The 120,179-nt window shown below is 49.6% G+C and overlaps 1 protein-coding gene across 4 annotated transcripts; it reads right to left on the reverse strand.

Annotated features, from left to right (window-relative positions):
- Positions 1 to 28,764: 28,764 nt before the first annotated feature.
- On the reverse strand, positions 28,765 to 111,885 carry Cyth1 (cytohesin 1). Of its 4 annotated transcripts, none has more exons than XM_006247784.5 (13): positions 111,676 to 111,885; positions 56,501 to 56,583; positions 55,132 to 55,196; positions 51,140 to 51,206; positions 50,782 to 50,900; positions 50,375 to 50,455; positions 49,311 to 49,423; positions 48,153 to 48,301; positions 47,669 to 47,780; positions 42,456 to 42,532; positions 36,104 to 36,175; positions 34,368 to 34,522; positions 28,765 to 30,682 (listed from the first exon to the last, which is right to left on the reverse strand). In XM_006247784.5, the coding sequence occupies exons 1-13, from the start codon at positions 111,695 to 111,697 to the stop codon at positions 30,604 to 30,606; spliced, it is 1,194 nt and encodes a 397-aa protein (XP_006247846.1). In that variant the 5' UTR covers positions 111,698 to 111,885; the 3' UTR covers positions 28,765 to 30,603. The 4 variants fall into 4 exon arrangements, with proteins under 4 accessions (XP_006247846.1, XP_063124376.1, XP_006247847.1 ...); XM_063268306.1 differs by lacking the exon at positions 111,676 to 111,885 and adding an exon at positions 75,480 to 105,070; XM_006247785.5 differs by lacking the exon at positions 111,676 to 111,885 and adding an exon at positions 65,843 to 65,900 and having other exon boundaries at positions 42,456 to 42,534; positions 47,668 to 47,780.
- Positions 111,886 to 120,179: the final 8,294 nt, after the last annotated feature.

Raw genomic sequence — 120,179 nt, forward strand, 5'->3', positions numbered from 1 at the left:
GACAGGCGAAGCCATGGTATTTTTGTGCCAGGGCCACCGGCTGAGGAATCTGTCCTCCCCCTTTTGTGTGGGGTGGAGGCCTGCAGGGGCTGAAAAGCTCTGCTTGTGGCCTGACACCCTCTCCCCTCCCAAAGGGAATTAGGGAGGCGGCGTCACAAAAGACTTACCCACCATTAACTCAGATTGCAGAGTCTTGCTCTGTGGTGCAGTGGAGGCTCCCCTGCATCTGTGCTGGCCTGGTGACAATGTCCCCACGCTGAGGACAGGAAGTGCAGATTGTCATCCTGCCTGCACTTTCTGCCCCCATATTAAGCAGAAAGGCGGAGCCACGTTCAAAGCAGCCAGGCAGCCAGGGTGTCACTTGTTCATGGGCAGGACAGAGTGACCTGAGGCACACCTCCAGCCTGGCAGGTGCTCGGGGACTGCGGCCTGCTGTATGGTTGAGAGCTGTAGGAACCTAGGCACAGGCCACCCCCTGGAGTGGAAACTTCTGGTTTGCTTGGGAAGTCGTTCATGACAAATGATGTTTTGCTGGGGCACACAGGTGAAAGGACAGCTTGCCAAAACAGAGCCATGATAAAATGTTTTCCTGAAGCAAACACAGGTGAAAGGATGTTTGGATAGAGCAGACACATGAAAGGACCGGTGATGAAGGAATATAAATGTTACCCCACAGACAGTGGGAGACGAGCCCTGAGGGTCGGTTTGGTTTGCTTCCACTCGCTGTTCTTCACAGGATTGAGTTACAGCTGCTGGTTCATGTGTGGCGTCCGCCTGCCCAGAGGACTGGTCTGCAGCTGCTGGGTCATATTTGGTATTTGCTATGGGACTGAACTGCCAAGAAAGATGGAGCTCACCCCCCTAAAGAATTCTCTTCCATTACCTCTGGTGAGTGGTGGGCTAGAGGAGAGAGGTTGAGTGTTTTAGTAAAAGTAAGGTTGCAAAAAAAAAATGTATGCCCACACCCGCCTCCTGCCTGCCTCTGCCTCTGGTCTTGCTAGGTTGGGGAGGGCTCAAGTCAGCTCTGAGCTTCAGGGATCAGAAATCGAGCCCCTGTGGCTTGTGAGCAGGGCCTCAGGCTGTCAGGCCCTCTCTCCACTCCATTTGCTAAATTGACGGTGACTCGAATGAACAAAATGAGTCAGGAAAAACAGATTTGAATGAGGTCTGAAGAAGAGAATTCCCTCCTGTGGTTTGACTCAGGCCTGTCTGTCTCCAGAGGGACTCCCCGGACGTTCAGGCCGTGTGATGGGGTTGATGTTAGCTGGGACCCTGGTTCTCCTGGGGGAGGGGGAAATTCTCCATGTTTAGGCAGAAAACAATTGAGGAACTCAGGCCGTGGTGTGTGCACATGACACGTACACGTGAGGACACAGGCACACACACACACACACACACACACACACACACACACACACACACAGGCAAAACACCCATACATGTAAAATAAAATTAAGAGTGTCTGGGAAGAAATGAGAGGCCATTGAGAGAACCAGGGACAGGACAGACAGAACACAGAAGAAAGAAGACAAAGGGGGTTGGGGATTTAGCTCAGTGGTAGAGCGCTTGCCTAGCAAGCGCAAGGCCCTGGGTTCGGTCCCCAGCTCCAAAAAAAAGAACCAAAAAAAAAAAAAAAAAAAAAGAAGACAAAGAGGGGGTGGGAGACAAGGGACAGATGGGGCAAGATGGACGTTAGTGACAGGAAGGAGGGTGGCATGTAACCAGGCCAGTGGTTTCATCATCCAAGGCATCCATGCTGGGATCTAGACCAGGGGCATACCAAAGTGGACCTAGCCTCCAGGTTCTCCCAGCATCTCTCAGTCCATACCTTAATCCAGACATTTCGGTGTTCTCTCTCTCTCTCTCTCTCTCTCTCTCTCTCTCTCTCTTTCTCTCTCTCTCTCTCCCTCCCTCCCTCCCTCCCTCCCTCCCTCCCTCACTCCCCTCATCCCTCTGCCCCTTTCTATCTCCCCAGCTGCACAGCAACTCTCCTAACCTCCTATGAGATCAGTGAATCGGTCCCAGAACTGCACAGAACAAACCTGCCTCTATATAATTTATATTGGCTCATTTTTGTCCATGGGGAAAACCTATCACATGCCAGAGCCAGGCCTGAGTGAGGGGAGGAGAGTAGGGAGACGCTTATGAAAGATGAGGTTATGATTTAGACCTGGGGACCTTCCACGGCTGACTGAGAGACACTGGTAAGAAAGCCTCAGAGCGAGACCCAGAGGATGCGGCTAATAGGTCAGACAGGCAGAGGAAGGCTGCAGGTACAGGTGGGGAAGCTTCAGATCAGGGCCAGCCTCGGGGGGCCGTGATGGAGCTGTCTCTTTCTCCATCTATTTCCAAGCAAGGCAAAGTGTGGACAGTCATGAACTTAGTCCTGCATGCAGATAGCAGGCGGGCCTCCCTGGCAGGGCAGCAGAAATGACTGTCAGCAAGAATTTGCTGGATTTGCAAGGTAGATGATTAATTCTGCAGCTGTCTTCATTCCTCAGTTTCTTCTGTATACTCCAGAGGGGGGCGGTGTTGGGGGTCGGGGGGGGCGCACATGTGAGGTCCTGGGCTGGGGGCTTTAGAAACTTGTTTCCAAAACTTCTATGATTATGAAAAGCAAGAATGTGCGAACCATGAAGACTACCTACTCTTCACTCCATAAACGACCTTGCAGGCTGGTCCTGCCTATTGTTCCCCTGACACAGGAAGCACCTGAGACAGAGACACCCCTTCCACCTTCAGGAAAGACCTCCTGCCTCACAGGGCCCAGAGGTGCCCGCCCTTCCCCCACCCTGCCTTGTGCCCCCCCCCAACAAAAGTCTGCAAATGCAAAACAGGATGTAGATCCAGTTCCCTCTCCAGACCAAGAAGATGAGGCCAGAACAGAACTGCAGGTCTAAGATTGCAAAGGGAAACCATAATCTTCACAAGGTCAGTATCCATGTGGGTTTGAGTCCCCAGTGGGACTCTCAGAACAAGGAATAATTGTGCAGAACCACAGTGCTATATGTTTGTCATCCCAGCACAGGAGAGCCTGAAGCACGAAGGTCAGGAATTCAAGGGCAACCTGGTATAGTTAATAAGTCAGAGGCCAGAGTGACCTACACAGCGAGACCTTGTCTCAGACATAAAAGAATTAAGTAAGAGTATAAAGATTTGGGAGCACAAATGAGGGAATTGACTTTACGGCCTTGCAAAGCTCTGTGTCAAAATCAGTCACATTTTAATGCATGTGATATTTGAAGAAAAATCAAAGTTGCTGTTGGCATTATACTATCCACGTTTTTTTTTTTTTTTTAATTTCAAGGCAGGGTCTTCTTGTCTAGCCCCAGCAGGCTAGGAACCCTGTAGACTAGGCTAGACTTCAGCCAACCATGATCTTCCTGCTTCAGCCTCACGAGTACTGTGAGAGGTGTGAGCTGTGCCTTCCAGGTACAGTATCCAAGTTTTACATGGAAAGGGGGTTAACTTCTCTGATGGACCATACTAGAACCTGGAAGGGAGAATCCGGAGTCCTTAATTCTGACCCTCCGCCACCCCCAATGTTAACATAAGCCTGTCAAGTCCTGCCCCTGCTGGAGAGAGTAACATCTGAGCAGGGAAGCAAAGCCACTGTCCCTTCACACTGCAGGTACAGGCAAAGGGACCTCGCTCAGAAAACGCAGGGCAAGAAAGGATGCGGTTGCAGCTACACAGAGCATTGAGAGCTTGCAAAATTTTAGGACCTGAAAGGTTCTAATGCCATCGTTGAGATGACCAGCATTGGCTGAGCTCTGTCCTAATCTAGGGACAGTCCTTGGTTCTGCCTGGAGACCCCGCTGAAGGTGGATGGTAGAGTCAGGCTAAGGAGACTGAATGGCCTCCTTCCCTCTACTGTTCCCAGCTGTCTGAGCTTTGTGGTTACAGGTGGCAGTGAAGGGACTCCCGAGGACTGCTCTGTTCCATTGAGAAGTCAGAGTGGGTCTCATCTATGGTCTCTCAGGAAACGACCTCATATGGCCTGTCTCTCTCTCTCTCTCTCTCTCTCTCTCTCTCTCTCTCTCTCTCTCTCATACACACACACACACACACACACACACACACACATTCATACACACCTGGGTGGGTGCGCGTGCATATACGCACATATATGCACACAGATACATATGCATGCACACACATGCACACAGATACATGAACACACACGCATGCACACACACACAATATATGAAGAGGATTTATTAGAATGACTTACAGGCTGCAGTCCACCTAATCCAACAATAACTGTCTACCAAAGGCAGGCCCAAGAATCCAGTAGTTGTTCAGTCCACAAGGCTGGATATCCCTGCTGGTCTTCAGTATACACTGGAATCCCCAAAGAGCAGGCCCTAATGCCAGCAAAGGAATAGACTTGCCAGAGAGAGCAAGAGCAAGCAGGCAGAGAGAGAGAGTAAGCTTCCTTCTTCCACGTCCTTGATATAGGCTGTCAGAAGGTGTGGCCCAGATTAAAAGGGGGATCTTCCTACCTCAAAAAATCTGGATTAAAAGTGGGTCTTCGCACTTCAAATGATTTTAATTAAGAAAAAAATATCCCTCAAGGATGAGCCAAGCCTCTTGGGTTTTAGTAACTTCCAGATGTTGTCCAGTTGACAACCGAGAATAGTAATCATGTGGTTAAGAGCACTGACTCCTCTTCCTGAGGTTCTGAGTTCAAATCCCAGCAACCACACGGTGGCTCACGACCATCTGTAATGGGATCAGATGCCCTCTTCTGGTGTGTCTGAGGACAGCGACGGTGTACTCATGTAAATAAGTGAATTAAAAACAATAGTGATCATGCCAGTGTGCAGTGATATGGATTGGCAGCTGCCGAGAGTGTGGAGAATGTCTGGGGAAGGCTCTCCCCCAGTAGGAGAGTATGTAACGAAACAGAGTATCCAGGTGGAAACAGAGTATCCAGGCCGTCCTCCCTCCATTCCACACACTGCTCAGTAACCTTGAAGGGCCTCGCACAGGGAAGGCAGCCCTGTGATCCTGCTTCTGCTCTGTTCTCCTTACAGGTCAGCCCCGTTACCAGCTGAGGCTGCCGACCTGCTGTTGTTGCTGGAGAACTGCTAATTGCAGTAAGATTAATGACCCCCCAGCTTGGCCGCACCATTAGGTTTACGGGACTCTGGGGCCTCCTCCTCTGCCCTTGCCCGGTTAACACAGAACCTTCCTCCCCACTAGCTGAGCTTCATGGGTGGCAGAGAGCTGTTTTTTTTTCTAATAAATTCTTTTGTCTCTGACTCCTGTTCTTCCTCCCCCTCTGCCTTCTAAGATCCCTTCTGGGCAGGAGTCAAGCGCTCCCCTGTTCCTCCAGGCTCATTGTCCTGGGTAGTTCTTTGTTTATTGATGAGAACATTCTGTTAAAATCAAAGTCATAGGTTGATAAAGCAGTTGTGCCTCTGCCTTTCACAAGGCTTTCCCTCTTTAGTCCTTAAAAGGTAGGCTGAAGGGGTTGGGGATTTAGCTCAGCGCTAGAGCGCTTGCCTAGCAAGCCCAAGGCCCTGGGTTTGGTCCTCAGCTGGGGGAGTTGGAGGGGGAGGTAGGCTGATCAGAGCGGCTTTTGGTCACGGTGTTTTTATCACAGCATTAGAAACCCTAACAAGGCAGAGGTAGTGTTTGTTTTGGTGTACCACTCTCAGGTCACCATAGCAGCACTGGAAATGAGGGAAGGGGTTCAAGGCAGGAGCCTGGAGGGACTGAAGTAGAGGCTGAGGAGGAACCTTGCTTCGTGGCTTGCCCAACCTGCTGCCTTCTTTTAGAACCCAGGACCATCAACCCAGGCGGGTACCATCTATGGCAGGCTGGGCCCTGCCACACCAATCGTTCATCAAGAAAATGCTCAACAGATTTCCCTGCAAGCCATTTTTATGGATACATTTCTCCATTGGGAGAACTTGTCCCAGAGATGTTGTGGGGGTGTCCACCAGTGAAAACCACTCAGACGTGGGTGTAAGCTGATAGAACACTGGTTCTCGACCTGTGGGTCTTGACCCCCTTCCACAGAAGTCACATATCCAATACCCTGCATCCCCGATATTCACATTAAGATTTATAACACCCCCATTTATGGTCGGGGGTCACCACAACATGAGGAACTGTGTTAAAGGGTTCAGCTTTAGGAAGGCTGAGAATCACTGCAATAGGATGTTTTTATTTATTAGCTAGCCAGGGACTGCACTGGGTGTTCTGCGATCCCAGTGTAGCCCTCAGCCCTTTCTCAGGGCAAATTTTAAAGCACAAACCCACATCCTGCGTGACGCACAGTGAACAAGAACAGTTAGCTAGAAGTGGAAGCACAGGAGCTAAAAAGCAAGGTCAGGGGGCTGGGGATTTATCTCAGTGGTAGAGCGCTTACCTAGGAAGCGCAAGGCCCTGGGTTCGGTCCCCAGCTCCGAAAAAAAGAACCAAAAAAAAAAAAAAAAAAAAAAAAAAAAAGCAAGGTCAGTACATTGAGACTTTCCCAGAGCCGCAGACGTTGATGGATCAGGTCTTCGGCAGGCAGTGCCGTCTGCTGCTGTTGTTCGGCCTGAATGGGGTTTCCATCATGGACTCAGTTGTGCTGAGGTCTGGGGGGGCCCTGTTACAAGATGACTCTAGCTTGTGTCAAATTGATTTAAAACTAACAAGAACAATTGGTAATCTTCCAGTGACCTTCCAGGGAGGCATCTAAATACTCCCCCACCCCTTTAAGGGAGCTCTCAGAGAGGGTCAGTCTCCAATGTGGGTCACACAGCAAGCGGCCAAGCCGACTGTAGAAGCCGATTTCTCTGATTCTGACCCAGTTCTCCCAGGACCCTGCTGAGGTATTGTGGTAGCCAATCTTCGAGGTCAACCTCACTGGACTTTGACTCATTCTGGAAACACAGCTCTGGCTGTCTCCTAGCGTGTTTCCGGGGAGGTTCAACTATCGCTGCTCAGCCTTTTGGGTAAGATCAGACACGGAGGGGTTCATTGAGAAGGGAAGAGCCGCTGACTGGGCAGTACCATCCCCTGTGCTGGGGGCTTGCACTGCATAAATCGAGCTGATCACCAGCATTCATCTCTCTCTGTGTCCTGCCCACGGCTGCAGTGTGACCAGTTGCTTCATGCTCCTGCCTTATGTCCTCCCCAACAAGGTGGACCGTGCTCTCCAACTGTGAGGCAGATAAAACACCCTTCCTTCCTTAACCAACCCAGGGTGTTAGCTGTACACATGCCCCCAAGTGAGGCCGGAAGCTGGCAAGGTGGCTATCTCAAGGCAGGCTTGTCAGGGCGACTGCCCAGTGTGACAGTCACCGGTCATGTCTCAGAGTGTATTTCTTAGGGCCGAGGACAGCATGGCGCACAGTGCTTGCTCTCACTCATTCACCATGCTCTCACTTTGTTAGCCCCGGCACCCCACCCACTGGGCTAACTGTACTCGACTACTGTCATCCCAGCACTTGGGAGGTAGAGGGAAGGGGATCAGAAGGGAAGAGTCATCCTCAACCATACGGTGAGTTTGAAGCCAGCCTCAGCTACGTGAGGCATGGTCTCAGAAGTATAACAGACCAGTAAGGTGGTTCAATGGGTATAGTCACTTGCTGCTAAGCCTGATGACCTGAATTTGATCTCTTGGGACCCACGGGATGGAAGGAGAAAATGGGCTATTGTAAGTTGTTCTTGGGGTTGGGGATTTAGCTCAGTGGTAGAGCGCTTGCCTAGGAAGCGCAAGGCCCTGGGTTCGGTCCCCAGCTCCGAAAAAAAGAACAAAAAAAAAAAAAAAAAAAAAAAAGTTGTTCTTATATACATATACCCATGCACATACATGTATACCTGTGCACACACATGTATACCTGTGCACACACATGTATACCTGCGCACAAATGTTTACCAGTACACACACATGTATATCTGTGCACACACATGTATACCGTGCACACAAATGTTTACCAGTACACACACATGTATACCTATGCACACACACGTTTTCCAGTGCACACACACATTTTCCAGTGCACACACATGTGTACCTGTGCACACATAAAAACACAGTATAATGAAGCAACAGAGAGCCAAGTTTTCCTTCTGGTGTCCAGTAAAGACAACAGCACCTCACCCTCTGAGCTTTATGCTGCCATGATTTTCTGGACCGGTGACACATGACTGGGCGTGTGGCTATGCCTGACTCGCTGCAACGCCCTTCCTCTTCCGGCAGCACACGCCACAAGAAAGTGGTCCTGTGACACTGAGTTAGTTCCCTTTCCTGTTTTCACAGGAGCATAGCTTAGTACATCCTGAGGGATGCACACACCGATGTATCACACGCCACAGGCTCTGGTCCCTTTCATCATCACCTCAGCTTTGCTCTGGGCACATCTGCCCTGCCATGGCCATGTGCGTTTGTCATGTCAGCTCACCAAATTTCGGCTCCCCGGCAAGTTCCAAAGGCTCTCACAGGAGGCAAACATCAGATTGAAAGCTAGCACACACAGCAGAGCGCAGAGTGCCAGAGGAGGAGTGGAGGAAGACAGCTGGAGGGCAGCCTTCAGAACATGGGTGGGCTGAGCACAGCAGGAAAGAGAAGAAAGGCAGGAGGACTGGGAGGGCAGCAACGTGAGAAGCCTCTGGACTGACAGCAGGCATGGTGATTTGGGTGTTACTGAGATAGCCCGGCTCCCACAGTGCTTGTGGGTGTCCATGGTGATCAGGGAATAAACGGAACCTGAGGAGAAACACAGCAGGGAGGGGTGGCACCGTGAAGCCTTGGCACCTCAAGGACTTGGAATTGCCTCATGTCTAAGAAGCAGAATAGAGGGGTTGGGGATTTAGCTCAGTGGTAGAGCGCTTGCCTAGGAAGCGCAAGGCCCTGGGTTCGGTCCCCAGCTCCAAAAAAAAGAACCAAAAAAAAAAAAAAAAAAAAAAAAAAAAAAGAAGAAGCAGAATAGACTCAGACTTCCCAGTGGGAAACAAGGAACAGGAAGTCCGCAATAGAAGTTAAGAAGCAGGCACCTTGACCAAAGCCTTGCAGTGCCTTCCAACAGGAGGTGGGCATCTGGGTCCCTGGCCTTATGATTTGCTGTGGACAACAGGTTGCAGAGGAAGTGATGCTGGACTCAGGGTCTAGCCTCAGACTCTCCTCCTCAGTGCTCGGTCCCATCCCGCTCCACCTTTATCCAGACAGTACTCTCCGTCTCATGCTGAGAGGCTGGCGATGGTGAGGTGGCAGGCATGCCTGGTATGTGTGACTGGCATGATCTATGCTACAGGCCTGGGAGCCCTCAGATTCTCCCAAGGACAGCATGTATACAAGGTTAGTGATTCCAGCCAGGCTTGGGGTCACCTGCAATCCCAGTACTCGAAAGGTAGAAACATGAGAATCAGGAGTGTCTAGCCTAAGCTGCATAGTGAGTTCAGGGATATCCTGGGCAACATGACACCCTATCTTAAAAAAAAAAAAAAGCTAGGCAGTGGCGCACACCTTTAATCCCAGTACTAGGGAGGCAGAGGCAGGGGAATCTTTTGAGTCTGAGGCCAACCTGATCTACAGAGTGAGTTCCAGGACAGCCAGGGCTACATGGTGAGACCCTCTATGGGGAGAGGGGAGGGATACCGCTGTATGATTTGGAAACAGTAATGGGCAAGTGAAGTGGTTTCTTTGAAAAACACAGAAATGTTATAGGATTATGTTTTCATTTTAATCCTAGGTGTGGGACATGGGGCTGCTTCAGATTGTCCACAGGAGCTGACTGTGATTCACCTCGTGCTCTAGCAGGGGTGTGCATTTGCCAGCTACAGACAGTTTCAGCGAGTGTGTGACATTTGGAATGCTGGGGACTTTGAGAGAGTTTATAAATGCCAGGGCCCTGACAGGAGAGGTGGGGCTGCTGTTGTTGTTGCTTGGCTGCCATTGGTTGTTTGTCAAACAGTCATGTGCAAAGAAAGAAGAACTTAGATAACTGTTGGAGAAGGTCAAACTTACCACAAGGAACTCAACGCCCCAAATCAACAGGAAGTAGTCTAAGGAAATCCTCTTTTTTTTTTCCTCCTATCTAGTGTTAGGGGGTTGAAAGGGTGGGAAAAGGGGTAAAGAATAAAGAAGCCACAAAGTAGTTAAAAGTCTGACTACAGGCAAGTCCACCTGCAGGCAAGACTCCCCACTGAGACTCCCCCTCACACCACACACACACACACACACTTGCATCACAAAGGCAGAGATGGCTTTGATTTAGCAACAGTATCGAACAAACTTCACAGTTTCACAATGTATCTGGCCAAATGTTCTTAGGCCTATCTGGCTTTTTCCTGCTTGTCAAAGAAAGAGGTAAATTTAGGATTTACGTCATGGGTGACCTGGTAGCCACTGAGAGAGTCTGTTTCTAAATCTAAACCATGCTTGGCAAGTCAAGTACCTTCCTCATAGACTTCCAGCCCAGTGTAAGACAGGAGACGCTCGTCATGGCTATCACGAGGAACTTAAGGATGGACAGATGAAGAGTTCTGGAGTGTGAGAGTCTGATAACACGGGGCCAGTGCAGGGTGGAGGCAGGAGGATAACAAGATCAAGGATATGGATAGCATCGTGAGGGAGCACATTTGAAAATAAACATATATGACAACAGGGAGACTATGAGTGTGGAGGGTCCTTGCTCACTCTGTTACCTCTGTGAGAACTGAGCATCCCCTGAGGGATACCGTTATCCCCTCTGAGGGTAGGACCCTGGTGACCCAAGGACCTCTGATTTATGTGTGGGTGGGGTCTCGGGGTATACCTACTACAGTGTGTACACGTGTGGAGGTCAGAGGATAATCTTTGGGAGCTGTAACTTTCCTTCTACCACGTGGGTCCCAGAGTTCAAACTCAGGTCGTCGTGCATAGTGGCAAGCATCTTCACCTGTTGAGCCATCTCGAAGGTCTGAGGTCTTGTCACTTAAAGGGTCCACCAACACAATACAACAGCAGCACACTGGGGACCTAGCACCTGACACACAAACCCCAGGGCCACATTCTGATCACACCCAAGTGCAGCAAACCCCTACGGTCAGAAATCTTCCCTAACTGGTCCTCACCGATCCCCTCTCTTTGGTGGCATGTTGGAAGGTACAGGGACTAGGCAAGAAATATGAGCTATATAGAAGCGGTCTGGGGGAGTCTCAGCCAAGTGGACGCACATGGAGAGGCTTTTGTGAACCACGTGAGCTGCCCGGATAACAGTTTCGGTATGACAGGGCGGTAGATCCAATGTTCTCTGCCTTGTTTCATGCATGTTCCTGATTTCTCACTGAGGACGAAGCTGGTGTCCCCTTCTCCCCTCCTAGGTGTGGGGAATGTAGAGGGCTGTGTGTGGACTTCTCTCTTTCTTGCCCTGTTGGGCATCTGACTCATTATAACAAGCCTTAGCTCTGAGTTCCCCTGGCAGGTCTCTTAGTGTGAGGCTGACCGCCGGGACTCTAAAACTACATGCTCTGAGAGGAATCCACATAGACATCTGAAAGATGACAAGACCTGGCTAACACAGCAGCAAGGACCAGAAGAACAACAGGGGACAAATATTCTGCTGAGGGGACCCTGAGATGCTCTCAGAGGGGACACCCAATCCTAGGCCTCAGACTATCCACACAGTCCTGAAGGTCGAGAAGTCCAAGACCGAGGTACTGGCAGACAGTGGCTGGTGAGGGTTCCTCCTGGAGCCTTGCATGGCAGAAGGAGAAAGGGGCAGAAAGGGCAGACATCTTGTCCTTAGTGTGGGAGAGATGGGAGCACCGGATATAACAAGATGTCCTGGGCTGGAGAGATGGCTCAGAGGTTAAGAGCACTGTCTGCTCTTCCAGAGGTCCTGAGTTCAAACCCCAGCAACCACATGGTGGCTCACAACCATCTATAATCAGGTCTGGTGCCCTCTTCTGGCCTACAGGTGCATTACATGCGGGCAAAAAGCTGTATGATGTATACATAATAAATAAATAAATGTTAAAAAAAAAAAAGAAAAAAGAACGAGATGTCCTCTTCAACTTCCTTCCTAATGGCTCTCTTGATGTCTCCCACCGTGGGGTCAGAGTCTGAAGCCTAATCACCCCTCCCAGAGAACAGCTCCTTACACCACCATCTTGGGACTGAGTTGCAACACATGGGCCTGGAAGTAACAACAACAAATGAACACCTACTAGGCTTCTGAGGGGACTCGCGGGGTCTGAGTTCTCAGGGGTGCAGAGACCCAAAACGCTGTCAGTTCTTGCTACCTCCTTGTGGACTTTGGTGGACCAGTGTGAGGCAGGAATGGTTGTAAACTGAGTAAGGGATGGGCCATCCCAGCCGGGCGCATCCCTCCTTCATGCCCCGTGAGTCTCCGTGGCAACAGCGATTACAGCAAACATGCCTCACTTCCTCTGCACAGGACTCCTGATGCCACGGAAGGTGCAACTGTGGGAGCCATTTGAGCAGGCATCGCAGGCAGCACGGCGCTCTCCCTACTTGACGGGCAATGAGGATGGGAGCGCTCCCGGGGGATGTGCGCATCCAGCAGGAATTAAGGTACTGTGTAACCTTGGCAGTGCACCAGAGAGGCAGCAAAACCTGGCGTTGCCACGCTGCAGTCAGCCCGTGACTCTGCGTCAGATGCTTATACCTCATTTGTTAGTTTAAAACACACCTGGGGACACCCGGAGGAGAGCCAGCTGTCATCCTTCAACTCCAAAGAGAAGCTTCAGACACCAAAAACAGCTACAGGCTGTGTGGTGGAATGTTCCAGGCACAGCTGAATAAATTACCAAAGTCCTGGCCTAGCCAGGTAGCTCCTGGTAAGATACTATTTCTGCCAGCTGTGGCTAGACCAGGCCTCTGATGGGGACTGGAGCTTGATGAAGACTCTGGCAAAGAGACGGCCACCTTGGACCTAACGCTGCTGAGACACCATCAGCCACCCGGTTCTCCTGGGCAGAAGGTGACATGAGCTGTGGTCTTAATGGAGCCCCTAGGGTCATGTCAAGACCCTTTCCCTGGCTTCACCTCACAGGCTATCGTTGACATACAACCACGTTGGGGCAGGTCCTACTCTTGTCTGCCCTCTGCTACCTGCTACTCTCCACTTGCTGCTTGTGCAGCATTCACCAGTGGGGGCATCTGGCCAGCTAGCCACCACATATGCAACCCTTTCCCAGAGCGGAACACGAGTCACCCGCAGCTCCTTTAAGTAGTGGGGAATTCTGGGGTCCTACTGCAGACAGCTTGACGTAATAGTTTTACAATGAGTGCTAAGAACTGGGGGCTCCTGCTCTGGGACTGGAGATGTGGGTAGAGTACTTGCCTAGCCTCGGATTCAGTCCTCAGCACTATATAATACTGGGAGTGGCGGCTGCCACTTGGGAGGTAGAGGCAGAATGATTTGAAACTTAAGATCACCCTCAGCTACAGAGTGACCTCAAGGCCAGCCTGGGTTACCTGAAAAATCTGTCTCAAAAACAAACCGGGAAAAATAAAACAAAACCAAGAAGCGATTCCAAGGAGTCGAAGGTCTAGCCAGGCATGGACAATGTGTTTTAAAGCACCTTTGTATCTGACTATCTGGAGCCCACCTCTGCCCCAGACACTAAACAGTACCTGCCCAGAGGAAGCAACCCTCCAAACGACCCCAGGACAAACCCATGGAGTGAGAAGAAGAACCCATCCGTCCGGTGCTCCATCTGCCTCCAGAGAGACAGAGGCCAAACAAGAGGGCACAGCAGGATGTGAAGAGGATGCTGTACTCCCCGGAAGGGCAGGGGTTAATAATTAATTAATCAATCAATTTTTAACAAACAAGGTATATCTCTCTTATAGCTTCTATTCCTCTTCCTGATAGCCACCCATGGACAACTAGATTATCACAGATTCTCTCTAGGAACCAAAGAGGGAACAGACAGACAGATGGACGGATGGAGAGGGATACACACACACACACACACACACACACACACACACACACACACACACACTTTGGAAGCCCAGGACCTCCAACGGAAGAAAACAACTGAACAAAAGAAACAAGTTACACAGAGGGTCCGAGCTGGGAGCTCAGCTACAGAGTAAAGATCACCAGTAGAATTCAGGTTTAACCCAAGTTGCCCAAGTATGCTCCTGCATGAGGAACTGCCCTAAGGTGGCAGGCACCCCTGCAGAAAGTCTAGCTAGGACTGTGTGTTCCTAGGCCAAGCAGCAAGTCTCAGGCAATCCACCACTGGCTCTGACCAGTATAGACGGTCAGCTGTTCACAGGCAAGTGTGAGTTGGAGTCAGTACGACCTGTTCGTTCCTGTCCCAAGACATCTTCCTACCCTTGACAGATCGGGGTTCTTGGACCCTGTCTATAATAGATTTGCAAATAAGAGCCAAGTAGATTTTCAGCTTTGATGCCATTTTGTGGTCACCCAGCAGGTCCTTGGGCTCCAAACAGCCACCAGATAGTCTCCCTGTGCCCACAGACCCTGAGATCGGACAGCAGCATCCCCCTTAACACAGCTATGTCAGGGTCTCAGTGAGTAGGGGGTGACACAGAGGATTCCCTCTACCTGCCCAAGGGAGTGAGCAACAATTCATTAAGTTCCGCTCAGAGAGAGGCCCCAGAAGGCAGCCACAAGACTGTCTTCTAGGGCACAGTGGGCTGGGAGGGCTCCTTGATCTAGGAAGAGAGGCAATGAGTCCCCAGATCTCTGTTGGCACCCAACACTGAGAGACCAGTAAAGGAGGATGCGCCATACTTTCCAGTGTGCCACAACCTGATACCACCAGAGTGACCGCGACACCCCCCTCCCCCAAACTACATCCCTTCACCATAGCCCTAACAGCCAGTCCAAGGGTGTGGCCGCTTAGGAGAGGACAGACAACCACCAGAGCAGCTAAGCTGGGCCAGTTGGAGGTTATGGGCCTAGTACTTGAACAGGGGCTGATGTTTATCTGAGGGCAACAAAGTTAAACATTTGGTTATCAGCGGGGGAAGAACTGCCTGACAGACTTGTTTACAGGTGAAGTTAAATTTGGTTTTCTTGTTGCTAAGCGGGAGAGAGGCACTGTCAAAGGAGCGGAGGGAGCCTTAAAATAGAACTTCACTTTTGCACACAGCTGACTGGGGAAGGTGGATTCACACCCACCTCAGTTAAAGAGATGTAGCCAAACCTGTGCTAGAGCAGAGCCTTAACAGACTCTGCCCCAGGGAAGCCAGGGTGGCAGTCAAGGAGGTAGCAACCATGGACCTGCCCTCCTGACCCCAAGGACAGCATGGGGCACATTTGAAACAAACAGAATTCAGTTGTTTGAAAGATCAAGGGGGCTGAAGAGATGGCTCATAAGTTAAGAACACACACTGTCTCTTACAGAGGACCGAAGTTTGGTTTCTAGAACCCCCATTGGGCAGCTCACAAAAATCTGGTGCCCTCTTCAGGCCTCTGTGGGCACTGCACTTACATAGTGCACTCTCTCTCTCTCTCTCTCTCTCTCTCTCTCTCACACACACACACACACACACACACACAATTAAAAATAATAAAGCTTAAAAGATTAGCAAGCTGGACAGAGTGGTGCATGTCTGTAAACTGGAGGCAGGGGGATCCTGATTTTTAGGCCAGCCTGGGGTAAGACCTAGTCTCAAAACAAACAAAAACAAACAAACAAAAATCAACAAATGGTTAAAATATAAGTCAAGATAAAATAAAAAATACTAATTAGGATTGAGAATGTAGATGCAGATTAAAGAGTTCAGATCTGTGTAACCTTTCCTCTGTCATAGCCGTTTATTCCACAGGATCTCCAAATGGGTTTTCCCAGCCCTATGCTCCAGAGCCCTCCAGGTGATCCAGAGATGCAGAACTCCAAGATCTTGGACTCTTGTCCGCCCTGACATTGAGAACTGTCAGACCACAGGACACAGATAGCCATAAGGACACAGACAAAGACAATGGGTCTCAGGAAGGCAGGGAATATGAAGCAAGTCACCATCCTAGAAGAAATCACAAGGGGTACCCCCACCTGCTGCTTAGTTTAACTGTCTCCCCCTCCTCTCCACACCCACAGGCTGAAGTGCTAACAGGCAGCCATATCTACGACCAGCATCAACGCCGTGGTGGTTAAGGTGAGGTCATGTTGGAATTGGTGGGCCCAGATCCAACCTGACTGGCATCTTTTTTTTTTTTTTTTTTGGTTCTTTTTTTTGGAGCTGGGGACCGAACCCAGGGCCTTGCGCTTCCTAGGTAAGCGCTCTACCACTGAGCTAAATCCCCAGCCCCCTGACTGGCATCTTTACACAAAGGGAGAATGTGGTCATACCCAGAACACCACAGGAATATGCAGAGCTTAGGCAACAGAAGCGACACCCACATCAGAAGTCAGGAGAGGCCTGGGGTAGACCCAGAGGATCCACCCAGCAGAGGCCACACTAAGACTTGGGGCCCCCAGAATTCCAGGTCACCGTTCTGACAAACCTCCTGGCACAGGCAATGCCCACGTCTTTAGGATGGCACACAGGACCTGAGCAGGGCACTCTTCTAGGCCAAGCGGTGAGTCTGGTACATGACAAAGCCTGCCCAAGAGCAGGAAAGAAAGTAAGGGCCTGGAGCTCTGAGGAGACTCAAGACCCCAGATTCCTCACAGCTCAGGGCAGAACTCATCTGCTCCAAAACCAATGCTTCTTTTGGAGTGCAGGGTTAGGTCAATAACAGATCTTTCAACAGCCTGGCTCCAGAGGGCAATGAATTCTATTCTTCTATATTTTTTAACTCTTGGTATTTGTGTTTGCTTGACTACATTTTAGGGTGAATTCCATACAGTACTTGACATCACCAGATTTGATTCATAGACCACTAGGAACTGGCTGGCACTACCGTTAGCTCATGCTTTGCCCCCACAAAGCTCCCAGTCGCCGAAAATTAAACAGTGATTATGTACAGGCCTGACGCGCATCTGAGGGTGACGTGGGCAGAGGTATGCCAAACGTGCCTTGGATTGCAGTCTGTTGAGGACACCATGAATGGTCCTCTGGTCCAGGTCACACCAGGTCCATTTAATCTATCTAAAGGGGAGAGACACACGTAGAGCCTCAAGGACAATTACCTCGAGGTTCTACCACAGCTGCTACAGACTGGTGCTGGCTGAGAGCAAGCAGGTTAGGACCCCTCCAACCCCAGACATGCAGGAGAGGGAAGGGCTGCGAGGGGGAACAGAAAGCTGTTCATTTCCTGCCACATGAAGTTCTCCTCAGTTCTCTCGCTTCCATGAACTTTATTTAACAGATGCTCTCTGTGTGGGGTGGGTGGTATGCATGCTGTGTGCAAGTGTGGGTGCACATGTGCCATGGTGCTTGTGTCAAGGTCAGAGGGCAGCAGCAGCCTTCAATCTCCTTTGAGACAGCATGCTTTCTTACTTGTGCTGTGCTCTAGGCTAGCTGACTCGCGAGCTTCCGTGTGTTCTGTCTGCACCTCTTGCAGATGTGCTCTACAGTGTCTGGCCTTATGGGTTCTGGGGAACTGAACTCAGGTCCTCCTGCCTTTGATGCAAGCACTTTACCCACGGAGCCATCTCCTCAGTCCCACCTCTGTGTACTCCAGCCAGCTTGATTTTGGAGCCATGCTGCCCATCACAGCCAAGCGCGCCTGTCCATGCTCGATGCAAGAAGTGCAACCCAGCAAACACAAAGCAAGATTTCAACAAAAAGCCTGGGGAAAGCTGGCTATTTTCAATTCCTTGTATCTGGACAATGTGCCCCCTCAAACATCTCTCTTTTCTCTCCTTCAAGATGCATCTGCATGGGGTTGGAGAGATGGTTCAGCGGTTAAGACTGCTCTTCCAGAGGTCCTGAGTTCAAATCCCAGCAACCACATGGTGGCTCACAACCATCTGTAATGGGATCTGATGCCCTCTTTTGGTGTCTGAAGACAATGACAGTGTACTCATATAAATAAAATTTAAACAAATCTTAAAAAAAAAAAAGATGCAGGGGAATGATACTTCATACTGACCTGGAACTCAGTCTGTCTCTGTGATGTATTTCCAGTGGGAACTGATCTGTGATGTTCCTGTTTCGGGACCCAGCAGACCTGGCTTCCTTTCTTCGGCATCCCAGGGCCTGTGGCTGCTACCTGAGAGCCCGTCCGGCTGTGGTGGTCCCCCTTCCAAGCTGTTCCGAGCTTTCTTGATTTGGATCCTGGTATGTCTCAATCTACTGACTTTCTACGCAGGCTGGGTGTGCACATGGAGTGCGTTTGTCTCAGCCTACCTCTCAGGTTGCTATGGTCTAAGATAGTGTCTCTACAAAATGTGTTAGAACTTAACCCCTAGAGAGACAGTGTGAAGAGAGGTGAGCAGGTCGGGAGGGGGACTCTTTCACACGAGGTGAAGATAGTGCAGAGGAGCTGCTGATCTTCCACCACAGCAGCAAAACGGCATCTGCGACGTGGGGATTCAGCTCTCAGCAACTCCAGTGCTGGCCGGCCTTGATCTTGGAGCCCCAGACTCCAGAATTGTGAGTAATACATTCCTGTCATTTATAGATCATCCAGACTCTGGTTTTTATGTTACAGTAACGGGAATGGACTAAGAGATACATTTTAGCAAGTAGTTCCACCAGTGCAGTGAGAACGAGGCACACTGTAGTCTAGGAGTCCCCAACTACTGCTGATGTAGCTGGTGTTTTGCTACTTTGTTGGTTCTTTTTCCCCACCCTTTATCACCCCCCAGACTCCCCACCTCCATTTTACCGCCTATCATTAGATAAGACAGAAAGAAGGATAGAGGAGAGAGAGGTACAGAAATCCCTGAATCTAATTTCTTTCCTTTTGTTATTTCTTTGAGCACAGCTACTAATAAACCACAGCAAACCTCCCTGAATGACCAACAACCACCGGCCCCACCTATTGGGGCTCTAGCATTTATTTTTTTATTTTTTAAAGACACACACACACACACACACACATACACACACACACACACACACACACACACACTGTAGCTGTCTTCAGACACATCAGAAGGGGGCATCAGATCCCATTGCAGATGGTTGTGAGCCACCATATGGTTGCTGGGAATTGAACTCAGGATCTCTGGAAGAGTGGTCAGAGCTCTTAACCCCTGAGCCATCTCTCCAGCCTGGCTCTAGCATTTATATACCCTCTGAAAACTTCCCAGAATTCCAAACAGCACACAATCTCAGAAACTATCTGCCTGTGGCAAAACCACGCCTCTACTAGAGCACAAGGCAAATCACAGTCAGATGCTGCAGACAGTCTGAAACAGCCCCACATCCCCATACCTGGGATTAAAGTGAAAACACATTCTTATAGTATTGCCAGTATTGTAAGCTCATTGTAGATGGTGGGGGATGAGCCCACAGTGAAAACTACAAGCTGTAGTGTGCTACAGTAAAGATGGGTTTTAGAGTCAAAAGCAAAGTCAGGGTTACAGTGCTGAGGCCAGGAACAGGATATGAGACTGACAGACTGACAGAGAGGAGGACGTACAGGGCTCCAAACCAGTGTCGGCTGGTTGGCAGGGCCCTGAAGCCCTGAAACAACATGTGTAAGGCACTGTTGCTCTGCCATACATCCTTGCTACTAATGTAGCCAATTATAGCAGACAAAGGGAAGAAGGTTTCTGAGAAGCCGAACACCAGAGTTAAACAAGGGCCACAGCATCCCAGAGGCACCCCTGTGCTCTCAGAGGAATGTTTGAGAAACGCTGCTGTAGCAGGAAGCCACATGCGTCATTAGTTTGGAATAATTTGTTGCTAAAGTAAGGCGTGTAACCACAAACTATCCCACTTAGGTCTGCATAATTTAGCCAGCAAAACAAAAACACTGATCTCAGCAGGCGTCTCTCAGCTCAGCACAGAACTCCAGGGGATGCTTTCTCAGTAGTCTCCTCTTCCTAAGGCTGAAACACGATGCCAGGGTGACCTGGTACAGGAACCTTCACCTCGGTCGGATGTCTCAGTCTCCTCATCTCTCGGGTGAGCAGGGAGCACTGAGCTGCCCTGACCATTTTGTCCAGTTCTAAATCCCCTTGGGTTTCTCAGACAATTCTTGTAATACAAGGCATATTTTTTCAACAGGCCTATTTACGTACTGCACTAGTTGGAGAGACTTAGGGTCCCCTTCCTTGTCCTCAGCTTCCGGGCTTGTAAAAAACAGTTCTCAAGTTCCATCGCTCAGTATTTCTCATGGAATGAGTTTCATTTCGAATGGGTCTCAGCACCAATTATGCAGTCTTGTGTAAGGAGTTCTAACTTCCCCCAGGAAGTGGCAGAGAGCAGCTTTTCCTACTCATGGCTGTGTCATCCTGGCTTCCAGGCAGCTGCTGGGGACTCGTCATGTCACTTGAAGTTAATGCCCACAGTAGGTAGCAGAAGCAGGATTAAATATGTGTGTCTCCCTGTGAAGGTGTGGTGGCTGTCCTCTTTGCTGAAAGCACCAGGCACCAGGCTAGCCGAGACCCTGCCCCAGCGCTCACTAATGTCCAAAAGTGGTCCAGATCTTCTGAAACCCACCTTGAAGAAGCCGCTGCTGACTCCGTTGTCATAAGTATATGCTTTTATATTTTCATTCAGAAGCTTCTCAGCTTTATGTTTGGAGACTGTCACACTCTATCTTGAAATATTCTGGATTGACGACACTGTTTCCCATGCTGTTTGTTGAAAAGGCTTTGCTGTCCCCCCGAACTGCCTCAGTGACTTTATTGGGCACCAAGAGATGAGATTTCATCATTAGCTTTCTGCGGGGTCTGCTTTTGTTTGCTAATCTGTCAGTTGTGTGGTTCTTCCCAGCTCTGTACGTGCCTCACTATTTTTTAATGTGGTGGGCAGTGTGGACATCACGAGAGGCTCCAGTCGAGGCTGTCTTCCTGCAGAGAGTCAAGGTATAATCTCATTGGATTCCCTCAATTCTTTATTTGGGAGCTCTCCTTTGCCCTTGAAAATGGTCTTGGGGAAAAGTTCTCCGCAGGCATATTTCTGGGGCCATGCCTGGTGTAAGACCTCTCCACTGGACCTGGCCAGACAGACAGTGGACAGCCGAGCAGCCTGCCTCCTCTGGAATAGCTAGGCCTCTAACAGCACACTTTTCCTCGGCCCAGATACTTCTGCAGGTCCCTGCATAGCGCATAGCTCAGACCTCAAACAAAGACCTACAGCAAGGATGCTTACAGACTTCCAGACCTTTTCTCTACAACCCAGATTGAAATTGTCAGCCAACGTGATAGGACGAGACACTGGGTGTTCCCACCCCAGCCTGTCTTGAACACCCCTGTCTTAGGCCTCACCGTTCAAAACAGTGGCACAAAAATGCCTCCGTGCCGATCACCTCAGGGGCTTCCTCCTCTCAGAACCACAGCTGTTGCCTTGTCTAGCACCTGGGACCATTTATCTCAGCCCTCTACCCCACGTCCCGGAAGTCAAGCCAGTACCCATTATTCTTTTGTGGTTGGAAGAGACAGGATGCCTGTGGCTTGTCTGGGCTCCGCCTGCAAGCTCTCTGACTGGCTCTCAAATAACCTCCTCTCACCCTAAATCAAGAAAGGATCTGTGTGAGGCTGGAGAAAAGCTCAGTGTTAGGAGCACTGGTCCTCTTCCTGAGAATTCCAGGTTCAATTCCCAGCACCCACATGAAGGCTCACAATCATCTGTAACTCCAGTTCTGAGGGATCTGATATGATCTCCTGGTCTCCATACGCGTGGTACATAGACACAGAAGATAATAAAAAATAATTTTTAAATAAAAGATAGAAAGGGCTTGCGGAGGTCTTAAAACACTCCGGGTCTCTGATAGTCGGTCAATTTTATTTGCCTGGTAATATTCAATTTGGACGCGCATCACCACACAGAGCAAAGCCGTGAGGCTGGAGAGATGGCCCAGCAGTTCAGAGCACTGGCTGCTCCTGTGGAGGAGTTCATGCACCCATGTAGCAGCTCACAACTATCTGATCTGCAACTACAGCTCCCGAGGATCTAACACCTTCTCCCGGTCTCCATGGATACCAGGCACATGTGGTACTCATCCACACAAGCAAAGCACTCATACATATACAACAAATAAATATTAGAACAAACTTCCTTCTTCTTTGGAAAGATGCTTCCTCACCTGACCTTGGTCACTTCCCACAATTTGCCTTGTTTAGACCATTATGTACTGTGCCCCATCCAACAGAGGAAAAGGATTCAATGCCCTCTTCCTCGTGGACCCGTACCAACTTGTAAGCATGCAGAATTTATTGAGTCAATGGTTCCACTGAGGAGCCAGTGTCGGGAACCTAAAACACCAACTCCTTTACAGGCAAATGCTCGGTGTCCAAAATGTAATTCCTAACTGCCCTGGCCGGCAGCTTCCTGGGATTGGGGTAACCTTGGGTCCTTTGCCTACCATCTCTCAGCAGAGCTCTTCAGCAGTTACTCCGTTAGGATCTGACATCAGGTTATGTCCTGGCTGCTTGGGAAATGCTTGGCTTCTAATTCCCACAGTTCGTTCATTAAAACCAGGTCCTCACGGGCACAGGCAGGTGCCTCAGTGGGCCTTCCCCTGAGCGTCCATTCAGCATTCCCCCTGCTGCACGTAATACGAACAACTCAAGTCAGCCACTAGGAGCTCAAGCTGTATTTTTGGCACTTTAAAGGGCCGGAGTGGGAAGATGGCTGTGTGTTTGAGGCTAACCTGGGCTACATAGTGAGGAAGATGGCTGTATGTTTGAGGCTAACCTGGGCTACATAGTGAGTCCCAGGCAAAGACTGGGCTAAAGACTGAGAGCCTGCCACAAACCAAACCAAATGAATCACTTGGGCATCTCTGCAGCGACCTGGCTGAAGGTGCTCACCTGAAGGGAGCCCAGGACTGGCCTGAGGTGCTCACCCATTGCAGAATGCTATGTGCTACACTCCTGTCTTCTGACAGAGTCCTTGAAACACGTGTCTGAGACTCAGCTGCAGTCTGCAGGAGGGCGGATGTATAGATTTATACCGCGGCTTGGTATGCCCACAGCCATGCCCAACTGTGTTATTAGAAGTCCCTGGGACTTGGCTACTCATGCTAGACCTGTCCACGCTGGGTTGCTCTGGCCCTTGGTGAAATGAACCTGCTCCTGGAGAGGCTGGCCTTGTCATTGCTCAAGTCCCTCTTGGACATGCATGTGTGGCACATGCCCTGGAGCTGCCACACGAAGGAGTGATAATGACCTCGGAAAGAGCCGTGCTCTGCAGGTCTCTGTGGGTCACCAGCTAAGTAGTTCCTGCCGTCTCTTCCCTCTGATACCCCATGGGGCATCCACCTAGCAGCCCACACCAGCCTTCTCCTTCTGGGCCTCTCCCCCAAGGCTGTCTGCTTACAGCTTTGGGCTAGCATTCTGTCAACACCCTTACCTCCACCTCAACCACCCGTGTCCTTACTCACCTGGATGGGAGCCTGGCGGCACCGTGTCCTTACTTCCCCAGGATATGAATGTGTGGAGTTACCAAGGCTGTTGCCTCCACCCCTTAACCTGCTAACCCGGACCAGGTAGGCCACAGGTATACTCCAGCCTCAGGCACTCTAGCAATGGGCTCTCTTCTGGTTTGATAACTCAGAGATGATTCTCTTCTGACTCCTTAAAGTGAGATTTTTTTTTCTTTTTTCTTTTTTTCGGAGCTGGGGACCGAACCCAGGGCCTTGCATTTGCCAGGCAAGCGCTCTACCACTGAGCTAAATCCCCAACCCCTAAAGTGAGATTCTTAATTAGCAAAAAGCCTATAGACCGGACCAGAGGCTGGGTATAGTGGCACAGGCTTGTTGTCCCAGCATTTGGGAGTTAAGGAGGCAGAGCGACTGGTTCTGCTCAAGTTCAAAGTCAGGCTGGTTTGTACGGGGAAGGCGACATAGTGAGACTGTCTTAAAAGGACAAAACCAAAACTAAAATCAGAACCAAACACACATAAAAACAACAAAACAATCAAAACAAAACAAGCCAAGCTTCGGTATGAGAGGACAGCCAGCCAGCCAGCCAGCCACACACACACACACACACACACACACACACACACACACACACACACACACAGAGACACACACAAACACACACACACAGAGACACACACAGAGACACACACAGAGACAAACACACACACACAGACACACACAAACACACACACACACAGAGAGACACACACAGAGACACACACACACACAGAGACACACACAGACACACACACACACACACACAGAGACACACACAAACACACACACACAGAGACACACACAGAGACACACACAGAGACAAACACACACACACAGACACACACAAACACACACACACACACAGAGACACACACAGAGACACACACACACACAGAGACACACACAGACACACACACACACACAGAGACACACACAAACACACACACACAGAGACACACACAGAGACACACACAGAGACACACACAGAGACACACACACAGAGACACACACAGAGACACACACACACACAGAGACACACACACACACACACAGAGACACACACAAACACACACACACACAGAGACACACACACACAGACACACACACAGAGACACACACAGAGACACACACACACACAGAGACACACACAGAGACACACACACACACAGAGACACACACAGAGACACACACACAGAGACACACACAGAGACACACACAGACACACACACACACAGACACACACAAACACACACACACACAGAGACACACACAGAGACACACACACACACAGAGACACACACAGAGACACACACACACACACAGAGACACACACACACACACACACACACACACACACAGAGACACACACACAGAGACACACACAAACACACACACACACACAGAGACACACACAAACACACACACACACAGACACACACAGAGACACACACACACACAGAGACACACACAGAGACACACACACACACAGAGACACACACAGAGACACACACACACACACAGAGACACACACAAACACACACACACACACAGAGACACACACAGAGACACACACACACAGAGACACACACAGAGACACACACACACACAGAGACACACACAGAGACACACACACACAGAGACACACACAGAGACACACACACACACAGACACACAACACACAGAGACACACACAGAGACACACACACACACAGAGACACACACAAACACACACACACACACAGAGACACACACAGAGACACACACACACAGAGACACACACACACAGAGACACACACACACACAGAGACACACACACACACAGAGACACACACAGAGACACACACAAACACACACACACAGAGACACACACAGAGACACACACACACACAGAGACACACACAGAGACACACACACACAGAGACACACACACACACACACACACACGCACGCACGCACACACACGCACGCACGCACCAAGGATGCATGGAACTATAGAATGATGACATATCTGTGACTGGTTCTGTTAGTCCTGCCAAATTCCCACACACTTACTTGAGAGGTTTGTGTCACATTCTGATATGATAGAACAGCCTGGGATGGAGACAGGGGGTCAGTGCTCCTCTGCTCCTGCACTTCCAGTACCCCCACCCCTGCTCCAGCCTGAGACGGGTCTCAGCCTTAAACTGAGGCTAAGAGGGCCAGCACTTTCCCCAGGGATGCTAAGCATCGGATACTGGGAAGATCAACTTCATTTCTCAAGGACTGGGATTCCTTCTACAGCGAGACAGCCTCTAACAGGAGGACCAGAACCATGGGTGGGAACTGAGCTGGGCCCAAGCCTGGTCCTCCCTGGGCATCCTCTCATGCTGGCTAGTATCAGAAAAAGCTGGTCCCAGTGAGTAGACTTTTTGCATTTACCTTCCACTGGGCCCAGAGAGCTTGTAACACTGAGTGTGTCTCTCATGCTCAGGGTCACATTCACAGTGCTGTGGAAAAAGGCTCAGAGCTGGCAAACAAGCCAGGCGGGGGCACACGGTCCAAGGTCAGCCCGGCTGAAAGAGGGGCTTAGGAGGGGCTCCAGACACAGGGCACAACCCTGGCCAACAGTGATGAGGTCACTTCCTGTGGCCAGCACAGCACAAGGGTTAGCAGGGATAGCCTGTGCCACCTACCTTCCCAAAGCTTCGTCTCAGCCTGTGAATAACACTGAAAAGAAGCTTGGCTGTTTGCTCTGTCCACAGTCTACTCCTCCGGGATGCTCTGTGGCGGGCACCAGTGATCAATTTATTGCTCAGGAGGGGGTGTGTTAGGAGCCCCGAGCACATTTGCCTGACACCGCTGCCCTACATTGTACGATCTTGTGGTCTCTGCCCTGCACCCAGCACAGTTACTGTCCTATCCTGAAGTTTCTCTATTTCTGCCACAGGGGAGCCTCAGGTGGAGCGGCAGTAAGCAACCTTTCGGACATAGTACTCAGCTTCCTAGTCTAGAAGACCTCAGGCGGTGTTTGTTGAATGAATTGGTGAGTGAATGAAAGGGTAGGTAAGAGGTGGCGGGAGCAACTCTAATGCGACCACTTTAAGAAGAGCCCTGGGACAGAGCATGTGCGACCCACCGCAGCAGGAGATGCAGCACTGTGACTCAGCTCAGACCAAGGAGCCCGTCTAAGGGAGCAGAGAGAACTAAATGGGAGCAACAGACGGCAGGAGCCCAGAGCCGAGGTGATCATCGGAGAGATGGGGGTCCTGCACACAATCCCGACTTCATGCTTAGGAACGAGATGCAGCCGTGTAAACGGCAAAAGCCAAGTGGAACACACCAGCCGGCTTGCTTTGATCAAATATGTACAGACATTTAAACCACGAGGAGGTAAGTAAATGTCGCCAAATGTCAAGGAACGAGATGCCGAGACCTGGATTAGAGGGGACACGAACAGTGTCCCTGCTGGGGCTGATCCTGTCAGGACACGTGTTCTGACACTAAGTGACGCCACCTTTGATCTTCCCACTGTCAGCCCTGATGGAAGTCGGAGCTCAGAGGTCTGTCTACTGAGCATGGAGTTGAGCAGGCTGTTAGCTCTCCCCGGGTGAGCTGAATACCTGGAACCTAGAAAATGGCCTCGGAGGTTTCATCCACGGTTCTTGGGTCTAATGATCCTGATACAGTAAGGTGGGGCATCAGGACTGCAGGACCGTGTGGTGGAGACCGCTCGCCTCACAGCACATAGGAGGCAGAGAAGACAAGACACTCTCAAAAGCCATGCCCTCTGTGGCCTACTTCCTCAAGGTCTCGCCTCCCAAAGACTCCGGAACCTTTCAAAATCGCCTTCCAAGCTCCAGGAATGCTTTAAGGCAAACCTTAGAACCAGGTTAAGAAACACCAGAGGACAGGCAGGCAAGAGAAGAGCAAAGCCTACTTCTCACCCAACAGACATTAAACTCCGTCACTGAGCCTACCTTTAAAGACCAAGGGCAGGCCATCCAGTTTCAACCGGAGTTTTAGAGGGGTAATCGCTAAGCCACAGCAGTAGCTCATAATTGTAAACATTGATTACCGCGGGGTAGGGAATGCACTCTCTAAGTTGTGGGCAACCTTCCTTCCTCAACAAGTATCCTAGCCCTGGCTGTCCTGGAACTCGCCATGTAGACCAGGCTAGCCTGGAACTCAAGAGATCAGACTGCTTCTGCCTCCCTAACACTGGGATTAAAGGTGTGCGCCACCACCCCTGGCTGTATCATCTCACTATTAAATCTTGCTCTCCGAACATGAGATTTTTGGCTAGGTCTTCTTTGGTGCCTTTCAATGATATAATTTTATAATTATATGTATGTCTCACGCTTTGAAAACACTTAAGCACTTTATTCTTTCTGGCAATAAATGGAATTGTTTTCTTTTTTAAGAATTTTATTTTGTGTGTATGATACTTTGTCTACATGTGTGTCTGTGCACCACATGTCTGTGCAGTGCCCATGAAGGCCAGAGGAGGCTGCTGAGTCATCTGGGACTGGGGTGACTGGTGGTTGTGAGCCACAGTGTGGGTGTTGGGAATCTAACCCAGGTCCTCTGAAAGAGCACCCAGTGAGGGAAGCACTGGGCTGCCCCTCCTGCCCCTAAGCTGTCTCCTTGGTCTCCTGTCTTGTGTCGCTCATCGCCGATGTACTGAGAACGGCTGGTTCTCAGGCCTGGGTGCGGCTCAGCCGGCAGACGGATGCTGACCTCACAAGCAGGAAGCCTGGGGGGCAATTCCATAAACCGGGCATGGTCCATACATGCAATCCCGGCACTATAGAGAGTTGGAAGCACATCAGAAGTTCAGGGCCATGCCCTGCTGCACCAGGAACTTTAAGACCAGCCTGAGAGACCCGAGACCCTGTCTCCAAGAGTCAACAAGGAAAAGAGAAAGAAAAGAAGAGCACAGAGGTTGAGGGGTTGGGGATTTAGCTCAGTGGTAGAGCGCTTGCCTAGGAAGCGCAAGGCCCTGGGTTCGGTCCCCAGCTCCGAAAAAAAAAACCAAAAAAAAAAAAAAAAAAAAAGAAGAGCACAGAGGCCAACCTCCGACCCATTAACCACGCACTCCACTCGGCAACTCTTGTTTCCTGTCCTGCTCAGCTGCCTCACGAGGAGGAGCAGTGCCGTGCTGCCCTCTCTGCTCCTAGAGCTGAGTTTCTTCCTCAGGAAGGGAGGCAAAGGTTAAGCCCCTTCCTGTCTTGTTATGCCATCCACAGCAGAAAACGGCCCCTCCCCAGCTCCTGGTTTGAATCCCACCCCACTGAGGATGGCCACACCCATGCCGCAGGGATATACCGGCCCCCAACCCCAGGCCTGACCCACAGCAGAGCGGACCGTGAAGTGGTTTGGGCAGATTTGGAGTTTATTTGCTGCAGTTCCTTGGAGCTAGTTTACAAGGCAAAAACGAAACAACAACAACAATAATAATAATAATAATAATATTTTTTAAAAACCCTGTCAACAAGTTTCAGTCATTTCTTTGTATTTTGACAAATCTTTTTTTAAACAAATACAAAATAATCTAAAAGGAGAAAAACTATGTGTGGATTATGTACACCTCTGATAAATAGACTGACGCTGAGCCGTGTGGGCCTGCCTGGGACACACCTGTGAGAACCCGTGTGCAGGAGGGGCTCCGGCACTGGCCTGACTCCCCACACAGCCTGGGCAGGCATTGACTGGCTCTGTGGCAGGAGGCTCAGGTTTCCAGCCTGGACCTCAGCAGTCACTGTCACCTTCACACACTGAGCATCGAGCACCTAAAGCCACTCGAGGCCGGATCCTGCTGGATCCACAGGAGGGACCGAGTGCTACCCCCACCCCCACCCTTCTCTGCAAAGCTATTTCCAGAGATGCTGACCTCCTTCTGAGATCAGAGGCTGAGCTCACACAGCCCAGTGGGGACCCATGGCTCCTCCACCTGCCTGGAGGCAGCATTCTGCCACCAAGGCCTTGGCCATGTGGAGGAGTGTGCCAAGACATCACCTGCCACCTGCTCTGCCTAGACTGGCATGCTAGCCCTGGCCAAGGAACAGGAGCTGCCCTTGAGAGTCCCTGAGAGAACGGCAGGAGATGCTGCGTTTCATGGCTCCCTTCACACTGAGTTAGGAGGCCAGGGTTCACTCATGTGTGTGCTGTGGTATGCCATGCCATAGAGGGCAGGGGACAAAAAGGCCACCTTACCCTTGCCTGACTGCACTGCAACCTACTGAGCAAGGCCCCTGCTCCTGGAGGCTACCACAGAGTGCACCAGAATAGTCCAGTTGGGGCAGCTTTTGAGGCAGAAAAGGCTGAAGCCCCAAGGGGATCAGGTAAGACCTGCTCCTTCCTCTAGAACGAGGAGTGGAGCTCTTGGGGAGGAGAAAGAAAAACCAGCTATGAAACAGTCGCCACCCAGCACCATGGGTGAGCTCCTCACAGTTTTGGTTATTAGGAAAATGAAGACTTTCCATTTTAAAGAGCAGTGGGCCTGGGTACTGAGGGCCGGGCAAGGCGCTAACCACCTTCACCCTGTCCCACAGGCACTGAGTGGGAGCTGCCCATACTGCCTGCCTGCTGCCCTGCTGGGGCCCTGAGGCCTCCCCGTGTCTGCTGGGCCCTGCCAGCAATCCTGCTTCTGCCCCTCTTGCCCACACAGTCATGAGGCAGCAGCCCCTGGGGTGCCCGCAGCCCCAGAGCCCCCTTTTTAGGGGACGCTCCCTAAGCAGGGCACAGGAGGGCAGAGAACAGTGCTACGTTCACTTTTGCTTTAAAAAACAAAAATAAATCTTTATAGTGTGTGGCTTCTCTTCCTTTCCTCCTCTCTCCTCAGTACATAAGAGTACATCCTCACAGGCATTCATGGAGCAGAGGTGAAGGCCCTGGGCCAGGAACACTTAGAGGTAAAGAGCCAGCTCCCTGCGGTGCCCTCAGTCCTGCTGAGCTGAGGCGGTGAAGCAGCGCTGGTTCTGAGCAGCTCCAGAGCCCATGAGTGGGGCAGCGTCTCCAGCTGAGCCCTCTCCGCCCACCCACCCGTCTCCCACTTAGAAAACTGCAAAAGCTGAAGCAAGTCTCTAGGAGCGGAGTGGGCAGGAACTGGCAGAGAAGCCCTCTGCTCTCCTCTGCTGGGCTCCACAGCGCCCTCAGGGGAGGCAGGAGAAGGGGCCACAGCTTCACGGGCTGGCCGTGCCCTGGTGCACCCTCAGTGCCTCTTTGTGGAGGAGACCTTCTTTTTCCGTGCTGCAAGCATCTCGTAGAACGGGTCTCTGCTGATGGCGGCTCTGTAGTACAGAGAAGGAAGAACAGGCATGAGGCAGGTCAGCTGCCGCTCTCACCAGGAACACCTACCTCACTCTGTCCACAGGACAGGTTAAGGTGACACATGGGGACACGTAACAAAGTAACTGTGGAGTTTCTGCCTTCTTCCCACTAACAGGACTTAACATTTGAGAGTTGAACCATCTTATGTTCCTCAGCTGAGTTCCAAGTGTGGGAATTTGATTTCCCCAACCAGTGCTCTGCAGCCCTGGTGCTGTGCTGTAACACATGCTACAGGTCACTCCACACATGGTGTTCAAGAGGCTGCCATGGACTGCAGAGGGACTTCTGGGAGCTGATGTGCACCAGCTCCATGTGCATGATGGCTGTTGCTGGGGCCCAGTGCAAAAGGGCTCTAGCCATGCTGCCTCTCCAGCGCAGTGAGGGAGGTGCACGTGACCTGCACACCTGACCTGCACTAGACAGTGGCAGTGGGTAAGGTCACAGAGCTGCCACTTGGTCTTCTAGGAAGCAGAATCTGTGTGATGGTTATGGGCCACCAGTCACCTGGAGCCTTTCGTTCTGTCTCTCTCCCTCCCTCCCTCACCCTCTGTCTCCACACCTCCCCTCTCTCTGTCTGTGTGTCTGTATGTATTGGGGGTGGGGTGGTATCTGAGCTGTAGTTGCAGTCCCTGCCCCTGCCTCAGCTCTCCTGAGCTAACTGAGTCTCACCACCACAAGGACTCAGTCTCCAGAGGAACAAGGCTAGGCAGTCATTCATTCTCAGGGTAGGTGATTCTACCTTGGCTCTGGGGTGGGCCCTTTCTGGCTGCTTGTCTTTGTGCAGCAGCACCCATGGTGCCCACATGAAAATATGCCACGCCCTGTTAACTGCGGCTAAGCCTTTTGGAGCTGGGAAACCTCTCTACACCCATTGGGCACAGTCTCCCCATGGCTGACAGTGGGCATCCCTGGCCTACCAAGTAACTGCTCGCAGCCTGGACTCTGTTGGATCCAGTGTCGAGATGGACACATGCAATGTCAGCCTAATGTCATTAGGCTGTTGGAAACCTCTAGAAAGAGCAGCTGCTAAGAGAAAGGTATGTCTTGGCCTTCTACAAAACCCTGAAATATATTTCCCCCAATGCTGTCTTGTTCTATCCTTCCTCATCTCAACCAGCGGTACTGTAAAGGTATCATGTCCATGGTGAGCACAGTATTCTCCTGAGTCACCATATAGGTCGAAGCCTCGCCTACTACTCCATGTTCTTAGCCTGGCTGTGTCTCAGTTCCTCATCTTTGGAGTGTGGCTTACCATCTTCTGGGCTGCTCTGCTGGGATGGGCATACAGAGACTATGCTACAGGGTTTCCAGCATTTGCACATCCTCCACAGAAGCTGAGCCAGAGCTCCCAGGGAAGCATAAGAATATGTCGGCAGTGGGATGGTCCTAGGGTGCTGTCAGAAAAGCGTGGCAGCCTCAGAAGGCAGCCCAGCATCCACCATAGAGGCCCAGCATCACCACAGAGGCCCAGCATCACCACAGAGGCCCAGCATCCACCATAGAGGCCCAGCATCCACCATAGAGGCCCAGCATCCACCATAGAGGCCCAGCATCCACCACAGAGGCCCAGCATCACCATAGAGGCCCAGCATCCACCACAGAGGCCCAGCATCACCACAGAGGCCCAGCATCCACCATAGAGGCCCAGCATCCACCATAGAGGCCCAGCATCCACCATAGAGGCCCAGCATCCACCACAGAGGCCCAGCATCACCATAGAGGCCCAGCATCACCATAGAGGCCCAGCATCCACCATAGAGGCCCAGCATCCACCATAGAGGCCCAGCATCCACCACAGAGGCCCAGCATCCACCACAGAGGCCCAGCATCCACCACAGAGGCCCAGCATCCACCACAGAGGCCTAGCATCCACCATAGAGGCCCAGCATCCACCATAGAGGCCCAGCATCCACCATAGAGGCCCAGCATCCACCACAGAGGCCCAGCATCCACCATAGAGGCCCAGCATCCACCATAGAGGCCCAGCATCCACCACAGAGGCCCAGCATCCACCATAGAGGCCCAGCATCACCATAGAGGTCTACCATCATCATAGAGACCTATCATCCAAAGGCTCCACAGGACTTTAAAGAACTCTCCACTTTTCTGACTGTAGCAGCAAACACTTATGAGACTTAAAATGTATAAAACCAGTCAAAATTTTTTTGAAAGAGCATTGAGGGGAAAGAGCCTCTGCCAAAGCCTATTCCACTAACAGAAACCGTGTGTGTTCTCATGGGAAAACAGCAGTCCACACAGGGCAGCCTGGGGCCATGCAGAATGTGGTATAAACCAGGGCAGCCCTGGGAGTCAGTGTCAGACGGCTACTGGACTGAGACAACAGTTCCAACTCTCACACTAGACCACCGGCAAAAATGAACTCCCAACAACTGACATGCAGGGCACAGGAATGCAGGGTGCCCTGTGCTCCCAAGCCTCAGGTCTTTCCCAGACACACAGCCAATGCTCAGAGGACTGGCTGTGCTGAGCCTCCTTGTGTGTGACTTGTAGCAAGGAGGCAGCCTGGTCCCTATCTGTGGACTAGGATTGGAGCAATGGCTGTCACTTGGGGACGATATCTACCTGAAGGCAGTGTGCTTGAGCCGTCACTCAGCTCTCCGCCTCAGTCCTCAGAGCAGCTCTTGCAGTTTGGAATTACAGAGGAGGGCAACACGCCTCAAAGACAGCAAGACTCCACTGGTGACCCCAGTCCTTGCCCCACCCCACCCCACCCGCCTGCTTCCTTCTCTAGGAACTCTGATCACCATCTTTACAGAGCCAGGCACCGACCCACTCACTGCTGCCACACTCAGAAGTTACTTATTCAAAGTACTAACTGGTTAGAGTGAGGTAGGTCCGCGACACTCAGTCAACTGTGTCTGAGAACACAGACAGCCTGTGACCTGATGGCCTGCATGTCTTTCTCACTTCCCAGGTCACTGAAGCCCAGACAACAAGGAAAACTTCCTAAGGAAAGTACCTGCATGTTTCCCGACAGCCACAGTACCCAGGACTGTGGTTAAGTATATATTACTGGGGGAAATAATTGCCAAGAGGGTAGAAAGCCAGAGTGCTCAACGGCTATCCTCCTGGGACAGGAGAAAGACTGCCTGTCAGCCCAGGCTTCATGTGACTCCTAGGGGACAAAGCTGATGAATCTGCCAGTGGGCTTTGCAAAACCTATTTCCAGTCAGGCCACACTGTCCCTGAAGTAAGCCTCACTCCGTGGACTGCGATTAAAGGTGGACTTCAAGCCGCTCCCTTCATTCAGACCATCTGTGTTCTCACATCACAGGGTGAAGGGCTGAGGCTCTGCTTCACGACCTTACATCAATGCAAGGACCTTCTACAACTCTCAGAACCTATGGGCCTCAGTTTCTGTATCTGCAACTGTCTTGAGGACAGGCTCACTGGATGGAAAGGTCTAATAAAGCCAAGGGCTCTTCATACACTTATCCCCACCTGGGTCTCTGAACTGTCTGAGTACCTAGGCTGGAGACAGGGCTTACTAATTCTCCAACAGGCAGGAATCCAAAGGCCTGCTGGGAAGCAAGCTGGGAACCTCCCTGAAGACTTTCAGAGTTGGTGGGACAGGAAGTACAGGGGAGGACTCATGAACAGCTTGCCTGTGAGGGAGCCACCTACTTGATGCACTTGATCCAGTCTTCCTTCTCCTCAGGAGTGGGGGCCGAGATGCGGTACACAGTGTGGTTCCCTTCCACCACTCGTCCGTCAGCCTCTGTCTTGCAGGCCTTAATCACCTGGTCTTTATTGTCAGGGATATAAAGCTCAAAGCAGTTCTGAGAAGAAAACGACAAAGTGGCAGTCAGAGTTTAGAAGGTTGCTGACCCAGGAAAGTGTTATTTATTTCCAAAGACTCTTTACTTTTACTCTCAAGAAACAGGTGTCAGAGAACACCTTCAGAATATGTACTTCTGAGGGCGAGAATATAAGGCAGCTAGTAAAGTGCCTGCTTCAGAAGGGTGAGGAGCTGAGTTTGATCCTGCATTTGCAAAGCCAGGCATGGACCAAGTGTGGTGCTGCACACCTTTCATCCTGGCACTCAAGAGGCAGAGGCAGGTGGATCTCAGTTCAAGGCCAGCGTGGTCTACAAACCTCATTCCAGGATAGCCAGGGACACATAGAGAAACCCTGTTTTGAAAACGAAAAATAAACAAATAAACATATAAATAAAAATAAATAAAAAATAGAGGGCTGGAGAGATGGCTCAGTGGTTAGGAACGCTGATTGCTCTTCCAGAGGTCCTAAGTTCAATTCCCAGCAAACACATGGTGGCTCACAACCATCTGTAATGGGATCTGATGCCCTCTTCTGGTGTGTTTGAAGACAGCTACAGTGTACTCATATAGATAAAATAAATAAATCTTAAAAAACAACAGCAAGTCAGGTGTGGTGGCATACACACAGACTTGCAATGCCAACAATGGGAGGAGAAGCTGGGAGACTGTTGGGACGCTGGGGCTGGCCAGCCAGTCCATCAGAAAAACCCAGTTCCCAATAAGGCACCCTGCCTGGTGTGTGTGTGTGTGTGTGTGTGTGTGTGTGTGTGTGTGTGCATGCGCGCACACATGTGTTTTGTATGTGTGCATGTATGTGTGTGCTTGCCCAAGCACTTGTAAATGTGAATGCGGCATGTCACGTGGGCATGGGACACAGAGGCCCAGCTCCAGTGTCAGCCCTTGTCTTCTACCTTGTCGGAGACAGAGGGGCCTCCGTGTTGTTTTCCTACTGCACACACTAGGTTAGCAAGTCCATGGCTTCCGGAAATTCTCTTTTCTCCATCTCCCACCTCACTGTGGGAGTGCTGGGATCACAGACACACATGATCACACCTAGTTTCTCTGGGGATGTGACCTTCCAGCTCTTGTCTCATGATTTCCCATCAACCCACCTCCCCAGCCTGAGACTTAGTTCCTGAGGAGTGACCGCACGCACACACAAGTGCATAGACACAGTTTCTTCCTACGGAAAAAGAAGCTTGGAATAGGACGTGCCAGGACGCCAACTGTGTTTTCAGGCCTGCTGGCTGAGATGCTGGCCTGGCACCGGCTGGCTCCGCTCCTGACAGACAGGAGCGCGCACTGAGCTGCAGGTGAGTTGCTCCCAAGCTACACAGTACATCAGAATTATAAATTATAAGCCATACAGTGCATCAGATTATAAAACTGGCACCAGGCTACGGGTGCTCACAGCTGTGAGACAGTCCCTAGGTCTTGGTTCAAAGTCAGCATGTGACAGGAAGCAGACCAGACGGACTTGCAAAGGAAGGACAATCAGAACAGGGGGAGGGGGAGGGGGAGGTTCAGCTTTGGTTCTCAGGTTCTAGTGCTCCCCACCCTGGGCACAAGCAGGACACTCACCGGCTTCTTGGAGTCTTCCACCTCTCGGATACTCAGGTTCTCCAGGGGGATGATCCCGCGGGGCTCTTTGTCCTGGACAGGTGCAGGGAGAAAGGCTTCACTCTCCATGGAGCAAACACCTCCTTTCCCTCCCTAGGTCCATCCTGACTCCTCCCTCTCAGGCCTCAAGCTCCCAGGTTGGCTATGCTTGGGTTCTACAATAGGGCAAGGGGTCAGGAGTGTGTGGTGTAGCCTTTTACAGATAAAAATGCAAGAGGGCTCAGCAGGTGCCATCAAAGTGTACTGACCCATGGGGACTCAAGCAGGAAACATGTCAGCCTATTTTCCCTAAGAAAGGGCCTTCCCCCTCCTCCTGTCTGTCTGGTGTTCCTTTTCCTCATCTTGGTTCTGTGCCACTAACTCCTGGGAGCCTTTCCCAGCCTAGGTCTCCATACTCCTGCCCATGCCCAATGGAGGGACTCCAGCTGAATTTCAAATTGCCTCCTGCTCACGGCCATCACCCAAATGTGTGACCTTAGAGAAGCATTGTCTTTTGGGCAGCTGCTCCAAGATCCATATTAGTGCTGGAGCTCAGGTCCAGACAGACAGGCCTCACCCTCCCTCTGCCTCATCAGCCAAGGCCCTCACCATGGGCAGACTCCTACCCCTACCAGTCGGCTAACATTGGCCAAAACCTGTAGCTTCTCAAGCACACTGACTAGAGTTACACACGCACAGTGTGTCATAACAACCCCACCAACCAACCAGCCAACCAGGTTCAGTTCTATAACCATATAAAACAAAAACAAACAAATATGTCTTTCAGACATCCCTCCACACCCTCTGGGAGGTTGGCCTCTTCCTGCCAAGCATTTAAAGACACCTGATCTGAGCTGCTCCTCTGAGTGTCCAGTGTGAGAGGTTACCTACAGGAGACACAGCTTCCCCTGCCTCATCTCAAGGTGACTGAGCTAAGAAATGCTGGGCTCTCATCAGCGCTGCTCTACTCCTCAGGCTCTGTCCACACAGGTAACCTACCCCACCTTTGCTCTCCTGCCCCCATCCCCAAGCGCACCTTCTAACTGGGTGCTTTGTGTCACATCTATTACTTACATTTCTATCACAATAGCACTGATGTGTTTTATAACGCCCATGATATGTTTTATAGAGCGTGGTATGGTGTGGTGGGAGGGGTGACCTCCGTGGGCCATTGCTGAGGCATCCCTCCCCCAAGGTCCCAGCCATATGAGGGTATAATATACAATAGAGTTTATCTGGGGCATGGGAAGGGGAGTTGACAAGGGGAGTAGAGGCAGAGAAAGAGAAAAGACAGTGAAGAATGGGGGTGGGGTGGGGGTGGGGCTGGCCAGGAACACTTGGAGAGAAGAAAAAGGGGAGAGAGGGAGAAGGGGGTCAGAGTCAGAAAAGAGTCAGAATCAGAGTGGAGGGAAGCCAACCAGTCCCTTTTACAGCAAGCCAGGCGAACCTGGCTGTTGCTAGGTAACTGTCGGGTGGAGCTGTTGGGCAGAGCTTAGCAGGAGAGCACCAACATCAGTCGCACTGCTCAAGGGCTCCTTCCTTAGGTTAACTCACATTGAGTCTTCTCCTAATCTTAACTTCCAGGCAAAGTCCTCCCAGAGGCTGGTGGGGTGTGGGAGGGAGTCCAAACCTGGGGACACATTGTCCCTGAGTTTGTAGCTCTCCACTACTGCACTGCCTGAGGCCCAGTCTCCACATCATTCTGAGGGAGGGCACAAAAGGCAGAGGACCCTGTTGAAATCCACCCTGGTCCAGAAGACCTCTCCTGGTTGGGAGCTTGGTTAGGTCTAAGTGTGTGGGAAGAGAACCCCCCTACTGTGGCACGTGGCCACATGGCCCCTCCAGTTTTCAGAGCTTTTTCACACTAAGTTTCCCTGCTGGCTGAAGCTTTCTCTTTGTCCTGCAGGTACTGAGACTCAGGAAGGACATGGACTTGGTGAGGATCTCTTTGCAGCCATTATACGGGGTAAGGCTAGAAGCACGTTTTCCACTTGGGGATGGTCAGCATCTCACGGCTGTCATCCTCTGGGCCACTTGGGGCCTCTTGGACTAGCTCTGTCTGGAGTCATTTCCTGTGTCCTTGTACTCTTTCTGGGAAACCGCTGTTTCTTTCCAGTCTTCCTACTGTGCTTCTTTTCAAGAGCATGTCTGTGTATCTGCTCGTGGGTTCACTGTCCCTGTTCCTGACTCCCAACTGCAGTGGGCCAACTCTCGGAGAGCACTAGCAAGCAGTCCTTCCCCGCCTGCGAGCGACTTTAGCCTCCAGCTGCCCTCAGTCAGAGCCTTCTTAGCCAACTGTGTCACTTGCAGAGTGGGGGGCTAAGCTGTGTACACTGTGGGTTGCAGGCTCGATCCTCACCAGGCTCTTCTTACACTGACCACCCAGTCTGCCTGAGATCCTTGCAGCCCTATCTGGGGCATCAGCCACTCACAATGGCAATTACAGGAGGGAAGATAATGCATTTACCCAGAGTTCCCCAAATCCTTCTATGCACACACAAGGCCCCACCCTGAACAGTGCTAAGAGAATCCTTTGGTCCAGGGACTCACAGTACTCCCCCTATCTGGAGGGGGAGCCCCAGGCTGCTGTAGGGAAGGTGACCACCTGGCTTCCTCAATAATTCCCGGCCCACTTCCCCACTCCTTTCTTTCCTCTCTACTCTCATTTCCAGGCTACATGGTGCCTGAACCTCTTAAGGATGCTGATGTTGAAGTGGGTTGAGTCAAGTTATCTTAATGCAGACCCTTGTGTGAAACCATGGCTTCTTTACTCTCTCGCCTGCAGGGACTGAGGTAATGAACTCATGTGTGTGGTACATGACCCGTGTTCCGGATGTGCAGCCATAAAGCAAAGGGCTTATGCCATATTCTGCACAGGAGTGAGGACCAGCTATGAAGGGCCTTGTGACAGCCAGGGAGACCACTGGGCCCTCTGCTGGTCTCCCCCAGGGGTTCTGCAGGCTGGTAGTGGCTGAAGTAAGCCAGGACACTCACTATGCACATCCCACAGACGCTACAGAGCACCGAGAACTGTGGTTCCCAACAACTGGAAGTCATCTTCCTGGCTAATAATTCAAGTCCAAGGTATGAAATGGGGTTCCTGTGCTGGACCCTCATTCTGCATCTTATGTGGATTTCCAGGGGCTCAATGTGCAGCTCAGTCGGAGGAGCTGGGTCCTATCCCTAGTACCAAAATTAAAAATAAGCAAATAATTCTATACCAACTTTATACACTCCTAAATTATCTGTACCCCACAAGGACAGAAATAGCCGGTGCTGATGCCTGCGGCCTATGTGATTTCTTAAAGCAAATACCGCTATCTTTGCAAAAATATGACTTGCTCGTTATAAAGAACTTAAAATACTGCAGAAAAGAATCAAGGAAAAGTTTAAAACCACTGCAAATCAGATCACAAATGATGACTGCATGGACAGGAGATGGAGTGCTGCGTGGTGCCGAGACAGGGAAGTTCTGGGAGGACCGGCTAGTTCATGGAGTATTTTCATAAAAGATGTCCTATTAAGGAAAGAACTGAAGCTGGCTGTGATGCCACATGCCATTAATGCCAGCACTTGGGAGGCAGAAACAATGGATCTCTGAGTTAGAGGTCAGCCTGGTCTACAGAGCAAGTTCCAGGACAGCCAGGGCTACACAGAGAAACTCTGTCTCAAAACAAACAAACAAACAAACAAAAACAAACAAAAATAAATAAATATTCAAAAAAAGAAAGAAAAAATGAGGCAGAAAATGAAAAAATGTGGAACTTCAAGGTAAGTATGTCCAGCCCACAAGCCCATTTTTAAAGCAGCCTTATTAGACTTGCAGCGTTCAGCCATTTTGTATCATGTGGTTCAGCTTTCGCAGTTTGAAAGATCAGTATTCCTCCTACTGCCTGGTTCCTGTGTCACTGACTTCTTGACACTTTCTAAGTTCCTAATGCTCCCAGCCTGTACTGCAGCCACAGGGTCCAGCTACTCAGCATGGAGTGAATCCATTCCTGGTCTTGGCACAGTTCATGTCCACCCTGTGTCTACTGTTTCCATACGTGGGATGTTTTAGCATCCTCTACAGTTAAGTGTACCTGAGTTCCAGCTGTTCGTGTATCTCATGAGTCTTTGTTGAAGAGCATTTCTGCACTGGTCCTGCCAGCCCTGTGGCTGGCAGCAGCCTCAGCAGAAGCTTGTTCTGGTTTGGAAGTCTTGTTCTGGTGCACAGCTCAGCGCACCCTGCCTGGCCGCTTCCCCCATCTCTGTACACTTCAGCACTGGCCCTTACGTCCGCATGCTTGGCCTGCGGAGCTCAGCACTCCTGCCCCAGGTTTAAGTGAAAAAAGTCAGCATGCACCCACCCCCACCTTCTACATCCTAAGAACAACACCCCCCAATATATCAAACTTGGATTTTGTAGGTATTGTCTGTTCCAGCACGGAAACAGTCTCCTGTCCTGGCATCTGTTAGCCTACTTCTCATGTTGTTGCACCTGCCTTCCCTGCGGGCAGTGAGGGCATCATTAGTTAATGTGTCCCACTCCTTAAATCCTCACAGTCTTGCTAAAGAATGAGCAAGTGATTCAGAAATACACAGCTTTGGCGCTTATGAGCTGAAGTCCTGGTCTGCCTTCTGGGTCACTCTGGTTATTATTTAAGTGACTCTACCACTCTCTTCCTGGAACCTCTGGGGACCAGGTATCTGACCCTGTAGACTTTTGTTTTTCTGTAGTGCCATAAGAGAACTGGGGGAGCTCAGGTGAGTGGGTCCTGGGGGAGCTGACTCCACCTGTTGGCTCACAGAAGCTTCACCTCACAGAGAGTAAGACGAGCTCACTTCCTCACACCCTTCCCACCCACAGTGGACTTTCCTCCTCTTACAGCTCTGCCCCCACTCACATCGGCCTGCGTTTTCCTTCAGGCCGAGGGCGGAGTGGGCTGACCTCAAGCACAGGCTTCAGGAGAGCCACTCTGCAGCTCAGCCGTAATGTCCTTCCCACTGCAGAGAGCAGGATGGCAAGCCCAGCTGTGCCTTTTCCTGTCTGGCTGCCCTCATCCGCCCCTCCCAGGTTCACCAGGGTTACTCTGTGTCATATTTCCTATCCCTTGCTAGAACAACTCTCCTTGCTGCCTAACCCTATGAAGTCAAAACAAGGAGGGCTTGGGAAGGTGGGGGTGGGGGCCCTAGAGAGAAACCCACTGAGCCTTTGGTCCATAGCACCCTGGGGATGGAGCAGAGGGGCTCTTTCTGACCATGTCCCTTAGTGTTGGGAAGACTCAGTACAGAGGAGCAGCGCCAGCTGCAGAGCTTGTGTGGCGAGTGAGGCCCTGGGGAGAGGGAAGAGGCTCGACACGGTTTGCTGTCATGTCCGCAGCTCATCATCAGCACGGATGAGAGAACTGAACCTGTAACTCTGGGCAGCTAGCCTGGAACTCACTATGTAGCCCAGGTTGCCCTCACACTTATGGCAATCCTCCTGTTGATTGTTCCACCTTTACCATGAAGGAGGCTTCCTTCAGCCCTGCTTCCTCAGAACGATCAGTGACTTACTCAGTGAAGATCCAGCCTATCCTAACCCAGTTGGAGCCAAGTCCACTATGCACAAGAAGAACCACCTCTGTGCTTGCTGTGCCCAGGAAGATGTCAGGAACAGCAGAGGGCCATGTCACCACTGTGGAGTCATGGCCTGAGACCAGCAACCTGTGGCTTTCTGGGTGCTTTCCCATAGGAAGTCTGGAGGGATTTTACTGTGCACTTTTTATTCCTACAGCTATAAAGGGCACCTGCAAGTGACGGGCTCCTGCCAGATCTTATCCCAGTGAACAGACAGCAGTGGAACTTCCGCGGTATAAGGAAGCATCACTTTCCCAAGCCGCCAGATTTCCTGAGATGACCTGCTCCCTCCTGTGCTGTCTCACTCCTCTTCCTCTGTTGTATCTCTTACACTGAGGCTGTGTCTTCTGAATCAAATCCTTTAGCATTGCTGAGACCCCAGAACACCTGAATTCACCAAATCACAGCTATGATCCCCTTCACTAGGTTTTTGGCAACTGACCCAGTTCCATGTTTCTAGCCCAGCTCTGAACAAGCTCCGTATCCATGGCTCCCTCTCAGTTCTGGCACTTGGGCCTCCTGTGTCTAGAACCGGGTTGCAGCCTCCTGGAGGACAGCCTCCACATCGTGTTCAGGTGTTCTCCTCCTAGATTTAGTTCCTCCCTGACCCCCACAGAAGTAAAAGAACAGATCTGACTGCCTCCCTAGGGCCCCTTCTAGCTGTGTCTGGGTAGAGTGGTTTGGAAGTGGAGAATTGGCCCATCCTGCCCCAAGTGGACCAGCAGATGCTCACCGTGGTGTATTCAAAGTAGTAAAGGCAGTTGTCAGTCAGAATGAACCAGCGCCTCTTCCAAGTCTTTACCCTGCCACCTGAGAGAAAAAAAGAGACACTCTTGACAAAAGACACCCAAGTGGGTGATGCTACACACACACACACACACGCACGCACACACACATGCACGCACACATACAATACATACATATACACACACAAACACACATACATACACACAAACACACATACACACACAAACACACACAAACACACACACATGCACACACATACAATACATACATACACACACAAACACACATACATACACACACATACACACAAACACACACACACATGCACACACATACAATACATACATATACACACAAACACACATACATACACACACATACACACACACACACGCACACACACACACACACACACACACACAGAGCTTTCTTCCCGGGGAGGGTGTGGGATGGGGCAGGAGAACATTTAGACCATGGCAAAATTTCTATCAGTGACAAGACACAGCCAAGACAGAAGCATCTTTCACAGAGTGAAAGTCTATGGTATGAGCAGAGCAAGCCTGTCTGGGTGACACCCTGAGATGTCCTGGACAGCAATGAGAGCACGGGCTGGAGAGGAGGCTCAGGGTGACGATGGTGCAAAGCAAATGTCCCTGAGGCTGGAGAAGCCAGCCACAGCCTATGACAGAGACAGGCCAAGAAAGGAGAAAGGAAGGGTCAGCATCCTGACGCAGGAGGCATGGGCACCTCAGGGGTTCCATGGAAGTGGCAGGAGAGGAGATACAGAGTGAGGTACTGTGAGCCTTTTAAAGCCAAGCCTTGGCTCACATCACCCACCTGCCTGCCTATAGTGAAGCCCCACACTGACTGGAGCCTCTCAGTGTCCCTCCGGAAAGTCATGTCCCAGAGTTGTGGCTATGAATCTTGGTGAAGCAGGATTCCTTTACCAGGAAAGCACTGGTTCGTCCAAGAGGTGGGCTCGGAAGCCGTTCCTACTGTGGACTCACGTGACCCTTACAAGAGGCAACCCCAGCATCAAGGAGGTGGTGACTAGCTGCTGCTTGGAGACTTCCTCAGCCTTCCTCCATGCTAGCAAGACTGAAGTAATGAGTGTGGGGTCCTCAAGGCTGTTCTGCATTGGTACAGGGAGGGTGGGGTGTGTTTAACTGGGTCCACTTTGAAGGAAGCTAAATCCTCACTTGTGCCATGCTCAGGATCCCCATCTTCCCCACTTACCTCGGGTCGAGGAAGACTTGACATGAACTACTCAGAATGACCCAGGGCCTTCCCGTGCTGATATACGTGGCGTTGCACAAACGCACTCTGTCCCTGTTCCTTAGCACTTGCCCTTTGCTAGGCCCCAACTGTGGAGAACAGCATTTCTCGAGTCTCTGGAGGGCAGGGGAGTGGCACACCTGCCATGCCTACTTCTCTGCCCTTTTGCTAACAGCCATGTAGGGCCGGGCAACTTGACGAGGCTATTCCCAATGCCAGCATCTGCCTGAGGCTCATCCCTGGACTGTGAAGGAGGAGGCCCAGCAGAACAGGTTAGGGCCTAGACTTCTATTTTACAGCTCTGCCTGGTGTCTGAGCTCCATGGAGGGTTGGGGAGGTAGATGTAAGCAGCCATGGTTAACTCCATGATTCAGCATGACTAAGATGTAGGTTCCCAGAGGGTGTGTGCCATAAGCAGTCACGTGCTGTGGCTCGTGTGTGATTATGGTGGTGAGGGACTCTAAGTTTCATGGTTAAGTGGCGTGGATGGGAAAGCCATAGGAGCAATGCTACACATACGTGGATAACAGGGCGGAGGTGCACAAATGAGCACGTGTTCGATCTGAAGGCAATGTGTCTTAGAGCGGATCCTTCCCCACTTCTGAGCCTCTCCTCTCTGGGAGACCATTCCCCACCCAGGCCTTGCACAAGGACGGTCCACCCATGCTGACCTCCCATGCACTCTGTCACAGGACTACCCCAGGTGACAATGGACTCAGGAAATGATGAAGGAGTGAGTTAGATACCAAAAGAAACAAGATGACAGGGATTGAGGGGAAAAAGCAAAGCTGGGAAGTTCTGTCTGAAGTTCTGTCTGGGAAAAGCTTCATTATGTCCCCTGGACAGATGGACGGCTGCTGCACCACAGAGCCCTCTACCACAAAGCATTGTTGCGGGCCCACGGGACACTTCCACGTGGAAAGAAAAACAGACATGGGACAAGCAGACAGATCAATGTGCGCCTAGGACAGTCCCTGTGGAACTCACAGGACCCCTCCCCCGCAGGTTTTTCAGGCCTCCCTTAGACAGAAGGGCTGATACTGTCCCAGCAGTCCAGCCGCCTGGTCCCAGCACTGAGGGGTGCTGTGCTTGTCCTCTTGGGGGTCGTTCTGGTCTGCATGCTTAGGCACAGACTGAGGAGCATTCTGGTCCTCCAAATGTTTCCCCACATCGGCAACAGAAAACTCCGAGGCCGACTTGTGTTTTGAGGAGACTCTTTGAAACAGAGGATAGTTTACACCAGAGGAGACACAGACAGAGGATTCAGGCTGTGAGTCCTTTCCTGATACCCAAGAAATGGAATCAAAGGACTATAGGTAGGGGTTTCTGGTTTTGAGGTTTTAAAATTTCCACTTGTGAGTTTAGAAGACAATACTTGTCTTTTTCATGGTAAAGCAAATGCCCCAATATGTCAACTGTTTAATCTTTCCTAACATTGTCAACCACAGTGTCAGAAGTACATGACTTTGGGAAGTTACAAGATAACCCTAACCGTCCTCTCTGCCCCTCATCCCAGAGATCAGGCTGATGCATGGATGGCAGTCTGAATTCAGCTATTCCCAGGAGCATACAGCCAATGGTCCTCTGCCTCCTTGGCTGGTTCTGGGCTAGCACTGTTTGACTACTCAGGTAGTTCTTGGAGCTCTGGCCTGGCAGTCGCAGCACTGCCTCTGTGAACACTGCCCCAAATCCCTGATCCTGGCCAGTTCCCTAGGGACTGTACAGTAAGTTAGAAGCAGCATTAACACTATTACCAGCAATTAAAAAACAAAATAACCAAAAATAACAAAATCAAAATAAAAAACGAAACGCTGCAGAATGACAGTGGCCTGGGCAGAGTGAGCGAGCAGGTTGCAGGGTTACATACCTCCTGGAGTTTGGGGCAAGGAAAAGGAGAGCCAAAATCATGGAAACATATAAATGAGGGAGAAAAGAAAATTAAAACAAAGAAATCAAACCTGATTTTTTAATCTTAAAGTGCAGCATACCAGTCACATTTATGTATGCCTGGAGAGGGAGGTCAACCTGAAAACGCCACCGGGTAAGTGACCACCCATGCTGTGCGGCAAGATTGGAGGTGTTCCCCACACGGGCTAACAGTGTCACGGATCCGTTTTTGTAAGGCCAGTGTTTGCCAGACTCTTGACAATCCAAAGCAAAGTGGGTGATGTGCACTCTGAAAGAAGTGCCTTTCTTAAGATACCCAACACTTGTCAAAATGTGTGCGAGGAGGCACACGTGTACACCCATGGATATACATGTACATATGTGTGTACACAGGGACACACATACTTATGGCTCTCTGCATACAGGGACATATACAGACGACTACAGATGGCATGAAGTCCTACCCTGTGCAGCACACAGACACACGACTTCAGTGTGCCACATGGAAACACCCTATTGAGAGATTAGAAACGTGAAGCAAGGACCTCACAATGAACGAGTCCCACACTGTTAAATTTTTATTCTTTAAGGTGAGGTCTTGCACTACCAGCAAGCTGGTGCCTCGATTCCTTAGGCCCAAAGGTATTCTCCTGCTCTGCCCCTGTGTGTCTGGGACTACAGGTGTGCATCATTTCATTCAGCCGAAAGTTTTGAGTTTTATAACTATAGGATGTGTCATGAATTTACATGCCATCCTAGTACAAGAACCAAGATAGTCCCTGTTCTGATCTTAGTGTCTAAGCGGTCAGAGCTAACACTCAGTGTTCGCATGGAAACACTTTTCCCTGGAGGGAAGTAAATCTACACTCAACACTTTTGAACTTCCCAGCGTATTTCCTATTTACTCTACTGGTCAGGCAAGAAGAATGTGGAGCAGAGGCCACTGTGGGGTAAACGTTACGGAGCCTTTTCTTCAGACCTTCTGCTTAGAGATTGCTACTGGCCACGTCCAGACACTTCGAGGCTCTGTGATCAGTGAAGCGCTCTTAAAGGGAATTTATGAATCGTCATGCATAAATACAGGTTTGGGGCCTTTTAAAGGAAATGTCAACCCTACGGTATCTGAAGGAGTTAGCAACAGAGGTGTGTCAGTAGCTCTACTGGATGCTGTCAGTAATGGCCAAGAGTGGGAGGGCTACTTATCACAGGTCACATAACCAAGATGGGAGAGGAGCACGTCTCTAACGGCACTGCCCTCCTGATACAGGACTGAGCTCATCCACGGCCACGGCGAAGGATACTGGAACTTGCTCTCTAGTGGTCAAAAAAGCCTCCACATTTTCATGTGCAGAGAGTTCAGAGACCTCTCTAAGTCTGACAATTAATAAAGTAGTCAGATGTGGACATGGGTGTGCCTGAGAGCCGCTGGCTTTCTTCTCTGTTTAGCTCCTCTGTCACCTTCCTAGCAAGGCATGACCATAAATCTTAACAACACAGGCTCACTTCTGGCAGAGGGAAGAGGAACGAACTCAGCCTTTGGAATGACACAATCATTAATGTGGTTGATTGGGACTGCAAAGGGGCCCACTGCCAGAGCGTGAGGAAGAGTGCTGTGGATTGCGCTGCAGCCAAGGGCTCTAGGTTTGCCATGCACACTGCCTGTGGGAGCCAGATGCAGAGGAAGTGATGATGTACTAGGTGGGCAGGAGGGCCAGGGTAAATCTGGGATGGGAATAGAGAGATGGATATGGCTGCTTACCCACCCAAGGCTCCAAGTCCCTGGGAAGTGCCTCGGAGAGTATGACCATCCATTCGGGGGTGGTCACACAGCGCCCAGGTACATATGGGCAATGTTTATAAGGGCAGAGTCTATGTCCAGGACTCTCTGTTCTGTGGTGACTTCTGGTCAACAGCTCCCTCCAGAATAGTCTGGAGGTGGCCTGCTGTGACCTGCCCCCTTCCCCACCCACAAGCCTGTGTGTACATAGCCTTTCCTCCCAGGCTCTGTTGCAGGCCCAGCTGGAGGAGGGGACTCACCGAGCTTTAGTAGCCAGCCCTCTCGGTCTGGATTGAAGAAAGTGTGAGTGAGATCATTGCCGTCATCTTCTGGGATTTTAAAGGGTTCGTTTTTGATGCTCTCATAGAGATTCTGGCAAAAGATGACACTGCATGTTTGATTCAAGAAGTTGCTCTTACTCTCTCCCTGTCTACTCAGTCCACAGGCCTAAGCCTGGAGTAAGGCATAGACACCAGAGAAGAGCATGGGCACGTTCTGCTCCCCAGCAGCTCACAGGGACAAAAATGAGATGCCTGGTAGATAACTAAGGACAAAAGAAATAGCTGCCTGGAGCCTACTCGAGCCTCTCGGCCTGGAGCCTACTCCGGCCTTTGGTTTTCAGTTTCAGACTTAGAAGCCACCTCCCATCCTGATTCTCAGCTGGCCTTTGTGAAATTCACACATTTAGGATCCGGCTCCGAGTGCAGGCTTTGCCGCTGACAGAGCAGCTCCCGCCCTGCTCACCCGCAGCAGCTCCTCGGGCAGGTCTCCTCCGTCATTGATGCCTCGGTTCATGGCGATGAACCTCTCCACCGTAGGCTTGTCTTTGACGTTGGGGTTGTGTAGGCTGGTGTTCAGCATGATGATTGCAAAGGACAGGACATAGCAAGTGTCTAGGGAGGAGAACAGGCTGTGAGAGCAGAGGGGACATCTACCCCCACAGGAGGCCCCAATGGACCAGGAGTAAAGACACTGGCGGGAAGGGTGGACGAGCCAAGTGTACATATGTCCCAGGAGTATGTTCCTGAAAGGGACAAGGCACATCACTACACTAAGGACACTCATTTTTTTTTCAGATATAAAAGAATAGGAAAACAATAAAATGGCTGGGAGCAGTGGAGCCTGGCTTTAGCCCCAATACTCAAAAGGCAGATCTCTTGAGAGTTCCAGTACAGTCTGGTCTATAAAGGGCCAGGTAGGGCTATACAACAAAACCTCAGACCAATACAATGCATAAAAAAGGAAAAAAATTAAATGCAATTCTATTTAGTAATAATATGGTCTGCTTTATTTCTCCTGTATAAATGTACCTATAAAATCACTTTACAGACACTGTGATGTACTCTCACCTGAGCATATGCATGGGTGTGTATGTATGTATGTATATATATGGGATAGGTATATACATATACATATATACATAGGGGACAGGTATACACATATACACACATGTGGGTGGCTTTTTGTTAATCTTATCATTTTCCCATGCGAATATCTTCATAAGAACATGATTTTTCTTTCTTTTTAAGGCAAGGTCTTGATTAAGTAGCCTAGCTAACTATATTCATAAATTTGCTTTTGAGACAGGATTTCTCTGTGTGGCCCTGGCTGTCCTGGAACTTGCTCTGTAGACCAGGCTGACCTTCAACTCAGAGATCTGCCTGCCTCTGCCACTGCCCAATGTTGAGACATCTTTAAGAGTTACATGTTTTATAATTCTGAACCCAGTGCTTGCAATCACATGAGGCAAGACTCCTCCATTAAGCACACCAAGTGTTCACTGTAGCTCAGGGCTGGTCTTCTGGATGCTTTGAATCTTTCAAGGTTATGCCCACCATTAAGTAACTGTTCTTGGCATGGACTCGGCCTCTTGTCTTAGCTCTCCCTCCCTCCCCCACTCACCTGTAGACTGGAACACCCCAGTATTGCACTGACAGTACCGCTGCGCAAAGGCCTCCATCATCCGGTCAATCTTCTGGGCCTCTCCAGGGAGCCGGAAGCTCCACAGGAACTGCCTGAGGGTAAAGACAGGAGCATTGTTTTGACCTGTGCTGCTGCTAGTGTGGCTTTAATATCAGAGGGTGAAGGAAGTGGGGGCTCCAGTCCACAGAAGTCACAGAAACTGAACAGAAGCAAATGTAACCATTGCCCACCACTGTGGCCTTAGCTGAACTGAGACACCAAGAAGAACAGCCCCTCTCTAGAAGATGATACAAAAGTAAGACAGATGTTAATCATTTAAAATGAACTCTAAGGGAAAGAAAGGTCCATCCAGGGCATTCACTACGGAACCCTGTGGGTCACATTTGTTCATGGCCACAGGTTTAGTGCTGCAATATTGTGTCCTTAAAACTCAGAGCTCAAAAAGTCATCCTAGGATTTATACCTAGAGCAGGGAAAAGTCTCTAAAGGGCACAAACCAAGCTTGATAAAGAGTTAAAGCTGAGCTGTGTGGCGGTAGAGCTTGCCCATGATCCCAGCACTTGGGAGACAGAGGCAGGCAGAGCTCTGAGTGTAAGCCCAGCCTGCTCTACAGTGTATGTTCCAGGACAGGCAGGGACACACAGAGAAACCCTGTCTCCAAGGGGAAAAAATAGTTGATTTTTTTCTTTTCTTCCTTTCTCTCTTTCTTTCTTTCTCTCTCTTTCTCTCCCTCTTTCTTTCTTCCTTCCTTTCTATCTTTCTTTCTTTCTTTTAAATGAAATACACGGCTACCTATAGGGTAAGAAATGAAAGGGCTTTCTATTCTGAAGAGTAGAACTAATTTCAGTATTTAAGGTCTTAACAGCCCCTCCATTCCCAAGACCAAGAAACCATCCTAGTGAATGCTATCCCACACAGGCATGTACATGGCCTCCCTGGAAAATACTTTATGACAGTCACAACAACCTCCATCGACAGGCTTGGATGGAATAGCACACAGGATAGAATACTCCTGCCCCACGGGACCTGCTGACAACACCCACCGCAAGGCCTGGACGAGGTTCAGGTCGGTGAACTCGTGCAGCTCCACAAATGCATGCAAGACCTGGATGCTGAACTCATCTCTATCAGAGGACAGACAAGAGACAGAAGGAAGCACACGTCAGACCCCGACACTGAACAAGACCCATCCTGATCACAAGCAGATGGCATCCCCAGAGTCCCAGCCCATCAGACCTCTAAGCCTGGCCATCCAGTCAGGAGGCTGTCTGCCTGGCTGTTTGCTAACTAAACAAGCAAGGCGCTTCTATGCCCCGGGACAAGTAGGTTAATCATTCCACTCAGTACCATTGTGGTGCCAGCTGCCCTACCACAGTCCCCACCCCATGACTTAGGCAGCAGGGAGCTTATTTCTTCCCATGGTTCTGACCACCAGCTTTGAAGGCCTCACCTCTCCCCAAGGTAGTCACCGATGGCTGTTTTGTTGAGCCCTTCCCCTTTATACAGGAACTGGGCAATGTCCTCACAAGTGTTTTTCAGCAGGCCATTCTCGATTAAGAACTGGATCCCCTGCACCAAGGTCAGAAAGAGCAGAGATGCTGGCTCAGAGGTTGGAGAATGAGTGTGGGCCCTGGCGCCTGTGTCGGCACACACCCACCACCGGACACTGGGACAGGGGACTCAAGTCAGAAACCAGAGCCCCAGCCTCAAGAGCTGACATTTACTCCAGAGAAGAGCAGCTTAGACCGAGGTCCCCACGGCCCTGCCCCACTGTAATAGTCTGGCAATTGTCACTTCCTTCTGCTTACCTTCTTAGGATCCATGTTGAATTTCTTTCTGCCCATGGCTACCTGTTTGTTCCTCTGCATGTTTTTCCTGAAAAACAAGTGTAGCTGTTAGTGCTCTGGCGGCAGGACGTCTGGGAGGCTGGAGCAGCCTATATGTGGTGCTGACAGTGTGGGAAGACAGGCCTAAAAGGGTAAGGAAGCAATGTGGTCCATCCACACAGGTCAGCCCGGCTCAGCTGAAGCCTCCTTCTCTCTAGAGTCATAGCCTCTCTTAGAATTTCTTCTTCTTAAACTTTGCTGTCTACACATTGTGGAACTGCCTGTTTTATATGTAAACCTGAAGGGCTTTTAATAAGCTTACCAATTGCCATAACTAGTTTCAGAAAACTTTTATCAGTCCAACAAAATTCCCCACAGTCATTTCCTGTTCACCCACATTCCTCTTTCAACTCAGGGGAACTCTTTTTTTTTAATATTATATATAATATTAAATATTATATATAATATATAATATTTATTATATATAAATATTATTACATTTATTATATATAAGTACACTGTAGCTGTCTTCAGATACACCAGAAGAGGGCACCAGATCTCTTTACAGATGGTTGTGAGCCACCATGTGGTTGCCGGGAATTGAACTCAGGACCTCTGGAAGAGCAGTCGGGTGCTCTTAACCGCTGAGCCATCTCTCCAGCCCAGGGGAACTCTTTTTTAAAAAGATTTAGTTATTTGTTTGTTTTATGTAAGCATGCTGTCATTGTCTTCAGACACAGCAGAAGAGGGCATCAGGTCCCATTACAGATGGTTGTGAGCCACCATGTGGTTGCTGGGAATTGAACTCAGGACCTCTGGAGGAGCAGTCAGTGCTCTTAACCGCTGAGCCCTCTCTCCAGCCCACTGGGGAACTAACTCTTGACCTACCTTTGGTGTACACATCTGCCAAATTCTGGACCTCTCATACGTGTAGAACCGGGACAAGCTGGGCTTTAGTCTCCGAGCAAATGAGCTGCTCAGGAAGAACTCATGTGCTGCTGCCACCTTTAGGGGCCAATGAGCCGTCGGCACTAGCCAGACCCCAAGGTAAAAAGTCCCTTGCTCCTCCTCTTTTTTCTTTTTTTCCCAGGTTGAGACATGGGTTCACTCTGTAGCTCAGGCTGGGCTAAAACTCACTGCGTAGGTCAGGCTGGCCTGAAACTCATAACGATCCTCCTGCTTCCACCTCCAAATGCTGGGATTATAGACATGAGCCTACCATGCTTGGCCAGGCTGACTGAGGTTCAGGACTGGTATGAGTCCCAGGCTATCTAACCACATTTTCCCCAAGTCAAGGAATACTACTTTGATCTATATTTCCAAAAAAGTACAAGAAAAGGCTGATGGGCAAGCTGGGAGGGCGAGCTGGGAGGTAGTGGTACACACCTCTAATCCCAGCACTGGGGGCAGAGGCAGGCAGATCTGAGTCTGAGACAGCCTGCTCTATAGAGTGAGTTCCAGGACAGCCAGGGCTACACAGAGAAACCCTGTCTTAAAGAGAGAAAAAAAAAAAAAAACATAACAAAAAAAACCCCTCAAAAACCAAAAACCAACCAACCAAACAAACAACTGCAGGGCGACTTCTCAGAGTGCAGTCCTTGGAGCCCTGCAATGGCAAGGCACGTAACTGCCCACAGGGACCTTCGGTGTCTTTTCCTTGGTTTAGTCCCTTACTGAAGCTCCCCCTGTCTCTGGCAAGCCCTAACCCAGAGCACAGACTCCAGTAGTACACGTCCACATCTCTGTCAACTGTAATTGCCGCTTCTGAAGGCTGTGGGTGCTCACGGGGTGGCTGGCTAACTTCACTGGCTCCTCAGGAATCAGCTGCAAGCCATCCAGTGTTGTAGCTTATGGCTGCCAGGCATGCTCAAAGGATGTGCTGGCTAAAGTTCCACATGCGTCTCCGTGAGTCAGCTCCTGGCTCTCTCTACCTGTCTAGCATTCTGTCTGTGACTGCGGAGACAGTCATCACGCAGGCCTATGGGTCAGCTCCTGTCCCAACTTCGGCAGTCTCCCTTGCACACCAGCTGTGTCACCTGGTCACCTTGAGGAAGCTCTAAGTTCCACAGTACTATGTTGCCTTTGCTTCGTCCACAATGTTTGGGGTTGTTATAGAATGCTGAATCCCGCCTTTGATTACACACATGACCACCCACCTGTGGAAAAGCCAGAATGAGTAAACCCTGACTACACAGATGCTCAGTCAGAATCCACAGAACAGCTCACCTTTCAGAATCTTCAATTCTGGAATGCCAGTTTAAACTCCAGGGGTTAAACCATAAATAACTGACGTGTGGCCTTGTGCTCAGAGGCACCAGAAACCCTGCAAAAGTTGGCCTTTTTTCTTTATGTTCTCTTTTTCTTTCTTTTTTTTTTCATTCATTCATTCATTCATTCATTCATTCATTCATTCATGATTTTATTGTCTCTCTGTGTAGCCCTGGCTGTCCTGGAACTCATTCTGTAGACCAGGCTGGCCTTAAACTCACAGAGATCCACCTGCCTCTGCCTTTCAAGTGCTGAGTTAAAGGTGTGCACAAGCGCGCCTGGCCTGTTACCTTTCCTAAGCGCAGAAGTTATAACTCTAGATGGACTCTTACCGAGAGGCCCCACCTCTGATCTAGACAGAAGCTGCAGAGACGGCCCGGCGGTAAGGACACCTGGTGCGATTCCCACACCCACACCAGCCATAACTGGTTCCAAAGGATCTGATGTGCTCTTTTGACTTCCATGGGCACCAGACACACGTGTGGTGCCCAGACACACAGAGTGCACAGACGTACTTGCATGTGCTCCAGACATACATGCAGTGAACAGACATATCTGTGAGCAAAGCACTCATATACATAAAAATTTTAAAGTCTAAAAAACGTTAATAGAAAATGAGAGAGCTATAACTCTAAGTGACAACCGGAGGGCTGGCAGTGGCCCTCGTGAAGATGTAGCCCCTCCATCCCTAATGGCATTGCCCATACAAGTTTAAACTAACAAATCAAGGCCTTATAAGCCAGACAGGGAGGCTTAGGCTGAGACAGACACAGACTGAGAGGGGCCTGAAAGCAGACAATTTACTGAGGGAGGTGGTTAGGAAAGGCCTGGGAATTACAGCCAAGGTCACTGACGTCTTATCATTTTCCACTGTAATGGTTTCCACAGTCTTCTCCCTCAAGCATACGGAGGTGCAAATAAACTTGACATTACCCTAGACATAGGTGGGCACACCAGCCTCAGGAGATCATACTAGCGGTGCTCACTAAGCTTTTCCACTAAGCAAGAGTAAAATAGAAACTTAAGACATGAACACAGAGTGGACATCATAGAAGAGACACAACAATCTCCACGGGGACTTATGGGCACTTGGGACAGTGGGCCTCGAGCTTCCTAACACTGCGACCTTTCATTGCAGTTCTTCCTGTTGTGGAGACCTCCAGCTGTAAAACTGTTTCGTTGCTACTTCAAACTGTGATTTTGCTACTGTTATGAATTGTAAATATCTGATATGCAGGACATCTGATATACGACCCTTGTGAAAGAGTCTCTTGACCCCCAAGGAGGTCATGGTCTAAAGGCTGAACCACTGGCTTAAAGTTTTCCGGTGCCTTTGAGCTTTCTGGCTCATTTCCTACACATAAAAGCTTTCCTATGGCTCAGCCTGGCAGTGCACACCTTAATTCCAGCCCTTGGGAGGCAGAGACAGGCAGATCTCTGTGCTCAAGGTCAGTCTGGTCTACACAGTGAGTTTCAGAACAGCCAGAGAGACGTAGAAAGATTGTCTCAAAAAAAAAAAAAAGTTTCCTATGTCAGATCCTTGCAGTGAGGGCTGAGAGGCAGGGCAGGAAGGCATCTATCTGTGTGCCTGCTAGGACTCTGAGGCAGAAAGCCTGCTTTGTGCTTGACTGTGCCCGGGTGTGTGGAGAAGGAGGGTGCACTGGGAGCCAGACCAGGAGGCCTACCCAGCAGCAGGACAAACTCACCGTTCCTCTGTGGATCCCAGGCTTTCAATTTCATTAGCAACCTCTGCTATCTCTTCCTTCAGCCTCTGTAAACAGAAGGGGTTACCAGGAGGACAGCTGCAGACCAGAGCCATACTTCCAAAGCCCTTCACACAACTCCCTCCACACTAACACCAGAGCAGAGAGAACAGAACAACAAAACAGGCACAAACCTAGCAGGTCAACCAAAAGAATGTCTTTACTCAATGATACCTACTAGGCCCCCAGACACTGAGCCTGCAAGGGAGAGGTGGCTCCTTGGCTCACAGTTCCTGGGCTAGGGAAGAAGGGTTTTTCTTTTTTTAGGAACATGCACTATGTTAAAAAGGTGTAGTCATGGGAGGTGGAGATGGCTCAGAGATTGCTCTTCCAGAGGTCCTGAGTTCAATTCCCAGCCACTACATGGTGACCCACACCATCTACAGTGAGGTCTGGTATCTTGGCAGAACATAGTCTTGCTATATAGTCTTGCTACAGTATAGAGTGACAGAGCTAACAGGCACCCACGTGTCTGGTTGTCTGGGACATCAGAGGCTGTGCTGCTGGACCTATACTGTGGCCTCATGCTGTTCTAACTGGACACGGGAAGGCCCCACTAAATCTGCTGACCTTTCACTCCCACCCTCTGCCTTCTCCTTCACCCAGGCTTGGAAGGGCATGACTATGGTCATGTAGAGCATGGGGTAAAAGCCTCTCCTCGTCCCCAGCAGTGACCAGAGAATCAGGAAAAGCCATCGGAACAGTTCCAATCGTCAGTGGCGAGCAGGCCTGTCCTCTCACTGTCCTGTGAGGTTTGGGCCATACGTTTTGCAGCCTTGAATCTTACTCAGGATTTAGAAGAGCAACATCCAACTGCTCAAAGTGACATAACCTACCGCATGGCTCCTTCTTCCCAGTTATGAAGGAAACTTGGAAAGACATGGCTTTCCAGTCTAGTCTCTAGGGACATGCCCTGCAAACAGCAGTGCATCTGGCCTCACAGGAAGCTGTGAAGGTGCTATAGTTCCACCCCATGACCAGAAGAACAGAAGGGAAAAAACAAACTAGTGCTATAATCCAGGCCCTCGGCTCACAGGTGGTGGAGTTAGGGCCTGCAGAAGGTACCAGCAAACCTGAGGCTGCATCTGTGTGTCAGCTGGGGAAACTTAGCTCAGAGTCCCTTTACCTCTGATAAATGGCAGCAGGGAGCGCTGTTCTAAGGCTCTACTTTCTGGGAAACCAAAAGCGACTGCTAATACCTCTACTTTGGCCAGAGCTGTGGCAAGCAGCAGCTGTAAGCCTACCCTGTAACACACACACTTCGCACACCCAAGCATTCCTTCCTCCGTTAGCTTCCCAAGCGCCCTCCAACCTGGATGTCAGCCAGCAGCTCCTGCTTCCTCCGCCGGATGTTCTCCAGTTCTTGACGCTCCTCTGCAGTCAGGTCACTGGGGACTGCAAAGACAGAACTGTCATGAAAGCATTCCTCCACAAAATAACAAAATCCCAAAAACTCACAGGTAAAATGTGACCAAGAAAGAAGCCAGAAGCCAATTTAGAAATGATGGACGGGAGGGAGATGCAACCAGGTGGACCACCGCGGATGAGCAGGGTGCCAGGCCTGGTCACCATCTCCCCCACGGTTCTCCTGCCTTCCAGCGGGGCAAGGACAGGCCAGTCCCCTGCTGGTCAAAGTGGAACTACATCCCCATGAACTGTCTCAGGTGAACTCAAAGCAACACGGCGCCTTTGGAGAAAAGTGGGTGAGAATTCCGTGCACACAGAGAGAGTCTGCATTTAAGTCTAGGAGCGAGGATTATGAGTCTTTTCAGCTCATCATGAACACTGCCACATGCCCACATGACCATCTTCTTATTCAAGCACTCTGTTGGAAGCAGGTGGCCACACAAGTAACAAACACTAGAATCAGCAAAGTGTCGCTGTTCCTATGTCTTCAGTCCCCACCCCCATACAGACCTCCCTAAGTCCCCGCCACTCATTTAGCCACATGCTGTCCAACTTAATGAGTGATCTGAGGAGGAAGTGAAATAAAGGTGTGTCCCCTTATTCTCCAGGGACACATTTCAAGAACCCCAGCAGACTTCTAGACCCACAGCATGCTTGTCTCTATGTGCACATCCACATTGGATGACTCTTCTGACTGGCCCAGGCACAGTCCTACACCATAGCCAAACTTTTGGCAGCCTGAGGAACAGCAGGAAATGAGTAAAGATTTTCTCAGCTTTACAGCGGGTCAGACAGAGAAGGGTAGAGCAGGTCAGAATTAATCCTGTTATTCAGAATGCCATGTAAGTGAAGGCTTATGAACTGTTCGTTTCTGGAATTTTCCATTTAGTAGTTTGGCTACAGATGACGGTGGGTAATGATTGTACCTGAGGTGCCTCAAGTTGTGCCTTGTGTTTAGTGAGCAAGTGTTGGCTCCTGTCTCTCTTGGCACAGTATGGTGTAGGACACCAGTGTCCTCAACATGAACAGACAGCTCTCTTCTGTTCTTGAGTCAAGGTGCACGCACCCGTGAGGTTTGATGCTCAACTCCTCAGCTGCACTCACACCCCACAGTGGTGGCACACTGGAATGATGCAGTAAGGAGGACACTTGATTGACCCCGCAGAGCAGGGATACACCCCTGTTTACAACATAGATGGACACACACACCGAGGACTCAGAGAACACTCAGGGCATGGCATGGCTTTGAGAACTGGAGGCAGAAATTCCCTTTAAAAATATCTGAGCATATCAAAATTTGATCTGATGCTTACAGAGCTGGTTAATCAGATTTATCAATGAGTCTCCATTTGAGCAGAAAGGGGCAAAACTAAATTCCAGATCCTTACTACAAAGATGATGGAAAAACAACAAACAACCAACCAACCAGCCAACCTTGTGTCCAGACTGCCGAGTTTCCACTTCAAGCTGCCTCCTGGGGGACCCTTATCTGCATTTCATATTCAAATTGTGCTTCTCACTGTCTGCCGATTGGATGCTTCTTTAAAAATAGGGAAGACACTCGAAAAAGTAAACAAACCTCACTCCTGTAGGCCTTCAGAACCAGGATTGCAGCAAGTCTTCTGGACAGAGAAAGTGGGAGAGCACAGGCCTGGTCAGTAACCTTGGGAGCCCAATCTCCAGGCTCCGCATGCTGGAGACCGAGGACATATCCATCCCCACGCCAGGACGTAAGAGTGGACAGCTACCTAGTGAGGAGCTGCCCCAGGAGGGATGGGAGCCCTTGGGGATGCCCTGCCAGCTCCACCTCAGCAGAGCCCCTAGGTCTTAAAAGACCCAACCTGCCCAGGGCTTTCCTCTCAAGCTCCTTTTCCACTGACGCCTACAGTGGAAAGAGTAAGACCTCAAGCAAACAAATCCTGGAGCAGTCAGATGTTAGAGAGCAAAGAAAAATTGTTCTTCCGAAAACCCAGACACTTGAAAAGGGGTGGGGTGGGGGGGAAGTATAGGGAAAAAAGATCATTCTTTTGGAAATTAACCTCCTTCAATCCTCCTATCTAAATAAAAAATGTCAAAGAAAGGACTAGGGCTGGAGAGATGTCTTGGAGGGGAAGAGCACTGACTGAACTCCTAGAGGACCAGGTCTGGTTCCCAGCACCCACATGCTAGATTACAACCTTTTTTTTAACTATGCATGTGATACACTGACATATATGTAGGCTAAACACACATACATATAAAATAAACAAACAAAAAGGACCAGAGGACAAAATGAGCAGTAAAAGGAGCAACAGAGAGGCCTGAACACGGGCAGCCATCAGCTCACCATGGCACAGTAAAACCTGTGATCCTACAGAGAAGTCAACAGGAGCCGAGACCTCTACATGGCGGGGAGTCAGGGGTTCATCAGCCCACAGCTAAAGAGATCTACACACTCCAGTGAGAACTTTGAAGGCCTTCAAGATTCTAAATGAAAATGACCCCAGCCAAATGGGGACCAGTCAGAGTCATCAGACAGCCAAGTAGCAGACAGCAAGTCTCCTGGCCACATGTTTTAAAGTGACTTGCAGAGGAGCACTCTGTAGGACAAGGGACAGGGCACTCCGGTGCGTGAGGATAGCAAACAAGACGGCTGGGGGTGGGGCACAAAGCATGTGGAACAGGTTGGTGTGCAAGCTGTGGACTGGAGGAGGGTGTCCCAAAGAGCTAAACTGCAAGTCAAAGAGTAGAGTGCACAACGCACTCTACAATCCCAACACTCTAGAGGCTGAGGCAGGGGCAGCCTAAGCTTGAGGCCAGCAAGGGCTGTATAACAAGACTGTCTTGGGGACTGGGAATTGTGAAAATGGGAAGGCACTGCTTCACCTTCTCTTAATGGAATGGAAAGTTTATGCAAAATGCAGAAGCAAACAAATGCATCTCATCTCACAAAGCTCCTGGGAGGCAGGAGGAAGAGGCTTGGGTACCAGGGTGCTGAGCAGCCCACTCAGCCTTTGCATCCCTGTCCCCACCTGCTTGCTGCTTGTTAGCTTTTGGAATCAGCCTACTCACAAGGCATAAAATGCTCACCAAGGATGAAGAACAGTGATCACAGGTGACAATGGTACCATGAAGAATGAAACCAATGTGACAGGATGGGATCACCCAACAGGCAGAGTCTCTACTGCAGAGGCAGGAGGACAAAGGAAGCAAGAGTCTGAGTAGAGACCAGGGAAGAGAAGTCCACAGTGTAGACACACTCACAGTGTAGACACACTCACAGTGTAGACACATTCACAGTGTAGACACACTCACAGTGCAGACACACTCACAGTGCAGACACAGACACACTCACAGTGCAGACACAGACACACTCAAAGTGCAGACATAGACACACTCACAGTGCAGACACAGACACACTCAAAGTGCAGACACACAGTGCAGACACACTCACAGTGTAGACACACTCACAGTGTGGATACACACAGTGCAGACACACTCACAGTGCAGACACACTCACAGTGCAGACACACTCACAGTGCAGACACAGACACACTCACAGTGTAGACACAGACACACTCACAGTGCAGACACAGACACACTCACAGTGCAGACACAGACACACTCACAGTGTAGACACACTCACAGTGCAGATACACTCACAGTGCAGACACACTCACAGTGTAGACACACTCACAGTGCAGACACACTCACAGTGTAGACACACTCACAGTGCAGACACACTCACAGTGCAGACACACAGTGCAGACACACTCACAGTGTAGACACACTCACAGTGTAGCTACACAGTGCAGACACAGACACACTCACAGTGCAGACACATTCACAGGGCAGACACAGACACACTCACAGTGCAGACACATTCACAGGGCAGACACAGACACACTTATAGTACAGATACACTCACAGTGTAGACACACTCACAGTGCAGACAGAGACACACTTATAGTGCAGACACACTCACAGCGCAGACACAGACACATTGCAGACACACTCACACTCACAGGACTTGCAGAGGTTAAAATGAAAGGGCTAAAAGGCAGAGCAAACCCCTTAGCTGGAAAGAAGGCGAGCTGAAGCCTCTGCCGATCACAGAGGAAGCCAGGGGTTCATTCCTGGTTCTGACACAGTAACCAGTCACCAAAGACCCAGGCACCAACACTGAGGAGCTCACCGCTGCAGCTGCCTTGGGGAGCAGGTCTGGGAATGGAATGATGGGGCTATCATGAATATTCACGCGTCACATGTCTGACACACTAACCCAGGGCCTCCAGGGAAAAGGCCTCTGTGTCCTTGCAGCCAGATACAAATGGCTTCTAGCCAGTTTGCAGCTATAATAAAGATGTTAAAAATAAAACAACAACAACAAAAAAAATACCATGACATTTGTTGTCATTTATTTTGATCCAGTCCCCTGACACTAACTATATGATCTCCAAGTTACTTCTGAAATACTTAATAACCTGAAATCAACACATCTTCCATTTTAGTTCAAAGAAGAATTAAGAATTTAGAAGATCCCAAAACAATCTCAATCTCTTTTTATCCTCCTGGACTTTTGCTCTAAGATGAGGGAGAGCTAACATTTTAATGAATACTTTACTCTACAGACAACACCAAACCTTACCAACAACAAATCTTCCGTTCAAGCCTTTGTGGCAGTTGCTCCATTTAACCCACAGAGTCTGAAGGATTGCCAGGGTGCTGGGTGCTGGAGGTGTGATGGCTCCTAGGACCTGGGCTGACCACACAGATGCTGTGAATAGCAGAACCATTCAGGGAGGAAGAGACAGGACTCCAGCCCTGGGTAACCTGGGCTACCGGACGTGGGGGCACCAGCTTGGCAGGCTATCAGATCCAGTGGACAGGCAGGGCTAAGCTGCACAAGGCCATGCTCTGACAGGCCAGATGGCAGACAACAAACAACTCCCCTCCCCCACGGCCACGTGCTACCGCCATGCCTGTGCCAGGAGGCAGCTAAACCCTTCTCTGAGAGAAAGGCCACTGAGCAGGCCAGCAGGTTGTGTAGTGAGTCTGAGTACAACGGAGCCAGGCCAGAGGAGCCCTTCTACCTAGAGTGCCTATGCCAGAGGGCAGGGACCCATGCTCTAAGGTTAATGTGTAAGGTGTCCAGCCAGCAGGCAGCAGGAACAGCCCAGCTCTGGTCTCCTCGCCATCCCTTCCCAGTTCCAATGTAAGGAAGGAGATTAAAGTAGCCAATCAACAAGGAGCCATTGTGCCTGGCTGTATATGCAGAAGCTACACAGGGGAAGCTTTCACTTATTTATTTAGATGTTGCTCTGCGGATTTCAACTGTAGGCAGAAACCTGGAGCTGAAACATCCGTCCAGCCAGCACATACAAAGGACGACTGTCTTAAAGGGACGGTGCCTTCTTTTCGAGTCAAGGAGCAGAAAATGTGCACAGGATGGCAGGCAGCAGTCTAAAGCCAGCAGTCCCTGCTCTGTCCCTTGACAGATGCCCCAAGGCCCCATTGCAGATGCAGTCCCTGTGACATCAGGTTCTATTCAGTAGCCACTGCTCAAAGGTATGGCCCTCACCCAACCCTAGTGTGCGCTATGAAATCAGAGGGGTCCAGCCATGCTTTGGAACTCAGATTTCCTTCTTGCTTTTTGAGGTCATCTTGGCCCCCCACCCCACCCCCAAAAAAACCCTGCCTGGCTTGAGAACACACTACCTACCTTGTCTTTTTCCTCTCAGTGGATAAAAGGGTCTACATTTAATGCAGAATTACAAGGAGATATTTAAGAGTGACCAAGTGCGTCTCCTTGTCTCCCCTGTGAAGCAGTTGAGCATACAGAGCACAGCTACGGTGGGGAGAGCTCCCACCCAGGCCGACTCCTCCGTATTCCCGAATCCAGCCTTCCTCTCAGGACACCCTTTCCTACCCTGGGCCTGGGCAGAGCTTCCTGAACACTGAACATGCGCACGGATTGTTTCCTTTCTCTCCTCCCACCCTTCCCCACCTCTGGCTCACTTCAGGTAAACCTAGCACAGCCCAGAATGGCAGAGGTGGTGAGATGAAGCCAAGTCTCCCCACCCTCCACAGAGCTGGCACCCACTCTGAGAGGACACTGACTCTCCTCGTTCCGAGAGCACAGATACAGAAGCTGTGGTTGGAACTTTCTGTGAGGCCCACAGGGCCTACGGCGTGAGGAGCCTGAAGCCAGCAGCACCACCACAGTATCAGGCCCAACCCACCAACTGCCTGCCCTCCAGTGGACCTGCCCAATGTGACCTTAGCAACAAGGCCAGGGGCTGTCCCCTCCAGAGGCCTGCATCGCATCTCCCAGGAAATCCCAGTGACCCGCACTTTGAAAAACTTTAAACTACTAGAAAGGACTCGGATGTTTGCAACCACACTGCACAGCAGCTGTTCCCCCGTAACATGGAGCTACCCCTGCCCATCACTGTACCCGTCACACTCAGCAAAGGAGACAGGCCAGCTTTCTCAGTGTCCTGAGCCAGGCCCCTTCACCTGCAGAGCCAGCTCACTCTCCTCCCCTCCTGCCTACCCAGCACAGATGCTTACCCAACCTACAACCACTGCTGCCTCCAAGCGGGATGGCACTCTCCCTTCCTGAATGTGCAGCGGTCTCAGAGGATGTGGAGGCCATGAACAACTTTAGGAGTGCATGTTAACGGGGGCTATGTCTAAGGCCGCTGTACCCACCTGTGGGACTGACCAGCTATGTGGCCCTGGGTAAGCTATCTCATCAGTGTGTGCTCCTCCATGAACAATAAGCTGGCAGGCTGCCTCCAGAAGGAACACTCTGGAGGGGAGCATGGCTCTTACATCAGAGGTAAGTGAGAGCCCTGAGGCCTGTGTGTCGTGGTAAGTCAGAAACTGTACAGAGGGGTCAGGACAGGAGGGGCTGGTACAGAAGCACCTGCAGATTCAAAGATGGGACCAGGTTCTCTGATCACTGCTACGATGCCTAGGAGAGCCTGTCCCCTCATTAGAACTCTCCATTCCCAAGGGATGGCACGGGGTCACTCAGAAGGCCTAAGGATGCAGCCTTCCCTACAAGGATCTTTCAGGTAAGAACAAAAGATGAAAAATCGAAAGCTTGATGCTTCAGGTCACTCACCAAGCCAGAGTTGTTTCCAGTCTTCAGGATCCAGGATGAGGGAAGGTAGACACAGGAAGGAAGGGGTGTGACCACAGTTAGAGACCTAGTGACAGGCTTGCTGCCAGCAGTGTGCCATGTTCCTGTCACACCTTTACAGAATCTGTCACCTTTGGAGAACCCTTTCCTTCCTATTGAGTCAAAGCCTTTGAAGTCCTTCCGAAAATTTAGTACACTGTCAGGGGTTTATAAAGAAGAAGGCCCTGATGCCACCACAGCTCAGGAGGAAGCCTGAAGATGCTCAGAGATGGCCCTTACTCCTGGGCCCTGGGTCACAGAGGGAAAGAGTAGTGAGAGCTTGGGAGGTGAGAGTGGGCTGAGAAGATTAGTAGGGATGGAGTGGCCATGTTTTATGGTTCAATGGTTCTGGGATGTGAGCATCACTAGATATGCTCACCACCATTAATTGTAAACTTCAAATGTCAAAGATGGTAAGTTTTATGTTATATGGGTTTTGCCCTAACTAAAAATAAACAGAAATTTTAATGACAGTATTCTAACCTCTTGACTCCACTTCAGATCCTTTTTACTAGGATTTGGCCCTTGAAAAGGTACTTTGTCTCACCACCCTCTTGCAGCATAAGAGTTTTAAAGAAATTCACACACTCACTGGACCAAAGCCTGTCACATTCTCATGCAGCAAGCACAAATGATCCTCAACACAGATGTGGTGGGCAAACTGCCAAAATGGAGATTTATATACTCTAGTTTACATTCCTCCAGACAAACTGGCCCAGGCCAGGCCTCTGCTACAAGTAAATCCATTAAAGACTTTGAATTTTGAGGGAAGACTGGTTCTCTTCTCAAGGCTTAGGGACAGGTTCTCTGACGAACACCTTAATAACAGCCTCTGCCTCAGCCTTGCCTAGTGAATTCAGAGGGGACACTGTCCAGGGACAGGAGGGAGTGGGGAGGAGGCCCAGGACCAGCCAGGGCTTCACTGACTTCTCTTGCCCCACCCCGACCCCAGTTTCCTCACGTGTAAACATGGATTAGGAATGTGACTTTTAAAAGCTCTAAGAACATATTTTACCATCATTTAGCGGAAAGAATCAACACGATTTATTGAGTAAGTGCTAGGGCTCAGAGCTGAGTTTGCTACGATTTAATGCAGCTCAATGAAGAGAAAAGAGGTCAGAGTTCAAGGCAGTAACAGGAACTGAGTCATCAAATTTATCCAGTTTTATTCAAACAAGCAAGGACTGTCCTCACAGCTGAGAGACCTGGCAGGGCCCGGACACAGCCAGGAGGCACAGCAGCTTCTCCACAGCCCCAAGCCTCGAGCACTCTCTCTATCAGGACAAAGCTGGGACCCTCGGTGAGGAAGAGCCCTCCTGACACAGCACTGGGTCCTTAGCTCTTGGGACAGGTGGAGAGTTCCCTGGTCATTCAGTCCTCTCTCCTCTGGGGGTCAGAGGACACTGCCATTCTGGCGCCTGCCAGCTGCAGTCCCCTGCATACTGCACAGCTGGGCCACCACACCCCCTTGCATCCCAAACAGAAGCAGAGGGGGTGTCAGAAGTCACTTCTCTTCACTTTACCTCCTCCCTATAGACACACACACACACACACACACACACACACACACACACACACACTCCTTCACACTCCTTCAGCTTTCCTGCACACGTAAGCCCTCTGCCTAGCACCTGGAAAGGAGCTTGCTCCTCTTTGTGTACTGCTAGAACCTTGGCTGCCCCTGACCAGGAAGTCCAAAGGCCCAGGGTCAGCAAAAACCCCAAGTGGTCGGCAGATCTAGAGGGACGAGGCTGGCTGTGAATCTGCCCCCTTGGCTTTCTGCTACCCTATTTTTTAACCTACCCAAAGGCAGAATTTGGGAACTGGTTATTGGCTTGCTCTTCAGTCTCAGGACAAGAAGAACAACAAATGACTGGTACCTATCCAGAAGCACAGTGGAGAATCCCTGAGAGGAGAGAGGAAGGATGGAAACCCAAGGACAGACATGCAGAGTCAGCGGAGCATGTCAGCTCTTGCTGCCTGCTGCAGGATATGGGGTGCAGGGTGGGAGAGGCTGCACCTAGGCAGAACAAGGGGGAGCTGCAGTCCCCCTTCATGCACCATCCACCAGGCTCTTACCGGCAGCGTGTCCCCTCTCCTGTGGCCCCCTCGTCCTGTCAAGCTCTGGGCAGCAACATCAAAGCCTCAGCTGATCCGCAGTTCTCCAGTCAGAGGCCATGGTGGATCTGTACAGCAATCCCACAGGCCCAGGCTCCCCGGAGCTCTCCCAGCTCTGGGTTCAGGGAGAGCTGGAGTCAGGACAGCATTTGTGTGCCAGCACACAAGGGCAGGGGAGGAGGCGTCCAGAGGAGACAAAAGCCGAATGGCCAAACAGCGGGCGGGAGTGAACAGAGCCTGGTGGGGAAGGCTGGCACAGCCCCGGGGATGGGGATGGTGCACGGAGCTGCAGCAGCAGCTGACACTCGGTGTGCGCGACTCCTCTCCTAGCAGGCTCATTTCCATGAATGTAATCACACCGCCCCTCCTACTACCCTCTTCCTGGCCTCCTGGGGGAGGGGAGGCACTGCTAGCGTTTGCTCATAGGCTGCGCTTGCTTTCTTCTTCCCCTCAGAAGCAAAGCTTGGCGGTTGCTCTCTCCAGGAAGGGGATAACCCTTACTTAAGATGTCGGCTCAAACAGACTAGATCGGGGTCAAACATCTATTACCTAAGTCGGCATAATCTCAGTCCTTGTGCCAGTCCTACATCAGACCAGCCTGCTCCCCCATACACGCCATCTGGGAGGGTCTTGGGAGGCAGCATCCTACAAGACCCACCCCTGGAGAATCTCCTCCCTCTGCCTCCTCCTGGGATACTGCAGCCTTTCTCTCTTCTGCTGTACATGTGTGCTGCTACCCATGTGTTCTTTACCAGAGGCATGTGTGAACCATGCTTGCTAAGTGCGCTGGGTAGCAGGGCAGGGCAGGGTAGGGTTAGGCAGTCACCTTCTGGGGGTGACTGTGCGAGATGGCTGGTGACAGGGGACATGGCTACATCCTAGGCACAAGCAGTATCTCTGATTCTTCAAGGACTGCAAGGGTCACAAGGATACCTACTAGGCTAGCCAACTGGGATCCCGGGCCCAGGACAGAGATTCCACAGGTCCAGACCTGATACTGAAGGGCTACAAGGTGACTGACTGCTGACTCAAGAAGCACTGCTTGGGGCTGTGAAGGGGAGAGGGGGCTCTTAAACATGCACCAAATAAGAAGGGAAAGAAAACAGAAAATGCATCACTGAACTAAGCCAGAGTTCTTTAAGAGTGCATGGCTCGGGGCTGGGGTAGTAGCTCAGTGGTAGAGCGCTTGCCTAGGAAGCGCAAGGCCCTGGGTTCGGTCCCCAGCTCCGAAAAAAAGAACCAAAAAAAAAAAAGAGTGCATGGCTCAGTGGTGGGGTAACCAGAGTGCTGAGGTAACAGAGCAAACAAAAGCTGAGAGCAAGAGCCAGAGTGGGTGTCCTCTTCCCACTGGGTACCACAGCTACCTCTCTTAGCCAGATGAGTCTACCAAAACGTCTCTCGACATTGCTGAGAGTCCCTGGGGCAACCCTGCTTAATAACCATGACTTTAGACATATAACAAGGGATCCCAGCCCAGGCCTCTCGTCCTTGTAGCCTACTGTATTAGGTACCACCGCAGAGGCCACCCTTCTCTCCACAGGTGTCCCTGCAATCATCTTCAATTTCAGGGTTGAACCCAGCTGGAGAATGTGGTCAGAGAATGTTGACAGACACCCTTATCACCCTGGCAGTGTTCCCAGGCTGGACTCAAACACCATGCTCTCCACTCCAGTCCATGTCTAAAAGCAGCCATGACAGCATGACCAGCCAGTGCCAAGATGGTAGCACTTGGTCAAAGAAATCCTAAAACCACTTTCAAAATTCCTGCCTTAGGCTGCAAAAACTTTCAAGTTTTCAACAAAAAAGGGCAGAGAATCCTGCTGTATGTAGTAATTGGTTTCCTGTCTCCCTGCCTCTCACGTCTGGAGAGTCCACCCTCTCTGCTCTGCCAGTCTCCTCTTGTTTGGAGGCTCATCCCCACTCCCTGATTCCCTGAGCCACCTCCTTGCTTAGTTCATGTGTATTAGCATCACCTGACAGCAACTGGGCTCAGTGTCTGCAGGTCTGTTTGTATTACACAAGCCGTCACACACACACACACACACACACACACACACACACACACACACACACACACAGTTTCACCTTTAGGTGGTACCTCGCACTGAACATATCTGCAGTTCTTGTCATAGTCCCAAGGGTGACATCCTTTTTGTTGAGGTGACAGTGCTGACTCTTTTTTTTTTTTTTAAGATTTATTTATTTATTGTATATGAGTACACTGTAGCTGTCTTCAGACACACCAGAAGACGGCGTCAGATCTCATTACAGATGGCTGTGAGCCACCATGTGGTTGCTGGGATTTGAACTCAGGACCTCTGGAAGAGCAGTCAGTGCTCTTAACCGCTGAGCCATCTCTCCAGCCCGGCAGGTGAACCCTGACCTATTCCTTCCACATACCCTCAGCGAACATGCACATAACGTGCAATGTTGACCACTGACAACACGCACACAGAGTGGATCTTCTGCTGGCTTTATTCACTGCAGTGAACTGGCCACCATAAGCTGAGACCCATGCTAAGGGAAGCTGGCAGCAAACGCCTGTATGAGCACAGCTCTGGGCATAAACAGTAAGTACAGGGGAGCAGCAGACCAGAAGTTGGGGGAAAGTAAGTCTGTACTGGTGCAAAGCAAGTCCCTCCCACACCTAAAGAAAAAGGGACACTGAAGTAAATCAATGTACAGCCAGGTTTATGAAGACATAGTGGTCAGGGGGAAAAAAAAAAACAAAAACGGGGAAAATCCTGCCCACAGAACAGGAGTCCTAACAGAAAAAAAAAATGGAAGTTTTTAGAAATTACTTAGACTTTGAACACATCAGAGACCTATGAGTGACCCTGGAAGATACAGAGCTGATAAGATGGTTCCACGCCCAAACAGCTCAGCGTCACTTCTCTTACAATCAGAAGAGGCAGCACACAGTGTACTATAAAGGGGCTCTGGGCCAGATGGCAGAACTGCGGCCACACTCTCTAGACTGAGTCTGCGCAGCGGCCACACTCTCTAGACTGAGTCTACACAGCAGCCACAGTCTCTAGACTGAGTCTACGTGAGAGCCAAGATTGAGGTTGAGCTGTAGGATTCACCAGGAAGGAAGGAGCGCCCAGCTGGGGGTGGAGGGAGAACAAAGGCCTAAGGGTGGTCCAAACGGGAAAAGTCTGGAAGGCAAGATGGAGTGGGGCTGGTGTCTTTGACTCAAACAGTTGGTTCCACTGTTGCTGGGCTGAGATAAAGAGAGAAGCACTCCGGAAGAGCAAAAGCAGCAAGGAGGCGCCTGGGGAAAGGGCCTGGAGGCCGTCCAGTTTGGGGAGGGGAGAACAGGGACTGGCGTTGAAACTCCAACTGTAGTGAAAAGAAAGTGTGTCCTCTTGTACTGGTGCTGTGGCTTCACATGCCTGATACTAACACTCCCCACACACCCACTACCCCTCCCTCTCTCCTGCCGCAGTCTGCTGGAGAGGAGAGACCTCTGACCGGAGTGCAAGGTCAGGATGGTGAATGGGCACCACCCTGATTGATGTGGTAACTAAGTTCTTCTGATAGGAAGGGCACAGACAAGGTACCATTGGTAGTACCCTCCGCTCCCTGCAGAGGCCTACAGAGCCACAAGGGACACAAAATCTCTGCCCAGTCATGACCCTCAGTCTCCTGGTACTGGAGGTTCTGAAACTCTTTATACTTAAAAATACTCTGTGATGCTTTAGTAGGAATGAGATGCTTTTTCTTTTCTTTTTTTTTTTTTAGGGTTATTTATTTTATATATGTGGGTACATTGTAACGGTCTTCAGACATACCAGAAGAGGGCATTGGATCCCATTACAGATGGTTGTGAGCTGGGAATTGAACTCAGGACCTCTGGAAGAGCAGTCATTGCTCTTAACCGCTGAGCCATCCATCTCTCCAGTCGTGGAGAGGCTTTTTCAAAGAAGCCACCAACTGCCATCTCCTCTTGCTCAAGAAGGGTCTGAAAGCTGAGAGGGGCATCTCTACCTCATGTGTCTTGGGTTTCTGTTGCTGTGATAAACACCATGGCCAAAGTAACTTGGAGAGAAAGAGGTTTATTTCAGCCTGTAGTTTAAAGCCTATCTTGAAGGGAAGCCTGGCAGGAACCTAAGGCAGGATGCCCAGGCCATGGAGGAAATGGTGCTGTCACGGGTTTGCTGCCAGGCCTGCTGAGTTTACTTTCTTACACACCCCAGGCACGTGTGCAGGGATGGCACCACCATCACGGTCCCTCCCTCACCTACTGTTAATCAAGAAAATGTCCCACAAACTTGGCTACGACAGTCTTTCTCAGTTGAGGTTCCTTCTTCCCAGAGGATCTAGCTTGTGTCAAGGTGACAAAAACTAAGTGCACGTCCCAGTAGAGTGCCAGACAGTCACTCTCTAGAGTGGCCTTAGTCCCAGTGGCAACACTGAAATCTGAAAAGAGCCCAGGAACAACTGAAGCCACCGGGTAGAGTCCAGAGCAGCCCAGTCACTGCTGGCCCCGTGGCAGTCACTGCTGGCCCCGTGGCAGTCAGCCGAGATTGGGGCTGCCCGAGGCCCAGGCCTCTGGCTTCGACTGCAGGGTACAGGTGGGTGAGGAGGGAATATCCATCTCTGCCCTGTCCAGCAAATGTCTCAGGGGCTGCTCTTAGATGGGCCCTTTTGGCAGGAAAGGAACTGCAGCAGGGGAGGCCCAAGAGAGCTGGGAGGGTGTGGGTAGCGGGACAGGAAGAAGCAAGGCCTTGTGTCTTTAAAAAAGGCAGATTCCAGAAGAAGCACAATAACCAGCACAAAAGGACCGCTCAAGCTCAATCACCCTAGGGACAAAAGCACCCAGGGAACAAAAGCACCAATGACATGCCTTCCCACACATGCTCCCAGAAGTGTGGACAGGCTGCTGCAGCTTTCTGTACTGTGACACACACACAGGTCTTAACATCAGAAAATCTGAGTCTGCTTCTTGAACTAAATTTGGATTCTTAATGTGTGTGTAAGAATTTACCCAATGGCTACAGCATCAAAATTGTGAAAATGGAAAATCTTTCAGTACTGAAGTGGTGACTAGAGAGTGAGTGCTCTGTAGATGACAGCAGGGACACATGATGGCACCAGGCAGTACTGTCACATGCTTCCTTATGCACTGTGTGTGCTTGGCGAACACATGTGAGCCTCACACATCAGCAGCCACCATGTGAGAGGCTCATGGAGAAGGGGCCTGCTCCAACTCTTCCCTTCTACTGCTCTGTAAGTTGGGACCGCAAGAAACACAATCTTCACTGCTGGCGCTTCTCAGAAAAAACGCAGAAATGGCACCAGCTCCTTTGCCCAGACAGAGCTTGAGCCCTTCTTCAGTGTTAGGGACATTCTTGAGCACTGGTTCACTATCAGAGAAACTCCTGCTTGGTGGCACTGCTGTGGTGGCACTGGTGGCTTTCATATGGACACACTTAGTAGAATCACAGGACTCAGAGGAAGACAGGGAAAGAGGCTCAATACCAAGAAGAAGGGGTCGGAGCAGCCACTGACTCTGGAGAGACACTCAGAGATCTCTTTGAGGTCCTAAGTTGAGTTTCCATGAGTCCTCTGTGACGTGTGAAGAAACACAGGGCTAAGGCAGAATATGACGTCCTTATTTTCCCATGAAAGGAAGGAACACACTGGGTGGGTCCTTCCACACTAGCCCATCTGTAGGGTAGCAGGACTTGATCTCCTGCCCCTACAGCTCCCATCACACATAAGCAGGAGAAACAAAAAGGTCATCTCCTGATGACCTCCGCAGCCAGGAGAGGGTGGTGTTAGCAGAGTAGGTAACTTAGGTTAACTTGGGCTGTGAGGGGCTCCATGATCTGAGGCCCACTCCCCTGGGGGCCATGGCAATAGCTGTTATAGCACTGACCAGGGATTGGCTGGGTAACTGCAAAGGCTCTTCCTGGACCTGAACGACTGACTGTGCAGCTGCTCCTGATACCTTGCTCTGTGCTGGAGCCACACAGCTCCTCGAGGCTGAAGACCTTGGGAGAGCGAGCAAGAGAAGCAGCACTCACTGGTGTCGTTCCTAAGAGGAGAGCATAGCTGAGCAGGAGACAGATGGGAGAGCAGACCCAGAACTCTGTGTTCAGCGAAGATGCTTTTTGGAAGGTTGTCAAGGTCCAAAGGGAAAATGAAAGGTGGAAATTCCCAGATACTTTCAGAAGGCCTAACTCTCCTTTTCTGATGTAGCCAACAGCAAACTGTATGCAGCCTCCCTCCCACCGGATCCAGCAGGTTCTGTGAGCCACGTGAAGACTGACTGGACACTGGAGCACGCTGCCTCCAAGCTGCCCTGTCACCTGTCTGCAGTTTCCAGCATCATCTTTGAGGACAACCCTGAAGCCAACAGGGCTCTTGACACCCCGAACCCAAGGCTGCCTTTCTTGCCACAATTCTGGACTCTTAGAATCTAATTCCACTTTCTGCCTCCCAAGCTTCCTTTCTAACTGCTCTGTGGGTCCTGGGCGTCTGTAGCGAGTGTGGCAGGTGGTGAATGGCCTCAGGCAGCGGGCCAGGCGGTCTTCAGAGGCAGAATCTGAGGCCTTGCGTCTACCAAGTCTTCACTAAGAAGAAAAAGTGCATGGCTGCTGTGTGCTGTCGACCCTGCTGTGCTCAACATGGAGGTCTGTAAAGCTCAAAGCGCAGAAAGCCCTTCAACACTGCCATGGTCGATGGTGATGTGAGCGTCATGCTTTGATGCATGCTTTGTACAAAGTCAGACACACTCCATCCAATGGAAGCACATGTCACTCTAAGTAGTATCCAGGTTCGTCCACAGCAGCAGCACCTTAGGTCTTCCTTACAACACCTAGCAAGCAGCTTGTCCAAAGCCAGGACACAGGTCACCGGAGATGCAGCAAGCAGCTGAGCAGGGCCAGGGCAGAGGCCAAGTTAACCCTGGGTGAACTGCTTAGCCTAGTGTTCTACTGGAGAGATGCTATATGGTGTGCTTTTCTATAAATAATACTATTTTATATACCCTTGTAGTACCATATAGCTTCAGATATTTTTGAGTCCTTTTTTTTTTTTTTTTTTAAAACCTGACAGCTCAGGTCTGAACTGCTCCCTGATGGTAAACGGCCCTCGGAGTTCCAACAGATCCAACACCCATAGCCCAGTTCACACTCTTGATCCCTGACCAACCAGTCTTTAGCAATTTACTCTCCTACTGAAACCTACAGATTCATTTAGCTAAGCATTTGCTGAGCATCTGCCACAGGCGCAGCCTGTGCTTGGAGCTAGGACTTAAATAGCTCCAGACCCAGCCTTGCCAGTGGGGAGAGGCGGGCAAGCCTGTGGCAGCAGCAACCTGGCACAGCATCTGTGCATGCCAAGGACATGCTGAGATGCTGCAGAGGGGCCAGCTGGATCCAGGACTTAATGACAACTCCCAAATGGAGAAGGTGTGGGAACGGTGACTCCCAATGAGGTAAGAAGCCTTAAGGATGGTGAGCACACCAAAAGTCAAAGCCTGGGGCACAGTGAGACCAGAAAGTCCCAGGAAGTGCCCTTACTGCGTCTGTGGAGGCGGGGCGGATATGGGCTCACATTAAGGAGTCTGGACTCCATCCTAAAGGGAAGGCTCAGAGGCAAGTCAATGGGACTGCACATAAGCAGATAAGCTCAAACAGCCGATCAGAGCAGGCTCTGGCAGTTAAGAAAGCAGTGCCCAGTTGATTGATTAGTGACTCTCACTCAGGCAAATAAGCACACAACCCTGGAGAGCACCCGGTGAGGTACAGGTAAAGGCTGGAGAGATGGCTCAGCAGTTTGGAGCACTTGCTGCTCTATCAGAGGACTTAGGTTTGACCCCCAGCACTCCGGGTGACTCATGACCATTTATAACTCCAGCTCCAGGGGATCCAATAATCTCTTCTGTCATCCCAGGATACCAGACACACATGTGGTACATGTACCTACATGCAGGCAAAACATTCATGCACATATACAGACAATGTTTTAAAAGAAGGAGGTGAAAGGGGCAAGGCTGATGGGCGTACCGGAAGGACCTGCCTTCTGAACATCTGACCAAAGCCCTCGTCACTGAGCAGGCTTGAGCTTGGGATGGCGAATCTGGGGAGGTAGCGTCCTGAGAAGCACCCACTGCCCTCCTTGGAGACTTCCGGGATTTGCCACAGGAAACTCGACTTGCTCCCCTGCTTACACCAGCCTAAATGTCATCCTGCTCTGTGGTTCCATGGTGAGAATCTTCTGTGGCAGTGCTTGAAAGGGCCGTTCCTTCCCTTTTGTCACAGGTAGAACGCACTAGGAGCTGGGAAACTGAGGTAGTGGCCTTCAGTATTGTTCAAAGCAGAGCTGAGCCAATCCCTCAAGCCATGGCCCTAAAGCTCTTAAGGCCCTGCCCCAGGCCCATGGCTCTAGCCCTGGATCTAGGCACCCGCACTCTGGGCAGCTAGGACCAGCAGCGGCTCCGAGTGACTACACCACACTTCCTAGCTGGGTATGTAGCTAGGACGAGCAGCCAGTAACCATGAAGATGTGGCAGAGTAGCCAGTGGGTACTGCTGGCCTGGCCATGCAGGCTCACTCTGATTAGTCCAACATTTTATTGTGTCCTCTTCTCTCAAAACCGCTCCCTGTGGAGCTCAATACCTGGGCTAATGTGGACTTACCCTTCCACACGAAAGCTCCAACAGACGACCTCACCCCAGCCTGGCATCAGCCCCCACTACTGTTCCCCTCTCTGAAGCAGAGGTACTTAACAAAGATGGCACAGCCTTCTCACCAGGAGTTTCGCCCAGGGTGAGCTCTCTTTAGCAGTGAGACTTCAAGTGTGTGCTCAGTAAGCCAGGAGAGGGAAGTGAAAGGAACAGCCAGATTTCCTGGAATCGATGGCTTTTGAAGCATGGCCTCATCTCCCTAGTTTACTCTAGTGACCACACTGGCTGCAGCTGGATGACGGACACTTGCTCTTTGTTGCCTTGGGCTTAAACACTGCAGTGCAGCCAATCCAGGCACAGCAGGACGCTGCCCAGACTCTCCAGATCCCAGCTCCTCTCTTAGACCACGGAAAGGCAAATGAGGGAAGTACAACAGATACCAGGAGACGTCAGTCTTCACCTGGCAGAAGAAAGAGGAAGCCTCTACTTTGCCTTCACTTCATTTAAGAAAAGCCAGATCTGCTGACGCCAAGCCTTGTCTGCATAGCCCAGTGGATGCCTTTGCTTCCCAGCCCAGCTTTAGTGTGGTACATGGTTCTAGAGCTGTGGCCCAAATGCTCCTCACATAGTCAACAAGCAGAAGGCTGCTACCAGGAGCATCTACTGCTTCACACAGAGCTCGAGGTAAAAGGAGGCTGGAAGACACCGGGGTGATTATCGTCACCTCATCTAGACTCTCATATTTATTCACTCTGCCTACACACACACACACACACACACACACACACACACACACACACACACTAGAATCTTATTCACTCAGTACACTGCAGCTCAAAGCTCTTCTGAAAGAGAGAACAGAAACCATAGTCTAACTGTGTGTGCCTGGGGCCAAAGGGACCCACAGAATTCCACCCCAGCCACCATAGGCCCCTGGTACAGTCTGGGGCTGGGACTCACCGTCCTCCCCCTCTCCTTCTTTAAGAACCATTGTTTGACTTCTCAGGACAGGACAGGCTTGCTGAGCTTGACCACGAAGGAGAACTCCTAATTCACTCAGCAAAGTGTCTAGAGCTGTTTCCTGGGCTGTGGTTGGGTGGAGCTGGAAACACCTACAGGGAAACAGTCCAGCCACTAGGACAGCTCAGAACTGCTTCAGGACTACCAGAGGAAGAGCTAGTGGCACAGGGACCAATTAGCCCACTGCAGCCTGTCACCACCCAGTTCCCAGTTCAAGCTCAGGCACCGTCTAGCATGTTAAACAGCACTGAGTCATCTTGCCAGCTCAGCAGTGGGCCCTCCCCGTCTTCACTCACCCAAGCAAGGATGCGGCAGCTGCTTCATCTTCCCGGGTCAGCTCCCGGGAAGTTAGAAAGCTGCACACAGTCGTCCGCAGACAACAAGACAGTGACCACCACAGCGTGCTATCAAACCCCAGCCACAAGCACAAGGCCTGGGATGAGACAGTCATGGCCATGCTCCAAGTCCACAGAGGCCTGCTTCACCCCTTTCTGACTTCTGTAGTTTTAACACACGTGTAACAACTGCACACTTATGAGGGTCTAATAATTCCATGTACACAGTGTTTAGCTCCAAAATTAGGGTGAGTAGCGTATTTCCTTTTCCTTCAATGAGTCTTCTCATCATAAATTGTGGACTGGCAAGGAGGTTCAGTGGGTAGAGTTTGACCCCCCAGAGTGCATGTAAAGGTAGGAGGAGACAACCAACTTCCACAAGTTGTCTTCTGACCATCACACTCCCATGACACGCACAAACCCCTCACTTCACTACAATAAACACACAAACGTAAATAATAGTAATAATAAAAAAACCAGGAAGCCAAGTGTGATGGTGCATGCCAACACTTGGGAAGCAGAGGCAGTTAGATCTCTGAGTTTGAGGCCAGCCTGCTCTACAGAGGAAGTTCCAGAACAGCCAGGGCCACACAGAGACACTGTCTTGAAAAACCTAAGAAGTAAGTAATAAAAATCAGCCCAGCTAGATGGCTCCACAGGTAAAGCACTCAGCATGCAGGGCCATCTTGATCTTTAAGGAGCCAGCACAGTGTTTGCTGCACCACGACCTCTGTCCTCGGGGCTTTTTGCTGGCATCATTCCGGATGATTGAAATGATATAGAGCATTTTAAAAATATTTTGGTCATTTGTATTGCTAAGCGCTGTGGGTTTTTTGTTTATTTGTTTGCTTGCTTCCTTGCTTGAAACAGAGCCTGGCCTTGAACTCACGATGCCCCTACCTAAGCTTGTGAAGTGGCGGAATTGCATACAGGCCTATGTCACCATGCCCAGTGCGTCTGTGGCTATCTGTGTTGCTTCTTTCAAGAAAGCTCTGTTTCAATCTCCTGCTCTTTGTTCTTCTGTTGTCTCTACATCTGTTTGTTTTAGCAGCCTCAGGTGGTCTGGGCTGGCCTCAAACTCCCTACTGTAGCTGAAGGTGATCTCACTCCTCATCTTCCTGCCCCCCCTCCCAAGTGCTAGGGTGCAGACATGCACTATCATGCCCAGCCACTGACTTGTTTTTTAATTAGGTTTTTTCTATGTGGTTCCTTGTATATTGGATATCATACTCTACACAGCTTACCTATTTTTCTCCAAAGCTTTTTAGTTTGATAAAACTGCACTGGTCTGGTTTTGCCTCTGTTTGGGGCTCTTAGGCACAGTACTGTTATCTACAACATCTTACAGTGCTGCCCTACATGTTCTGTTGGTTTGTGCTTTTTATTCTAATTCAGGTCTTTGATCATCTAGAGTTGATTGTTTATGAGGGTCAGGTTAAATTCTTTAATATGTGGACACCCAGGTTTTCTGGCACCAACGTTGGTGTTTTTGTTAAGTTGGTAGACTGCAGATATGCAACTTCTAGGTTCCCACTTGTGCTTTGCAACCTATGTGACAACATCATGCTGTGTGGGCTGCTGCTGCCCTGTAGTGTGTGGGTGCCTCCCTCCCTCCAGCAGTGCTCATCTGCTCAGGGTTACAGCGGTCATTAGGGACTTTGTGGGAACTTGTTGTTCCTATCTGTGAAGAGAGCACTGCTGTTTGATCCACACTATTCCCAAGCCTGCATTGTTTCAAGCAACACTAATCTAGAACTAGAGTAAATTGCTCCCAAGGAAGACAAGCCCAAAGTGGTCTCTTGCCTGAGTTTACCAACCGGTCCTCCCTCTGCCACCCTGAACACTGAGCCAGGTTGCTCCACCTTACTCAAGGATTCTGGGGGACATCAGCCCCCCGTTATTCTTTCTGATGAAGTCCACTGGGTAGCACCCCGTTCCTGGTTTTCGATGCAGCACACCACGATGTTCTTCTCTGTGTGGTTTTGATGATGTTCACGAGACACATCCCAGATGAAAGTAGAGAACAGAGGCAGGCAATCTGGTCCTGCCCAGTGACAACCACCGAGGGTTGGTCTGGCTTCTTCTACATGCAACACACATTATATTAGATGTGCCCTTCATGCCACACATATATATGTACACACTACAGAGTTAGTAACTGTTTTTGCACGCTGTTTATAAACACCTCATTTTTACTTTGTGTGTGCAAGTGTGTGTTCACAGGTGTGTGCATCAAGTAACTCCTCTGTTGCTTTCTCTTTCTTTCGTTCCTTTCCATCTCTCCCTCCCTCCCTTCTTTCTTTTTTCTTTTGGAGACAGGGTCTCTCTACATAATCCTGGTTGTCTTGGAACTCACTATGTAGATGAGGCTGGCCACAAACTCACAGAAATCCCCCTGCCTCTGCCTCCCAATTGCTGGGACTAAAGGTGTGTGCCACCATGCCCAGTTCTTCACCTGATTTTTAGGAGTGGGCTTATCAATGAATCCTCATTGGAGCTCATTGATTCTGCTAGACTTGCTGGCCAGAAAGCCCTGGACCCTCCTGTCTCCACCCCCTCACCCCCAGCAATGATTTTACAGGGGAATGGGGATGGGACTTGGGGTGTCATGTTTATATGGGGATGGGATTCGGGGTGTCATGTATATATGATACTTTACCAAGTGAGCCACCCCCTAGCCCTAATTTTTCCCAGGACTACAAAGGGTGCCATGTGCTTTCGCTACTCACAGCCTGTAACTTTTAAGCAGGGCCCAATCTCAGTGCCCTGTGCACGTGCTCTGGACATGGCTCTAGTTCTCCCCATAGGACTCACTTACAAGTTGAGGTCCTTGATCCAGAAAAGCTTCCCCTGAGTTTCTGGAGTGGACTGTGAGGCTCCTTAGGAAGCTGTCTGTAACAACACAAGTACTACCATGACATCACTGGGTGGTGTCCTAGTTTCATTTCTGTTAACGTGACAAATGCCCTTAGTTAACACCACTCTAGGGAGAACGGGTTTATTTGGCTTAAAATTCCAGGACACAGTCCCTCACTTCAGAGAAGCCAAGGCAGGAAATTTAAGCAGTAAATCACATCATATCCATAGCCAAAAACTGAGGGAAATGAGCTGCTTACTTATTTTGTCTTAGTTAGCTTTAGGGCCCAGCCCAAGAAATGGTAAGCCCACAGTGGTCTATGAACTCTTATATCAATTAATAGCCAACCAAGGAATCCCCACAGACATGCCCAGAGGCCAGCCCCATCTAGGTGAGCCTCAGTTCTCAAGTCACTCCCCTCCCGGGTGATTCCAGGTTGTGTGGAGTTGACGGTTAAATCTAAGCAGTTCTGGTGGCTTTCACTGTCTTCTCTCTGTGCCTTGCTGATGTGGCCTTCCTTGTCTAGTCCTGAAACCCTCTCTGGGGTGAGGTACTCTTCAAGCTCTGCCCTCGAAGAATCCACTATCACTGCATTCGGCTCCATCCAAAACCCATTTAATGGTTCCTAACCCCTATTTCGACCTCTGGCATCAGATCTGATTCCCAGATGATCCTGACTTGGGAAGGACAGGTCACTTCTGTTTCCTGTCTCCTGGCAATGGGACAGCACGTGTCTAGATTCCTAGAGTTTGATCTGTCCAGACAGGCCCGCACTGAACTGCACTGATGGGTGGGGGCATTCCCAGTGCTGATCTCTGTATTGGCCTCACTGGCATCAAGGCTGGCTTTCCCCGAAGCGTGAGAACACTTCTGATCTATGAGCCGCTGTCCACACCTTGTGGGTTTTTTTCCCTACTGGTTTGTAGGACTGAACAGACTATTCAGAGCACATACTGCGACCTATAGCTTGTTCTTAACTCCAATTCTACCTTCAGTTTTACACATCGTTTTAAGAACCAATCAAATCTATAATCGTTCCTCTCTACTGTTTCCCCCAATAAGGGTCCCTGAGCACAGTGGGTGTGGGCTGCAGAGACATCAAGGACTAAATGGACACACAGTGTTTCCCCTGTGAGGATGATGAAGAGAGTGGGCCACTCCTGGACATGTGCTCTGGGGCTCTGGAGCCTGTGGAGTCCATTGGGGAGCTGGAAGGATTGTAAGGAGGTTTGAGGTTGAAGGGCAGAGGCCTTTGGGGGGCTGTGGGGGGCCTTGGGCTGTTTCAAGGACAACAGTTTCTTTCTGGGTGAGATGAATGGCCACTGCCACGTTCTGGACAGATCAGAGACATCTGACTTCCTTTGTGACACTTCACCTGGGGCGCTGGTGAGAGTGTAGATTGCGGGCAGCCACAGCAGAAGCTGTATGACCCGAGAAGCTGCTATGAGAGATGGGCAGCTAAGCAATAAAAAGGCTCAACTCCCTGCTCCATTTATGTCTAAGGTAGTGCCAGGGCCTACTGATGGACTCCATGTGCGGCATGAAGAGTCAAGGCCTGAGAAGGTAAAAATATGAAACTCCATCTTCTGAGAGGCACTATTCAATGGTCCATTCTTAGTATAATTCTCAAAAAGTGGATCAAGGGCTAAAGAGGTGGCTCACTGGCTAAAAGCACTGGCTATTCTGCCAAAAGTCATGAGTTCAATTCCCAACATCTACATGAAGGCTCACAACCATCTGTAATTGAATTTGATGCCTTTTTCTGGTATGTCAGCAACAACATGCTCATATACAACAGGTAGATAGACAGACAGACAGAGTGAATCAAAATAGCTCATACAGCACTACTAACGCTACTTGAACTATCATGAGATATTACGGCAATAGGCCTGAGTCCTAGCTTCTGTGAGTCTGAGCAGAGCAGAAAAGCTGCCCCACAAACTGTAATGCAGCAGAAACCCCTGGCCATGTCATGATTCCCCCTGCTTGATTTCTGCTCCTTAAAGCTGGTGCAGCATTAACTCTGTCAACTAAAAGGGGAATATAGAAGCCTATCTTAAGTCCCAAGCACCATGTTTGACTCGGAGGAAAGTAACTACATGATTATCATCCCTACTAGGCAAGGCATGTGGTGTACCCTGTAATCCCGACACTCAGGATCCGGGGCAGGGGACAGATCACAAGCTAGTGGCCCACCTGAACTACACAGCAAGACCATCCATCTCAAAGTCTAAATGACAACATTCAGGGTCCTGGTGCAGACCTGTAATAATAACTACTTAAAAGGCTTAGGCAGAGGACTACAAATTCAGGCCTAATTCCAGTGCTACAAAGTATATTCAAGGCCAGGCTAAGAAACTTATCAGGACTCTACAGAAACAGGAGGTAGACCAGTGAAAGAGCAGTCATCTAGCTTTATCTTACAAACTGGGACTGAAAGCTTGAAAGCTGGCAATACTAAGAGTCCCAACATCCTAGCTGACTGTGGTAGCACACATTTTCAACCCCAGCACTCAGGAGGCAGAGTCCAGTGGATCTCTATGAGTTCAAGGCCAGCCCAGTCTATACAGTGAGTTCTGAGGAGTTAAGGCTGCATACTGAGACACTGTCTCAAAAGCCACAAACCAACCAACCAAACAACCAAACCCCTAGTTACAGCATCCAGCTAGGGTAAACAGGAACTATCCAGAGCACTGGGATGCGTAAGCACCTCATGTACTAGGCACATCTCCAGCCCGTGCCAAATGGAGCCTCCTAGAAAGGCCCCTACGCATTTACCTGATGGGAACTGTTAGGGAGTTCCCGTGTACACTTGAGATAACAAAAGCAGCCAAGGCTTAGAGCAGGGCTTCAGACGCTGTGGAGCCTCACAGGAGCTGAGGGAGGCCCTACAAGCGAGTGTGAAACCGGCCAAGGGAGAGAGATCATTTGAAAGCTACGCATATTCAAATCATGTGTCATGGCGTTCCTACTCGAGTTTGTTTTTAAAATAAGTTTTATTATGCATATTTAAGGTGTACAACATGATGTTCTGGAAGACATGTAGGGCAAGTTGGCACACCTGTCCTGTTCCCACGGCAGAAGCACAAGGCTGCACTCCTCCCTGTGATCCCAGCACAGCTCACTGCTTAGCTGTCAGGCCTTCTGAGTGAGCTGCTCTCCTGGCCACACCCCGAATACTGATGCAGGCGTCTAGATTCAAGGTATTTCATAGTTCCAAATAATTGAGACACGGAAACAGATCTAATCCTTACTCCCGCCCACCTGCAATGGATAGGGTGAGACTATACAAAGATGGCTGACTTGCTGTGACACTGATGGTGTGAATGTTTCTGATATTCTGTGCCTCAGTCAGGCTTACTCTCCAACTCTAGAGCACTGCCTGCCCGGTTCAGACTGCAGCGTAGCTTCCCACGTGCTCCCTTCCCACGTGCTCCCTTCCCACGTGCTCCCTTCAGACTGCAGCGTAGCTTCCCACGTGCTCCCTTCAGACTGCAGCGTAGCTTCCCACGTGCTCCCTTCAGACTGCAGCGTAGCTTCCCACGTGCTCCCTTCAGACTGCAGCATAGCTTCTCACGTGCTTCCACCAAGCAAAATTACACAGACATTGTTGATGAAACCACGACTTAGCATTTAAACATGAAAAAAAATGGGTCGGAGAGATGGTTCAGCCATTAAGGGCTACCAAAAATAAAAATAAATATTGCCTACAGAATAGCACAGTGACATGAAGGGCCACTTTTTCCTGTCTTATGTCTGTCACTGATTAATATTTAAATTCTACCACAGTATAAAACAGTACCAACAGGGTCAAGTGTACCAAGCACTGTGTTCAAAGGTGCTTTCCAGAGAAGAAGACTCCAGGAAAAATGAGGTGATATTGCTGAGAGCCAAAAGCCTGCTCCCATTCCCTGATAAGCCTTTCTGGTACCTGGACACCCATGGGGTTCTCATGGCTGGCCAGAATAAGCATGTATGAGGTAGAATTATAACACTTTTATTATCAAAATGAAGCGTCAACATTAACAAGGTGTCAAAACGTCCCCAGCTCCGGGAAAAAAAAGAACCAAAAAAAAAAAAAAAAAACAAGGTGTCAAAACAAACACAGACCTAATGCATGCCTTTGCTGCCTGCCCCTCCCCCTTCTTCAGGTCCTCACTTGTCTAGGCTGGCTTTGAACTTGCAACTGAGGAAGCTCAACTCCTAAGTGCTAGGATTACAAGGATGAGTCACCACGAACATCTCTTTTTTTTGTTTTATTTTTTTCTAAGAAGGGCAACTGACATTTGCAAGGAAAAATAAGACACAGAAAAGGTATAATGTTGTAAAACCAACGAAGATTGATCTTCTTCCTTTGTGAAGAAAATCTATTACTGGTGCCATCGAGTGCCCCGGAGTGAGCACTGTGTGCAGGTTCCCTGTCTGTAACAAGGACAGACAGCACTGCCACAATGCTTTCAGAGAAGCCCCACAGTTCTCTTAGCACACAGTGGTGTCCGGAGTATCGGGAAGACTCAGCTAAAGTGACTCTCTGGAGGCAATGACTTAAGGCCCCAGTTGAGCACAGCCCAGAAATGTTGGAAGATACGTCTTGCAGCCTTCACCGGCAAGTTTCTGATGCCAGGGAGACACTTCCTCCATGGCAGAGAACACTGTAAGATCCACAGGGAAGAATGATAAAGCTGATGCTGAATTAACCCTCACACCGCACTTCAATGTGGCTACTGTAGTATCTTTAAATACCCTTTAAATATATTTAACAAAAATTTACTTTAATTAATTAATTAATTAAAAACTTAAAAAAGAAACTGAAAAAGAAAAACCTCTTGTATCTGGAGACTGGGTCTATGCTGCCCTCTGCTGGCTGAATGAATAAACTGTTGCTCGCTATGGCTGTTCAGCTCCCTTTCGTGGATGTGCTTGGTACAACACTAATGTAGGAAACAGAGTTTGTGACTGTGTGGCAACTTTCAGCTTCACTCACCCTTAGGGTTTTTCTTCCCCACTGAGGCTTTGAGACTGGATCTCACTTTGGAGCCTTGGCTTATCTCACACTCATTATGTAGACCAGGACAGCCCCGAAGTTACTGCTGCCTCTGCCTTCCAGCGCTGGCACAGGCTTATACCACCTGTGATGCCAGCCTCCCACTGTCCCCAGGGTAACCACAGTCAAGTGAGCACTGAGCGCTCTGCACTGATCTGCCAAACCTTCACAAGCCATTCAGTCTGGCACTTTGTCCCCAAGTGTTAAGTGTGAGGTTTACTCAAGGACACGGGTGGCAGCACTGGAACAGTTGACCACAAAACAGCATGAACAGGGCTTTGAGACTGAAGAGCTCCAAGCTCAGAGGAAGAATACAAAGAAAAACTCCCCCGTGGGAATAGTAGAGCGAGCAAGCAACTGGAGAAGGAAAGAAAAAATACCTTTTGAGAAAACCAGGAACTTGGTAGCATCATCTGGCATTTACTTTGGAGGTGACCTAGAAATAATAAATGCTGCACAGAAGTCACCGTCTCAAAGGATATAACCTTTGTGGTGAGGAAGCCCCATCTGAGAGGGAGGACAGTTTCAGACAGTGCTGTGCAGAACAGGAGTCCCCTCAAGACCCAGCATGCCTGGCCCCCAACCCTCCACTCTAACTCTCCTTGTCACTCTGTTCTTTGAAAACACCTCATTCTCTTCTCAGGCAAGGAATCTACTCCAGAGAGTGGGCTATAACAAGCAGGGATGGAGAAAAGGCAAACTCAGAGGCAGGATAGGGAGTCCTATCAGGACACTTTCTGGTGGGCTGGCAAGTTCTGTTACACTAGCTAAGAGACCAGAGGCTGCAGTCTGAGAATCCACCAGGTGAGTTTTAAATGCACGGATCAGTTCAAAATACAGAGACACTACTGCAGGACTATTTGATCTCCCTGAACTATTTGACTGAGGCAGAATAGGCATTGTCCAGTCACCTCACTGTCACCACCACCACCACCACCACCACCACCACCACTACCACCACCACCACCATCATCATCTCTAACTCAAGATGAAGTATGCTTAGGGGTGAAGGGAGGTGACAGCCACCTGCCCTGGCCCTTCTTTGAGTGCCCCCCACTTGTTCTCCCCTGCACCTCACCCCTCCCACCATCTCTCTTGTACGTCATCCTATGGTACCACAGAGGGACAGTTTCCCTAAACTCTAAAACTCCTAAATGGTAGCTTCTTGCTACCAAAACTTCACAGGCCAGCAGTGGTGGCCTTTAATTTCAGTACTTGGGAGGTGTATCTCTGTGAGTTGAGGCCAGCTGGTCTATAAAGCAAGTCCAGGACAGCCAGGACTACACAGAGAAACCCTGTCTCAAAACAAAACAACAACAAAGCAAAACAAAAAACCCTTCACAGACAACAAGGAGTTTTCTGAGAGACTAAATGCCAGTCAAAAAGCCTGCTATTAGACAAGGCAGATGTTGAATACACAGCCTGAGTCATTTTATAACACAGTGCGGTCTTTAAAAACGTCACTGATGGCACGGCTTCCTGCACTTCCTTCCTCCTAGTCTAACTGCATAAGGACTACAAGATGGCTGTGCTACTGTGGTCCCAGGGCATGCCCAGTACAGAAAACACACAAGTAACATCCCAGCCACTCACAGCCCAACAGGAAGCCTCCATCCATCCTTGAGAATGGTCCTACACCATTTTCTCTGAACTCAACAAACATCCACGTGGCTGTCCTGTGGGGAAGGTGGTATGCAGCAGACTAACAACAGCACTTTCTGTGAGATGTCACAGCATGAGGCTGCACCTCAGGTTCTACCCATCGGTGTGCTCCACAGGACAGTCTGAACAGAGAGCATTCTCCACCATCCTGCCTTCTCCACCATCCTGCCTTCTCCACCATCCTGCCTTCTCCACCATCCTGCCTGTGCCTGTGGGAATTCTGAGGTAGAGATTCAGAGCTGAGTTCCAGTTAACTGAATCAGCTCTTCACTGTTATCTGAAATTTTTTGAATGAGCAGAAGAGGCTATGACGTTTCCCTGAACCCATCACCCTACTTCCCCTGTGGTCATCTCTTATGTCACTGTTGCCAGAAACTGTGAACGCATGAGCTTACTCAGACAGCGCACCTTCCACAGAAATGCCCTTTCTGTCCAAACCTCAGAAGACCTCACCTGATTTCATTTCTAAAAATGTAAGTATTATTACTTGTCTTTCTTTGTTAAGACAGGGTCTCTGTAACCCAGATGAGCCTCACCTCACTATGTAAGGGAGGATGACCTTGAACTCCCTCCTCCACCACCCATGAGCTAGGACTACAGGTGCACACCATCACAAGAGGCTTCCACTGCACTTAGCTGTCAAACCTCTCTGTCACTTTCAGCCCACGGCGGTCCCTGGGTAAAGGGGAGTAAGCTGGGCTTCTGTGAGGTCATCCTTGTCCCCACCCCAACCTCCTAGGCCAGTCTCTTACTAGTTGCTGACACTCCTCAGCAACTTCTGAGTGGCGATTTCACTGCCAATGTCCTCCAGGTGGCTGTCGTTTCTGGACATCTTTCTGCCATCACACGATCTTCCAGACTGGCTCATTTCGTCATTTGTCACGCCAAGCCATGCCATCGACTACCTTGTCAAGGACTGTGGAATCTTCTGGATGTAGATGGTGTTTGGAAACCAAGATCAGGGTTCTTGACTGCGTTGAATGAACAACTGTAACTGCGAAGCCACTCACATGCCACTCTCACTCCTTCCCACCGAGTGAGCCCAGCTGCCTATGCTGGAATGCCACGCGCACAAGCACCATGCTCTCCTGGCTGAGGCTTTGTTGCTGGTTGTAGATGCTCTATATGTAGCTCGGATAGGGTCCTCTGTGTCTGTACACTCTATACACACCTCCAACTCCATTGCCCTCTATACACACCTCCAACTCCATTGCCCTCTAACACACCTCCAACTCCACTGCCCTCTATACACACCTCCAACTCCACTGCCCTCTATACACACCTCCAACTCCACTGCTCTCTATACACACCTCCAACTCCACTGCCCTCTATACACACCTCCAACTCCACTGCCCTCTATACACACCTCCAACTCCACTGCCCTCCAACTTTCTACGTAAGGACTCTGCTCCACAAAAGTTCACTTATCTATAATCTAGTCTGTCAAAATATTCTTTATGACTTCTGGGTTTAGAGGACAGTGATTCAAGAGGTAGTGTTCCCAATAAAACTAAAATTATCACCAAATTTACATCTGCCTGCCTGCCTATCTATCTATCTATCTATCTATCTATCTATCTATCTATCTATCTATCTAGCTATCTAGCTATCTAGCTATCTAGCTATCTAGCTATCTATCTAGCTATCTAGCTATCTAGCTATCTAGCTATCTAGCTATCTAGCTATCTAGCTATCTAGCTATCTAGCTATCTATCTATCTTTAAGCTAAACTCATCTGCAGTTGATCAAGGTACAAAACGACAAATGGATCTAAATTTCTTTCTGAATGGATAGTTAACTGTCATCAACATCTGCAGAAATGTCACCAGATCAGAAAATCCCAGGAGTCAGCTGCCTGGGCCTGGGCTGTACAGAAGTCACCTGCCCTCTCCATATGAGAATTTTCTCATCTAGAAAATACATTTTTATACTTCACAGCCAGGTATATGGTCCATGCCTGTAATTCCAGCTAAGGTAGGAGGGTCCTGCATTTGATAAAGAGAGGATTGTGAAGCCAGAAAAGGAAGAGGAGGGAAGGGGAAGAAGGGAAAGCAGATGATAGGCTGCACTGATTCTAAGACCATTCTTTAGTTAATCAATTACAGCTGAGACAGCACTTAACATGCAACCAACATAGAAATTAGTACGGTGTTTCACATATGCATGTTATATACTTCAAGTGCTTAATATCTGTCATGCAAGATGGGGCACACCAGGCTACCTCATCGATTTAGTTGGATTTTGCTGAGATATCATATATGTACAGGTGCAAAAGTACTTAAAAAGCTGAATGTCTGTCTATTATTGAAATAGAATATATATGTATTATATATGATAATATATATATTATTGTAGGACATTGATACAAACTTTCTCTTTAAGACTAGAGAAAATGGGGGCTAGAGAGATGCCTCTGTGGTTAAGAGTACTGGATGTTCTTCTGAGGTCCTGAGTTCAAATCCCAGTACCCACTGTAGTCCCATGGGATTCAATGCCCTTGTGCAATGCATATGCAGGCAAAATACCCATATACATACATACATACATACATACATACATACATACATCTTTCTTTTAAAAAAAATTGGAGAAAATGGAGGCTGCACACCACCAATGACTTAATTTTCTACCCTAATTTTCCTCTAGCAGAAATCCCTGAAAGGATTAAGTTCTCACGTAGCAGCCAATTACACAGGGCAGGAAACCCAGCATGAGGCCTGGGACCCGTCTACACAGGGGAAGAATCTAGAGATGAGGGGTTGGGCTCACTACAGAGCTTACAAGGCTGCTCACTGTAAGTCCACACACTTGCCAACTCAAGTGCCCAGAACTGAACTTACCACATTGGGAAAAACTTTTACAAGGAAAAAATCTAAAACTTTATTGAAAGACTTTGTAAAGAAGCTGAGAGCTGAACCCACACACAGAAGGTCTCGGCACACTAAAGAGTCAATTCCCTCAGTGAACTCGGGCTCAGTGCTACTGCAAACCATCACCCAGACATTCCTCAGTGATTTAGGGGTTTGGGATATCATGGTGCTGGCCTGGGACATGGAGCTCAGAATCTCTCTCCAGAGAAAAACTCTTAACAGGTGATGGCACTGGTGTGTATGGAGACAAAGGGACCTGTGTCGGCACAAACGCTGCTGGGATGTAGCGTCACACACACACTGACAGACAGGAATGTAAACAGTCACAAGGCATTCACAACACTGGAAACTCAATGTTCATCAAAAGTACAGCGGTGTTTCTAAATTGTGGTATGTTATTACATGTTGGCAAACAAAAGCACAGCATAAAAAGCCTCCTGAACATTATATTCTCTCTCTCTTTCTCTCTCTCTCTCTCTCTCTCTCTCTCTCTCTCTCTCTCACACACACACACACACACACACACACACACACACACACACACTTTCAAAACAGAAGAATTCTTACTAAATACAAAACCACTGCAGATTTACGAAGGCATTTCCTAACATAGAAACTTGAGCACACCTCCCACACGGCCTTCACTGAGGAACTTCTAGAAGAGTTCTGAGAACATCACTGATATGTAAAACAACAAAGATGGGGTTCAGCTGTAAAGGTGGCATGGTGCTTCCAGGACAGGTCAGAAGGGAAGTCAAAACACAAAAGTCCCAGCACAGTCAGTGCTGCCTTCTTGAGAAGGCAGGCTATGGAATCATCTAGAAGAACTGCCTGCCTGGAGGTGGGGAGCAGGCGGAAGATACTGCAGCTGGGTAGAGATGAACACAAACAAATGCCAAACCCCATGCGTTCAAAGAAAACCAAGGAAATGTCAAACTGATGCAGTCAGTACCTCTAGGGAAGGCTTTAGAGAACAGAGACTGTGGATCTGGCCACTTCTATTTGAGGGGGAGGAGGAATTCTGAAATGAATACTGTGGGCATTCCTATGCAAAGATTTGACAGTGTTTTGAAACTGACTTTAACCTAAGAATTGCATCAGTGTTGAACATCCTTTGAGTAACATTTAAAACTGAGGGACTGGGGGAAGGTTCAGTCCTTAACATACCAGTTGCTCTTACAGAGGGCCCAGGTTTGGTTCCCAACACCAAATTCCCCTAAAAGAAAGCCCCATGTACACTCCCACTACCCCAGTTATGGAAACCACCGATTGCCCTTTCTGTCTGGCCAGGCCTGCTGTGTTCATGTGGCCTTTTATGCCCGGTTGTCATACCGTCTTCAAGGCCCAGCTACTCCAGAGCCCCTTTTAACTGCCCAGTAATGCTCACTAGATGATGCTACGCCGTCCTCTGTTTCCCTCTGACCTGCTGGTGGGCATCTAGGCTACGTGCACTGTTGGGTTCTTCTGACTGGTGCTGCTGGGAGCACTCAGCGTCTGCACGTGGTTCTCCATCTTAAACGACGCGTCTAGTGCTCTGATCGGGTTTTCTGCTTTTCTGGATCCTACCATCTTTCAAAGTTGACTCCAGAGCCTCTCTCAGCTGTCTGTCAACTGTGACCACACAAAGGAAACAGTGCTGGGCCAGATTTCTGAGTTCTCCTCTAAGCTCTCTGATTTAACAACCTACGAGCACTGTTCTCCACTGATCATGTCCTCTGAACAGCGCCTGTGGCTTAGGTGGCACCCAGTACGTGTACCATTAGCTTGGTGTACGTGAGTGCTGACCTTCCCTCCAGGGAATGAACACATAGATGTTTCGGCATGGCGGTTGCTACAGGGACGCTTATGGTCAGGAAATCTGCTCTGCAGCTAGACTGAGGCCCTATGCTGCAACCACTTGCAGTGCATTTTGAAAGTATAGCTTTTAGCTCCTTCAGTGATCTTTCCAGAACTTTAAGTAGCTAGAAAACACAGGACATAAAAAAGGAGAGGAGGGAGATTATTCAATTGCTTCATATTTTTCTCTGCATGTCTAAACAAAATTCAATTAGGAGTTTTGACACAGTTTTTAGCCTTAAGCAAAAAAGTCAAACCGTGCAAGATTTAAGTTCACTTATGAACTCCGTTTTCTGGCAGTTCAGAGCAGGGTAGGCGGGTAGGCAAGGTCTCTGCTGTGGCCGCTTCCGACTGGAGCAGCACACATCCCCTTCTTGTTTCCTCCCCTTTCTACAGTCTAATCACACAGCCCCTTCCTTGTAAAACCTCAAGACCAGTGTTACAAAATGATGCGCTCCACCCATCCTCTAGGCCAGTGGAGCTGTGCCTGTGACCTGGAGCTCCAGTTCGTTCCACTGAGGTCAAGTAGGCCAACAGCTCCTTGACACTGGCCATAGATGTTTGACAGAGGTGAGAGCCTTGCTTGGTCTAACCATTGTGTTAGAAAATAAGGGCTTGTTCAAGAATAAAAATTAAATAAAACACCTCTAAATCATTATTTAAATGGCCACTAATAAAGTTCTCCAACATTCTATTAGGCCACTGTTTAAATGCTTGTTTAAAACAAACAATAGATAGTCAGAGGAACTAAAGTCTTCTAGCTCCAAAAATATCCCCACCAGGATTTGAAGCAAATCAGAAACGCAGCCATCAGCTACAGCAACTGCCCCATGCACTGTCCCAGCAGAGCCACGCCCTCGCACGTAGCTCTAGAGCAATTTAGCACTCGGTGGCAAGCCACTTAAACATCTACAAAAACATCAAAAAATGTGAATATATCAGGCCACATAAAGACGTTTGTGTATGGGGTAACAGCTGAACTCTGCCATTTTGCTTCTTCACTGCTCTATGTCCATCCAGAAGCGGCTGTAGGAGCCTACTTCACTCTACATCAGGATGCCGGGAGACAGCAAGTGCACAGGTGCACTGTGGCTATCAGCCATTTCATTCTACTTACTCTATTTTACATTAAAGAGCCTTGTGTTCTCGTGTGCATGTGTGTGCGTGTGCATGCATGTGTGTGTACCCGAGTGTGACTAAGCACATGCCATGGTGCCCAGGCACAGGTCAGAAGAGAACTTGAGGGACATCATCCTCTCACTCCAGCACTTGGGTTCTGAGGACTGAACTCTGTGGTCTCGGCAGCCAGCTCTTCTACCCTCTGAGCCTCCCTGCCAGCCTGTCAGGGGTTTAATGCCAAAGTGTCTGCCTCAAAGATTATACCTTGAGAAAAAAGCAAGGAGAAATTTACAAACTTGTAACTTATTTTCCAGATGCCTGAAACTAGATGGAATGCCTTTTCCTTTCCCCACAATCAAAGGATGATGGGTTTTGTTTGTTTTTGTTGTTAATTTTAGGGCTGATGGTTTGAGTGCCATTGTCTGAGTCCTTATTCTAGTTTTCTAGTAAACTCAGAACTTGGGAGGGAAGGGAGGAAATCCTTGTTCTCTCTTGCTGTGACAGAGGTATCCTAGTGTTTAGTGCTGTGAAGAGGACCCAGGGCCTTACACAGGACAGACAAGTGTTCTGCCAAAGCCACAACCCAAGCCCTCTTTGTTTGAAACACAGTCTTACTATGTACCTCAGGCTGGCCTCAAACTCGAGATCCTCCTGCCTTGACCTTTCTAGTGCTGGAACTAGAGGTATATGTCACCACATTCTGCTTCCCAGAGCTTTAAAGTATGCATCTGGAACAGAGGACACTGGGAGCCATCAAGAATATGAGAATGAAGCTGATGGACTCAAAATGAGGGGCCAGCTGGCTACTGGCGCCCCTAGCTGGCCACAGTGCTCATAGACTGACGCTGGGGAATCTAACAGCTCACACCATCAATTAAACAGCAATAACAATTAGAAAACAGTACATAATGGTAATCTGCCATATCACAGTTATTAAAGGACCCATTTCTCCACATTTAAATTAGTATAATTACTTAAATATAATTATTGCCATTCAATTCATCAGGGACGCAAGTCGCTAACTCTCAGCATAACCTATAATTAAAAACTTCGTTCCAAAGCAGAGGACCATCCATCTACCTGGCAATTCTAACTAAACAATCCCCTGAACAATAGAGCTGCTCTCAAATGAGGTTTAGCAAGAACCTGTCTGGGACTGGGGCAGAGCTGTGTAAGAGCAACTGCCTAGCACGCTTGAGAGTCCAGGTTCTATCCCCAGAACCATAAACACGCGCGCACACACACACACACACACACACACACACACACGTTTAAAGCATAACAAGTGGTAACTGTGTGATCTGTAGGTGGACAAGGCTTCCTGATGGCAGGAGGGGATCCTATATTCCTCAAGTATAAGTGAAGGGTCAAGTGACCATCACAAGCTGTGCTGTGTTGTGTCATAAATGTCATGGACACACAGCTACCACAAAGATGACATTTATTTTCATGAAGCTGAAGATGACACCCAGCTACCTAAGCGTCTCTCAACTGGCTGTACCTGAATAGGCTATGTTTTCCTTACCAAACACAAAATAATCACTTTAGTGGATCCACTTTCAAAACTCTTTAACATATTTGGGAGCACAGAGGCCTCTATAAAAGATGCCTTGTCAGTCACAGGGATATAAGAATGCTGAGAACGTAGGAAAAGGTCAACCACAGGCCTGTGCTCAACAAACCCAGCAAAACACAGATGAGGATTAGTCACCAGGGTAGAAAAGCAGACAGACATCATGTCACCGTGGTTTTAACTATTAAGAAACCCCTGTCTGAGCTCAACAACTCCATATGCTGCTGCTGAAACATCCCCCTCTGTGGAATCAGCAAGTTTCCTTATCCAAATATCCCCAGTTATGGGGAGCCCAGGAACCCCGAGTGTTTCAAGTCCTGAGTGGAGGTGTATGTGGGTGGCTATATGAAAGACCATACCTCAGACCCATGGGAAAATGGCAAAGCCTTCCCTCCCGGTCCAAGTGCAAATGTTGACAATGTGTCCAACTGTTGTCCAACAAAATGGCCACTGCAGTGTTCTTCCCTGTTCAGCTGTACATAACAGCCCCACCTCCTCAATCAACTATATCATAAATATATTATATATAAGTATATCTTAAGTAGGCAGAGCATCTACAGAGCTAGGCTTTTCCATCAGGGAGCCTCGCCTGCTCAAGCCCAGCTTTTCTTTTTTTTTTTTTTTGGAGCTGGGGACCGAACCCAGGGCCTTGCGCTTCCTAGGTAAGCGCTCTACCACTGAGCTAAATCCCCAGCCAAGCCCAGCTTTTCTGTCTGTCTGTGTATTTGTCTTTCTTTCATTCCTTTGTTTCCCTAGTTGCTCAAATCCCTGAGGCTGTGGAAGGACTCGGTACCTGTTCTCTTCTCTAACTAGAGCAGCCTCTCTAAAGACTCCAGTCTGAAGTCTATGAAGCACAGTCCTCTGAGCAGAACAGCCGTCACCTTCATCTTAGTAACTGTGACTTCTGCAAGAGACACCAAGACTGGCTGACCACTGATATTCCCTCACTGAGACTCTGGCTGCTCCCCCTGAATATCCCAAACAGCCATATGTAACTCAACTCTAGCTCACGTGGCATTGCAGTCTTGGTGGGTCCTAAAGTAGCCAGAAGGCAGAAGGTTAACTGAAGGGAGGACTCCCTCGGTCGAATTGGGGAAGTCGTCCATGCTGAGTAAGGCTTTCTGAATTCTGAGGCCACTTTTGGGTCTTGCATGTCTGTTCTATAAACTCATAGGCTCTCTAGGTTGAATCTGGTGGGTTTGTGCTCTGGTTCATCACCTGTGTCATATAAGGAGGGGACAGACCTCTGCTTAAGTCACCTCAGGGAAAGGGTTCCAGGAGCGAGGTGTCTGAGAGACCTGTTTGGTAAGTGAACTGAAAAATGACCTGATACGGCTAGAGAGATGACTCGGTCAGTAACCCGCTTGCCACTCAAGTATGAGGACCTGAGTCAGGATCCCTGGCATCCATGTAAAAAGCCAGCCCAGCAGCAGGAGTCTGCCGAGCAGCATAGGCGAAGCTGGGTGGTGGCAGAGGATGTCGAGTCCAGCACTTGGGAGCCTGAGGCAGATGGAGTTCTTTGATGCCAACCTCCCTTACTAACAAGTTCCAAGGTCATTCAGGGTCACAGAGTGAGAGACCCTGTCTCAAAGCAACCACAACAACAACAACAACAACAACAACAACAAAACAACACAACAGAGGTAGAGAACAAAAGAGGGAAAGACATCAAACATCAACCTCTGATCTCCACATTCTTGCACACACACACACACACACACACACACACACACACACACACACACACATCACACACGTCACACAAACACATACAACTTGGGAAAGAACAGCTATAATTTTGACTGATAGAGACACAAAGTAAGATTTATAGAACAAAGTTAATTCCCACCAACACTAAGATTCAAAAAAATATTTTTAAGAGCTACATCAAGGTAGTTCTTACAATAAATATTATATTTTAAAAGGGGGTGCTGGGGAATAGACTCAGAGGTTAAGAGCATTGTTCTTCCAAAGGACACAAGCTTATTACACACACACATGCAAACAATATGTATTTATTTAAAGACAACAAAGTAGTCCATATTTCCTAGAAAAGAAGAGAGTGAACGGGTAGGGGTGTGCACCAGGGAAAACTTGGAAGGTAACACACATGATGTGAACGGAGACTGCTGCAGAAGGTCACACGCTTCTATTCTTGCTAACGTTTGGACATTTCTTTTATAATTTTTCAAAATTTCCCCAAGTGCTACAGCAAAGAAAGTAAAAGGGTGGGCTGGAGAGATAGCTCACTGGTTAAGAGCACTGACTGCTCTTCCAGAGGTCATGAGTTCAAACCCTAGCAACCACATGGTGGCTCATAACCATCTGTAATCTGGTGTGTCTGAAGACAGCTACAGTGTACCTATATAAAAATAAATAAATTTTAAAAAAAGAAGAAGAAAGAAAGTAAAAGGGCACAATTGTTGCCAAGTGAGACATCCATGTGCCTACCCCACAGAAAGACAAACAGCCCTCCAGAAGACCCTCAGGGCAAACTATCTGGCCTCAGTTCTCTGAGGGTCTCTGTGCCTGGCACCAGTATCAAGCCCTTCACTACCCAATAGGACAAGCAGAGGGCCCTGGGGGCACGTGGCCTCTGCTGCGAGACCAGGGCCCTTGCCTAGCACAGCTGGCACGCGGCAGGGGCTGCCCAGCAACAGCAGTTGCATATGGGGAGTCAGTCTCTTCAAAGAGACAACACAGAAAACCACAGAGGCTCTGAGGAAGCCAGAGGAGGTGGGCAGTTAGACTTGGTGATGATAATAGCGGGGTAAAGACAGCCAGGCTTGGGTAGTTTTTACTTCTTTGATCTGCTGAATCTCTTCTTAAGAACCTCTGAAAACTTAAAGCTCTCTCCGGGGAATTCTGAATGGCCCAGAGCAGAACCACAGAAATCAGCCTGGAGAGCTCACAGCTGGAGCCGTGCAGCCAGCACCGTGCAACATCATTGGTACAAACGCCTGCCTGCCTCATTCAATACAGTCTACGTGGGCAATGAAGGCAACCACTGTGCTGGCCAGCCCACGCCATCGCCAGCCTGTGCCCGCTGGCCACAGGGCCTTCCGGAGAATATTCTGAGGTTCCTGGAGCCAGGTGGTCTATATCCAGAGTCCCCAACATTTCAAGCCTTAAAAATAAGTATAACTATACACATGTATTTATATCCATGTGTATTTGTGTGTGTTCAGTCATTCCTAGGTCCCAGCCTGAGGTAACTTGGTTCATATGAGTAAATTAGAAAGCCAGGATGAGGAATTGGGAATTTAGCTCAGTGATAGAGAGCTTGCCTAGCAAGCGCAAGGCCCTGGGTTCAGTCCCCAGCTCTGAAAAAAAGAAAAGAAAAAAAAGAAAGCCAGGATGAATTGTTTTTTAAAATATATATATTTATTTTTAACTATGTGTATATGAGTGTACTTGTGTATGGCTATGTGCACATGAGCATGGGTACCCAAGGAGGCCAGAAGAAGCTATGATGCCCACTAGAGCTGGAGTTACAGGAAGCTGTAACCTGCCAGATGTGGGTGCTGGAACCAAACTTGGGTCCTTTGCAAAAGCAGTGTGTGCTTTTGATCCTTGAGCTATCTCTCCAGCACCTACACTGCTGCCCTTCCCTGTTTTTGTTTTGTTTTTTGAGGCAGGGTCTCTCTCTATGCAGCCATAGTTGTCCTGAAACTTGCCATATATACGAGACTGTTCTGGAACTCAGAGACATCCACCTGCCCCTGTCTCCCATATGGGGGCATTAAAAGTATGTGCCACCATACCTGGCTATATTTTTAAAGAATCATATACTCTGATTTACACACACACACACACACACACACACACACACACACACACACACACACACTCTGTTTTATTTGTTTTTCAAGACAGTTTCTCTGTGGTATAGCCCTTGGCTGTCCCAGAACTCACATTGTAGACCAGGTTGGCCTTGAACTCAGAGAGATGCACCTGCTTCTGCTTCCCAAGTGCTGGGATTCAAGTGTCAATACCACACCCAGAACCTAGTATATTTTAAAGAAGAGAAATGTTTGAGTTCAAGACGCCAGCATGAGTGGCTGTGTTCATGTTCTGAATAGGTGGAACTTTATGGATTGCTTCCTGCTCCATACATGCTCCAGAATACACAGGCAGGCATGCCTAACCCTCTCCAGTATGAACCTGGGCTAACCCTGGATGGCCATTCCAGGTATATATCCCGGCATGCTTGAGTACTTCCTACTTTTGAATCCAACTACTGAGGCCATTGTTTTCTTGTCAAGGGAGACAAGTTCTCCTAGGATCTGCCCCTTTCCTTCTCCTTTCCTGACCTGTTTTGGTATGGAAACCAGCTGACCTAGGACTCTGATAACATAAGAAACTAAACCCCCTGGGACTCCCTCAAACCGACTAGTGCCCTTTCAGAACCGCATTGCTGTGAACCACATTTCTCCATTGAACTAGTGCCCTTTCAGAACCGCATTGCTGTGAACCGCATTCTCCATTGACTTTTGAAGGTTTGCTACAGACCTTTTAAAGACACATGTTTAAACTCCCCGTATTACAATGCTGTGCACTCACGTTTGTGTGTTTAAGAGAATGGGGGCTGGAGAGGTGGCTCAGAGGTTAAGAACACTGACTGCTCTTCCAAGGTCCTGAGTTCAAATCCCAGCAACCACATGGTAGCCATCTGTAATGGGGATCTGACCCCCTCTTCTGGTGTGTCTGAAGACAGCAACAGTGTACTCACATACATGAAATATATAAGTAAATCTTTAAAAAAAGAAAACAGAAAAGAAAATAGAAGGCTAACACATGGCCAGAAAGGGGAGGACAACATTATTTAAGCAGAAACTTGTCCTTGCATCTATTCAGAGCATAAATTAAACTCAGTGAGCCTTTAACACAACCCACAAAAGACCAACAGCACTTCCCTGCCTCCCCTCCAATGTGCCCACGGGGTGTGGGGACAGACATCTGAGGAAACAATCACCAAACAATGTTCTACCAATAGTTCCTTCCAGAAGAAGGAATTCCTTTCCTATCAAGCCCATTGTTCAGATGCACTTCCGCTACCTTAAACCAGAAGAGAATTAACTACTCTGGAAGAGGCAGCAACAACACGGCCTCTGACCCTGTACTCTGAGGAGCCGAGAGCAGAGTGCAGGTTGTAAGGATCACAGCTGCCCTTCCTTGAATTGCAAGCATGTCTCTAAAGGGAGACATGTCTAATTAGAAATTAGACAAGAGGTTGGGGATTTAGCTCAGTGGTAGAGCGCTTGCCTAGCAAGTGCAAGGCCCTGGGTTCGGTCCCCAGCTCTGAAAAAAAGAAAAGAAAAAAACCAAAAAACCAGAAAAACAGAAATTAGACAAGATCAGTCCCCAACAACACTCAGTGTCCCCGTGGTGCTGCCTGTCCTTAGGTAACACCCAGGGTAAAAACACCAGGACACACAGGCAAACAGAACAACACCCACAGGTGTCCACATCCTAATCCCTGGAGCCTACAAAGGCAGCAGGGAGACTTGACACTGCTCACAGAAAAGGGAAGTGATCTTCAATCGTCTAGGTGGGCACCAGTCTCATAAAAGGGGAAGAGAGACAATGACGACGACGACGATGACAACGAAGACGAGGAGTCTGTGTCATTGTGGGATGTGAGAAAGACTCCGCTTGCCACTGCAGGCTCTGAAGTGGGGGAAGGGCTAAGAGCCAGTGAGCTGTGGCTTTTACCTGGTACTAGCCTCTCGAGGAGAGAAGACCAGGACATGCTGGGTTGCTGTTTTATCCCATTTGACTAGACTTCCGCCTCCAAAGCCGTAGGACAGCAGGTCACTTTCATCACTTTTGACAGCAGCAGCGAGAAGCTAACACATGGGGTATCTTCTTTTTCTTTCTACACATCCTAAAGACCCCAAGGTAAAGTAGTACTCTGCCAGCTGTCTGTCTCCCAGGCTGTGTTCGTGAGGTTTTAGAAACCAAACACTCAAACACTTACCTATTAATTTTTAATAATTTTTTAAGGGATTAAACTTGATGTTTCCTAAATTAATCCACCTTCCTATAAGTTATATTAGCCCCTTTAAAATAATACATTGGACTCTCATCTTTATAGAATAATTACATTTCTTTCAAAGAGAATATCCATTTTAAAAATAAATTGTGGGGGTTGGGGATTTAGCTCAGTGGTAGAGCACTTGCCTACCAAGCGCAAGGCCCTGGGTTCGGTCCCCAGCTCCAAAAAAAAAAAAAAAAAAAGAAAAAGAAAAAAGAAAAAAAATAAATTGTGGGGGCTGGAGAGATGGCTCAGCGGTTAAGAGCACTGACTGCTCTTCCAGAGGTCCTGAGTTGGACTCCCAGCAACTACATGGTGGCTCACAACCATCTGTAATGAGATCTGAGGCCCTCTTCTGGTGTGTCTGAAGACAGCTACAGTGTACTGTATATGAAATAAATAATTCTTTAAAAAAAATAAATTGTACTGAAATCTCAAAGGCACAAAGTGATCTGGGGACACACACGTTTAATCTCAGCACTCAGAAGGCAAAGGGAGTCAGATCTCTGTGAGTTCAAGACCACCCCTGGTCTACATAACAACTTTCAGGCTAAGCAGAAGCTACAGTGTTAGAGCCTGTCCAAAAAAAAAAAAAAGAAAAAAGAAAGAAAAGGAAAAAAATAAACAAAGGCATAAAATGTCTCCACACTTTGCAAACAGGCCAACAGTGAGAGACTTGACTCCACAGTAGCTGCACCAGGAACCCCACCCACAAACAACCGCAGGCAACCACAAAGGCCTACAAAAGAAGAAAGCAAGTCCCATGCATGGGCTACAAGGGCTCAGCTTCCAAGTGGGGCTCACAACTGCTAAGAGCAGTCCTATGACTTTAGGTCCTGTGTTGAATCAGATTGTAGGATTCAGTCAACAAACGTAGAGCCAGTGTGCAGAGCCTTGCTAAGCATGTAGGTTGGATCAGATAACAAGAAAGGAAGTCCTGTCCATTGAGTGGGACTAACAGGGTCAGAAGTCACTGCAGCAGGAACCCCTGGGCCCCTGTGAGACACCGCAGACACAGAGGAGCCTTCCTGCTGCCCTGCGGTGCACTCCTAAAGTGCGGCTTCCTGTGGAGGGAGAGACTAGGACGCGAGGCCAGAGCCTCCGCTATACTGTACCCAGAAACCTCCCCAGCCTAAGCCTCGCAGTCAATCCTCGAGGAATCACACCTCCTCCACTCTTTGTGACTGCAATCTGAGCAGACAGAGAACCTGTAAGATATCTGGGTGGTGGTTAGAAACCACAGAAAGAAGAAATCAGTGTAGCAGGAGGTGGCTGTTACAGTTCCAGAAGGGTCTCCAAAGCTCTGTCCACCCAGTCCAGTTGCCAGGAGTCACCTTACCAGAGTGGCAGTCCACCAGGAGGCATCAGAATAAGATGCCGCCAGCATTTCCAGGGCACCTGGATATGCTCCTGAGACCCACAGCCGCACTTAGGGTGCCTGGTAACACAGACCTTATTTTGCAGAAGTCCCTCAAAGACAGTCAGAACCTGAGCCCCATGTTCACTCTTTTTTTGTTTTTGTTTTTTTTTTTTTTTGTTTTTGTTTTTGTTTTTGTTTTTTTTTTCCGGAGCTGGGGACTGAACCCAGGGCCTTGCGCTTCCTAGGCAAGCGCTCTACCACTGAGGTAAATCCCCAAACCCCCATGTTCACTCTTAACCTGCAATGTTTGAGCTCTGTGGGCTGTGGACCACCCTGACTGAAACCTGTTTCTTCTCTGGAGAGCACTCAGTCAGGGACACAGGCTGCGGACTTCCTAGCTCTGTTCTGTTCCTCCACTGAATGTGGACTTCCCACCGGCAGCCTCTCTTCAGCTTTGACAAGCTCTAGGTGGCTGTGAGGCAGTGCGCTCAGACATGCTAGAGGCAGGATCCCCAATGCAGACCTAGGCAGCTGCATCTCTCCTGTGTTCTGGCTACCCAACCACCAACCTGGGCTCGAGGAAATCAAAGACCAGGCTAGGATGCGTGACCCTGCTACTATGAGCTAAGCTGTTCTCCAGAGACAGTGAGAGGACATGGACTTTATCAAATTACTACTACCCAGAAAGCTTAGGCGACAGAAACACCACAACCCTAAGAGTCACAACAACTCTTTCAATATAAATGACTCAGTAGCCTGCAGCACAGGCCACGCCGAGACGTGGAACTATGCTCAACTACGGGGCAAAGACAAAAAGTTCATAAAATGTGGATTAAAAGGTATATAGAAATAGGAGATTGCATAACACGTGTACTAGCAGGTAGGGTAGGGCAGTAGGAAGGAGCCAAGGACAGAGTTCGCTGGCTGGAAGAGCAGCTCGAGTTTGAGAAAGCAAGGTCCTGGGGATGCCAGGAGGAAAAGGAGAAATGGCACGGGGAGAAGCAAGGGGAAGCAGGAGGAGCAGGGGAAGAGGAGTGGGAAGGAAGAGGAGAAGAGGAGGAGAGGAAGAGGAAGGAAGAAGAGGAGGAAGAAGAGGAGGGGAGCCCTGTCACTTTGCTGACAACAATCCATCCCTCACAGTAGGGGTTAAACAACAAGTGCAAAGTGCCAGCAGTTTACTGAAGTGGAAGCTGGTGGAGTGGCCCCTGACCAGGAATATTTCCCCTTGACCTAGAGCAAGATGGAAACAGTGCCTGCAGGCCCCACAGCCGTGCCCTGCTACCATCCCAGAGCTCCAACAGTCCTGAAAACATCCAGGTCACCACAGCCCTCTGCTACCAGCTTTGTGAAAGTAGGGCCTGTATTGCTAAGTTCTCAAAACAAGTACTCTACTACAGGGAAGAGAGATTTGTTTGTTTCTTTAAATTGGCTATACAGACAAGTGGATAAAGAGAAAATAGTTTAGACCACACACACACAGAAGGGCTAGAGAACTAGCTCAGGGGTTAAGAGCAGTGGCTGTGGCTGCTCCTCTAAAACACCCAGGTTCAGCGCCTGCATGGCAGCTCACAACCATCTGTAACTCCAGTCACAGGTCCCAGGCGATCTGTCTCCTTCTTCTGGCCTCCACATACATGTACACAAAACACCATATATAGTAATAAAATATTAATTTTCTGGGTGGTGGTGGTGCACACCTTTAATCCCAGCATTCAGGAGTCAGAGGCAGGTAGATCTCTGTGAGTTCAAGGCCAGCCTAGTCTATGGAGCTAGTTCCGGGACAGGCAGGGCTACACAGAGAAACCCTGTCTCAAAAAACAAACAAAACAAAACAAATGAACAAAACTGAGAGAGGGAGTCTGAGACAGCTCTGCTATAAGTGCTTGTATTGAAGCATGAGGGCCTCAGATGGATCCACAGACCCCACATAAAAGTGCTGCACTTGGAATCCTAGGGCTGGGAGGCAGAGGCGGGCAAATCTTTGGGGCTCACTAGCCAGCCAGCCTAGCCTAATTGGTGAGCTCCAGGCCAATGAGAGAGCCTCTATCTCAGAGGAGGTGGGTAAATGGCCTTCTGAAGATGTGGGGGGGGGGGGGGGCAGGAAGAGAGAGAAGAGAGAGAGAATCTTATGATCTCAAGCCTGAATGCCTGGGATGGTCAGTGAACAGTGACAAAGGAAAGCTGTTAGTGTGTGAGGGACTCCAGAATGGAGGGTCATGACTGCCATGACTTTACATGATGAGGGTGCCTGCTCAGTGCTGAAACCAACAGAATTTGCTAACACTCAGCACGTGCTCCTGCTTTCAGTATTAGGGCTGATGGAGATTATGTTTCAGGGTCTCAGCACTCAAAAGAAAGCAACTTATACTGAACAGATTCCTAAAGCGCATGCAGTCTGCAGCTGCCACACACAGGACACAGGAGGAGAAATGAAATCTGAGCCCACTCCTACGGGAGGGTCACTGCCCAGCACAAAGGAACACTGTTTAACTCAAGACTAGCCTGGAGTAACTACCAAATGGGTATTTTTAATTCTATCATGGGTGGGGGCTGCGGCTCAGTGGCTAGTGTGTTTGCCTAACGTACACAAAGCCCTAGGTTCTATCCCAGCACCACACAGACCAGGTGGAGTGGTACTCACCTGTAACTCTAGCACTTAGGACAAAGAGCCTGAGGCTCAAGATTACTCCCGGCTACAGAGGGGGTTCAAGGCCACCTGGACTACAAACTAAAAGCAAACGTGTTTCCCATCCTGCACCACCTCCTGCTTACTGAGCGTGTTCCGGTGCCCTTCCTCTCCCTCTCACTCCCTCTAGTTGCTTGAAGAGTGATGTGCCTTTTCCTCAGCCTCCTTTCAGATATCTGCTCGCTCCAGCCCCTCAGCAGGCCTGTGCCCAAGAAGTCACTGTTGGCCCTCTTCACAGTCAGCTCCTGGCATCACCTCCCATCAGGTACTCAGTCTCAGCTCCATTCAGATTCAGCTATCTCTAAAGTCCCAAAGACTCCTGCAGTATGTCCACTACACACAGAGTGCCACTTAGGTCTCCTCCCTCCACCTTTGCCAAGCCCACGACAGACCGACAGCTTCAGCCTCCCTCTGCCTGCAATGCACTTGCTACGTTCACTGACTACCCCCTCCGCCACCCCACCTCCCCTTCTCCAAAGCAGTCCCAGCACCAGCTCCTCCAGGACGGTTCCCCTTCCCATTGCAGTGCCTATCACGCACTCTGGCGCTCCTTCACGGCCTGCCCTCATGCCCATGACCTCTGAAGTCCTGTGCTGCGTGAGCAGAGCAGTGACTACTACTCGCTGGCCCAGCTCCTGGAAACTAGGCCAGTGACGTTGCCAGGAAGGTTCTCAACACACCCTTCACGGCAACAGCACCAAGGACAACAGGGGCCTTACAGACCACCTCTAAGAAAAAAGGGCTACATTCTAGTGCACAGCGAGCAGGAAGGTGCTGTCCCAACCCATGCTACAAGTCACAGTCAACCAGGCAGGAAGACTGGCATCACCCTCCCTGAACGATAACCTAGTAAAAGCCCCACTCCTCCCCCACCCCATCTCCTGGGGCAAAAGAAGCAAAAACAGCATTGCCAGCAGTGAAAGGATGTGGGATTCACTTCTTGAGCATCTCTAAATGTTTCTCCACCTCCCCCAGGCCTCTATCTTTACAACTGAAACTAAGCAACAATAATTAGACAGACAACCACGCTGTGGCTGTGGATGAAGTGCAGACAGGTTCAGGCAAGAGCTTCCCTTCGGAAGCCCACTCGGAGGACTTTCATCTTGGGGCCTGGGTGCGGCCGGAAGCCTGGCCAGGGGCACAGGCAGAGCAAGAGCAAGGATCTTCAACCAAGGTTCTCCAACCTCTGAGCTCGCTGGCCAGGGCTGCCTCACCTCTAAGTGACCTTTAATCTGGTTCTGTACCCTTGAAACAGAAAGGCAACCATCTGGTTTATACTGGAGAGTAAGTATTCTACTTACTGGTCATGGGTGCTTCAAACTGAGAAAACAAAACTCTACCTAACAAAAGGGTCTCCTTTGACACATGAGACATTCAGAAAGATGAGAGTACAGTGCCTCCAAATCCACACAGGGCTGTCTGTCAGCACGAACCAGACTAACTGCCCATCTGACCTGCAGTGTTTTAGTAAGGTAGAGCAGTTCTCAACCTTACTAAGGCTGTGACCCTTCAACACAGTTTCTCATGTGGTGGTGACCTCTACCATAAAACTGTTCTCGTTGCTACTTCCTAAGTGTGATTTTGCTGCTGTTATGAACTGCAATGTAAATATCTATGTTTTCTGATGAACAAAAATGACTCTAAGAAAAGGTTGGTCAAATCACAAAAGGGTCAAATCACAACCTGTGATCTGTCACAGGTTGAGAACCACTGCTCTAAACGAAAGACCCTTAACTTTTTTACAGAATAATAAAGTAGAGGTTTTTTTAATTTTAGGAGCGAAATCAATGACAGGTTCAAAGCAACTAAAATTGACCAAAATCTGACTCAAGCTCCCATCAAAACTGACACCTACTTTCCCCATGCTTAAAATATCAGAATGAGCAGACTGTGGAAATGAGTTGATTTGACAGGCATTAAAAGGGCTTCATCTTAGGGGAAGCCCTGGGTCCTGCTAAGACTGAACCCCCAGTGAACTAGACTATGGGGGGAGGGCGGCAATGGGGGGAGGGTTGGGAGGGGAACACCCATAAGGAAGGGGAGGGGGGAGGGGGATGTTTGCCCGGAAACCGGGAAAGGGAATAACACTTGAAATGTATATAAGAAATACTCGGTTAATAAAAAAAAAAAAGTAAAAAAAAAAAAAAAAAAAAAAAGGGCTTCATCTTGGTGAAGGCACCATCGTCCTACAGTCAGCTCACAATGCACAAGTACACAGAACAGAAAGATATTTCCAGCCTGTCTAGGAATCAACAGATCTACTGAGGTATCCTCTGATGACCAGGACATCAGTTCTTTTTTTTTTTTTTTTTTTTTTTTTTTCCGGAGCTGGGGACCGAACCCAGGGCCCAAGCGCTCTACCACTGAGCTAAATCCCCAACCTCACGTCAGTTCTTATTTAAGAGCTCTTAGCTGCTGACCCTCCCACCAGGCTTATTTGCACTTATGTGCACTTGTACCCAGGCCCTGATATGCTAACCGCCCCTAGGATGTGACTATGGCAGCCCTATGCCTCTAAGATGGCCCTCAGTTCACATGGGTGTTCTTTTCAAGCCAAGTCACTAAGTGTGTAACTAAATTTGAACACAAAGTCATCCAGATCACAGAACAAAGACAAGTGGTTCTCTGTGTGGTCAAACAGCCCAGGAGAGCCACAGCTCCTGCTGGGGAGGAGGAAGGAATGCAAACCCCATCTCCATGGCTGCTAGGCTGCCTGTACAGGTCCCTAGGCCCCACCGCTTGCTTAGATGCCCAAAAAACTAAAACAGCAGCTCTCTTCCAAATGCCATGCTCCCTGTCCTGTCCAGAACACTGTGTACACTTCGCTGTCTGCAGGGAGCAAAGGCAAGCCATGGAGAGCCCATCTCCACTCGCTCACCCCCAGATTGACTTCCAAGGCCCATTTCTTCCCTCTCACGGGAACAAAGAAAAGTCTGAAGCCAATGAGAAACAGCTCCAGCTGGAGCTGCTCTTAGTGATGGCGGCAGGAATACTACGCTCGTCCTGAGGGCCAGTCATAGAAGGGGCTCATCCTGACAAGGCTCTGATACAAAATCATCACTACAGGAAAGTCACCCTGGATGGCCCTGTCACTACCTCGAAGCCTATCGCAAGAGGAGTACAGAGTGATCCGGAGTTAGTTAAGATCCTGGCAAAATCCATACAGACTCTGAGAGTTCCCAGTCCTGGCAAGAAGCCAATACCCTGCGAGCAACCCTGGGCACAGGAAATCAGGTTACAGGGCTTGAGGTAAGAAGCCAAGAAGAGGAAACAAAATCCTCAAGTCAGTCCTCTCTTGTGTAGGATGTGTTTTGTAGAAGTGACTCTTGCTCTCACAGCTGAGAACTGGGAAGCAGGATGTATGCTGGTAAGTAGAGTAGTAGTAAGCCTGAGTGGAGAGAGCGGATCACCTGAGTGTGCAGAGACCTGGAGACCAACCTGCTGAGAAAGGAACGCCATGCTTGAAACATCAGCATTGTAGAAAATCACTAATCCTGTCTCTCCTAAAGCTCATCTTTAAAACTAACTTCACAATTACTCTTGAGACTAGAGAGATGGCTCAGTGGTTAAGAGCACTGGCTGCTTTTGTAGAGGACCTGGGTTTGATTTCCCAGCAACGTCATGTTGGCTTACAACCCTCTGTCACTCCAGTTCCAGAGGACATAATGTTCTTCTCTGGTCTCCAGGTACACTAGGCGCTCGTGTGATACACATAAACACACCGAGGCAAACACACTAACACATAAAAAAATTAAAAAATATAGATTATACTTTTTAAGTCTTCTTAATACCCGTACACACGGATTCCTGTGGCTCACTGTATAGGACAGTCAGTTTGACCTCTATCTGATATAAACCCTCCTTTCCGTTATAGTACAATACATAGATTCCGTGCTGTTGTGAATAGTGATGATTTCTATCTACAACCCTTCCCACCAAAACCAGAGACAACTCTCTTTTTAGTCCATTCCCTAAAGTGCCTACAAGAGCCCTGGGTTTATAAAATTAGGTTACAGCTGGCCAGAGGCCCTGCTTCCACCAACAGACTGCCACCTGCATCCTCCACACCTGCTCTCCTCACCCATGCATCTTCTGTGGCAAGACTCCCACAGTAACCACACTGCAGGACAGCTCCGTGTCCACAGACCACACGGTTCTTCTCCTGGGGCATCCAGTGATTTAGGACTACACCGAATCATGCTCAGAAACCAGGTGAGAGCCTGGCAGTCTTCAGTGATCACTGCCACAGGAGACAGATGAGAGGTGGTCCTGAAGCCCTTGGGTGCCACCTCTGTTTTCATCCCACCACCCTGGCCCTGTACACTTCCCTCATGAGGCACCAGGCTGTGCTTTGGTAGTCCCCACATGCTATGCAAATCAACTTTTTCCTGTATGTCCTACCTCACTGCTCACAGTCTACAGAGAAACTGAAACCTACATTTTCTCAACTCTTCTTAAATACTGAAAATCTAGTTAAAATTGCTTCTATTCTGCTTGCATAGGATCCCGGAGCTCAAGGAAGATCATGTCACAAGCACTTCAGGAGCGAGATGAGTGCAGAAGTTCTGGCAGGTCTCTTCTGTGAGAGAACTTTCCAGTTCACTTTAAAGCTTTCCTAAACATAAAGATTACCTGTTGATAGCTTGCCTACACAATCAAAAAGGAGCAGAAACAAGGTGCCCAGAATACCTTTGCTATGAGAAAAGGTAGATTCCAAGGGTTCTCCTTTTAAACTTTTGTGTGGGGAAGACAGGCATGGTGGTACATACCTTTAATCTCAGTGCTGGAGAGGCAGAGACAGGTGGATTTTTGTACTTCAAGGCCAGCCAGCCTGCTCAATGTAACAAGTTCTAGGCTAAGCAGAACTATATAGTAAAACCTGTTTCAAAAAATTATATATATATATATATATATATATATATATATATATATATATATATATTGTAGCTGAAGAGCTGACTCAGTGGTGAAGAGCACGGACTGTTCTTCTGGGGAACCCAGGTTTGATTCTTAGCACACACATGGTGGCATAGAACCCTCTGTAACTCCAGTTCCAGGAGATATGACCCCTCCTCTGACCATGCCTGCACAAACGTATATACACGTAGACAAGACACTTATAAAATAAAAGCAAAATTAAATTTAGATGGACATAATCCTTAGTAAAGAGGTTAGGCTGGGCATGGTGCGCATCTGTAACCCAGCACTTAGGATGTGGTGGCAGGAAGATCAGGAGTCTGAGGGTATCCTGAGTGACATAGTGAACTGGTGGCAAGCATGGGCTACTCAACACCTTGCCTCAAAATCCTTTTCAAAAGTTAACAGCTGAATCCAGGAATGAACCCCACCCTGATGACCATTACTGAGCAGCAGGGTGAAGACCCACTCTGGGGAGGCCCTCACATGGATCTGTGTTCACAACCCTGTACAGTTTTACATAGAACCCCACCTGATTCCAGCTAGGCCCAGTGTCTGTGTCCTAAACAAGGTAAATACAAAACCTAAGCTTACACTGGTTTTCTTCCTCTTCCAGAACACAAACAGTTGAGCATAAAAGTCAACAGTACAGAACACCACAGTGCCGTCACAGAGTTCTTTCTAGAACCAGGAGAGCCACAGCCTACCTAGGTGTAGTCATCAAACGATCTCTGCCTGGGAGATGCTAAAGAGACCTGCAGGCAAGGCGGCCCTCACTGTTTGCTTTTGAAAGTCTCTTTAGTTGAACAGCAAACCTCTAAGCCATGTGCTCTGTCTTCAGCATGCTTATAAATGAGCTGGGTGCCAAAGATCTTATTTTTAATATCGAACTGATAGCTCTGTAATCCAAATGTCTTTCCCCACAGAACAGTGATAAAGGTCCAAGGCCAGCACGAAGGCAGATGGGAGCAAATTCTGGACAAACCAGGCTAAAACGTTTGCGTGTATAAATCAAAGCCACAAGAAACGGTTTCTTATTATTTTAGAAACCAAATTTACAGCTTAAGAAGTTCATCTGGAAGAAAACGATGGACCCTCTGAACCTGCCTGCGTGCTTCAGGGCTCCCAGCACATGATTCCTCTTAGCATGTGGAAACCGGACCGAGTACACTCTGTATAGTCCGATACTATCACAGACCAAACTGGGAGCTCAGCCAGACACAGAATCAACACAGGGCCAGCTACTCAGAAGGCTGAGGCAGGAAGACCATTTACTTAAACCTAGGAGTTTGAGGCCAGCCCTGTGGAATCATAGGGAGATGTTCCCCAACTAAAAATGGAAAGAGAAAAGAGAGAAGAAAAGGAGAGGAAGGGAAGGAAGGAAGGAGAGAGGGAGAAAGAGAGGAAGGAAGCTGGTCTCAGCCTCCACGTGGTCATTTTATACTATGATACTTGCGGAGTTCTCTTGTATTTAATTCCTTTAGTTCCTCTCAAATAAAAAAAGTGTAAAAAATAAAAGTGTATACAAGGTGAAATAAGCTTCCTTTTCATCCTCCTGTGCAGCTCTCTTGAAGGCTTGCACGTATGCATACCCACATCTGGGATGGTGATGTGTCCCAGTGGGTTAGAAAGCACTTGGTGATAAGTCTAGGAACCTGAGTTTCATCCCAGGACGGGCAGAGCAGAAGCAGGGAACCAACTCCTGTAAGTATGTCCTCTCCATATGCAGTAAATGAGTGAATGAATATTTTAAAAAGTTAAAGATGTGAACTTCCCAATCCTCAAATCTTTAAAAGTGTATACCCATGTGGCAAAAGGGAGGCTGAATTTGTGGATGGCTGTGACCCTTATCCTGGGTTATCCAAGTGGGTGTGACATACCAGTGTTCTTGTGAAAGGGTAGCAAGGGAGTAAAGAGATGTTACCCAGGGGATTGCCTTTAAAGATTGATACCAGGGGAAGCAAGCATTCTCTAGAGCTAGGAAAGCAATGGAGGCCAGCTTTTCCCTCCAATCTCTGGAAGGAACACTGCCCTAACAAAATATTGGTATCAGCCCAGTGTGACCTATTTTGGATTTTCTGACCTCCAGAACTATAAATTTGGGTCTGAGCGCCTCTATTCCTGGCAGTAACAGGAACCAAAACACGTCCATGTTTCCTTTCCTAGTACAAGTCATGCCTGAGTCAAGGAAGTCACTATTAAAACCAACCAGAAGAGCCGCCTCTTGCCTCACCACCCAGCAGGCAATAACCAGGGGAGGGTAAGACCAAAGCTTGGCAGAGCCCTGGCGCCTAGGGGCAACAAAGGACAAGAGGGAGAGAAAAGAGCAGTGAGGAAACCAGGTGAAGGTTTCCAGCAGAAGAAAAACCCTGAGGGTCCAAAGGGGCCTAACAATCCCTCAGGGGTCGGCCTGCGGGTGACTGCTTTTCTGTCACAAAGGAAGGCACATACCACTTCTACCTGGAAGGCAGCAAAGGCTGGCTGAACAGACAAGCACAGACCTCTAACATTCAGGGAAACACAGGTTCACTTTTCTGAAAAGTTTAGGGAGTTTTTAGCCACAACCTTCAAGGCTTCACCGGTTGGGAGTTCTCTAAGGACTTGCCTGCAGAGACCTAACACGCTTCCCTTTTGGTATTATTTTAATACTCTTCACCAGTGTGTGAGGAGGCAGTGCAGCCTGTGAGGCAACACGCCAGAGTTTGGCTCCATTATGCCCCATAAGCACGTTAAGTTCCTGATCCATACTTCCCTGACAAACCAATAAAGTTCGCCGCCGCTCGGTCTACCTGCCATTCCTTCTTCCATTCCTCTTGGAAACAAGGCTAACAACCACCATGTAAAGCATTTGAAATAACCTTCTACAACTCCAGAGACTGCACGCCCTCTGAGGGACCAGAGCCCTGGCTGGACGCCAACAAGCACCAAGGTTAGCCAGGAGAGTCTAAATCGCTGAATGCCCTGTTGGAGGATGTGGATTGGTGTCGTTACCTTCAGGCAATAGCTCAAACTTGATCTCCTTGCCCAGTGTGGCCAGGCCCTGACTGACAGACTTGGGGACCAGGAGCTAATTCACCATGCGACGGTAGCACAAACCTGACCGACGTCCCGTCTCAGAGGCCCCCGGTTCTGGCCATTTGTGTTCATCTTAGAACAAAGAGCTAGCTAGCTGGGGCACATAACTTCTAACACCCCGAGAGCCGGAAACTACCAGGGAACACAGGCCGGGCGGGCGTGTTAGTCCCGCGGCCGCTCGCTCACGGCGTTGGCCAACCCGGTGACAAGCAGCAGGCGACTGGTTTCGAAGACTCCGACCCCAGTCACCCGGCCCTGATGCCCCTCCGCGCCCCGGGGCTCCTCAGCATCCTCATGACCCTCAGCGCTCCGGTTACACGCCGCCGGCCGCGGAGACCCTCTAACCTGTGTGACTCCCCTCCCGGGGTCCCCAGACTCGCAAACCTCAGCCCCAGCGACCCTCGGGTCCGAGCAATCCCGCTCCCGGAAGCCGAAAGCCCCGAGTTAACACCTGCCCATCTCGGTGCCCTCAAGTTCGGGCGACCCCTGCCCGTGACCCTACAGGCCTGGGTGACCCGTAGCCCCGGCGACCCTCAGGCCGGAATGACACTCAGCTCCCGGCGACCATCAGGCCCGGGTGACTCTCAGTTCACGGCGACCCTAAGGACCAGGCGACCCTCAGTCCCGGCGACCCTCAGGTCCCTGAGCGCCTGGGCAGTCACCCCCGGGCCCTCGCACTGCCGGCTGCCAGCACTCGGTGCCCCGTCCCAGGGGCACCGGCGCAGGCGGAAGCGCACGAAGGGGCAGTGGACCGGCCTCACTCACCATAGCTGTCATCGTCCTCCATGGTGCCGGCGACCGACTCCGGCCACCGACCGCCACTGACCTCCCGCAGCCCGCGTCCTGCCAGACACCAGCTCGCCACAGTCCAGCTACGAACCGCGGAGCCCCGCCCCCCGCACCGCGCCCGCACTGCCCAGCACGCGCCTGCGCACGCGCCGCCCGAGGCACCGCCCCCGGCACAAGGTCCCGCCCGCAGCAAAAGCGCGCCTGCGTGAACGCCCTCTAGGCCCCGTCCGCGTGCGGGCCTCTTTGGTTTGCGTTTACGCACGCGCGGCCTACCTATGATTCCACCCTAAACCACGCCCCCGCTTCTTAGGTACGGCCCCCTCACTCTCCGCGGGGCGGGGCAGTTTCGGGTTTTAAGTTTCACAAGCGAGCGTAGGCCGCGGGCGTGGCTTACTAAGCGGGGGCCGGTGTCCAGCCACTGGGCTGGTTAAACAGACTCAAGGTCACGGGTGTCACCGAAGGGTAGGTGACTCTGGTTGAATCCACCTCTCACTCCAGCTTGTCCAGGAGGAATTCCTGCCGGCGCCAAGTTTCACAGGACGACATAACTGCCCGCTTTACTACCTTAGCGTCAATTCACGGACTCTGGGGCTTTTTTTGGGAGGACCAGTTGATCCTCCTTTGCAGTGTGGGGGCGGGGGACCGCTTCTGTGGAGGTGAAAGCATTTATGCCGCAGGAGGTCTCTGCAGAATTAATTAGTGGAAACAACCAACTAATATCTGAAAAGGCCCCTAGGGAACACCCTGTCCTGTGAACTCTAGACAAGTGGCTGAGCTGTGCTGCTCAGTGATGAGCACTTGCCTAGCGTGCATCCCAGAAACCAGGGAAAAAGAGAGGACTGATTCCCAAAGACTCAGAGAGTCTCATATATGGGCTGGGGCATCACCAAGTTGTAGCTCCCTTTCCAGGATGTCCCCCATACACCGTGCAAACCCTCCTTACCCCAGAAAGGCCTGAGGTAGTGGTGCCTGCCTGTTGCATGCCTGTTGTTAGTCCAGCTTCCCTGGAAGCTGAGGCAGGAGGACAATATAGTGAAACTGCACCTCAAAAACAAAAAACCTAAAAGTATAGCAAAAGAGGCGCTGGGAGGTTTGAGGGAGGATCTTCCGGACTGAAACAAAGGTGTGAAATCCAGTGCTGCAGAAGGGCAGCTCCAGAACCAGCTTTCTCCCTTCACAGCTCCCTCTCTGCAAATCACTGCCTGGAGAAGGTCCAGGGATTCTCTGGGCTTCTGCAGGGCATGAAGGGGTCAGGCCAACCACAGTGGGAGGAAGGAGAGTCAGGTCTTTCTTTGTGGGTCTTTCTCTTTGCTGGGTGGGCTGCAGCAATCTTTCCTCCTCCAGGGGCGACAGCCTAGTAATTGTTCAAAATCTCTGTGTAACTTCAATGCATTTAAATCCCCCAGTGCACCACCTTATCATACCTGCCCTGTGGCAGACATGCTGCAGTGGGTGGGTATATGCACATTTTCTGAGAAGGATATATGGGGGAAACTGACAGAAACGAAAGAGGGTGGAGAAAGCAGGACTTAAATTCTTTAAAGATGTTAACTTTTTTAATATGTGTGTATCTCTGTTAGTGTGAGTAATTCTGTGTGCACACATACGAGCGTGAAGGTACCCAAGGAGTCCAGAAGGGGGCATCAGATCCTCTGGAGCTGGAGATACGGGTTGTTGTAAGCCATCAGAAATGGGTGCCCTTGGGGCTGGGGATTTAGCTCAGTGGTAGAGCGCTTACCTAGGAAGCACAAGGCCCTGGGTTCGGTCCCCAGCTCCAAAAAAAAAAGAACAAAAAAAAAAAAAAAAGAAAGAAAGAAATGGGTGCCCTTGCATACACAAAATAAGTATCAACAGAAGAAAAAGCTGACCTTGGAGAGGTGGCTCAGCAGTTAAGAGTGCTTGCTGTTCTTGCAGAGGATCCATGCTCAGTGCTCAGCACCCACATGGCAGCTCACAACTATCATAGCTCTGGTTCCCCAAGATCAGATACCTTTTTCTGGGCCCCAAAGGCACCAGGCAAGTATGTTGTACACAGACAGACAGACAGACAGACAGACAGACAGACAGACAGACAGACACATATAAAATAAACAATTTTTCTTTCTTCCTTTCTTCCCTTCTTTTTCTTCTTTCTTTCCTCCTCTTCTTCTTCTTCTCCTCCTTCTCCTTCCTTCCTCCTCCTCCCCGTCCTCCTCCTCCTCTTTCTTCTTCTTTTTCTTTGAGAACATTTAATGCCTTTAGTAAAGCTGGAGAGATGGTATAGCCATTAAGAGCACTTATTCTTACGGGGTTAGGGATTTAGCTCAGTGGTAGAGCGCTTGCCTAGGAAGCGCAAGGCCCTGGGTTCGGTCCCCAGCTCCGAAAAAAAGAACCACAAAAAAAAAAAAAAAAAAAAAAAAAAGAGCACTTATTCTTGCAGAAAGGTCCAGGTTCAGTTCTAGCACCCACATAGTGGCTCACACCTGTCCATAACTCCAGGTCCAGAGGATCCAATGCCCTCTTTTGACTTCCAGAGCACTGCATGCATGTGTTGTATAACCATACATGTGCACAAAACACCTACACCACACAGAAAATAATAAAATTAAATACGTTTGGCCTCCTTAGCCCTCTCACCATGGAGTGCTCTTTGCTAGGTCATTGTTTGGTCAACAACAACATTTCATTTGTCTATCTGTGTGTCTGTGTGTCTGTGGGATGCTTAGCACTTTGCACACTTTAACATATGATTATACAAAATGCTGTAGTTGCAAGTCTCACTCCCTCTGCCTGTCTGCCTGTCTGCATTCTACCTCCCACGCCTGCCTCGCCCTTTCCCCAGGTTCAAGTCCTACTCCTGGTCCTTGATCCCTGGTCATCCCACAGACACAATCATCTGCAGTCTCCACCTCTGTTGTTCACTACCTTGGTGACATGTGAGTCACACCTTTGGCTCCTGTGCATCTCATTCTCCCAGCAAGAGAAGCATGTGAACTGCCTCTGAGGAGTTTATTTGCTTACCCTAGGAACACAGACAAAATAGAACAGGAGGAGGAAGAGGAAGGAAAGGAGGAGGAGGAAGATGAGGAGGAGGAAGAGGAGGAGGAGGAGGAGGAGGAGGAGGAGGAGGAGGAGGAGGAGGAGGAGGAGGAGGAGGCGGCCACTAAAACATATTAAGGAATTTGTGTATCTTACTGGGGATGGGGATAGGGGTAGGTTTGGGGGGTGGCACACCTTTAAGCTCAGCACACAAGAGGCAGAGGCAGGAGGATGAGGATCTCTGTGAGTTTGAGGCCAGCCTGGTCTATATAGTGAGGTCCAGGACAGCCAAAAATTTGCCCATCTCACTTTACAGTTGTTCCCCTACACACCCTTAGCCACGGAGCCCCTCTGGGAAATGCCACTCTTTAAAAACGTCCTTTTGAGACTAGAATATTATGACATCATTTTCCACTTCCCTTCCTCCCTCCAAACCTGCGTATGTGTTCTTCCCCCACTGCTCTCACCGGATGCCATGACCTTTTTGTTGTGTCTGCACGCGTTCCTAGATATATGAACACAACCGCCCAGTCTGTAGGTTACTCGTATGTTTGTTTTCACGACTGACCGTTCGGTACAGGATAACCAGCTGCTATGCCGTTCCCCAGGGAAGACAACTCCTGCCGTTCTCAGCACTCCTTACTGACCTGTAATTCTTTGGCTAGGGTTGAGGCTGGCTGACCCTCCTCCCGTGTTAGCACGTCTATCCGCATTGTCCTTGACTGGGTTGTGTTTAGACAGCCATGGTGGTGAGGCCTCTCGGACTTAATTCTGACTTTTGTGGGAAACATGGTCTTACAGTAACCTCCCCAGTCTTCTGGTTCTTACAATCGTTGCACTGGCTCTTTTCCTGAGCCTCACGTGCAGGAGTCGTGGTGTAGATGTAGCAGGCAGGAAAACCATTCCCTTGCTTAGGGGTGGGAGATGCATTGATCCGTGGGGTGAGGACGACTATTTAGACTGTAGATGGGGATCGTGCTGGTTTAGTAGAGTGATGATTACAGGTTCTCCTCTAAGATGCGTGACTTCATGAGCATTGGGTCATTGGTTTTCAGTGTCAGGCAGGGTTCCCCTCCTGTCTCAAGTCTAACTAGAGAGGTTTACCCACCATGCTGGTCATTGTTGTGGCTCACAGGAGTCATAGAGACCTAGAACTGTTGCTTCCTCCCCTTCTTTGGATGCTTGCATGGTGCCTTCTGATACCCCAAGGTGGCTTGAGGTCAGTTCTAGCTCTCAGGCCTCGGATGCTGTGTCTGAAGGACATGGTTTCTTTAGCGATAAGGACTTCTTATTTTGGGGAAGGACTAAGAGTGCTTGCCTATGTCTTGGGAGTCTTTTGGACAGGTTCTCGTGCCTGATGTTGGCCTATTTGTTAGTCTGTGGCCCTTGGAGCAGGGGTGGGGGATTGTCAGCCCTGATGGGAAACTTTCATCAAAACTGTCTATTTGTAACTGCCTTGCATGTATCTTTAGGAAGTTAATGGTAGTCCCTATGAGTCCTCACTGTTAGGCAGCCCTCCTCCCTCCTTCTGTATTTATTTCCCTCACCCCTAACTAGACCCCCCCCCCATTTTCCCTAGTTCCCCTTCATGCCACATATACCCCACTTGTCCCCTATTTCTCTCTTCCCACCCCACCTCACAATCACCCCCTTTTACGTCCCTGGTTTCTACCGTTACTCCAGGTTATATACTCGCACCTGAAGACTTGAAGCTGCCAACTGATAATTTTTTAAGAGGGTGCCTCCTCCCATTAACCACTTCTTCCATTATAATTTCGAAAATTAGAGTCAAGGAATAACTTTGTTTTTAGCAAGAATAACCCAGAAGATCCTTGTGGTATTAAACCACCTCAGAAACAATCAACAGGGGACAATCAACAGGGGACAATTCATACCTGGAATATATGGTGGTTGCCTTGTCTGCAGAATGCCGGAAGGCTTTGAGAACACTGAGTCAGTGAGAAGGCCCGGTGGTGAAGGTGCCTGACACCCATTCTGCCCACCCGAATTCTATCCCAGGGGCCCCAGGGGATGGAAGGAAAGAAACAACTCCCGAAGTTGTCCTCTGACTTCCACACGAACACTGTAGCAAGCGTGCTGAAGTAAGAGTCTTGGAGGAATGGCAGCTGCCTGTTATGATAAATCCAGGGGACCTGACACCCTCTTTTGACAGCCATATGCACATAGTATACAGACATACACTCAGATACATATATAGGCACATGAAATAAATAAACATCTTTTTTCTAAGAGTAAGAATGCTAAGCAGTTTTACCGAGTTTACGTTTAAAAACAAAGATTGAGGCAGATTTCTGTTTCCTGATACAAGATGACTCTAAGCTGTAGAAACTGGAAACAATAAAAACAGAACAGCAGGCTGGAGAGACGGCTCAGAGGTTAAGAGCACTGACTGCTCTTCCAGAGGTCCTGAGTTCAATTCTCAGCAAACACATGGTGGCTCACAACCATCTGTAATGGGATCTGATGCCCTCTTCTGGTGTGTCTGAAGACATAAAAACAACAGCACAGCACTCAAGACACTCATCATTAAAATACACAGTAAAGTCACATCCGTTTGTCCTCATAGATCCAGTCATTCCACATAGGGTCCTTCTAGGCTCATGATAGGGGCACAGCTGGACATCAGCAGAGTTTCTGGTAAGCCCTGCCCTGTGAGTTCCCTGAGAGCGCATTTGTAAGTGGTCACAGCTTGAGTTGTGTCTGTGAGCTGGCTCCAGGCAAACCCCATTGCCCGAGAACACAACCTTATTGGAAACTCTGTCCTTGTAGATGTGAGCAAGAGAAGGTCATTAGAATGGACCTTAGTCCTGTGGGACTGTGCAACACAGAGAGAGCCAAGAGAACATGTGAGGAGACACAGCGGCTGGAGGGATGCCAGCCCCCACCTGGAACAACTGGAAGAAGCAGGAAGGATTCTCCCTGGGCCTCTCTGGAGGGAGCACAGCCCTGCAGGCCCACACCTGCCCTCCTGAAAATACATTCCTATTGTTTTAAGCTACCCAGTTTTGGATATGCTCCCCGTATGTTTCTGTTGTTTTACAATTTATTTGGGAGCTGGAAATGTGGCTGAGTGGTTAAGAGCACTTGCTGCTTTTCCATCCAGAGGAACCAAGCCCAGCACCCACATCCAGCTGTTCTTTTCTTTTTTTGATTTTTAAAGACTTATTTATTTTATTATATATCAGTACACTGTAGCTGTCTTCAGACACACCAGAAGAAGGCATCCAATATCATCACAGAGGGTTGTGAGCTACCATGTGGTTGCTGGGAATTGAACTCAGGACCCCTGGAAGAGCAAAAAGCACTCTTAACCACTGAGCCATCTCTCCAGCCCATAGGGCTGTTCTTAACTGCCTGTTCTAGTTCCAGTAACTCTGACATGGGTTCCTGTATACACGTGGCACACGAACTCATGTGGGTATAATCATACATGCGCATAAATGAATACATACATCTTCTGAACTATGTGCGTGCGTGCGTGCGTGCGTGCGTGTGGCGGTGTATGCACCTAAGTGCAGGTGCCAGCAGAGGCCAGCCAAGGAGGCCAGGTGGCTGTGTTCACCCAGTGTGACCAACCAGCATGTACTGGGCAGCAGACCACGGTAGACTGCCAGAAGTTTGAGAGAGGATTGGCAAGGCCTGAAAAATAGAGAGACCTGCTTCATACTCAGATGAACAAGTGCTGTGTCTGGCCCTGTCAGGATCCTCCATGATTCCTGAGAGGAAGCAAATGATCCGAGGCAGAACAAGCTCCTCCAGAGGCCAGTGCTTGGCCTCTCCCACCGAGGTGGAATGTGTGGTCAGGCCTTTGATTCAGGACTGGAGACCCCAGAGCTCAGTCAGGAGCCACAGTGCCCGCACTTGCCTGCTGTGGGCCTTGGAGAGCCGGGAGGCTCTGAAGATGGCGCTTAGGCACAAGAAGGCTGCGTAGGCTCAGATGGGGTATTGTCTTGCTTTGAAAACCCCCAGATTTTATTTTGCTAAAGCGCGCAGTTTCTCGTGTGTGAATGGCACTTAAAATGTGTTTGTAATGGAACTTGATTGTACCCAGCTGCCACCAACTGTTCTGTGCCACCCAGAAGGCAGCTGGCCGGGTGCCACATTGGGGCGTTCACTTCAAATAGAGGAATTACCGCTCTGGTTCCAGCTCCACTTCACCAAACTATTTTCAAGTATGAAAAAGACAAAGAGGTGGGTGGGGCCCTCGGAAAGCACAGGAAAGCCAAGTCAGTGAAGGAGGCATTTGAGCCCTGGCTTTGTGTGTGTGCACGCGTGTGCATGCACGTGTTTGCGTGTTTGTGCGCTGGGGGAGGGGCTGCCTGCCTCCTGAGCAGCACAGAACAGGGTCCCAGTCATGCTTCTCACGATAGCTCTTCCAGTTCATTCGCTCAACAATTATCAGCTAGGTCCTGGCTACAGGCAATGACCCCCTGGCTCCCAACAGTGGGAGCTATTTAACTGTAACTGTGCATAATAGAAAATGTCAGGCTCATACATCAAGGTGTGTGGGGGGAGAATAACTTGGAGGGGTTGCCGCTGATAGCATAAAAACAAAAGAATCACGTGAAGGGGTGAGGTGGCTCTGCGTTCCATCCCCAGGACCACATGATCAGAGAGAACTGACTCTCATACGCTGTCCTTCCTTCGACCGTTATGTGTGCACCCCACAAAATACACACCCTTTAAAAATAAAAACTAAATCATGGAAGGTGTATTTGAACAATGTCCACTCAGCATGGGGTGATTAAGGTTGAGTCATCCGACAATACAGTCTTAAGGGGCTAGAGAGATGGCTTAGCAGCTAAGAGCACTGGCTGCTCTTGAAGAGGACCTGGGTTTGATCCCCAGCACCCACATGGAGGCTCACAACTGCTGATAACTCTGGGGGAATCTGATAACCCACTTCTGGCCTCTGAGTTCCAAGCCAGCCAGGGTAGTCCTATCTCAAATAAGTAAATAAAAGCAAAGACGCATAGCGAAGAAAATACTGTTGCTGAGAGCGAAAGTCTCACGTGCCCCACAGCAAGTACTTGTTATGTGCTAGACCCTGTTAGAGGATGCCCAGCCATAGAAGCCATCCTGACACCCGGAGCCTGACTGCACTTCTCACACACATCATGCTTCTATTGGCTGCAGAGACTGTCCTAAGGAAGAGCGTTAGCACAGAAATAAGCACACAAAACCTTGGAGGACAACGATACCTCATGGCCACAGCACTATGGCTCCGCCCTTGCCTTTTAGAGGAGCAGCAGAACGTGGGCAATATAATTTGCAGGGCTGAGTCCTGTGAGATTCCGTAACACTCTGGTCTGGACTCCCGTCTTTCTTCTGATAGCAAGTCATGAGTGAAAACCTCAGTCTGGCTGGGCAGTGGTGGTGTATGCCTATAACCCAGCACTGGGGAGGCAGAAGCAGGTGGAGGACCTCTGAGTCCTGGGCCA

This window comes from Rattus norvegicus, chromosome 10 (genome assembly GCF_036323735.1).
Source record: "Rattus norvegicus strain BN/NHsdMcwi chromosome 10, GRCr8, whole genome shotgun sequence".
Classification (NCBI taxonomy): Eukaryota; Metazoa; Chordata; class Mammalia; order Rodentia; family Muridae; genus Rattus; species Rattus norvegicus.

Bases quoted from the DNA above. Each gene is read 5' to 3' on its own strand.
- Cyth1 (XM_063268306.1), bottom strand. From the start codon at position 75,510: ATGGTTCTTAAAGAAGGAGAGGGGGAGGACG. The intron at 55,197-56,500 runs GTTGGAGGGCGC...TTCTGTTTACAG, and splicing joins AGCTGCTGGCTGACATCCAG to AGGCTGAAGGAAGAGATAGC. The intron at 48,302-49,310 runs GTGAGTGGGGGA...TCTCCTCCCTAG, and splicing joins TGGGGTGTTCCAGTCTACAG to ACACTTGCTATGTCCTGTCC.